This window comes from Bos indicus x Bos taurus, chromosome 13, assembly GCF_003369695.1.
Source record: "Bos indicus x Bos taurus breed Angus x Brahman F1 hybrid chromosome 13, Bos_hybrid_MaternalHap_v2.0, whole genome shotgun sequence".
In the NCBI taxonomy this organism is placed as follows: Eukaryota; Metazoa; Chordata; class Mammalia; order Artiodactyla; family Bovidae; genus Bos; species Bos indicus x Bos taurus.
In genome coordinates, this window is record NC_040088.1 from 9,701,174 (window position 1) to 9,840,319 (window position 139,146).

At 49.7% G+C, this 139,146-nt stretch overlaps 7 protein-coding genes across 24 annotated transcripts; 3 read left to right on the forward strand and 4 right to left on the reverse strand.

Moving 5' to 3' along the window:
- Nucleotides 1–6,580: 6,580 nt before the first annotated feature.
- PIGT (phosphatidylinositol glycan anchor biosynthesis class T) lies at nt 6,581–23,825 on the reverse strand. Of its 5 annotated transcripts, none has more exons than XM_027558443.1 (13): nt 23,600–23,825; nt 22,901–23,078; nt 20,312–20,439; nt 19,903–20,003; nt 19,662–19,748; nt 19,042–19,129; nt 18,836–18,933; nt 18,577–18,742; nt 17,693–17,896; nt 13,620–13,785; nt 13,422–13,505; nt 12,515–12,768; nt 6,581–10,136 (listed from the first exon to the last, which is right to left on the reverse strand). In XM_027558443.1, the coding sequence occupies exons 1-12, from the start codon at nt 23,784–23,786 to the stop codon at nt 12,516–12,518; spliced, it is 1,740 nt and encodes a 579-aa protein (XP_027414244.1). In that variant the 5' UTR covers nt 23,787–23,825; the 3' UTR covers nt 6,581–10,136; nt 12,515. The 5 variants fall into 5 exon arrangements, with proteins under 5 accessions (XP_027414244.1, XP_027414247.1, XP_027414245.1 ...); XM_027558446.1 differs by having other exon boundaries at nt 17,693–17,893; nt 23,600–23,824; XM_027558444.1 differs by lacking the exon at nt 6,581–10,136 and adding an exon at nt 10,547–11,780.
- A 6,017-nt stretch (nt 23,826–29,842) lies between these two features.
- On the reverse strand, nt 29,843–34,809 carry DBNDD2 (dysbindin domain containing 2). 6 transcript variants are annotated; one of them, XM_027558447.1, is made up of 4 exons: nt 34,713–34,809; nt 32,231–32,377; nt 31,903–32,040; nt 29,843–30,577 (listed from the first exon to the last, which is right to left on the reverse strand). In XM_027558447.1, exons 2-4 carry the CDS (start codon nt 32,367–32,369, stop codon nt 30,369–30,371), a joined length of 486 nt encoding a protein of 161 aa, XP_027414248.1. In that variant the 5' UTR covers nt 32,370–32,377; nt 34,713–34,809; the 3' UTR covers nt 29,843–30,368. The 6 variants fall into 6 exon arrangements, with proteins under 6 accessions (XP_027414248.1, XP_027414253.1, XP_027414249.1 ...); XM_027558452.1 differs by lacking the exon at nt 34,713–34,809 and adding an exon at nt 34,613–34,698; XM_027558448.1 differs by lacking the exon at nt 34,713–34,809 and adding an exon at nt 34,117–34,254.
- SYS1 (SYS1, golgi trafficking protein) lies at nt 32,295–64,332 on the reverse strand. 8 transcript variants are annotated; one of them, XR_003513974.1, is made up of 6 exons: nt 64,154–64,327; nt 63,697–63,938; nt 62,178–62,245; nt 50,755–50,917; nt 47,981–48,253; nt 46,408–47,456 (listed from the first exon to the last, which is right to left on the reverse strand). XR_003513974.1 is itself a non-coding variant. In XM_027558455.1 (4 exons), the coding sequence occupies exons 2-4, from the start codon at nt 63,856–63,858 to the stop codon at nt 32,371–32,373; spliced, it is 237 nt and encodes a 78-aa protein (XP_027414256.1). In that variant the 5' UTR covers nt 63,859–63,938; nt 64,154–64,328; the 3' UTR covers nt 32,295–32,370. The 8 variants fall into 8 exon arrangements, 4 of the variants coding, with proteins under 4 accessions (XP_027414256.1, XP_027414255.1, XP_027414258.1 ...); XR_003513973.1 differs by lacking the exon at nt 50,755–50,917 and having other exon boundaries at nt 47,981–48,497; nt 64,154–64,332; XR_003513976.1 differs by lacking the exon at nt 50,755–50,917 and having other exon boundaries at nt 64,154–64,328.
- TP53TG5 (TP53 target 5) lies at nt 51,116–53,679 on the forward strand. The gene is made up of 3 exons (XM_027558196.1): nt 51,116–51,190; nt 51,395–51,525; nt 53,190–53,679. The coding sequence occupies exons 1-3, from the start codon at nt 51,116–51,118 to the stop codon at nt 53,677–53,679; spliced, it is 696 nt and encodes a 231-aa protein (XP_027413997.1).
- Nucleotides 64,333–80,399: 16,067 nt separating the features above from the next.
- SDC4 (syndecan 4) lies at nt 80,400–101,815 on the forward strand. The gene is made up of 5 exons (XM_027558458.1): nt 80,400–80,510; nt 93,104–93,242; nt 94,366–94,412; nt 95,636–95,828; nt 99,789–101,815. The coding sequence occupies exons 1-5, from the start codon at nt 80,442–80,444 to the stop codon at nt 99,938–99,940; spliced, it is 600 nt and encodes a 199-aa protein (XP_027414259.1). The 5' UTR covers nt 80,400–80,441; the 3' UTR covers nt 99,941–101,815.
- An 8,162-nt stretch (nt 101,816–109,977) lies between these two features.
- RBPJL (recombination signal binding protein for immunoglobulin kappa J region like) lies at nt 109,978–122,382 on the reverse strand. Its single transcript, XM_027558211.1, has 12 exons — nt 122,364–122,382; nt 121,018–121,126; nt 119,589–119,714; nt 118,117–118,187; nt 117,823–117,938; nt 117,350–117,524; nt 115,388–115,525; nt 114,873–114,982; nt 114,454–114,606; nt 112,928–113,083; nt 112,672–112,775; nt 109,978–112,564 (listed from the first exon to the last, which is right to left on the reverse strand). The coding sequence occupies exons 1-12, from the start codon at nt 122,380–122,382 to the stop codon at nt 112,288–112,290; spliced, it is 1,554 nt and encodes a 517-aa protein (XP_027414012.1). The 3' UTR covers nt 109,978–112,287.
- On the forward strand, nt 120,706–135,457 carry MATN4 (matrilin 4). 2 transcript variants are annotated; one of them, XM_027558459.1, is made up of 10 exons: nt 120,706–121,094; nt 123,299–123,412; nt 124,157–124,726; nt 125,840–125,962; nt 128,948–129,070; nt 129,164–129,286; nt 131,061–131,474; nt 131,575–131,727; nt 134,887–134,994; nt 135,077–135,457. In XM_027558459.1, exons 2-10 carry the CDS (start codon nt 123,334–123,336, stop codon nt 135,133–135,135), a joined length of 1,752 nt encoding a protein of 583 aa, XP_027414260.1. In that variant the 5' UTR covers nt 120,706–121,094; nt 123,299–123,333; the 3' UTR covers nt 135,136–135,457. The 2 variants fall into 2 exon arrangements, with proteins under 2 accessions (XP_027414260.1, XP_027414261.1); XM_027558460.1 differs by lacking the exon at nt 120,706–121,094 and adding an exon at nt 121,872–121,952 and having other exon boundaries at nt 135,077–135,437.
- The last annotated feature ends 3,689 nt before the right edge of the window (nt 135,458–139,146 follow it).

The following is a 139,146-nucleotide window of genomic DNA, read 5'->3' on the forward strand; positions in this document are numbered from 1 at the left end:
TATAATAAGATCTTAAAATTCTGAAAGAGATGGGAATACCAGAGCACCTCACCTGCCTCTTGAGAAACATGCAGGTCAGGAAGCAACAGTTAGAACTGGACATGGAACAACAGACTGGTTCCAAACAGGAAAAGGAGTATGTCAAGGCTGTATATTGTCACCCTGCTTATTTAACTTTTATGCAGAGTACATCATGAGAAACGCTGGGCTAGAAGAAGCACAAGCTGGAATCAAGATTGCCAGGAGAAATATCAATAACCTCAGATATGCAGATGACACCACCCTTATGGCAGAAAGTGAAGAGGAACTAAAAAGCCTCTTGATGAAAGTGAAAGAGGAGAGTGAAAAAGTTGGCTTAAAGCTCAACATTCAGAAAACGAAGATCATGGTATCTGGGCCCATCACTTCATGAGAAATAGATGGGGAAACAGTGGAAACAGTGTCAGACTTTATTTTTTTGGGCTCCTAAATTACTGCAGATGATGATTGCAGCCATGAAATTAAAAGACGCTTACTCCTTGGAAGGAAAGTTATGACCAACCTAGATAGCATATTAAAAAGCAGAGATATTACCTTGCCAACATAGGTCCGTCTAGTCAAGGCTATGGTTTTTCCAGTAGTCATGTATGGATGTGAGAGTTGGACTGTGAAGAAAGCTGAACACTGAAGAATTGATGCTTTTGAACTGTGGTGTTGGAGAAAACTCTTGAGAGTCCCTTGGACTGCAAGGAGATCCAACCAATTCATCCTAAAGGAGATGGGTCCTGGGTGTTCTTTGGAAGGACTGATGCTAAAGCTGAAGCTCCAATACTTTGGCCACCTCATGTGAAGAGCTGACTCATTGGATAAGACCCTGATGCTGGGAGGGATTGGGAGCAGGAGGAGAAGGGGACAACAGAGGATGAGATGACTGGATGGCATCACCGACTCGATGGACATGAGTTTGAGTGAACTCTGGGAGTTGGTGATGGACAGGGAGGCCTGGCATGCTGCGCAATTCATGGGGTTGCAAAGAGTCGGACATGACTGAGCGACTAAACTGAACTGAAACCTAGGCACAAAGAAAGCATTATACTGATTGTTCTACTGATGACTCTAAGACATATCTATATTAATTAGATCGACAAATTTAAACATTAATACCAGGTATTAATTTAATATTGAATATTTCCCAATTCATATGAACTTGAAATCCATCTAGTTTAGTGTCTCATATTTGGAGTTGTTTGGTTTGTAAGTGCTTGCTTTTGTTTGCTGCTAAGTCACTTCAGTCATGTCCGACTCTGTGTGACCCCATAGACGGCAGCCCACCAGGCCCCCCCGTCCCTGGGATTCTCCAGGCAAGAACACTGGAGTGGGTTGCCATTTCCTTCTCCAATCCATGAAAGTGAAAAGTGAAAAGTGAAGTCGCTCAGTCGCTCAGTCGTGTCCGACTCTTAGCGACCCCATGGACTGCAGCCTACCAGGCTCCTGTCCATGGGATTTTCCAGGCAAGAGTCCTGGAGTGGGGTGCGACTGCCTTCTCCGTTGCTTTTGTTTAGGCCAACTAAATTAGAGCTCATGTATAAGCTAACCTCAGCAATACTATCCAAAGACAGAGAAAGACACAAACTGAGACGTACATATACTCAGACATGACAAAAGATCTAGCTTCATTTTCTAAACGTAGTCATGAATTAGATATCTCAATATAAAACTCACTATTTGATACGAAAGATGTCAAAAGGTTTCAGAACCCAAACTTTGCATCTTCTCATACATAGAAAAGTACTCAACTCTTTAACTTGGAATATCTGGCTTTCTTTTTTTTTAATTCATAAAACCTTTATATTTTAAGAAATATATTTTTTTTTCTGTGTACTGCTTGAAACAATAATTGAATAACTCCTCACCATGATCCTGAGATGCTCATAAAAAATGAGGGGTGGTATAATCATTTTATAATACATACCTATGTCAAATCATTACGTACACCTTAAACTAATACAATGTTGACAGCAACTGTATCTCAATAAAAGTGGATAAAAATGAGGGTAGAGTGATTAGTTGCTTGACCCTGTTTCTCTGTCAACTTCAGAGAATGATAGGCCCACCACTAAACCAGAATTTTTGAATATGCTCCTCTAAGGGATCATTCGGAGAAGGCAATGGCACCCCACTCCAGCACTCTTGCCTGGAAAATCCCATGGACGGAGGAGCCTGGTAGGCTGCAGTCCATGGGGTCGCTAGGAGTTGGACACAACTGAGTGACTTCACTTTCACTTTTTACCTTCATGGATTGGAGAAGGAAATGGCAACCCACTCCAGTGTTGTTGCCTGGAGAATCCCAGGAACGGTGGAGCCTGGTGGGCTGCCGTCTCTAGGGTCGCACATGACTGAAGCGACTTAGCAGCAGCAGCAGCAACAAGGGATCATTGTCACAGGCCTCTTGAATGTTTCTATTTTTTTAATTTTTAATTGGAGGATGATTGCTTTACAATATTGTGTTGATTTTTATCATATATTAACATGAATCCGCCATATCTGACTTTCTTTAATTAACAATAATCTTTTGACATTCAGACTGCACGCATGTATGCACGCGTGCTCAGTTGCTTCAGTCGTGTCCATCTCTTTGCAACCCTATGGACTATACATGCACGCGTGCTCAGTTGCTTCAGTCGTGTCCATCTCTTTGCAACCCTATGGACTATACAGCCCACCAGGCTCTTCTGTTCAAGGGATTCTCCGGGCAAAAATCCTGGAGTGGGTTGCCATGCCCTACTCCAGGGGATCTTCTCAACCCAAGGATCAAACCCAGGTCTCCTGCACTGCAGGCAGATTCTTTACCACTGAGCCACAAGGGAAGCCCAACGTTCATACTACCTGCCCTTTGTTGCAGGAAAATTATATTTCTATATAACCTGGCTGCGCCCTTGCCTCCTCGCAGAAGTTATCTCAGGGTTACTTGAGAGGCTGCCTTGGGATTGAGTCCTAAAAATTCCCACTGAAGAACTTAACTCTCAACTCTTAGACTGTGAACATTTTTTAAGTCTACAGTGTGGCCTTCAGGACTCCAAACACAAGTAGCTGTGCTGCAGCAGAAACTAATCAACGTCCCCGCATTGTGTTAGCCCCTATTCAGTCGTTACTCCTTCCACTCATTCAACAGGGCTCCTACAGATGGCTTTTACCTCCCGCCCTCTCTTTCTTGCTTAATTGCATGCTGAAAATGATTGCCTTCTAGCTAAGGTTATACTAGGCACCTGATGTTTACTTCTCCAGGACAACACCCCCTAGCACTCCTCGCCTTTGTGAGCATTCTCCATCCAGAAAGAAGGTCTCAGAGTGATAACCTTGAGCACAACCAGAACCTGTTTCAGAACCACCTGAGGCCAGCCTTAACAATCTCCATGTCTCCAGGAGGGAGGAAGAATCCAAGACTACCTCAGCTCCATCCTTATCTACAGCCCCATTTTCTAGCCTGAAACTGTATGACCCATTCCTAACTTCCAGGAAGTGAGGCACAATCTTGCAAGCGTTAACCTACTGTGGTACCCTTTGCCTGGCAAGGTAATAAAGCCACTCCTTTCTACTCTTGCAAAGCTCTGCATTTTCTGTTTGGTACAGGTGAACAGAAGCCGGGTTTTCAGCAACAGTATCTATATTATTATCCCCAAGTAGAAAGTACATCCACAGAAGGTAGATAACTTGTCTGAGGTCACACAGATAGGGAATAGCAAAAGGAAAGTGAAGTCACTCAGTCGTGTCCAACTCTGCAACCCCATGGACTATAGCATACAAGGCTCCTCCATCCATGGGATTTTCCAGGCAAGCGTACAGGAGTGGGTTGCCATTTCCTTCTCCAGTAAGCTGGAATTTAAATTCCTCTATCTCCAGTGATGAGGCTTTTAACAACTACTGAAGCACAAGTAAAGATAATCTAACACCACTGATGTCTCCCATAGAAAACTCAACAAATGGAAAAGAAAATTTATTTCATCATAATATTGGATTGGCCAGAAAGTTCATTCGGGTTTTTCCACATATTGTTATGGAGAAAGCCGAACAAACTTTCAGGCCAATCCACTTCAAGAAAATTTCCCTTTAAAAATATGTAAATTAAAAAGCATTTCATGTTCCATCTAAAGGATAAACAAAGAGGTCTTCAGGCTTTCAGGTAGGAAGTAAAGTCATCTCTAAGGCAGGAAAACATTCAGGACACTTAACGGGGACACTCCATGGCAGAATTCCGTGGAACCAGCTCTACAGTTGTTCTTGGGAGAGAAAGTCTGATCCAGAGTTTTTTATCCCATGAAATTGTCCTTGAAGTTAAAGGCAAGAACTCCAGGCAAATAAAACGTGTAAGCCCCTTATTTTTGTAGAATTATCTATCCAACAAAATGTTTATGAGGATACCTTGTAAAGACATTTACTGCACATGGTGGAATTTCAGTGTCCACTACGCTAGCCATCAGCCACGTCCGACTACCGAGCACAGGAAGTACGACTCTGCCTTAAGTGAGATCCCAAAGACAGTACGAAGAAAAGTAAACTATCATATTACTCTTTACTACCTGTTGATTATATGTTGAAATTATACTATTTTGGATCTATTGAGTTAAATAAACTATTAATAAAACTAGTTTTACTTCTTTCTTTTTCCTCTTTAAAAAATGCTGCTACTAAAAAAAAAAATCCTGGGAATTTCCTGGCAGTCCAATGATTAAGACTCTTGGTGCTTTCACTGCTAGGAGGGACCCAGTTTCCATCACTGGATGAGGAACTAAGATTTCATGTGCCCCATAGCAAAAAAAAAAAAAATGCAATTACTAGAAAATTTTTAAAGTCTCTTTGTGGTTTGCATTATATTTCTACTTCATAACACTAGGGTAGAATTTGGGGGAAGTGATTTTGCCTTTTGTTTATGCTATTAACTATAGCTTGATCTTTAAAAAGAAATATGATTTATATGAAACAATAAACTCATTATCCCAAAATTCAATAAAAGAGCTAATGAACAAAGAGCTGTGTTCTCTCTCCTGGAATGCTGAGACACTAGCTGGGAGGCTCTGGATGGGAACCAATAATAATAGAATGGAGAAGAGCTGTGCTGGGCTTTCAGGGACCACATGGTCCAGCCCACCTGTTTTACAGATAGGGAAATGGAGGTCCCCAGAGGTTCCTTCTCAGTCCAAGGTCACAGGAACTCAAGTCTGCAGTAGTTGGGGCTGAGACTACAATCCAGACGCTAGAGAAGCACCATCTTAGGGGACTTGCCCGAAGGCCTTGAAGAACTCATCCAAGGCCAACTGGCAGGGCCTCCAGTTCTTGCAGCCCACACCCCTGGCCCAAGGTGCTTCCTATTCCAAGTAACAAGAATCAAGATACTTCCTTCAGCCCTGGGGAATAGGACCCCTTCTCCCTCAGGTGCAGCTGTAAGTTCCAGCCTCCCGACCTCAGCTCAGAACTCACAGCTCCTCACACCATGAAGCTCAGCTGCCTACTTGCCCTCTGCCTCACCCCCTGCCTGGTGGGCTTAGCGAGCTCAGGAGAGACCTCAGGTGAGCTGAGGGGCTGGGAACAGGGGCCCTGAGATCATCACCTATGGGGAGGGGGGATGATGGATCCAACACGCCATCTGGTCACTTCCACCTCAGGAGGAAACAAGGACCTAGGCACAGGAAGAGGTTCCCTGTGGTCAGCATCCAGGCTCAGGAAAATCTGGGGCCAGAACTCCCAAGTGTCTCTTTGATATCGTCATCAAATTTTAATTTTTCTTAAAAAGCAATACATATGTTTGTTTTAAAAAGACAAACTATATGTAAACATGTGAAGTTTAAAAAACTGGCCCCCTATTTCACACAGCCCCAATAATCCTGCTCTCCAGATTCCTACTGCCTAGAATTCTTAAGCAAGAAAAGAAACGTTGACAGTACTTTGAACAGGAAGCCAGATTTTCAGACTTGGCTGCACACGGAATTCCCGAGGTCACTCTGGTTCTCACACTCAGAAATTCTGATTTAATGGATCTGGGACGAAGCCTGGGCATCGGGACTTTTTTTTTTTCTTTCTAAGTTCCCCAAGAGGTTCTAATATTCTAACCAAGATTGAGAATTTGCTGCCCAAATAGAAGGTCTCAAATTTCTTCCTAGAATGGCCTCTTTCCTATTCTCGGTTTAAGCTTCTCCCAGTAAATCCAACAGTCAAGGTCACACACATTGAGGATTTACATAAGGGTTCCGTGGAGCTGAGTTGACTCATGTGCTTATTTGTTTGAGGGATGCTGTCCTTATTAGGGAAAGTGTCATTCTCAAAGTGCTGCTGCTGCTGCTAAGTCGCTTCAGTCGTGTCCGGCTCTGTGCGACCCCTGAGACGGCAGGCCACCAGGCTCCCCCGTCCCTGGGATTCTCCAGGCAAGAACAATGGAGTAGGTCTCAAAGTGCTACATCCCATAAAAACAGACACTGAGGTCCTGAATGTCCGAGGCAAACGGCTGAGGGAGGGTGTGTGTGTGTGAGTGTGTGCGTGTGTGCATGTTTGATAAATTATTTTGTGTGATATTCAGAGCCAGATGCGAAAGGAGGTAAAATAACAAGTGTTTCAGTAGAAGAGGCCAGTTTCTTTATTTGCTGATTACCCATGGATATTAAACATTACTCAATGTAAATATCTAAATATCTTTTTCCTAGATATAAAAAAATATGATACTTGTTCATTGGCACTCAAATACTAAAAAGGATTTTCAGGAAAAAAAATCACCTGAAATCCCACCACCCAGACATACCTGCTCAAACATATGGAAGAATAACCTTCATGCCATCATTCTATGGGCTTATATGTACATATAATATCCACAGAATCACACCAGACCTATTTTGTAATTTCATTTTATATTCAGCACAAGTTATGAGCCTCTCTTCATGTTGATATATATCATCAACACTCTGCTGTGGTGTTGGCCCACTGACCCCCTGCTGATGAACGTTTACATTTTTTCCAAATTATACTTTTTTGCCTTCATAAACAAAGCTCCAGCCAACATCTTCATGTCAAGTTATGAGAGGTTGTAAGATTCAGCATTTGGGATTTGAAATTGGATTTGGGTTTAAATCCCAAGCCTCTCTCAACTTACAGGCTTTATGATTTTGAGAAAATTAGCACTCTTCTCCAAGCCTCAGTTTCTCCATCTGTGAAGTGGGCACAGTTACACTCTTCCCATTTGATTGATTTAAGCAACGGCAAGAACAGTGAACACCTAGGAGGGCGCTTGGTGTAGAGTAGGTGCTGGGAAAAAATCAGTTCATTAAGAGGACACATCAGTGACCATTCTGTTCTTTCTTCCTTTGCAGACAATCTCAAACAAGAGGCTTCCCAGGACTTGTTCCAAAAGCCCCCTGACCTGTGCCAGCTCCCCCAAGCAAGGGGCCCCTGCAAAGCTGCTTTGCTCCGATACTTCTATAACTCTACATCCAATGCTTGTGAGCCCTTTACCTATGGTGGTTGTCAGGGCAATGACAACAATTTTGAAACCACAGAGATGTGTTTGAGGATCTGCCAACCCCCTGGTGAGTCCTCTGATAGACCCAGGAAGAGGAACGGAGGTGATAGGATGCTGGGTGTGAAGGGACAGGGTGTTGGTGAGGATGCTGGCGGTGATGCAGGTGACGATGTTAATATGGAAGTTAGTGATGATGAGAATAAGGGGAATGAGATACCTGGTCACTGATGCCTGGGAGGGGCGGCAATGAGGGCACTGGCAGTGTAGACAGCAAGGCAGCGGTGGATGGTGGCACTGATAATAAAGATGAAAGGTGGGCTGATCACTGTAGCAAGCCCTTTTAAAATACCTGATGGCTGCAGGGGGCGAGGTGTCTTCCCTGGTGGTCCAGTGGCTAAGATTCCACCCTCCCAATTCAGGAGCCTGGAGTGTGATCCCTGGTCAGGGAACTAGATCCCACATGCCACAAGTGAAAGCTCTCCTGGGGCACACCTAAGATCCAGTGCCATCAAATAAATAAATAAAGCACACGGTAGCGCTGGCAGAGGTGAAGACAGCACTGTGACCTTGCAGGGTGATCCTGCTGACAGAGCTGAGGAACGCAGTTGTGGCAGTGATCTTGGTGGGAGGTGGTAGATATGAGGAGGTCCCCGGGCTGGTGGATGCTGAAGGGGTTGGGTAAGGAGTCCAGTTTGATGGCTCTGGCTCTAGGGTGCCAAAGGGCCAGCCAAGGAGGGAGCTGACCGTCATCTCCATCACAGAGACCGAGGACAAGAGCTGACGGCGACACCTGCACGTTCCCAGGCTCTGACCAAAAGCTGCCTTGGCTGCCCTTCCCGCTTGGAGGCCCTGTTCTGAGCCCATCCTGCATCCCTCCAGGACTGGGTCAATAAAGTGTTCAAAGTTGACGTGGCCTGAAGCCTTCCTACAAGGGCCCTGGGCTTGTCCTCAAAAATTGCTCACAGTCACAGGAGTGATCAAACCTGCATCGCCCCACGCCCAGCCCTCCTGGCCCTCACTGTCCTGTGTTCCCAGAATGAAGACAGGACAAAGGACAAAAGTTCCCCTTTCACCAGGGAGTCCTCAAGGAAGCCAGACTGAATGGAAATTTGGGGACCTTGGATGTCCGTCCCTGGATCCTGGCCTGCTGCTCTTTCTTACCCAGGGCTGCATGATGAGCCAGAATGTTCTTCCTGTCCAGCAGGAACCATGGCCTGGAGGAGTATGAAGGGGGTAGAAATTCGGGGAATCTTGGCCAGCTAGGGTGACTGCCCTCTCTCTCCACCAGGAGGAATACTGGAAAAAGATTTTTACAAATTTTTTTAATTGTGGTAAAACATATACAACATGCAATTTACCATTTTAACCATTTCTAAATGTGCTATTTAGTGGTATTACATATACATACGTTGTTGTATGTATATATACAGCATGATCACCTCCCACCTCCTGAACTTTTCCATCTTCCCAAACTGAAACTTTGTACCATTAAAAATTAACTCCTTTTTCTCCCTGCCCTGGGCACCACTACTCTAACTTCTGTCTCTAAGAATTTAACTACTTCAGGAACCTCGTAAGAGTAGAATCATACACTATTTTTCCTTTCATAACTGGTTTGTTTCACTTAGTGCCACGTCCTCAAGGTTTATCCATGTTGTAGCCTGTATCAAAATTTCCGTCCGTTTTGTTTGTTTGTTTTGGCTGCTCTGGGATCTTAGTTCCCTGACCAGGGATCAAACCTGTGCCCCCTTGCAAAGGAAGCTCGGGGTCCTAGCCACTGGACCACCAGGGAAGTCCCAAAATCTCCTTCCTTTTAAAGACTAAATAATACACCTGCCTGCCACTCCCAATAACTCTCTCCTCATGTCCTGCATCTGATCTAACCACTTCCTCTTGCTGGAAGGGAAACTGCTGGCCCAAAGTCAAGCAGCAATACTAGAAGCCAGAACCTGGGGTTCCCAGACCAGGTCCCTGTCCTGGCGATGTCATGGGGACAATGGTGTGCCCTTCCCACCCCACCCCTTTCACATGTCCTATTGCCTGGGAGCCAACCTAGGCCATGTGATATCACATCAGCAAGGACACACTGGGAAGCCAGCCTGGCCTGAGGCTCCAGGTGGGGACCCAAAGCCGAATGGACCCTTGGGCTTTATCCAAGGCCAAAAATGCTTATCATACATGAATAAGTATGTGTTTGAGAGAAAGAGCATTTTTTTCTTTTTTTTTTTTGGCCCACCGCATGGCATGGAATGGAACCTGCGCCCCCTGCAGGGGAATCACAGAGTCTTAACCACACAGCGGGGAAGTCTCTACTCCCTTTCGTGTTCTGAACAGCTACTCGGAGACTGAGCTCTGGAAGACAGTGAGGGTCGCCTTAACCGGGCACTGTTCCAGACACTGCAGCTACAAAATTCTGGTCCATATGGATCTTAATTATTAATGAGCAGGATATGGAAGCTACACAGTACATTACATGGTGGTGAGGGCTACCGAGAAAAACAAGGCAGGCAAGTGGTGAGCTGGAAGCTGGAGAAGCAATTTATAACCAGGGTAGCCAGGGAGACCTCTTGATAACTTGATGGTGAAGGTGGTGAAGAAGAGTTGGATTCTTCAGTTAGGTTGAAGGTAGAACAAACAGCTTTTCTGACAGGACATACTGGAGAATAAGGAGAAGGATCAAAAATGAGTCCAAGGTTTTGGGCCTGGGCAGCTGGGGAGATGAGAGCCGTCATTTGCAGAGATGAGCTGACGATGGGTGAGTATGTTTAGGGTCAGGGTGGAGATGATCAGAAGTCTGGGAGATAACTGAATTTGAGATGCCTTTAACATCCAAGTGGAGATGGCAAGTATGCAGCTGGGTAAATGACTATGGAATTCAGGGAGGAGGAAACCTAAGATATGGGGTGTCATCTTTATATAAATTATACAAGACATGGCCGTAGACGGCATTCTAGGTGCTGACTTGGCTGCAGGTATAAACTCTACTGTTCTGACTTGGCAAACACCCCACTACATGCAGGCTGCCAGGACCACTTAGCTTCAGATAAGCTACCCACCTTTTTTTAATATTTATTTTTATTTATTTGACTGCACAAGGCCTTAGGTGCAGTACATGGGATCGTCATTCTTCACTGCAGCCTGCAGGACCGCTGGTTCCAGCATGCGGGGTCTAGTTGCCTAACCAGGGATCGTATCTGAGCCCCCTGCATTGAGAGCCTGGAGTCTTAGCCACTGGACCACCAGGGAAATCCCATACTCAGCTGCACTCTTATGTCACACCCGGTGTGTTTACTGCTTGAAGTAAACTTGAGTAAAAGCATCTTGACCCAGTTGCTTTTGCCCATGGTCTGGACTAGCTCATTCACGCCACCTCTTGTCCTACACACGCAGACACATTGCTTATACATTCTAGAAGCTCTGGGAAAACCTTCAGAGGGAACCTAAACAGCCCCGTCTCTGTTAGCTGTACACCTGTCACATGTACTATATTAAAGACCCTGCACTCACACTGGTGGGGTTTCTAGAGAGCCCCTCACCTTACCCATCCCTACCTCTAGCCTCCAGACCCCAAGCCACAGTAGCCCACACCCATTCATACAATCACGTTTGTCGACTGAGCACTGACAACTTGTCCTGAGTGCAGACGCATTCAAGTGGAGGACAGCCCTGTGCCTCTAAGCTCCTAGTCTACTGGAAGTTAAAGGACAGTAACAACCAGGGAGATAAGGAATATGAAAGCTGTCCAGGGAGGGCACCCACAGCAGCTCAGTGTGTCAGGGAAGACTTCCTGGAGGAAACAACATCTCACCTGGTTTTGTCAGAGTGAACCTGGCAATTGAGGGGGACACAGTGGTTAGCAGAGCAGGGTATTCTGTTTGACGGGCAATCGACCAAAAGACGGATGGGAGAACTGGGAGAGGGAGGGGCAGACCAGTAATGTATACACTTGACAAATGCGTCAGAGGAAGAGAATGAAGGTGGGGGCAGGGCAAACACTTGCCAGAGGACTTGTTTCACAGGAATCTGGGGTTACACAGCCAGGATGTGGGCAGGGGCAGGCTTCAACCCAAGGGCTTCAAAGCCTGTGGGTGGTCTGAGGACCACCCAGAACACAAACTCCTGAGGAGCCAGATAAAAACTGAAAGGCTGGGCTCCACCCAAACTGACTGAATTCATGGGTCTGGATCCCAGGAACCTGCATTATTTCACAAGAGCCCCAAGTGGCTGCAACGCACAGTCTGGTTGGAAAATGGGCACCCAAAGCTCTTCTGTGTCTCCAGCGGCTCTCCAGCGCGGGCTCCTAAAAGGCACAGGATGATTCACTTTCATGGCTGTGGAGATGCTGACATAAACACTCCCCGTCAAACCCAGGGAGTTCTGGGAACCAGTAAGAAGAGGATGCCAGGGGCGGAGGGAAGCAGGAGAGGAGAAGGAATTTCTGGCAGGGGTGGGAGGAGGCAGGGGCCTTTGGTTGGTTGGTTGGTTGGTTGTTTTTTTGGCTGGGGAGGGGATCGGACAGGAGATCCAGTTCCGGTACCTGCCAAACACTCTCTGGCCCCAGCTCTCCCCAGGCCTCAAGGACAGGAGATAACCAACCAAGGAACCAGACACTTTTTATTCCACAACCAGTAATCTCCACCTACCACACAGTGGTACGAATATTTGAGCACATCCTATTATCCAGGCGGGCACCGTCCAACAGAACTTTTGCAGTGGCGGGAACATTTGTCCCCATGATGTCCAGTACAGCAGCCACTAATCACCTCTGGTTACTGAGCACTTGAAATGCACTCAGTATGGATAAGGAAATGCATTTTCAATTTAAATTAAATTCAAAAGCCACATTTGACTCATGGCTACTGTCCTAAACATTGAAGCTCTAGGCCCTGGCCCAATCCAAGAGACAGTTTGGTTCAAAAGCCTCCTCGGGGGAGGGCAAGTGGCAGGAAGAGCCTTGGGGGCGTGTGGGGGACGGGGGTCAGCCACCACACCCCTCTCAAGAGAAATTGCAGCCCAACTGTGAGCACGACTCGCCTCAGAGTGGGGGGACACCTCGGGCACGCCGGATGAGGTTGGCCAGCCGCTTCACCAGGCCGCCCTTCCTGGGCTCCTCGATCTGGAAGGTGCGGGTGAGGAGGTTGTAGAAGGAGCCGTAGCACACAGCCACCACGGTGCACGTGAGGCAGACGACGTTGTAGGGCATACTGAAGTCCGGCGTGGGGAGGCTCACCAGCAGTGGCTCCGTGTAGAGCCGCACAAAGTAGCTAGAGCTGTCAGAGACTGGGAAGCTGGGGGTTGGGAGCGAACAGTGAGGCAGGACTGGCTGCTTCCCCACATCTCACCTCACCCAACCCATCCCCTCTCTCTGGCCACTTGGGCCAACGTCAGTGGGAAGCATTTTCAAAGCTTTCTTAGCCTCATAGCCTTTTAAAGCTCAATACAGATTATCTGATCAAAGGAGAGCTACGATGAGGGAGAGGAAAGGGACCCTGCCTTCACTGGGCTGCCTCTTCCTGAGCCATCTGGTCTCGGCCTACAGGTCATCTCCCCCAGGCAGCCTTCCTGGATTACCCAACACATTACTCCCCAGCAGTTCCTCTCTAGACTGTGCCCATGAGCAGGGAGGGGCAAGTCCATTTTGTCCAGTGCTGTCCACGTGGAGCTCTCTGAAGTACCCAGCATCTGATAAGTGCTCAGTTCCATATTTGTAAGAGAACCGATGAGTAAACGTCCTGCACTTCTCACCTTCTGATCTCCTAGCAGCTCTCTAGGATCATTTCATAAAGACTATACTAACAGTACAGACCACTGGGGTTTGAATTAGGACAGGGCCAATCTACTTATTACTTTGCAAACACAACCTCTAGCCCCAGGCCAGCCCGCAGGAGCCTGAACCCTGTGCAGGTGCCACCTGGACGACAGCGGCCGGGCTCACACTTACAGGCTGTTGAAGAGGGGGCTCTCTTCCCAGTCCCCGGGTTTGGCTGCCACCACACTGGGCACGAGGGCGCTGAGGACAGATGGGCTGCAGAGAAGCAGACAGATACTCCGTGAGCTGTGTTCCTCACACTCCTCCACCAGGGAGAGTGGTGGAAAGGGTGGGCCAGGAGGGCGGGGGCGGCAGGTGAGGGGAGCCCACCTGACATAGAAGCCATGGTTGGGGTCCGGGGTGTACTCGGTCCACTTAAGCAGTGCCCGCTCAAACTGGATGGAGACCTTGGTGATGGAGCTGGCCGGCAGCTGAATCAGCATCTCCAGGAGGTGGGGCTGCATCCGGTCCTGGGCAGGCTGGTAGTGGATGTAACCTGGGGACCGACAGGGCACCCAGAGCTCTCTCCAGGGCTCAGCCCGCCTGCACCACTTGTCCCTACCTGTCCAGGCCTTGGGGCTGGGACTGGGGAGCCGAGGAGGGGGAATCTGGATCACGAAGTCAGCCAGGCCCCCGGAAGGGAGGAGGAGGGCAGGGAAGGGAAAAGGTGTTTCCAGGGCAGCTGTTCCAGGATATGCTCAACCTCTTCCATCTTCACATCATGAAAACTGGGCCACCAGACATCCAGTGCCTCCCATGATGCAACAGGGAGTCCACAGAACCACCTGGGAAGGTTTCTTGCCAAAAATATGAGACCTGAATCTAATCAAGTTTCTAAAACTAACCACTGATACTCAAGAATACACAGAGGATCGAGGAACATGTTAAACATGGGCCAACCAGAATGTAGAACATCCTATCCAACAAATGACCCACTTTTGCCAACAAGTCAATTTTTAAAAAACCACTGGGAACTGTTTTACAGATTAAAAGAGATGTAAGAGGACCACACCAATCAAGGCGGGAATAACGGGAAATGGGGGTGAAGGGAAGTGTATATGGGAACCCCGTACTTTCTGCTCAACTTTTCTGTAAACTTAAAACTGCTCTTTAAAAAGTAAGTCTATTAATCTAAAAAGAGAGAGAGAGAAACTTAGGAGCTTATCAAGCAAATATAATGTGAGCACCTTATTTTTACCCAATTCAAATCAATTATAAAGTTATTTTCAAGACCACTGGGGGAAATAGGAGTGATAACAATAGGTTACACATATTTTTAAGCCCCTTACCTGTTAGAGATGTTTAAAGGTGAATCGATATGATATGTAGGATTTGTTTTAAGATACTCCAGCAAAAAAAGTAACCAAACCAAATAAATAAAGGGAAAGATGAAACAAAAATGATGGGAAGCTGTGGAATAGAACAGAGCCTAGAAATGAACCCACACTTATATGGGCAATTAATCTATATCAAAGGAGACAAGAATACACAATGAGGAAAAGAGAGCCCTTTCAATAAATGGTGTTACAAGACAGCTATATGCAAAAGAATCAAATTGGATTATTTTCTTATACCAAATACAAAAATAAACTCAAAACGGATTAAAGACTTAAATGTAAAACCTGAAATGATGAAACTTCCAGGAGAAAATACAGGCAGTGTGCCTTTTGACCTAGCAATGTTTTGTTGCATATGTCTCCTCAGGCAAGAAAAACAAAAGTAAAAATAAACAAATGGGGTTACATCAAACTAAAAAGCTTTTGCACAGTGAAAGAAACGACCAGAAAAATGAAAAGACAGACTACTGAAAGGGAGAAGGTACTTGCAAATGATATCAATAAGGGGTTAATACGCAAAATATACAAAATATTTATACAACTCAATGTCAAAAAAGAAAGAATTGTTTAAAAAAATGGGCAGAGGATCTGAATAGACATTTTTCTAGAGAAGACATACAGATTGGCCAACAGGCAGATGAAAAAATAGTTCAACATCACTAATCGTCACAAAGGCAAATCAAAACCACAATAAGATATCACCTCACACGTCTCGGGATCATCAAAAAGACAACAAATAACAAGTGTTGGTGAGTACGCGGAGAGAAGGGAGCCCTTGTGCACTGCGTTGGGAATGTAAATTGGCGCAGCCACTATCAACACCTGCAGGGAGATTCCTCAGAATTTAAAAGCAGAACTACCATTCAATCCAGCAATTCCACTCCTGGGTATTTATTCAAAGAAAACAAAAACATTAATTTGAAAAGATACTGGCACCCCAATGTTCACTGAAGCATTGTTTACAACAGCTAAGAAAACGACCTAAGCGCCCATCGATGGATGAGCAGATAAAGAAGACGTGGAATATCACTCAGCTACAAAAAAGAAGGAAATTTTGACATCTGCAACAACATGGATGAGCTAGAAAATATTAGGCTAACTGAGATAAGTCAAAGACAAATACTGTATGATATCACTTATACTGGGAATCAAAAAAAAAAAAAGAATAAACATAACCAAACAGAAGTAGTCATAGACATAAAGAATAAGCAGGTGACTGCCCGAGAAGAGACGGGTGGAAGGAGGAGAGAAATAGATGAGGGAGGGCAAGAGGAACAAACTTTCAGTTGCAAAATAAATGAGTCACAGGTACGAAATGTACAGTGTGGGGAATACAGTCAACAGCTATGCCTTATATTTGCATGGTGACAGATGGTAACTAGACTTATCATGATGATCATTTTGGAAAGTACAGAAACACTGAATCACTTTGCTATTACTAGGAACTAGCATAGTGTTAGAGGTCAATTATACTTCAAAAATAAACAAACTCTTAGAAAAAGAGATCACATTTGTTGTTACTAGAGGTAAGGGGTAGGGGAAAGGGAATTGGATGAAGGCAGTCAAAAGGTACAATCTTCCAGTTCTAAGACAAGATTCGGAAATGTAATGTAGAACATGATAAATATGTTAATGTTGTACATTACACATGAAAGCTGTTAAGAGAGTAAATCCTTAAGAGTTCTCATCACAAGGGAAAAAACTTTTTACTATTTCTTTAACTTTGTATCTGTATGAGATGATGGATGTTCATTAAACTTACTGCAGTCATTTCATGATAGATATAAGTCAAATGAGCATGCTGAACACCTTGAACTTATCTTGTGCTGTATGTCCATTGTATCTCAACGAAACTAGAAAAAAAATCAACAACAAAAAACGGAACATGAAGCTGGAGACTGCTGAGGCTGGGTAATGCATACACGGGAGTTCATTACTCTGTTCCATTTGGGTATGTATTTCAAATCTGCCAAAGCAAAGATAAAACAAAACAGGAACTTCCCTGGTGGTCCAGTGGTTAAGAATCCACCTGGCAATATAGGGGACACAGGTTCAATCTGGCCTGGGAAGATCCCACGTGCTACAGAACAACTAAGCCTGTGTGCCAGAACTACTTAGCCTGAGCGCTCGAGAGCCCATGCCCCACAGCTGCTGAAGCCCACATGCTGGAACCACTGAGCCCTCGCGCCTAGGGCTTGTGCTCTGCGCCAGGGAAGCCACAACAAAGAGCCCGAGCACCTCAAGATGAGCCCCCGTTCACCACACTAAAGAAAGCCTGTGCTCAGCAACGATGACTCAGTGCAGCCAAAAATAAAAATAAATAAAAAACAAAACAAAAACACCATGAAATATACAGGTGGGAGGTATGAAATAGAGATTTTCAAGGGGGTACAGATAGTGGGCTGAAAATAAGTAAAACTAGTAACCATGGGCTAGAAAATATGGGAAACCACAAAGAGGTTTAGAGAAGATTGTAAGTCTACCTGTTGGGGTTGTGCTGTAACGTCTTCCTAAGGAGTCTCCTGTGTTCCTTAGTCTCCCTCCACTCTGAAGGAAAACAAGTGCTTTTGTGCTATGCCTGGCATCTCATAGAAAGCACTCAGAAAATATTAACTCCTCCTCAGAAAAATAACAGAAAAAACAAACAAATTTTTAAAACTGCACCTCTTTACCCCACCTAAGGAAGCAAAAACACCTACTCCAGCACCTTCTTTGTATCCAATACTCTGTTTTTCTGGCTAGCCCTTTCTCCACCTGAGTCTATGAATCATCCGAAACAAAATAGAGCTCCAGGAAAGAGGAGGAAGCAAGTGAGAAAGATAAGGAAACTCCTGCCTTGATCACGTCCTAGGAAGAGTCACCAGGATTATGTGATTTAACTGCTTTGACTTTATAAACACTTGCAGATCTGGCATTGTTGAGGTCACTCTATGTCTCAAACTACTCCTGATGCCTGTGCAGACTGCAAGGTATTTCTGGAATTATCCTGAGAACTGAGGGGTTAGAGGACGAGGAGGGAGAGGGGGAGGGGTGGGGGGAGGGGCTGGCTGGGGACTCGGCGCTCACTTGGTTTGTTCTCCTTGCCCTTGGACGTGATGGTGAGCGTGTGCACGTACAGCCGCAGGTACCAGGGCACGGTGTCCAGCAGCAGCACAGGGAAGGCCCGGTATGGGTGGGTGTTGTACAGCAGCGTGCTCAGCTGCCCGCTCTGAAGCCCGTAGCCGCTCACATACCGCTGGGCATACAGGAAGGGCACCGGGGGGGCCTCTGCTGAGAAAAGCCAACAGTTAACCACTCCTTTAAAGAAAAACAAAAAGGGGGGAGGGGTCACTCCCCAAATCCACTCCCTGGGCCAGGTTCAGAGTCTCAAAGCCAGAAGGGGATGTGGAGATGCTTTGCCAGAACTGGGAAACCTGCATTCTGGAACCATCCCTGTCTTCCCCAACTCACAGCAATGACAACAGAACTACTGTTATTTAGTGAGTACTAACAAGGCCTGAGCTTTCTGCCAGTTCCAACCCAAACCAAGTGCTCTCACAATATTTCACACTTTTCCTTGGTAACACTGAACATGATTGTAACTAATTGTTTGAGGCCTGCTTCAACTATTGTATGTTAATGTTTCTCGAAATCGGGGTATTTGTGTCTTCAAAAAAAAATTTTTGTTAATTAAATGAACAAATGCACGAATGACTTCCATGTTTTCTGTTAATTATCTCATCTAACCTGTTAGGTGTACTATCCCTGTTTTCAGCATGAGACAGTGAAGTTAGGAACGTTCAAGGTCATAGAGCTTAGAAGAGATGGTGTTAGAACCAGGACGTCTGACTCCAGTTATCTGGATCTAAACACAAGCCTGTTGTCTCCTGAAGAGATGGGGCTGTGAGTCTTCCCTACAAGATGAACCTGCTGTAGCCCATGGTGGCCGTGGCAGCCCACCCTCCACCCACCATTCTCTGGGGGCCTCTTCCACTTCAGCTGGATGTTGAGGCTGCGTGAGTTGCTGACCACAGCTGCATCCAGCAGGTCGTAGACCGCATAGGTCTTCCGGGTGCCCAGGATGACGTCTTGGTATGTAGTAAGGGGGGGCGGGTACACCTCCAATGTCTCGTTGTCCTGGGGACACAAGGACAGGGCTGAGAAGCGAGCAGAGGGGCAGGCTGGCCTTGGAGGGAAGGGGCTGACATGTGTGGCTGGAGACCTCAGTACCTGGCCGTAGCTGGTAACGTCCACATAGACTCGGCTCTCCGAAGCCAAGGGGCAGGGCTCGGTGAGAGTTCGGGAGAACATCCGGAAGAGGGACCAGTCTGGGGAGGAGAGGGTGGGGATGAGCTGGGGCAGGACTAGGCCTGCTCCACACAGATGGGGCGGGGCTGGCGATGGGTGGGTGGAGATGACAGAGCAAGGGAGCTTACCCTTCTTCCCCTGTCCAGTGACGAAGGCATCAAATACAACAGAAAGGGTCTGCCTCAGCTCCCAGGAGACGCTGGTACAGCGTGCATTCTACAAGGGCCAGACAGCAGCAGTGACGACCTACCTCCCCGCCAACCTCACAGCTCCAGGGACTGCAACCTGGACGCAATCCCTCCTCTATTCCGTATCTCCCCGTCCATCAATTTGCTACCACTCCATACTGAGCACTTGACCCTGTGCCAGCAGCATCCTGCGCATCAGTGGGATGAACCGTTGCCAACAACTGGATGAACTGATACTACAATTATTCTCATTTAACGGATGAGAAAACCAGGGAGATAAAGTGACTCACTCAAGGTCAAGTCAGCTAGAAAGTGGCTGAGCTAGCAGATGTACCCACACAGCTATGGCTCATAACCACCAGGCTCCACGACAAAGATTAAGTGACGGCTTGACAGGCAACCACTAGGTTTCCTCGGTGTGTGACCAAATCCCTGGACTGTCATCATCACATCTCCCACTGACCACTGGCTCAGCCCTCGACAGACACTGGGCGATGTGCTTTACCTGGACCTTCTCACAGCCCCGGGATGGCCCCTGTCTCCCGTTCCCCAAGACTTACTCTGCAAACAGGGCGGATATGCACTGCCTGGGAGTGGTAGCTCGTGTGGAACAGGCGATCAGCCTTCAGCAGCACCGAGAGGCCTGCCTGGAAGAGGTGGCGTGAGAGGAAAGGTCAGTGCCCTGCACAGTGATGCGCCTGGGTGTGGGGCCGAGGTTATCTGTCGAGCAGGGAGGGGGCATCAGCCCACGCCATCCACTCTCTGGGGCTCCCACCCACATTCAGGTCCCTTGGGCCTCACCTTGGAGCTGCAGGGCAAGAGCTTCTTCCATGGGGTGAGGTTCTCGGTGCAGACGACCTCTCGTGGCAGCACCGCGTAGCGCAGGAAGGAGTGGTCCGTGCCTGAGGGAGACAGGAGCCTGGCTGGGGGGAGCCTTGGGGCCCTGCTCCTCAGGACCCGCACACACTCGCCAGCACCACCGCTCTCACAGTCTATGCTGGGGGAGGAGTGTGGAACAGCCTCGTCCCTTCGTCCCTTATCCCTTCGGGAGAAAGCAACGCAGAGACGTCTTCCTGGGGGGTGGGGGGAGGGCCTGCCCACCCTGGAGATTTATGACCTGGCCCCGCAGAGGGAGGAGCAAGCAGAGAGGAAAGGAGGCAAAGGAGTGAGAGGGCACAGGAAGAAGGAGGGGGCCGTGGGGCAGTCTCACCATTGGCCAGCCCCAGGGGTTTGAAGGAGGCGGTGGGCGTGACCGTGTTGGTGGAGTCGATGAAGTTGAGAGAGGCGCAGAAGATCCCCGAGAGGACGTTACTGAGCTCCTTCCAGGACTCATCCACACTGGATGGAGACACAAACCCGCTCACTGTCCCGGGGCTGCGCCTGCCCCCTCGCTCAGAGCCTGCAGCTGGCTGCCAAGCCGTGAGGCCGGCCAGCTGCTGGAGCCGCAACCGCCCCCGCTGGGCCTGCAGCCCAGGTCTCCCCTATCAGCCCCTTCCTCCTCCCTCTCTTCTGAACATCCCTGCATCCCCGCCGGCCCCTGCTTAGGTGGCTCCTCTTCGCACCTCGTAGTGCCTTATGCTCCCCTTCCAGGGTGTTCCCTCCTCCAGGCAGCGTTCCCGCCCTCCTCAACCACAGCTTCCTGCCGCACTGTTGCCATTCTGACCGTCCCTGCCTTTCACGGGCCCTTCTGGGAAATGGCTGGGTGGCAACAGAACCTTGTCGTAAGCATCTTTTCTCCTCGACTAGGCTGAGAGCAACCTGAGGGCAGGGAGCAAGGCTGGGTCACCCACGTACACCCCACGCTATACAAAGTGCCCCACACCCCGGGGGCCGAGATCAGCTCACTGATCCACCCTGAGTTGTGCTCCACTGGGCAAAACAACCTACTTCCCTGTGAACACCCTGGTGAGTCCTGGTTCTACCCTCAGGATGGGAAGTCTTACATCTACAAAGGCTCATGGAACAAGGGGAAATAAGCATCCTAGGACCCCAGAGAAACATCAAATTAAATTAGGTGTTTTTTTTTCTTTAGAGAAACAGCAAAACAGATTTGCTCTTTATAGAAATAATAGAATAAAAGTAGATTTGTGAACATCACCTCCACACTACAGGCAATTATGAGGGGAGACAGTGACAGCAGAGCAGTTGGGATAAAAGGCAAGGAAGCCTGAGTTCAGGCAAGAGAGGAAGCCCTGGCCAGTGTAGGGGTTTGCTCTTCATTTGATACCACTGTAGAGCTAGCCTGGGGTTTTTCAACAGTCCTGGATTCAGAGCTTTCCAACTGCTCCAATACTTATGCCTCAAATAAAGACTGCAAACTGGAAGCCTGAAAATGCTATGCAAACCATAGCCATGTTCCATTTGCTGTGCACAACATTAACCCATAGGCATTTCTTAAATTTTTAAGTCACTTGCTGATACTTAAGCTTACCAATTTTCACATTAAAATCCAGATTTCTGGAAAAAATGAGAGTATTTGACAACAGTAAGTCTCTGTTCCCACATGACAACAATCCATCGAGGCTGAGTGGCAGCTGTCCTCCCAAGCTCTCCAGCCTGCCACAGTCCCCACCACTCTCAGGTAAGGCCCTAAATTTTTTTTTAAAGTTTTTTTTTTTTTTTAATATGGACCACTTTTAAAGTCTTTATTGAATTTGTTACAGTATTGCTTCTCTTTTATGTTTTGGTTTTTTTTAGCCATGAGGCATGTGGATTCTTAGCTCCCCGACTAGGGATGGAACCCATACCCCTTGCATTGGAATATGAAGTCTTACCCACTGGACCACCAGGGAAGTCCCCCCCAAATTTTTAAAATTATACATACGTGCTGATTTCCCATAGTGAGATTAAGAGAATTTGGGCTTCCCAGGTGGGGCAATGGTAAAGAATCCACCTGCCAATTCAGGAGATGCAAGAGATGCAGGTTCCATCCCTGGGTCAGGAAGATCTCCTGCAGTAGGAAACGACAACCCATTCCAGTATTCTTGCCTGGAAAATCCCTTGGGCAGAGGAGCCTGGCAGGCTACAGTCCATGGGGTTGCAAAGAGTCCGATACAACTGAGTGACTGAGCACACAGGCACCTGGTCCAGTCACAGTACCTAATCCGTCCATCCCCTGCTGCTGCTGCTGCTGCTGCTAAGTCACTTCAGTCGTGTCCGACTCTGTGTGACCCCATAGACGGCAGCCCACCAGGCTCCCTGTCCCTGGGATTCTCCAGGCAAGAACACTGGAGTGGGTTGCCATTTCCTTCTCCAATGCATGAAAGTGAAAAGTGAAAGTGAAGTCGCTCAGTCATGTCCAACTCTTCGAGACCCCATGGACTGCAGCCTACCAGGCTCCTCCGTCCATGGGATTTTTCAGGCAAGAGTACTGGAGTGGGGTGCCATTGCCTTCTCCTAAAAAACAGTAATTTCTCGAATACAGAGATATGATGTCTTACAGGCCAATTCTAGCCCACATATATTTTATTTGGCTCTTGTGGCATTTTATCATTATGTGAATGAATGTCTTTAAAAGGTTGTCTGGTTTGCCACAGCTTTCTAGTGCCTTACATCCAAGTAGGCTGCAGATAACTGTTATCTATCTCGGCAGATACATGCAACCACAGGTCTGGATGTATCAGGGGAAGGAAACATATTAAGCAAAGTCAAGAATGCCACTAGGCCATAATACTTCTTACTTCCAGTGCAGCTTTACCCCCATGGAACTGCTTCCCCCAAAGGGCAGTGGTAAGATGACAACACTTGCCATGCCACGTTCCCGCCACAGCCTGCCACAGGCCTCAAGGTGGGCACTCACTCGGTGACAGTGTCTTGGAACCAAGCCCACAGCTCTGCCCCTGATGGGGCCTGCAAGAAGGGTGTCCCCCAGTATCGAGTCCTCCAGAAGCCTTGGGTTAAGGACAGGTGTAGTTCCCGGAGAGAATACTTGGAGATCAACTGCCCCAAGGCTTTGGGGAAGAGCCTATAGTGAGACACTGGAGAAGAGACAGCAGGTGAGTGATGATCCTGGAGGGAGGGCTCTCAGCCACCCCAAAGAAACAATAAATACACCCCAGCTCTGGGGTCAGAGGAATCTAAATTCCTGACCAGTCAGTCACTGACTAAGCAATGTGATCTTGGACCGGTGCCTTTATCTCTCTATATCTCCAATTTCTTCCCTGTAACCGTTCACTCAACTCAGCACCATGCCCAGCACGCAGGATAAACGGTAATTGTCAACAGCATCCTTATCAATGCTATCCACGGAAGGTGCTAACTAAAGGTTTAGAGCGGTAGCATGGCGCTGCGGAGAGACCACCGCAAAGTCAGCCCTCCCGGGGCCCCAGTTTCATCACTGGTACAATGTGATTCCTCAAAAACTGCCCCACCCTTCCACCAAGGACCCACGCCCCGGGATCAGAACTTCACCGTGGGGTCAGTGCCTGGCCCCAAGGCTGGCCTCCACCCCACTCCCAGCAGGTGCCACAGGGTTCTACCGTCAGTATCCTCTCCTCACCTCCTTCCCGCTGCAGCTCCGAATCCCAGCGCGTGCGGAACTGGAATGTGGCGGCTACGTCCCCTGAAGGCAGCGGGGTGATGACTAGCTCCTCTCGCAGGCTGTCGCGTGGGGGCTCCGCCCGGCCCCAGCCGCCCGGTCCCAGAAGCAGCAGCACCAGCAGGAAAATCCTCACGGGCGCCGCCATGCCTGCGGCTGCTTCCACCTCCCAGTGGCCCCACCCCTGCGAAAGGGCGGCCTCCAATAGGAAGAGCGGAAGATAAGTGACTTCCGGTGCTATCCCGGAAGTCGGGGTGCAGCTATCACAACGACAACCTGGATACGCCCTTCAAGACAGTGTGTGTGTAAAGCGGAGCTGACGGGGCACAACCGATTGGGGTCTGGATTGTGGACCCCTTTCCCTACGATAAAGTGCTTAGCCACGGCTGCTATTGTGCCTCCGTGAGAGTTGAAGAAGCAGACTGAAAATGGTTATTTCTTCTGCGAGGTCCCACAGCCGGGCCCCTGCCTCCAGTAGCTTCTTGTGTCTATTTGCTCGGTCCTAAGCCTAGCCAGCCCTTATGGTGCAAAACTTCCCCGCAAAACCCTCAAATAACCCTCCCGTTTATTATGAAAAATTTCAAACACACAACAAAGATGAAAGGATGAATACCTGTTAACAATGAACACCTGTTTCCCCATCACCTAGAAGCCACCATTATCATTTTACTATACTTCTCTTATTATCAGTCTAACTCCCACAATTCATCCTATGTTTTGATGCATTTCAAAGAGATTTCAGACATAAGGACACTTCTCTTTAAATAGTTTAGCGTGCACATGATTAACTAGAGTTCAATACCTGTTAACATTTTTCTTTTGATGTAAAATTTACAAACACGAATGTTCAACTCCGAAGTGCACATCCATTGAATCCAATGGATACACATATCCTATCCAGATATGCTCGTAAAACCCCTGAAAGTTGGCTAATGCCCCTTGCTAGTCGACCCCTGTGCCCCTGACTTCCAGGTGCAACCACTGTTTTGATTTTTCTCCACAAAATGGATTAATCTGTTCTAGAGTTCTGTATAAATGAAATCATCATATACTATGTACAGTTTTTTGTAAAAGACTTCTTTCATGGGAATAATGTTCTGTCGAATCATTCATAGTCTTGCATGTATCAGCAGTTTGTTTCTTTCATTGCTGTATATCATTCATACATTGACTGAATATACCATAGTTTATCTGTTCTGTCCATGTACACCTGAGCTCTTTCAAGTTTTTAGTTCTTATGAGCTAGGCTGCTATACACGTTACTTTGTAGGAATAAGCTTAACATTTCTTTTGGATAAATATTTACGAATGGTGAAAGAGAACATATGTTTAATTTTATAAGAAACTGCTAGATCTTTCTCCAGAAGGTATCATTTCATACTTGTATCAACAATGTATGAGAATTCCTATTGCTCCACATCCCAGTGAACATTTAACTTGGGGGTCTTTTTAGTTTTTACCACGAAGGTGTGTATGTAGTGGTATCTCACTGTGGTTTTAATTTGCATTTCCTTAGTGCCTAGTAATGTTGAACATCTTTTCATGTATTTGTTGGTCATTCATATATTTTCTTTTGCAAAGGATCTGTTAAAATCTTTTTCTACCTCTCCCCTTCTGTGCTGGCTTGAGTTGGAGGAGTTCCAAACAATTCTTGCTTTGGTTTTTCCACCTGCCTAATCAGGTGCACATTCATGATGGGCTTTGTAGTCTCTTGGTAAAACTCACAACCATTTTGGCTCTGAAGAGCCAAATTTGGTGTCCACCAGGTCTAGATATACCCTTGAGCAACCAGAGAGGAAGAGTCAAAAAGATGTCTTCATCTCAGTATACCCTCATTCTACCTACATCCAGTGCTCCTGACCCACTAGACATGGAACAGAAGGAAGACTTGAGCTTAGATGTGGTACAGACATGGGTTCAAATCCCCACCCCCAGCCTTTAGTCCATATGAGCATGAGCAATCTGAGTGCCACACTTCCTGCTCTGTAAATGGATGAACCTACTTTCAGGGTTATTGTAAGGATCAGAAATTAGGTGCATGTAGAATCTGGAATGGAGTAAGTGCTTAGTAACTTCTGCAAACCTTTACTCAAAGAAACTCTATGAGGTGCATACCTCTGAGTGCGTGCTAAGTCACTTCAGTCATGTCTGACTCTTTGCAACCCTATGGACTATAACCTGCCAGGCTCCTCTGTCCATGGGATTCTCCAGGCAAAAACACTGGAGTGGGTTGCCATGCCCTCCTCCAGGGGATCTTCCTGACGCAGGGACTGAACCTGCATCTCCTGCAGTTCCTGCATTGTAGGCAGATTCTCTACCCCTGAGCTACCGAGGAAGCCCACTCTATGAAGAAGGTACTATTATCTCCATGTTACAGATGAGTAAACTGAGGTACATAAACCAAGATAACTGCCTAAGATTACAATGAATCAGAACTTGAGTCCACACCACCAACTTCAAAGAAAATGTTAAGGTAATTGCAATTATGATAATGATTACTTTGTACTTCTATGCTTTGTTTTCTTTTGAAATTGCCTGTCCCAATCACTCAAGATCCAGCCACCCCCAGAGAAGACTTACCTTCTCCCTCTGGTGCTACAGCCCACTTTATATTTCCATTATCTGTGACATTGTCCCTTCCTGGAAGAACTCTTGGCCACTTTAGTATTTCTGTTGCCTAAGCAAGGAAGCTAGCACAGAGTGGGGGCTCAGTAATGTCCAGATTAACAAACAAACTTGACAACATCATAACATCATTCCACGTTGTCCCCATATTGCTGTGCTGTTCACAGTATCAAGTCTTGTGCACTCCTGGGGACTGCTGCAGTGTGAGCCGTCCAGGGAATCTTCCACTGAGATGTGGCCCCTCCACAGCACAGGATTCTATAGGGGGAGGCTGTCTTCTTCCCTCTGCTTCAGGGTCTATGACAAGCCTGTGCCACAGACAGAAGATGCCACACTGTGGTTTAGAGGCTGAAAGCTGGGCTGCTTGCCTCGGAGTTGGCACCAAGTCATCACCCCCATCTCTAAGGGCCTTCTGTGGCCACAAAAAAACAGTCGGCTGGAGATGCTGGCTCTGAGGGCCAGCCAAGGCCCTGTGGTTTGGCAGAAGAAGAGATCATTGTCCAAACAGGAAGTGGTCCTGGGGTCTCAGCTGACCCTAGATTTTCCCAGGCAGGGCTGGGGCTCATAGCAGCTGAACCGAAGGCTCCCCGTAGGCTCACTAACAATTCCACCTCTCCAGAATGCTGTAGCTCTCTCTCCCCAGCCAGGCTCCCTGCCCCCATTAGCACCGTATGCCCAGGGTTGTTGACATGTTGACAGCAAACAGGCCAGGCTAGCTTCCCACCATTCACCCTGGATGGGGAGTTGGGGGATCCCAGGAACTGAAAACCCTGCAGAGCTGAGCTGCAGATATCATGCAGTACAGCCCAGGAGAAGGCTCAGCCGCTGAAGTCAGGAGGTTGAGAAGACCGTGTCTTCTGTGTACAGTGAAGTCATTGGCAACACAGAAAAACCACAAAATTTAACATGAGGCTCGGCCCTGGCCCAGCTTAGTGGATGATCTCAACTTGGACACAGACTTTTAGACAAAAGAGGCACAGAACTCCCACCAGTTTTTCAGCACTGCTAGGAAAAGCACTTAAGAACTGTCACTTACAACGGCCCCCTGCAGGGATGGAAGCAAAATGGAGCTATTGGGAAGCCTGCAGCCCTGTCACTCAGCCTGAACTGCACAGACAGCTTTGAGATTTAGGCTGAAGGTCACTGATCCCATGGGTGGTTTGATGTATGAAGGGAGGTGGGATGATTTATTTTTCCTAATATGAAAAATGACTTAATGTTCCTTAAGGCTAGGTCCTATAACCCTCCTTTCATCCATCTTTCCCTGGGTAAGTTCCCTGGCGCCCATAGCATGCTCATCACCTATACACTGATAACTCATGTACTGATCTTCCAATCTAATCGTTTCTTCTAAATCCCACACTCACAGGTCCAAATGCTTACTCAAAATGTCCTCTTGGTCTCCAAAGCACCTCAAACTCAACATGTCCAAAACCCAATTTATGACCAACTTCCCAAATCTGGCCCTCTCCTAAATTCTCCATGTGGATGAAGAACCCTCCGAAGCATCCTGCTGCACAAGGCAGAAGCAATGGTGACGCCTTTCAGCCAGTCTTCTCTCACACCCGCCTATCTATAAATATTTTGAATTTTGCCTCCCCAACATCTCTTCATTCCTTCCACTTTTCTACATCCCCCACCTCCACCCTATCCCATTTTTATCTGGATAGTTGCAACCATCTCCTGGTTTCCGGACATCCACTCCAGTCCCCTCCAATCAATGCATCTCTACAAGGAGTCCTTCCAGCCATTCTTCCCCTAAACTACTCCTACTCCGCCTTCAGATCTCAGCTCAGAACCACTTCCTCCAGGCAAATACCTTGTGACCTTTCTTAACAGGATATTAACTCCTTCCTCAAGTGCTAGTTACAGTCTTACCTTTGGGCCCCAGGAGAGTCCGAACTCCCTAAGAGCAAGACTGGGTCTTTTGTGTGTGTGTCTGTGTGTGCTACTACCGCACCCCCAAGACCAAACTCTGTGTCTTACACATGTTAAACGCTGACATTTAATACTTACTGAATGAATGTCATTTGTTTATACTCAGCCTCAACCCAGTGAAACTAATCATTACCACTATCTTTTGGGCCACTGTTATCGCTTGCATGGATTATTGTGTTATGTCTGTCTGTCTGTCTGGAGCACACCCTCTTCCAGTGTGTTTTCTACACTGCAGCCAGAATTATCTTTTTAACAGGAAATTTCAATCATTTGTAATCCTTCATTACTCCCAGTAAAGTTCAAATTTGTAACGTGTAAACTACTAGTTATCTACCCAATGACTGTAGTCCTCTTGTTTCTTAGTAACATAACCCTGATTTTATGAAGACAGCAGAGGGCCCTACTAAAGGGGGCTTCTGAGAGGTTTGACAGGAAGGACAGAAATCAGACACATTGGTAATTAAAACTTGAAGGGTTATTATCTTTCCAAAGGCCAGGATTTCCTTTCTTCTAATGCTGTGTCCCTATAAAATACCTGTAAATGAAATATTACTCATGTTACCAAGTTCTGCCAATGAGATGAAAATGGACACTACTGGTTAGAACTTCCAAAAAAGGTTCTCAAAGTGGGAACAGACAGCGACCCATGCCTCTTTTGCCCATTCCTAATTCCTTCTCCTGCTCTCCACCAGTTTCAAGGACCAGAGACTCAACAGCCATTCTAGACAGGAGGTATCAGTGAGAATTCCAGCCGTGCGCCTTAGATGGCTGAGTAAAAAGAGCCAAAAAGGATCTTGGTGTCCAATAACTGTAGAACTTTGGACTTCTTTTATGTGAGGAAACAAAATTTATATCTTAAGTCACTGATATTTTACTAGCAATTAAACTGAAGCTTGATACAGGCTTTAAAGTATTTCCTCATCGGACCTTTGTCGATCTTAATCCTCCCTAATCTCCTGCTCAAATTCAACAATTCAGCTATGCTGAATGGTTTTCAGTTCCTCAAGACTATTTCTCTCCATTTAAAGTTCTTCCAAGCTGCTCTTTCTGCCTGGAGTACAACGCCGCTCCCCCCCCCCCCGCCCCGCCCCACACACCCCCCCCCTCCAGCTAACTCCTTCTTATCCTTTGGATCCCAGCCTGAAAACCAGCTCTCCAGTGACCACATGAGCTAGACTAAGATGCCCCTCTTTTCTGGTAACAGAAGAGCTCCTCATCATGCTACTCATTACGCTCAGAACTGTGGTATTTTCTTGATTTTCTCCTCCCTGAAGGCAGGAAGCCTATCGTGTTCGAAACTGTATTCCAAATGTCCAGCTAATTCCAAATAACTCCTGGAATAAACAAAGCAAGTGAATGATGGGAATATGGGCTTCCCTGGTGGCTCAGTCGGTAAAGAATCTGCCTGCCAGTGCAGGGGACCCAGTTCAATCCCTGGGTGGGGAAGGTCCTCTGGAGAAGGGAATGGCAACCCACTCCTGTATTCTGGCCTGGAAAGTCCCATGGACAGGGGAGCCTGGTGGGCTACAGTCCATGGGGTCACAAAGAGTCAGACAAGACTTAGCGACTACACCACTACCAGAGAGCTAAAGAAATATATTGGTTTGGTATCTGTCCGATGTGAAAGATGAATGGGAATGATTGGTATGTCGTTATCTGTTTATTATTCACGCCGTGCCCTGTTCCAGAAAGGACGGAAGGAAGCAGGATGGCTGCAGGGCCATCTCCCTGGGAGGGTTAAGGAGTTTAGGAGACTCAGGAAGTCTGGAGGAGGGAAGCGCGCTAAGAAAAGCAGTGGCGTCTCGTCCTAGCTCATCTTCCATCTCCTCACTCGTGGGCCCCACTTCAGCAGTAAGCCAAAACCATGGTATTTTCTTGATTTTTTCTCCCCCTTGAAAGCAGGGCACCTATCTTGTTCAAAACTATATTCCAAATGCCCAGCTAATTCCAAATATTCTAACGAATAGCAGAAGGATGCAGCAGGGGAAGGTTAGCAGTAAAGCAGGAGCAGGTTAATTCCCAGGAAGGCACACCATCCCACCCTCCTTTCCTCCCCTTGGTGCCTACTGCACTAAAGAGTCTGGTCTTCTCCAAAGGGCTCTGGCCAGGCCTGGGGTCTCCAGTGGAGACGAGGCAGCTCACACAGTCTGTAGGTGGGGGCCCGCTGCTAGCTGCAGGCTCCGGGCTCTGCCCCGCCATCATGGCCTCCATCCTCCTCCTCGTCAGACTGTGCCAGGGGCGTGTCTGCTCCGCCGTCACTGGCATCGGCGCTGTGTGGGTTGGTGGAGGAGTTGGAGGACAAGGAGGAAGTACGAGACGTCGTCCTGTCTGGCGTGGGCACTGGCAGGCTCGGCTCCTCGGGACGCTCGTCCACCCCTGCCCAGAGAGAAGAGCCGGTCATGGCCACACACAGGGGTTCAGAGGACTCTTGGAGAGGATGTGGCTGGGAGACACTGAGGCCCAGGGACTTGGCCAGTCACCCTGCCAGTCTCCTGGCTCCCAGTACCCCTCACTTCACTAAGCTCTAGAGTCGAATCAATCAAGTTGCAAGTTCAAGTTCTAGCTACGTCACTTCACTTCCTTGCTACTGAGGAGCTTTGGGCAAGTCACCTCCCCTCTCAAGGACTCTGCTCCTCTTCTGTAAAAAGGGGGTACTGACATTCCAGAGGGGTTCTCAAGACAAAATCTTAGAATGTTTATAAAATGTCTGGCACATAATATGCCATCAATAATAGCAGCACTTTTAAAGTAAGATAGTATCCATTAATCGGAGAAGGCAATGGCACCCCACTCCAGTACTCTTGCCTGGAAAATCCCATGGACCGAGGAGCCTGGTGGGCTGCAGTCCATGGGGTCACCAGGAGTCGGACATGACTGAGCGACTTCACTTTCACTTCTCACTTTCATGCATTGGAGAAGGAAATGGCAACCCACTCCAGTGTTCTTGCCTGGAGAATCCCAGGGACGGGGGAGCCTGATGGGCTGCCGTCTATGGGGTCGCACACAGTCAGACACGACTGAAGCGACTTAGCAGCAGCAGTATCCATTAATATCTTATAGGTTAAGCATGTGGACTTTGGAGTCAAGACAGCCATGGTTTGAATTCAGCTTTTCCACTTTTCGTCTCTGTGACTATATATATATATATGTATATATATAGTATGACATGCGAGATCTTAGTTCCCCAACCAGGGTTCAAACCCATTCCCCCTGCAGTGGAACACACAGAATCTTAACCACTGGATCACCAGGGAAGTCCCTCTAATGTCTTTCCTTATAAGGTGGGAATAACCCCACCTGCCCTAATAGGACATAGTAAGGATTGAGATAATACATGTAGAATTCTTAAGCATGGTATTAGAAACCTAATAAAGTGCTAAATAAATATTAAATGACTAAAACTGCTTCAGTTGTCTAATCTAAAGATCATATTTTTACATTATTTATTATATTAACTAATTACATTGATTTCAAAAATAAAAAATTGAAGAAGACTAAGGCAGTTGGGCCTTCTGAGAGGTTTGGATTAGGAATCCGTAACCCAGCTTCCCCCAAGGTCAACTTCCCTAAAATCAGGACAAGCAGGTGCTTCGTGGGTGGAAAAGCTCATGCCCAGCCCCTCCGTGCAGACTTCCCCAGCCCAGCTTTGACATCCAGCTCTGACCGACCAGTGCCCATGGGCCCAAAGCAGAGGGACATACCAGACGTCTGGGGAGTTGGTGGAGGGTCTTCACAAGGCAAGAACACATCCGCTCCATCTTGATCCCCCAGGTCGATAAGCTCCACTTGCTCAAGTGTGTCCACATTCACCTCCATGGATGAGATACTACCTATGGGGGCTGCATATCAAGAAGGGGGCAAGTCGGGAGGAGCCAGGCCAGCACTGATTGGATGGTCAGAGACATCTGTCAGGTAAGGAGATAGATGTTTAAAGGGCCAAGAAAACCAGCGGGGAGGTACCAAGGTCCAGGACTATGGGACTCCCTCCCTGCCCTGCCCCAGTGCCTCTTCCCAGGACTCAGAACTCACGTCTGTGCGACTCAGGATGCAGGTGGGACAGGGGGAAGACAAACTCCGTCTCAGGCTGTAAAATGTCCTCGAAGAATTTCTGCCGCTCCCGAAGCCGGAGCTGCTGGCGCTCCAAGGCTGCCCGAGGATTTGGGTCCATGTCAGCTCCTGGAAGAGCAAGGAGAGCTGTGAATTGGAGAGGGGACTCTGTTGGGGGCCTGGTCTTGGGGAGCCCCCCTGCAGCCAGGATCCCAGCAGTGGGGCCTCTGGCTGCAGCCTGGACACTCCTGGACTCGACTCCCTCTTTCCCTTCCCTGAAACAAAGTCCCACTACCACAAAGTTCAAGTCTCACGCAGAGGCAGGGCTGACCCTAGCTCCACAAAGGGGATGTTAGTTCCAGGCACAGCAAGAGAGGCTCCTCTGTATTCAGGGAACACAGCCAATGGCCACATCTCAGGATCATGCCCTTCAGAGAGGGGCTGGAGGGGCTGGCTCAGCTCAAATGGGGGAGGTATTTTTTCCACTTAATGAACCCAGCCTCTCCTCCAAAGGCGGGGGAAGAGGACAGAATAGAGATCTCAGAAAGGAAGGTCCCTTCCTCCACTGCTGCAACTCCGGTCCCCGCCCCGGCCATCCTTTAAAACCCAGACAAAAGCTAAAGCACCCGCCTCCTACTCTCTCTCTATACACACACACACTATCACCGGCATCCCCTCCAAACCCTGCTCTTAAGTCACAGACTTGACTTCTAGACTTGGCTCTGTCCCTAAGGAAGACATCTTTCTAGCCTCAGTCTCCGCATCTGAAAATGGCATCGTCTTCCTACCTGCCTCTAAACACAAGGCACAGCTCCTGAGGGTGTTCTGTGAAAAAGGAAGGCTGCGGTCCCCGAGCTATTTAGAGGACATCATCTCTTCTCTGCCTCCCACAGCTCTTTATTTGAGCTCCTCTCCTTTGACACATCTCACTGGCCGATCTCCCCACTAGTCAGCAAGTAGCAACTGGAAGCGTGCGATTCAGCCCAGGCCCTCTGGCCCCCCGTGCTGAGAGCTTTCCAGAACCCCCTTCACTCCGATTCGCTCCGCATCCCTTCCTGAGCCCATCACCGGAGGCAAGGCAGTATCTAGCTGGAGGACCAGTTCGTCATCCTCCGCAGATTGCCTTCCCCGCCTCATCTGGACTCGGCATATCCGAGACCCTGGCCAGTCCACCGGGCGCTGAGGGTGGGCCACGAGCGATCCTAATCCCCAGAGGAGCCAGGCAGGGCCAAGGAAGTGTGGGGAGACCATGTGGCCAGAGGGGGCAGCGGAGGAGGGAGACGCTGACGTTGATTCCTGGGAAAGGCTCTTAGTGCTGCCGCCCAGGTCACAGCGCTAAAAATACCCAGGGCCCCTGGGGCTGTCTGCTCCCGCGAGGTGGGGGGTGGGGGGGCGGCGGGGGCGGGGAAGGGCCAGCAAGAGGGTTGGGGAGCTGGAGGGGACCACAGGCTCCGGGGCGCCCCCTCTGTTTCCCCCTAGCCCCCTCAATCTCCGGAGACTGGCGGGGGCTGCCCGCCCGGGGCGCAGCGGAGCTAAGCGCCGGAGTAGGGAAGGGGGTTGTTTACGTAACTGAAGGTGCAGGGAAGAGGGGTGGAGGGAGCTGAAAAGGTTTGGGCTGGGGGGGGGGGGGCGGGGGTCGGAGGCGGCCAGGGGCCCGGCCCGTGGTGCAGAGAGCTCCCTCTCGGTCCTGCCCCACCCGCAGTGGAGTCAGTGCGAGCGAAAGAATTCCCTAAAAGGGGACACGCCGCGACCCTGGAGCAAGCGGGGAAGACGGAGGGGGGGCTCCGGGGGCTGCACTCGCGCTCGCCTCCCTCTACCCGGCCCCCCGGCCTCTCGCGGCACCTGCGCCCGCCCCGCGGAGCCCCTACCTGCCGCGCCCGGCGCCCCCGCTGACTCAGGCTGTCCGCTCCGGCGCGGCGGCGGGGGCGTGGGAGCGGGCCGCGCCGACCGGGGTGGGGCTGCGCCGCCGGGTCTCCCCCGGGACGGACGGGCCCCGGGAGCCGGGAACGAGGAAGCGCCGGCGGGCGGAAGTGGGGGAAGGGCGGCGGCGGGCACACGCGCTCCTTGCTGGGCGCCGGGCGGCCGCCGGGAACCCCCGCGGGCGCGGGCGCTTGTAGTTCCAGCGCGGACAAAAAGTTCCCGGCACGCGTCCCGCCGCCCCGCCACCCGCCGGACCCCCTGGATGCTCCGCCCGACTCCGCGCGATCCCGGACACTTGCTGCGCCCCGCCGGTCCGCGGGGACACGGCTCCCCACAACCCCTGCTCCCCGACTCCCCCGGGAGTCCCCGACGCAACCTCCGCGCGCGGCACCCGGACTGACTCCCCGGCACCCTCGGCCACGCTCCGCACTTTGAGGCGCGCACCCCTCGAGAAGGCGCTCGCGCGGGAAAAGGGTCTGGCGACCCGCGGCCGCGCATCAAGGCAGGTGCACAGCGGCGGGGGCTCCCTGCCCCTGGGACTCACCCCTGCAGCCCACGGTTCCTGGCTCCGGGACGATCAGAGCCGCCGCCCAGCTTTCCAGAGCACTGGGCGGGGTGGGCGCCGGGACAGGGCGGGTCGGGGGTGGAGGGGTGGGCCGCTGCGCCGCGCCCCCAGACGCCGGCGGGGAGCCAAGTCCTCCAGAGTGCCGAGAGGGGCGCTGCGCGTCCCGCCCGGCGCGGGTGGAGGAGTGAGGCGGAAACCGTGGGCCCAGAAGGGAAAGGCTTGCCCCTCTCGCGGTGCCTCCTGGCTCACACCAGGGCCAGAAGCTCCTCCTGGACCGAGGCTCTGTGCTCATTCTCATTCTCCTCCTCCCTTCCACCCGGCGCCGGCATGTAGATCCAGAAACCTCCCGGTTCGGGGCGGGGTGGGGGGCGTCGGTCAGAGATGCTTCTGCCGTGGGGTTACTCGATCCTTCATTCAACAAACATCCACGAGCAGACCAGAAACTAGGAGTCATCCCTGCCTTCTCCCTGTCCTTCGCTGCCCACATTAAAATACATCTCCATTAACTGTTGATTCTCTCTCCCAAATAATCTTTGCAATCCACCGTTCGTCTCCGTTTCCACCACCGACCCTCGCTCGGCTCCATTCTCTCTGGTTTTCTGGTCCTCTGGTCCTACTACGCTCCATCCCCCACACCAGTCAGTTATCACTGTAGAGTCCAGAGCGCTAATCAATGACCCACATGGTCATTTCAACATGCAGGTCTGAGAGAGGTGGAATGGGGAGGGAAGAGGGAGGGGGGAGTCAAGCGGGAGGGGATACATGTATACCTATGGCTGATCATGTTAAAGTGTTTGACGGAAACCAACACAATATTGTAAAGCAATTATCCTTCAATTTAAAATAAATAAATGTTTAAGAAACACACAGGTCTGCTGTGCCACCCTTTGTTAGAATGAAATCCCGGTGCTGATATCTAAGCTTAAATCCCTCCTTTGTTAGAACGAAATGCAGGTGCTGGTATCTGAGCTGAGTCTTAAATGAGTTCAACAGGCGGAGAAGAGGGGGAAGGGCATACAGGAGGCAGAAGCGGGGCGGTGGGGGTGGTGGGGGTTGTGAAGAGTTGTGACCCATTCAGGCTTCTCTGTCAGGGGACCAGCACTCTGTACAAATACCTAAAGTTCTGCCTCTCCTATTGTACTGAGATATCCAAACCATCCTGAGAAATAAGTACAGCAAGCAACTTTCCCATTATTTTACAAGCAAGGAAACTAGTTTCTGGCCAGCAACAAGTGCAGTAGTTAGGAGCACAGGCCTGGGAACCAGGCCCTCTTGGGTTGTAAACCTAGCTCTGGTGTCTAGCCAGCTGTGTAAACAATTTCTCTGATCCTTGCTTTCTTTGCCTATTAGGTAGGAATAATTAATCCCTACCTCCTGTGAGATAATACATAAAAAATGCTAAGTGCAGGGCTCGGGCACTCTGGAGATGCTCAGCAAACATTAGCTGTTTAGATTGCAATTGCTCCTGAGAAACAGAGGCAACTGCTTTCTTCCACAAATTTCTAAAATTATAGAAGTACGCTCTAATCTTCCATAGAGCTTATTATGTGCCTGTCACTGTTCTAAGTGCTTTGCATGTATTAACTCTTTTAATCCTCGAAATAATCCTGTGAAGAAATGCTGTTTTCACATCCATTTTACAGGTACAGAAACTGAGACATAGAAAGGTGAAGGGACTTGTCCAACTAAGTGATGGAGCAAGAATTTAAAGCCAGGGTGGCTCAGCAGTAAAGAATCCGTCTGCAGTGAAGGAGACCCAAGAGACATGAGTTCTAAATCCCTGGGGGAAGATCCCATGGAGCAGGAAATGGTCACCTGCTCCAGTATCCTTGCCTGGGAAATCCCATGGACAGAGGAGCCTGGTGGGCTACAGTACAAGGGGTCGCAACGAGTCAGACACGACTGAGCACAGCACAGGGCTCCATAGCCTGTGCTTAAAACCACAACTCCCAGTCTGTTCCCCTTTTATCCTGTTGCAGTTTTCATCTTCCTAGAAATATTTTGGTCAGTTTCATTCTTATTCCTCATTAATGGATGGAGTAGATACTTGGTCCCAGTTTCGAGCACAGAGGAATGAGGCCAATCTGAAGTACAGTGGCTAAGAGATCAGCTCCCCCTTTTCAGGCCTATCCTTGGGAACAGGAATGCACGGATTATTTTGAGCTGTCCGAAGCATGGTAACAGATCAGGAACCTCTCTTGTCACTTCTCTTTGTCAGGTATCTGCCACATAAAAGGGTGGGGGGGGAGGGTGGGAACATCCAGGTTAGAAATAATTCAGGAGCTAAGCTGGAACGGCCTTTGCCAACAAAGGTCCGTCAGGTCCGACTAGTCAAAGCTATGGTTTTACCAGTAGTCATGTATGGATGTGAGAGTTGGACTATAAAGAAAGCTGAGCACCGAAGAATTGATGCTTTTGAACTGTGGTGTTAGAGAAGACTCTTGAGAGTCCCTTGGACTGCAAGGAGATCCAACCAGTCCATCCCAAAGGAAATCAGTCCTGAATATTCATTGGAAGGACTGATGCTGAAGCTGAAACTCCAATACTTTGGCCACCTGATGTGAAGAATTGACTCATTTGAAAAGACCCTGATGCTGGGAAAGATTGAAGGCGGGAGGAGAAGGGGACAACAGAGGATGAGATGGTTGGATGGCATCACCAGCTCAATGGACATGAGTTTGAGTAAACTCTGGGAGTTGGTGATGGACAAAGAGGCCTGGCATGCTGCAGTTCATGGGGTTGCAAAGAGTCAGACAGGACTGAGCAACTGAACTGAAGCTGGAAGGGTTTCAGCCGAGAGGAAGGCCCAGGCAGCAGACCTAAGGGTGGACAGCAGGAGTTGAAAGGAGCAGTGAGAGAGTAGATGGCTTAGACTTCTGGCTTCCATCTAGGATGCTGAAAGCTGGGAAGAGCATCCTACCACACTAAAAACAAATTTTTTAACTGTTAAGTAATTTGTAAAATTGTTGATTTTGTTGACCCCATCAGTGAGCTGAGGTTGCCCAGCAACTGATTAACCTGCATTCCAAAGAAGGGCAGTCGCCTCCAAGAAGCAGGATATAGGCACTGGCACACCCATGAAGTTGGAGAAAGGCAATGTCTCCATGCAAACAGGTAAGATGAGTTCAGCTACAAGTTTTATTGCTAAAGGCCCGGTGCGGCTATGAGAGGATATGAGAGGATAGAATCCGTGGGAGTCACAAACACTAAAAGTAATCAGAAACAAAACAAACCAAAACCAAAGTTTGTTCAACTCCTGACAAGATTGACTCAATTCTCTACACTAACAGCCTAAGAAGAAGAGAGATAGATTTCCAAGCAAAAATATTACTGAGCTCAGTCTTTACTGTTCTACACATTATGTCCAGAAATTTAAAAAGTTACAACACACACATAAAAAGGAACATAACAAAAACAAAAAAAACCTATTTGTCAAGAGACAAAGCAATCAACAGAACCAGACTCCAGACTTGATAACTCTCTGGAGTTATCTGCCAGAACATTTAAAACAACCATAACAGTATGTGAAAGACTGTGTTGAAAAATATGGACAGCGTACAAAAAACAGAAAGGGACTGTTAGCAGAGAGAAGAGGACTATAAAAAGGAGTCATATGGAAAAGTCTAGAAATTTTTAAAACATGTAACAGAGACGAAGAATGCCTTGGCAGCCTTATCAGTAAAATCAACACAGCTGAGGAAAGAATCAGTACACTTTACGATCGGTCAAGGGAGACTACCCAAACGGAAACAGAAAAAAGTGAAACCAAACAAAGAAACCCAAGAGGGACGTCCCATGTGGCCCAGTGGCTAAGGCCCTGCACTCCCAATGTAGGGGGCCTGGATTCAGTGCCTGGTCTGGGAACTAGACCCCACTTGCTGCAACTAAGAGTTTGAATGCTGCAACTAAAGATCTCGAGTGCCACAGTGAAGATCAAAGATCCTGAGTGCCACAAGTAAGACTGGTGCAGGCAAATAAACATTTTTAAAAGCCTAAAAGATCCAAAGCTAACATCTGCATAATTTGACTCCGAGATAGAGACACACACACACACACACACACTATTAGTAGAAATAATGGTCAATAATTTCCCAAAAATAATGACAGGACCACAGAGCCAAGAAATGTACAGAATCCAAAAAAATATTAAATACCAGTGGCTAGGACTTCCCTGGTGGTGCAGTGGGTAGGAATCCACCTGCTAATGCAGGGGACACTAAAAGTGTCGATCCCTGGTCTGGGAAGATTGCGCATGCTGCAGAGCACCTAAGTCCATGTGCCAGAACTGCTGAGCCACGTGTTGCAACTACTGAAGCCCACGTGCCTAGAGCCTGTGCTCCGAAGCAAGAGAAACCGCTGCAATGAGAAGCCTGCACACTGCAACTAGAAAAAGCCCGCTTGCAGCAACTAAAACCCAGCACAGCCCAAAATAGTACATAAATAAATAACAATTCTTAAAAGTAGACTTCAAAAGAAGGATTGTCACCAGGGATGAAGAGGAACATTTCCTAATGATAAAAGGTTGTTCATTTCAGCAAGAAGACTTGGCAATCATAAATGTGTATGTGTACATCTAGTAACAGAGCTTCAAAAACATGAGCTAAAAATAGACCTAAAATAAAAAAGGCAAATCCATAATACTGTTAGAGGATTCAAAGCTTCTCTCTCAGTAATCAATGAAACAAGTAGACAGAAAGAAAAAGTAAGAATACAGAAATCCAGAACCCTATTAACTAGCTGTTCTGATTGACATTTTTATAGCACTTTACCAGCAGAGTAAACATTCTTTTCAACTGCGCAAAAACATTCACCAAGATACATCATCTTCTGGGCCATAAAACAAACCTCAATTTAAAAGAATTTAAATCATAAAAAACATATTTTGTGACTATAAAAGAATGAAAATATAAATAACAACAGAAAGAGATCTGGGAAACACCCCAATACTTGAAATAAAACACAAGACTTCCAAATAACCCACGAGTCAAAGATAAAGTCCAAAAGGAAATTAGAAAAATATCTTGACTGAATAAAATTGAAATGTTGCAACCAGCCACCAAAAAAGCTCCCACTGTTCCTTGCCTTCTGTTATTCATACTTTCGTATAGTTTTCTTCTGCACTCTATCAAAGTTATTCTGTGTGACCAATAAAACATGGCAGATGGTACATCATGTCCATAAAAATTTTAAAAGACCACAACTTCCATCACGGGTGTGTATTCTCCCTGTTGTTTGGATCACTCACTCTGGGGGAAGCCAACTATTATGTTTTCAACAGCCCTATAGAGAGGCCCACATGGCAAGGAACTGAAGTTCCAGCCAACAGCCAATGAACAACAGAGGCCAGCCAGCAATCCCATGAGTGATCATGGAAACTGACTTACTGGCCCCAGTAGAGCCTTAAGATGACTGGAACCTTGGCCAGTAGCTTGGCTGCAGCTTCAGCAGTGACTGAGGCAGAACCACCCAGCTGGAACAGTCCTGGATTCCTGATGCCAGAACCTTTGAGATGGTAAACATTTCTCGTTTTAAACTGCTAAATTAGCACGTGTAGGGGTTTGAGTGTTGGGTAGGCTGCAGTGTAACAGCACTCTGAAGTGTGGGAGTGGCAGTGGACTGACCTAGACTGGGAAGTGTACCAGAAGCTCAAAATGCTTTGAAAAAGCTGTGAATAGAAGCCTCGAACCTGGGCCTCCTGCACTGGGAGGGCGAAGTCTTACCCACTGGACCATCAGGGAAGTCCCTGCCCAGCATTTTTTTTAATTAATTTATTTTAATTGGAGGCTAATTACTTTACAATATTGTCGTGGTTTTTGCCATATGTTGACGTGAGTCAGCCATGGGTGTACATGTGTCCCCCATCCTGAACCCCCCTCCCACCTCCCTCCCCACCCCATCCCTCAGGGTCATCCCAGTGCACCAGCCTTGATCACCCTGTCTCATGCATCAAACCTGGACTGGCGATCTGTTTCAGATATGATAATACACGTTTCAATGCTATTCTGTCAAATCATCCCACCCTCGCCTTCTCCCACAGAGTCCAAAAGACTGTTGTTTACATCTGTGTCTCTTTTGCTGTCTCACATATAGCCTGCCCAGCATTTTAAACTGCATTTAGTAAGAGAGGTGGGGCTTCCCTAGTGGCTCAGTAGTAAAGAATCCACCTGCCAATGCAGGAGACCTGGGTTCCATCCCTGGGTCAGGAAGATCCCCTGGAGTAGGAAATGGCAACCCCCTCCTGGATGCTTGCCTGGAGAATCCAAGGACACAGGAGCCTGGCAGGCTACAGTCCATGGGGTTTCACGACAGCATGCGCACACTCAATGAGGGGGTGGGGTAGAGAGGAATGCATCTACTCCATCTTGTTCAGAACCAGAAATCCTTATTTTATGTTCTCTTTAACCCTGTGAGTCCAAGTGGGAATACTTCTGGATATAGAATCCTTTTAAGATCTTGTGGGTCACTCTGAGTCTTATTCAGGTCCACGCTATTAGACAAAAGCTATTGCCGGGAGAAATATCAATAACCTCGGATATGCAGATGACACCACCCTTACGGCAGAAAGTGAAGAGGAACTAAAGAGCCTCTTGATGAAAATGAAAGAGAAGAGTGAAAAAGTTGGCTTAAAGCTCAACATTCAGAAAACGAAGATCATGGCATCTGGTCCCATCACTTCATGAGAAATAGATGGGGAAACAGTGGAAACAGTGTCAGACTTTATTTTGGGGGGCTCCAAAATCACTGCAGATGGTGACTGCAGCCATGAAATTAAAAGATGCTTACTCCTCGGAAGGAAAGTTATGACCAACCTAGATAGCATATTCAAAAGCAGAGACATTACTTTGCCAACAAAGGTCCGTCTAGTCAAGGCTATGGTTTTTCCAGTAGTCATGTATGGATGTGAGAGTTGGACTGTGAAGAAAGCTGAGCACCAAAGAATTGATGCTTTTGAACTGTGGTGTTGGAGAAGACTCTTGAGAGTCCCTTGGACTGCAAGGAGATCCAACCAGTCCATTCTAAAGGAGATGGGTCCTGGGTGTTCTTTGGAAGGACTGATGCTAAAGCTGAAACTCCAATACTTTGGCCACCTCATGCGAAGAGTTGACTCACTGACCCTGATTCTGGGAGGGATTGGGGGCAGGAGGAGAAGGGGACAACAGAGGATGAGATGGCATCACCGACTGGATGGACATGAGTTTGAGTGAACTCCCGGGAGTTGGTGATGGACAGGGAGGCCTGGCGTGCAATTCATGGGGTCGCAAAGAGTCAGACACGACTGAGCGACTGAACTGAACTGAACTGAAGCCTTTCTCTTAGGCTTCTGCTGAATTGGCTAACAGTCAACACCCTTGAGCCTTCTGGGATTCCTCTTGCTTGATTCAGAGGATCTGTGAGGCACACCCATCATTTCTTTTGAGGTCTTTTATCTGACTGAAGACTACTCTGCTGCATTGTCTGAAATCTTCCTGAGATGCACACAAAAGATTTGATAGTTACATTCTCACTTTCCTTTGGACCATGTTTTTCTGGTGCTGCTCTAGATTTGAGCTTTGCTGGGAAACCACTCTTTAACTTTACTATCATTTGCCAGGTAGAGGGGCTGAGAATTTTCAACCACAAAGTCCTGGCTCCTTCATATTTAACAGTTCTCCCTTTTAGCTCAGGATTTCTCAACCTCAGCACTATTGACATCTCAAGCAGGATAATTCTTTTTATTTATTTATTGGTTGCATGGGGTCTTCATTGCTTCATGCAGGCTTTCTCTAATTGCAGTGAGTAGGGGATACTCTCTAGTTACAGAGCACGAGCTTCTCCTTGCCATGGCTTCTCTTGTTTTGGAGCAGGAACTCTAGACGTGTGGGCTTCGGTAGCTGCAGCACACTGGCTCAGTAGCTGCGGCTCCCTGGCTCTAGAACTCGGGCTCAGGAGTTGTGGTCCATGGGCTTGGTTGCTTCATGCAGAATCTTCCCAGACCACGGATGGAACTCATGTCCCCTGCATTGGTGGTGCAGTCTTGTCCCTTGTACCACCAGGGAAGTCCCAGGAGGGAGGAGGTGGTGTTGAGAGGGGCTTTTCCATTACAGAACATTCAGCAGCCTCCCCAGCCCCTACTAACTAGATCCCAGTGGCAACCTCTCCAGGTCTGACAACCAGAAATGTCTCCAGACATTGGCAAAGGTCTCTCCAGGAGGCAACATCATGTGCTCACTTGAGAACTGCTGCCATTTCCCTACCACCTCGTGTGTTTAAACAGCAAGAAGACACCGAGTTGCACCTTTAACACATGATTTGGAAATATCCTTAGCCAGATCCCAGCTCATTAAGCACATTTTCTGCCTTCCACTTTACCCTGCATGCGGCCAATAAAAGACCCCCTGTGCCTCAATGGAGAGCCAGCACAGTCAAATAAATACAAGAAAGCAGATCAATCTTAAGAGTTCTCATCACAAGGGGAAAAAAGGTTTTTGTGTTTTTTTTTTTTTAAGGTAAACAGATGTGGGAAGAAAATATCTGCAAATCACACATCTTACAAAGGGACTCATCTAGTCTGTATAAGAATGCTCAAAACTCAACAGTGAAAAAACAAACAATCCAGTTGAAAATGAGCAGATGTGAACATACATTTCACCACAGAGCATACAGAGATGGCAAATAAACACATTAAAGTATGCTCCTCATCAATAGCCAGTAGGGAAATGTAAGTTAAAAGCACCGTGCATCCATTTTATGCCAGCTAATTAAAAGTTAGTGACCATACTAGAAGCAGGTCAGGATGCAGAGAAGCTAGACCCTTCAAACCTTGCTGATGGGAATGTAAAATGATACAGTCCCTCTGGAAAATAGATTGGCGGTTCCTTAGAAAAACTAAACACGTACTTACCATATGATCTAGCAATCATCCTCCTTGACATTTATTACAGAGACATTAAACTATGTCCCTGTAAAACCTGTACATGAGTGCTCCTGCCAGCCTTATTTGTAACAGCCCTACATGAGAAACAACCCAAATGTTCTTCAGTGGGTGAATGGTTAAACAAATCACGGCACATCCATACCATGGAAAAATACTCAGCCAAAAAGGAACAAATTATTGATACCCACAACAACTGGATGGGTATCAAAGCATTCTTTTGAGTGAGTGGGGGGAAGCACCAGGTTTGAAATGGTACATATTGTATGATTCCATTTATACAGTATAACACTGCTGAAATAACAAAAATATATAAATGGAGATGGGTTGCCAGGGGTTAGGGGTCAGAGGAAAGAGGGTGTGGGCATGACTATAAACAGCATTCTCGAGCCTGGGATGATGGAACACTTCTGTATCTTGATCGTGGTTACATGGATCTACAAGTGGTTCTGACATTGGAATATAGTTTGCAAGATGTTACCCTTCAGGGGCAGGGACTGAGAGAACGAGATACAGGACCTCTATTACATTTTTTTAGAATTTTCTGTGAATCTGTAATGATTTTTAATTTATAAAAGGAACTGTTACACCTGCAACAACTTGGATGGATCTCCACAGCATTATCCTGAATTAAAAAAAGTCCATCTCGAAAGGTTACATACTGTGGGGTCCTTACTCACATAACATTCTTGAAACAATAAAACTGCAGAAGTGGAGAATGATCTGTGATTTTCTAGGGATTAGGGATGGGACTGTGGGGAGAGGGGCAGATAACACAAGAGAGATGATCACGGTGATGGAACACACAAACACAAATGAGTGCAGGAAGAGCTGAGCAAGCCTGGGTTAGGTCTGTCTACTGTATTTACATCAATTTCCTGGCTGTGATAGTGCACTGATATACCCAACATGTGTCAATCGCAAATGCATTGTGTTAAGTGAATGAATTCTATTCAAAAGTCTATAAGCTATAGGATTCCATTTATATAATGTTCTGGAAAAGGTAAAGCTATAGGGACTGAAAATACATCCGCTGCTTCCAGGGTTGTGGGTGGGACAAGGAGTTAACTACAAATAGATTACACGAGAGAACTTAGGGAGGTTATGAAACCATTCTACACGTTGACTGTGGTGTTTGTACAAGAACATGCACTTACCATAGAACTGCACACTAAAAAGGGTGCATTTCACCATATATAGGTACTTCCCTGGTGTCTCAGACAGTAAAGAATCTGCCTGCAATGCAGGAGATCTGGGTGGGGAAGATTCCCTGGAGAAGGGAATGGCTACCCACTCCAGTATTCTTGCCTGGAGGATTCTATGGACAGAGGAGCCTGGCAGGTTACAGTCCGTGAGGTCGCAAAGAGTCGGATACAACTGAGTGACTCACACACATTGTGAAACAAAACCACCACAAAAGAGAGGAGATCCACAACCACTGGTACGGCTATTGTAGAAAGAAAGGAGGAGACAAGGAAAGAGAGGGAGGGAGGGAGGGAGGAAGAAGAGGGAGGAAGAATGAAAAATAACAACTGTGGGTGAGGATGTGGTGAGACTGAAATGTCGGTGGGAATGTAAAATAGCACAGCCACGATAGAAAACGGTATGGTGGGGCCTCAAGAAATTAAAATTAGAATTACCATATGGTCCATCAATTCTACTTGTGAGTTTATACTCGTTCATAGCAGCATTATTCACGGAAGCCGAAAAGGTGGACGCAACCCAAGTGCCCACCAATGGATGAGCAGATAAAATACGGTCAATACTTACAAGAGGACAGTATCCAGCCCTAAAGGAAGGGAATTCTGGCACAAGCTGAACCTTGAGGACATTGTGCTGAATGCAATAAACCATCACAGCAAGACACAGAGTGTGTGATTCCATTCACATGAGGTACCTGGAGCAGTCAAATTCACAGAGACAGAAAGTAGAATGGTGGTTGCTGGGGTTGAGGGGGCTGGGGAATGGGGAGCTGTCGTTTAACGGGTATTGAGTTTCCATTTGGGAGGATGAAAAGAGTTTGGGAGACGGATGGTGGTGATGTTGCATAATAATGTGAAAGTACGGGACACTACTGAACTGCCCACTTAAAATGATCAATGGTCAATGTTATGTGTATTTTACCACAACTAAGAGAAAAAAGAGAGTGGTGGTTTCTCACTCAAGTGCCTTGGATGTGATCCAGAAGGCTGACCAGCTGCGTGTCCTTGGGTATCGCTCTGCCCATAAATGGTTTTTACTGTGCTAATGGAAGAGATGAACAAGACTGAATAGGGGGTTGCTGCTTTAGGAGCCGTTGTTGGGGTACGACGTCTGGTCACAGAGAAAAACTCCTGCCCCCCTGGGGATGCATCCAAGCTTCTGAAGGGAGGAAAGGGAGTGACGGTGTGAAAAGAACCGGCTGGAACAGAATGCGGAGGCGGCCGGGCCAGCCGCCAGGGCCCACTCAAGCCCCGTCGCCTGGGAACACTCCCAAGGCCCTGACCCTCAGGACCAGCTCCAAGCCTCTCAGCCTGTGATGGAGCCTGTCTGGCTCACTCCCCCAGGTTTGGCCACCGTCACTCTGGGTTCCTACCTTCTATTCCAGCACATACCCCACTTCATAGTTCTCTCCCACACCTGTAATTTGAAAATCCAGGAGCCCCACAGCCTTTTGCCTGGCAACCCTATTCTTCCTTTGTTATCTGTCACCATCTCTACGAAGACTTCCCTGCCCTCCCCACGCTGCTCCTTAGGGTTCCAGCAGTCTGCTCACCATCACCCTTATCATAGAGAACGCTGTTTATTTTCATTTTTTCACAAAATACTTAGTGGGTACCTCTTGTCAGCCAGGCACTCTTCTAAGGCTCTGGGGGGTTAGCAATAGAGAACAGCCCCAAATCCCTACCCTTGAGGAGCCCATGTTCTGGAGGGACCACACCCCGGGCTCAGAGGACAGTGCACAGCAGGGCCCCAGCTGTTGTGCCGAGGTGGCAGGTGCAGATGATCCTGATGCAGCCCAGCAGAGCCCAGCAGAGTCCAGGAAGAGCTGAGATCATGCTGACAGGGAGAGGGAAGCCCGAGCAGGCGGAGGAGCCGGGAGAGGACTGAGGCAGACAGAGGGAGAGGTGGGGTGTTCGCCTTGCCTTCTCTCCAAAGTCACCTCCTTGTGTCTTTTCTGGCCCACAGCATCCTTTTTTGTTTTTACCACCCACTCTTCTCCACCCTAATAAGAAAGGGCATGGACATATAAGAAGCTGTGCAGCTTTCAGCTCAGAGGAGGCAAAGGCGCAACTTTCTTCAATCGTCCCAAATCCGGGTTCACCAGCTGCCTTCACCATGCCGCCAACGTTTGACCTCAACGAGATCAAAGTCGTGTACCTTTTGCACTGGTGCACCAGTGGGAAAGTCAGTGCCGTGTCTGCCCTGGCCCCCAAGATTGGCTCCCTGGGTCTGTCTCCAAAAACGGTGATGTCATCACCAAGGCAACTGGTGATTGGAAGGGTCCGAGTATTACACTGAAACTGACCATTCAGAACAGACAGGCCCAGATTAAGGTGGTACCTTCTGCTTCTGTCCTGATCATCAAAGCCCTCAAGGAACCACCAAGAGACAGAAAGAAGCAGCAAAACATTAAGCACAGTGGAACCATCACTTTTGATGAGATCGTCAACACTGCCCAGCAGATGCAGCATCAGTCTCTAGCTAGAGAACTCTCTGGAACCATTAAAGAGATCACCCAGCCTGTGGGCTGCAATGTTGATGGCCGCCACCCTCATGACATCATAGATGGCATCAACAGTGGTGCTGTGGAGTGCCCAGCTAGTTAAGAACTGCAAAGAAAAAGAAAAATAAAAGATTATTTGACAACCAAAAAAAAAAAACAAGAAGCTGTGCAGTAGTCTGGTCTTGATCCACCTCCCCTAAAAGGCAGAGGTGAGCACCCCATATGAATGCACACCCCTCCATCTGGGTGTGATGTGGATTTGGTTCCCACACTTGCTGGGTATCAAACTGGCCGACTAAGTGGGTGGTGAGGGAGAAGCTGTACGTCACAAGCTTTTCCGATTATTCAGACACAGCCAGGTGGGCAGATTACTCAGAGCAGCCTGAGTTGTTCCAATCTCCCACGATCTGGCCCAGCCCCTCACCAGGACTTTCTCTGTCCTCACCTTCTGCCACTACCTCTCCCCACTTCCCTCACCTCCTCCGGGTCTCTCCTCACATCTCATCTTGTCAGTGAAAGGGTCCTATTCCATTCTTCTTTAAAAGGCTTTTTATTTTATATTGCAGTATAGACGATTAACAATGCTGTGATAGTTTCAGGTGGACAGCGAAGGGACTCAGCCATACATACACATGTACCCATTCTCCTCCGAACTTCCTCCCATCCAGGCTGCCACGGAACACTGAGCAGAGTTCCCTGGGCTGTGCAGCACTGTTGGTCATCCATTTCAAATACAGCAGTGTTCATCCTTTCCGTTGTGTTGGGTCTTCGTTGCTGCACCGGCATTTCTCTAGTGGCGATGAGTTTTCTACTTGCGGTGCGCAAGCTTCTCATTGCAGTGGCTTCTCTTGGGAAGCATGGGCTCTAGGGCACGCAGGCTTCAGTAGTTGTGGCTCACAGGCTCTAGAGCACAAGCAAAGTAGTTGCGCTGCATGGGCTTAAATACTCTGAGGCACGTGGGATCTTCCCAGGTCAGGGATAGAACCCGTGTCGCCTGCATTGGCTGGCAGATGCTTCACCACTGAGCCACCAGCGAAGCCCCATCCCTTTTAATACAGCAAACTTTCCACCTTTGTTCTCCATTTCCCGTCCACCTTGTTTACTTCTCTCCACACACTTCTTTCCATCTAACGTTAACAGGAGCAGGCTGTTAACAGAGGCATATGACATTTTTAGGAACTCAACTGGCTGGTCGTTATGCAACATGATCATTAAAACTTAAAACCATACCAACTTCATTGAGTTAATGATATTAAAAACAAAGGTGGAAAGTGCTCAAACTCAACACTTCCTAATTTCTTACTACCTTTTGCTACTATCTATGATCTTGGGAATCTTTACAACTGTAGAAATACGGTAGAAATATGTAATATATAACAGAGGTGACTGCCTTTCTGTTCAAATCTGCATTCAGTGACATCATGCTGGCAGGCTGAAGTATTTACACCACAGAAATAAGGAAATGTGACAAGTCAGGCTTTGGTTTATTGTCCTGCTGATTGTCTAGGCCAGGAGATGGTCCTGGACCAAATCCGGCCCACTATTGTTGTAAATAAATTTTACTGCAACACAGTCAGGCCCACTCTTTTCCTTATCTGTGGCTGCTTTCACATTCCAAGAGCAGTTAAGCACTTGCAACTACATGGCCTGCAAAATTTAACGTATTCACTATCTTGCTTCTTAAAGAAGAAATTGCCAACCTCTGGTCTAGCCTTAACAACACCATCAAGGAAATGTTCATTGGTGGCATTCAGTCACTAAGTCATGTCCGACTCTTTGCGATCCCATGGACTGCAGCACGCCAGGCTTCCCTGTCCTTCGCTATCTCCCTGAGTTTGCTCAAACTCATGTCCACTGAGTTGGTGATGCCACCCAACCATCTCTTCCTCTGTCACCTCCTTCTCCTCCTGCCTTCAATCTTTTCCCAGCATCAGGGTCATTTCCAATGAGTTGACTTTGTACATCAGGTGGCCAAAGCACATGGAGGAAATGTTAATAATGTAAATGTGTCCTGTCTATAGCTGTTACAGACAGATCTCATGTTATTTCACTTTACTGCACTTCACAGAGAGTGAGGTTTTTACAAACTGAAGGTTTGTGGAAACCCTGTGTTCAGCAAGTCTGTCAGCGCCATTTTTCCAACGGCATTTGCTCACTTCATGTCTCTGTGTCTCATTTTGGTAATTTTTGCAATATTCCAAACCTTTTCACTACTCTACTTGTTATGATGACTTGCGATCTTTGATGTTACTCTTACAACTCACTGAAGGCTCAGATGATGATAAGGGTTTTTTATGAATTAAGTACTTTTAAATTAAGGTATGCACATTTTTTAGACATAATGCTATTATTGCACATTTAATAGACTACAGTATAGTGTAACTTTTATATACACTGGGAAACCAAAAGACTCTGGTAATTCACTTTATTGCAGTGGTCTGGAATTGAACCCTCCATATCTCTGAGGTACGCCTATACATTGTAAATAGCCACACACACCCAAAAAATGCTGAACAAATATACTCCCAGTATTTGAAAACAGTGACAGTAAGTAAGTCGATCAGATCACTGAGAAATGAATTCCAACATCTTTGTTCCTCCACTTTTTCACTTTCTTCTTACTCTTTAATATGAATGAAAACATCAACATTCATGTTGGAATGACACCTGTTCATCAATTACAACCATAGGTTGACGATGGATGCAAGAGTTAGGCAAAATTTGAGAAAAGTATACTGCAAGAGCAAACCGGCCCTACGGGATTCACAACAGAGTATTTGTAGAATTTTATTATTTTAGATTTCTTTCAGTAAAATTCATGATAAACACACATTCACACACACATATACATACTTTGTTTCAGACAGCCCATTACTGAATCTTTACAAGAACACATACTGTCTCTTCTCCACTAGAATGTAAGTTCCTTGATGTCAGAATTTTTTTTTTTTATTCCAGCACTTAGAACACACCAGACACACAGCAGACGCACATGAACAAACATGTATGATGTGAATGAACAGATGAGCACAGTTGGGAACCAGGTTTCATGGGCTGATTGTCAGACCTTATGTTTCCAGCTCTACCATTCTCCAGCTATGTTGGCCTTGAGTAAATTATTTATTTGAACCCTGGTTTTTTCATTAAAAAATGTGTGTGGGGGACTCTTCCTACCTTGCAGGGAAATAGTGACAGTGTAGTCTCTGCCTGGCGCCTCCTAGGCACCTGCACAGCAGGAGTCACCTTCTCACCCTCCACCCCTGCCACACGCACACTCCTTGGAGACCTGCCACTGTCACACATTTCAGTGATGTCACAGCCCCCCTCCCTGGGAGCACCAGCACAAGCATCCTGATGCCCAGCCTGAGTGTGGGGGCGGACAGGGCGCAGGCAGGGCCAGGTACCAGTCTTGCGCCATCTGTCCAGTATGTGCCACAGCTCCAGCGTGCGTCCACTGACAAAGAAGAGGCCCAAGAATAAGGTGGTTTCCAAGGTTGGATTTAGGACTGGATCTAGTGGAGGTCTCAACAAAGCATCCAACCAGGCCCAGGGTGGGGGTCTTTCCATCTAGGGGGAGGGAGAGAGGTAAAGGTGGGTCAAGAGAGTTAGAACAGACTCCCCATTTCCACCCCCAAACCAAGGTGACACAAATCACAGTCTGGGGTTTATCAACCCAAGCCCAGTGGAGAGGCATTACCAGGCGTTCAGGGGGCTCATCCTGTGTTAGCATTTCCCCCCACCCTGCTCCTTCCCTCTCTCTGTCAGATGCAAGCTAAGGAACCAGAGGACAAGATACATCAGCCTGTCAGCAAAGTAATCGCGCGGAACCGACTTAAAATGGTGAGATGCCACATTTGGGTGCCCACTAAAGAGAGCCTGAGCCCCCACACTGTGCTGCTCAGGGCTGTCACGGGTGACCCGGAAGGAGTCAACCGGCCTCACCATGAGCTGAGCTGAGCCAAACTCCAGGTGGGGGTTGGGAGGCTATCCCAAGAAAGCTGAAGCTTCCTTTTTTTTTTTTTCCTGTCTCTTCATCCCTGGCAGGTATTAAAACACTTGTCACTCTTGAAGCTGCTCAAAAGCTCAAACCCTCGGATCCAAGAACTGTATAACCTGGCCAGAAGGTGTTGGAATTCACTGCTCAGGGTTCCAAAGATCCTGGGGATCTCCTCTGGGTGAGCTTGGCCCACCCATGGCCCCCATCATGGGCCCAATAGCTGTCTTTACTAGGAACAGGCGCTGTGCTAAAGAGTTTAGAAACCCGCATTTTGACAAGGCTCTGGGAGAAAGGGAGCCATTTAGTAGCCCTATTTTAGTGATGGAGAGTTGGGGCTCAAGATATGCTGTAACTTGTTCCATTAACTGAACTGCTAAGTGGCGGAGCTAGGATTTGAAGCTGTTCCCAGCTGAAATCAGAGCTGTTGTCATAAGCATGGTCATAATCATCCAGTCATGGGACTAACTACCATCTGGGGCTCTGAGCAAGCGGGCCCCCTTCCCGCCCCTCCCAATTCATCACCACCCACAGATTCACCCACAGACTAGTCATCCTGCTGAGGCCAAGCTCTCTCCCACTTGACAGCGATGCTAAGAAAGCTGACATTTTTAAGGCACCTGCTAAGGGCTCCCCTGATAGCTCAGTTGGTAAAGAATCTGCCTGCAAGCAGGAGACCTGGGTTCAATCCCTGGGTTGGGAAGATCCCCTGGAGAAGGGAAAGGCTACTCACTCCAGTATTCTGGCCTGGAGAATTCCATGGACTGAATAGACCATGGGGTCACAAAGAGTCGGACATGACTGAGTGACTTTCACTTTCACTCTTCAAGGGCCAGGTACCCTGCCGAGCATTTTCCCACCTAATCTTCCCCATAAAAACCCTATTAGGTAGACAGAATTATCTCAGTTTTCAGATGAGGGAACTAAGGCTCTGACAGGACACCTTTCTTGCCCCAAATGACACAGACGGTAAGAGGCAGAAGCAAGCCTGAACCGCAGTGTCTCCCCAAAGCCTGTGTTCTCCAAGCCGCCTTCGGCCTTGCAGGACTGTGCTGAGGGTCCTGGGCCTGACACCTGGTGGCCCCCGGCCAGCGGGAGCCGTGACTATCTTCAGTGTTGTCTAACCCTGAGCGTGAGGCCTCTCCCTCCCCACACGTGCTCAGCTAGGACAGGGTGGCCACGTTGCAGGGGACTTCAGTCTGTGACAGATACCCTTTTGGAAAATCTAACACCTCTGGCAAACTCCACCCCTCTGGTTCCCTCCCTCTAAGTTGACCTCCTCGATACAGGAGATCAGGAAACACTGAGCCCAAAGGGTCAGGACCATCTAGTCCCAGAGTTTTCCAACCCTTTTTAAAGCAGCCAGCCCTAACTGGCCCCAAGCCCCAACTGTGTTGTTGAGAGGAAGCCATGCTGCCCCTTCAGAAGTGAGGTGGGATCGGGGCGGAGGGGGGTCATTGGAGCTACTTTCTAAGATGTCTTGGAACAAGAAAACAATTAAAAAGAAAAAAAAAAAAAAACTGGACCAGTCCACTCTGTCAACTGAAATCCAGAGAGACAGAGCCCTAACCTAGTGGCCGATGCAGGTAATACACGTTTCTAGTGTCCTAACTACTAGCCATTGCCATAGCTTTTCTAGCCTCTCACATCCCTTTTGCCAGTGCTTGTCACCGCATCCCCTGCCCCCAGGCGCAAGGTCTCTGAGTGGTGGAGAAGCTTCTTTCCGGGCTCTCTGTGGCTTTCCTGACTGGCCCCCTGGGCCAGTGGCAGCGCAGCTGTCTCGGGACTAGTGGAGGATCAGAGCCTCGGTCCTATGCTGCTGACCACTGTTCGTCTCCCTGCCAGGCACGATAACGTCTGGGATGAAGTGGAACAAAATAACAAAGAGCTCCAGGAGGAGGCTGGGTGTTCCTACCAGAAACTGGACTCCGAGAAATTAAAGCCCACAGGGGAGCCTGAGGAGTGTGAGGAGTCGAGGCCCAGGGCACAGGAGGCTATGCCACAGAAAGAGGAGCAGATGGAGCCTGAGGCCCCGACGACATCGAGGGGTCACGGTCTGACCACCAGTCCCAGAGCCCAAGCACAGGAGCCACCCACTGGGGACCCCCGAGTTGTCTTCCGGAAGACCCACCAGGACAGAACTCCCATGAAGGATGTGAAGCAGCCGGAAAGAGCGAACCAGCGGGTCTGGTTTGAAGGGCTGCCCACACGAGTCCACCTCCCAGGGCCCCGGGTGATGTGCAGATCCTCCGCCTTGCGCTGGGTCAAGCGCTGCTGCACCCGCTTCTGCTCGGCGTCCCTGGAGACGCCGATGGTCCATCTGTACAAGGTGTGACACCACCGCCACCAGGCCAGGGTGAGACGCGGGCCCCGAGCTGGGCCCAGAGCCAGGGGGCGTAGGGTCCAGAGTCTTGGGGGCTATGGCTGGCGGTGCTGGGAGGCCCGACCTTCCGCCCAGAGAGGGAAGCCCAGAGAGGCAGAAGCCATTGACCAAGGCCATGCAGCAGGTCAGTGGACCTCTCAGGACCCAAGTAGGGGCTCTGGGGAATGAGGACACTGGGAAACGTGGTCCTGAGGCAGGGCATCCATTGCCTAGAGGCCTAGGAGGGACCAAACTGCTGCGGTTCAGAATCTCATTGGGAAATGAGTCCTGGGATTTCCAAATGTCGGGGGAAGAGGGGAGAGGTCAAGTAGGGCTCTGCTGAATCCCATCCCCTCTTCGATCTACACTCTATTTTATTTACTCATGCCTTGAGTAAGACTTGGACTTCCCTGGTGGCTCGACAGTAAAGAATCCCCTGCCAGTGCAGGAGACCTGGATTCGATCCCTGGGTCGGAAGGATCCCCTGGAGGAGGAAATGGCAACCCACTCCAGTATTCTTGCCTGGGAAACACACATAGACAGAGGAGCCTGGTGGGCTATGGTCCATGAGGTCGTAAAGAGTCAGACACCACGTAGGGACTAAACTACCACCAGCACCACCACCAGCCACAAAGAGGATTTACTCTGAACAAAAAGTTCCTTAACAAAAGAAATACTTCAGCCCCTTTGCTGAGTTTCCAAGAAAGGAAGAGGGTGAGGGGCCTGGGGGTCCAGCTGAAACGAGGCTACCCCATCAGCAAAGCCGGCATCTCCAATGGGCCGGGCGGCACAGCGCCCCGGGTCCCCGAGCCCTCTCCCTGACCTGCAGCGCCCCCTGGGGGTGGTCTTAACTGCCGACTGATGCTGAGGTCTCCGTTCGCAGGTGTGACCTTGGATGGGAGCCCGAGGTGTGCAGAGAGCGCGAGCGGGAGATGGCATGATCATGGACCGGGAGGGAAGGGCGGGAGAATTCCTAAGTCTACAAATAAAATCTCCCATATGCCACTGGCTCTGCCTGTCTTCCTGGGGCTGGACAGGATGGAGGAAAGAGTCTCTCCGACAAGGTAAGGACTGGGGGTGGGGGCGTGAATCACTACTTCAGGGTCATTTCAGTCTGTCCCCAGGTCCCTGACGTCAGTGTAGAACCCGGAACAAAGAAGCCAGTGGGCTGTTCCCCTCCCCCACTCTGCAAGCTGGCCTCCTGAGAGGGGCACTTCATGAAGTCACAGAAGGGGAACGTTTGTTGTGTGCTTCCTGGCTGCCGGGTGCCTCACAATGGCCCTGTGAGGCTAGGAGAGGAGGAAACCACTGCGGCTCCGAGATGGGATGGTCCTGGGAAGTGGCACGGTAAGAGCTCTAAACCAGGTCTCCTGGCTGTTCCTCATTCCACCTCCCGAAGGGGAAAAGGTGCAATACCACCTCCAGCCCATCAAACACGTGCACGGCGCCTGATGTCAGTCGATGTCAGCTGGAAATGTGAACCGTGACCCAGGAGGCCGGGAATTGGTTTTTTGTCTCACTGCTCACATGTGACAGACACAGAACGTCCATCCTCCAACCCCACATCCGGTCGGGTCACCCCCGCTGTTGGTAGGAGCCACAGGGCCGTTAGGGAGAGGAAAACCAAGGGGGCCCAGGCTTTCTCTGAACGAAGACTGTCATCCTCTATCTTCCCCTGGATGCAAGCAGGCGCCCTCTGGGAAGCAGCAGGGCCACGGAGGGGCACAGAGCCTCCAACCCCACCCCCAGGGAGTCAGGGCAGTGATGGAGACCCTCAGATTGGGAGGGAGGAGGAAGGACAGGAGAGGCTCCCGCTGAATCCACAGGTTCACATCCCTCCTCCCCACTGGGGCCCAGCACTGTGACTGAGTATCCCTGGGGTGGGCATCAGCGGAAACCAGGCTGCCACAGATAGCCTGGCATGGGACCACTCTGTACCTCACTGTTCCCCACCTGTGGTCACAGGTGCAGAGTTCCCGTCCCGGGCATCCCGCCCCTATCCCTCCACACAACTTCCATTCCTGCAACCCCCACCTCAAGCTATATGCCTGCTCCAGCCTGACTCCTGGGTACTCCCCATTTTGACTCCCTTGCCCAGCATCATCAATCCCATCAACCTCCTACTCAACCTTTCCTCCCAAGTGCCTTCATTCTGTCAAACTTCAAGTAACCTTCTGTCCAGTGAGCTATCAGCGAGCAATCAATGCAACTCGCTCCCAAATCATACAGCCAACCCCAGGGGCAAGGGGGGATGCACTAATCTTCATTTGAACCCTCCTCCGGGGAGCCCCAAATAGGGGATGAAAAGCCCTGAGCCTAGGGGAGATTGGCAACTTCTCCTTTGCCCAACTGGGAACCAGAGCTGGGCCTGAGCAGCCCATGGGGAGGCCATCGAGTGAGCAGACAGGAGCCTATGTGCCTAGGCTGGTTCGGACCCAGCGTGGCCAGTGTGCTACAGGGGGAGGCAGGATGCAGGGCTCGTGCATGTGAATAACTCCTAGCAGTTCACTCCTTGGAGCCTTATCCCTTCTACCTGCTGGTATTTAGGCTCAGGCAATCCGCCTCCCATGATCCCAGAACCAGGGTCTCTCCACTACCACTCTCCCTTTGTTTAACGACCTCAACCTGAGACTCCTCTTCAGGGTTCAGTTAGATCCTGATTTGGGCAGGATGCTGCAGATGATCTCCAAGATAAAGAAACTGACTATAGGAGAAATGGACAACCAACAGTTAACTAGGGGAAAATGTTAAGTGTTTGAATTTTTAACAAGTCACATGATCTCTCAGAGCCTATTTCATCTGTTTATAAAAAGAGGGATACTAAGAGCCATTCCAGAGGGCTCTGAGCAAATCAGGCTTGATGTAGCTGAAATTAGCTTGCGGGATGTTGAACGTTTGGCCTTTTTTTCCATGCCTCCTTCCATAATAAAGCCCCAAGGCCAGTACTGGCCCTGTTTCTCACTTATGGGCAGTTGGCTAACTGCCCACCTTTAGGGAACCAGCTGCTTGTTTAAAAAGCCAACCTTATGTTCAAGTTCACAACCTTTTGCTAAAATAGCATCTGGATCCTGGAGGCTGCCCCTCTCCCAGTGTGGGCCATGAACTATTTAAACATAATTGGAATATGAAATACAGACGAGGTTGCTGAGGCAGACAGGCCTGGCTTCCTATCAGCTGTTTGATGCTGAGGAAAGCTGTTTATTCCTAAACCTCAGTTTCATTGTCTGCATAATGGGGAAAACAATGGTGCCGACGTCACTGGATTAAGTTAGAAACGTGTCACTTTATAGCACGTGGCACATAGGAGCTCAATACTTTGTTGCTGTACTTACGTTATGGGCACAGGCCTGTCCCCCGTCTATAGCCAAGGCTCCAAATAAAGGGGTCTCCTCTGTAAAATGGGGATGGGGTCGTGGTGTCTTAATCCTAACTGCTTAGATTCATGAATCATTTCTTACATATCAGACACAGTGCTTTACATATGACATCTCACTGAACCCTCACAAAAAGCCAGGGAAGTTCAACCCAGGGAAGGTTAAGTAGCTTGTCCAAGGTCTCACAGCTAGCAATGGGACTCCAGGACTTAACCGGGCATTCCATGGCCGCTCTCTAGAGCCTTCTAACATCGGGCCCCCTAGAATTCTCCCTGGCTTGGCCAGGTAGGCAGGATGAGGATTAAAGCTCTCAGCTCTCTATACCCCCTTGTCTCAGTACTGTTTCATCACCCTTTGCTACTTTCCTACAGAAAACCTCAAACAAGACAGCAGCTTTTTTAAAAAACTACATATGTGCTTTTAATTTGGCTGAGCCAGGGCTGTTACAGCATGTGGGATCTAGTTCCTCCACCGAGGACCAAACCTGTGCCCCCTGCCTTTGCAGCATGGAGTCTTAGCCACTGAACCACCAGGGAAGTCCTCCAAGGCAGCAGCGTTTAATTCCCCCTCCACAAGGCCGCTCTCTTTCGGGCCCAAAATTGGCCCCTAAGGCTCTGTGGTCCCTGGGCTAAGTGCTAACTGCCCTCTGGGAATGCCAGGAGGAAGCTACCCTGATCTGGGGAGTCACTGAAGAGAGTGTTAAGACTCACCTTCCAGGGGAAGTTAACCTGCTTTAATTGTCCCTCCCATAAGACTCAAGGGGACCTGGAGCTTCCCACCACCCCCACCCCCGGTGCCATTCTGGCCCCCGTTTGGCTCTGATTTGGACAGGCCCGCCTAGAATAGGGGTTAGAGGCATTCTCTGAGTTAGACATCCCTTTCTCCCTTACCATCCTCCCTTCAGGTCATAAATTAGTCTGAGTACCAGCTATGTCCTAGTTCCCACTTCTCTCTCCAAATAGCTGGAGTTGAGTAGTGAACGGGAAGAATAGGGTGTCTAGCCATCACACTCCTACAAAGTCAAGAGCTACACCAACTCAGTGCGGGGGTGGAGGTAACTTTCTGATCTCGGTATTCTTCTTTATCCTTTGGAAATAAAATCATTGCAGACATCCTCATGTTCACTTGAAAATCTGTGGCCATGTTTAATGTACTGCCTATTAGTTTTTCTTGGAAAACAAGTAATATTTACAATGCTTTTTACATCCTTAGTATTTACAACAATACAGTAGGATGAGAAAGTATGATTACAAAGTACAGATGGTTTAACCAATAAGAATGTAACCATTCTTGACTATTAATGTCTTCAAAATGAGTTTACTAATTTCATTACTGAAACCCAAATCCTGGTCTGCCAGCTCCTAACGTAACCTTGGGCAAGTTCCTTACAGTTTCCTCACCTGTAAGACACAGATGGTTTTCCTACTTCTTTTTTTCGGTTGCACCAAGCAGCATATGGGACCCTAGTTCCCCAACCAGGGATCAAACCCGTGCCCTCTGCACTGAGACTGTGGAGTCTTAACCACTGGACCACCAGGGAAAGTCCCAATACTTCCTGCTTGTGAAGACTGTTGGGAAGATTAAGTGAGCAAGGAGACGTACAGCACTTAGTCTACTGTTGGACATCTCTTGTGCTCAGTGGATGCTATTTCTTCCTCTCTGGAATTTGCCTCTAGACACTGCTTTGTCACTTTAGAATTCACCAACATCTCAGTAAAGTAGCAGCTTAGTCATTATATTATTAAAAAAAAAAAAAAAAAACACGGTGGCTCCCCTGACTTTTGGCAGTTTCCAAAAAAGATCCAACTGACACTCTGGGGGCAGAGGCCTGTCATCAGAGAAGACATGCAGCAGGGTGTCACGAGCCCTTGTGGGAAAGTCCCAAAGAGGTGCGCCACCACAGCTGGAGCAACCACCACAGCTGGCCACGTGACGGGAGGGCTCTGAGGCTTTCCTCAAAATAAAGGGAGTCACCTGCCTGTGGTGTCTCTGGTGTCTGGAGGAAACCCACTGACACAGGGGAAGCCATCTCAGCCCGGTCTCACCTCCTGGACTCTGCAGCCAGGATTAGCGGCCCATTAACAACCCGCTCCCTCCCTGCTTGGCCAGGGTGCCCTGTTTCTGAGGCGCCTCACCCGAGCCTTTTCCCAGCTTCTGCCCGGGCACGTTCACTCTTCAGCTTTCATCCTGTCAGCCTCCACTACCTATCCCGCGAGGCTGGGAGCCAGGAGGCTGGAAAGGCTTCCGGGGGAGACGGCACAAGTTCCCATCTGCGTAGCCCTAACTCTGAAAGAGGAACTCCGTCAACTCGCTCAGGGAGGCTGCGGAGGGCCCGAGGGGAACAGCAGTGGTTTCTATGAGGAAGTGGGTCTAGACCGGTGTGTTTCACTGGGCACAGTCAGAAATTACTGGCAAGTGGGAAAGGCATCCTGAGTCATGGTAGTTTGCCTAAGGCAAAGCGGAGAAGGCTGCAGGTCGGGGTGGGACACAGGAGTTCCCTGCACTCCATGTTTTAACTAACTGGAGGAACACCTGGGCTCAAAAAGGGGAAAAAAAAAAAAGGTGGCCTAATAATTCTTTATAGCCCCTGGCTCTAATGAATGTCTGACTGTGCTGACCCCTCCCAGTCCCAAGCATGGCATTATAAAATAAAGCGCAGGCAGAACCGTGGAAAATACTGTATTTATGTACACAGGAAGGGCAACTGCAAGCCCCCCCACAGAGGACACTCCACCTCAAAGAAAAACCTTGGTAGCAAATTCCTATCTCCTTCGGTACAATCAAGTACACCTCAAGCTGGAAGGCTGGGCTCCTTGGGTCTGGGGCGCTCACAGTTCCCTCCCACTGTGGGATTCCAAATAAGGCAGGAAAAGGGAACTACCACCAGAACGGAGGTCCTGTGGGAGCTGGAGTGCCTGGTCATTCCTAGAGAACAGGTCGTGACTCCAGGTCAAACACGAGATGGGCAGCAATGCTGGGATTCTTCTCTGGGTCCTCTGGCCCGCTATGTGGAAAGCTGGCAGCAGGGTGGGGACCCAGTAGAGAGAACCGGAAGACAGTCACGGGGTTCAGCGGGGGTGTGTGCGCATGCGTGCAGCAGAACACAGGTTGTGCGTTTTTTGGGTTTTCTTTTTTTTGCTTGATGCCTCCACCTGCCATTCTCTGCCTGACAGCAGCCTGCTACTTACTGGGCACCTAGATCTCTTTCTGTGGCTTTGGATCCAGACACCAAGGGTTGTTCCAACTGAACAGCCGCAGTCAGGGCAACGTGGAAACGGTATGTAACTGCTGTCCCAGGAGGTAAGACAGATGGCTAGAAGAGTGGTTCACTCCGATCAGGTATCTTTGATTTTTTTTTTTTTTTTTTCCTTTTTAAAATAACAGGCTGGTGACAGGTATGGTGGCTCAAGAGTGACATGGTTCCGATTCTGCTATGACCCTGAAAGAGGTGCCCACGCCGACCTCCCAGACACCAAGGCTTCCACGGACAGAGGTGGTTCTTGCAGCTCTGATCCTGCCCCGCTACCCACCTTCTTGACGGGGACCTCACTCTCTCCCCGACACCAACCAAGACTTCACATTTCCCGGGTTCCTCTCAGGCCTGGGCTGGACCTCATCTGGCGGTCCGAGCAGCCCAAGGGGTTGGAGGGGTGGTCAAGTGCCCAGCAGGGTATCCAAAGGACCCAACACTACACACTGGACTTCGGGGCTGAGTTGAGGGGGATCTCCTTGAGCTCCGACCGCATGCATAGGTACTCCCCGATGACAGCCATGAGTGCAATGCACACGGCCTGGACCAGCCACCAGGTCAGCGCCGAGGGGAAACGGGAGCTGTAGAGCCAGCAGCCCAGGAGGTGAAAGAAATGGACAGTGACCGTGAAATCCAGACACTGCTTCCCTCGCCGGATGAAGTACAGCAAGCCCAGGGCACTGTGGGGAGAGGACGGCAGTGAGCTGTCACTGGGTTGTCCTGGCCTTCGATTAGCATATCTGGGGGAGTGTGGGGACACAGGATGACAGCACAGGGGTCAGAAGCAAGCGAGAGAAGTGGGAGGCAGGGGTTACATGTCAGATGCCCAGAGGAGCCCGGCGGGTAGTGCTGAGAGTAAGTCAGGCAGGTAAGGAGGAAAATGTATGAGCATGACGATCAGGGCAGCTGCCACTCAAGGGGCTCCAAGAGACTGGGGAGGACTGTGGCACCACGAAGCAGACATGTTCCATTTAAAGTGGGGCCTAAAGCGAGACAAACCACCAGGCTAGAAGGCTGGCCTGGAATCGGATGATCATCCCATTTTCTTAAGAGACGCCTGAAATCTAGATTTTTAATATAAAATATCCTGATTTTCAATTAAGTGGGAAAAAAAAATCTTAAACCCCCTGCATGGGTTGACAACTGGGTAAGTCAAACAGAACCTATCTGGGAGCCAAATCCAGGTTACAGTCATCCCACCAATGTTCAACCTCCAGTGAAAGGTCAAGAATAGCAACGTGCAAGGCACTGTTCAAAGTACCTCCTGTGAATGAACTCGTGAAACCCTTACCATTATGAGGTGGGTAATATTATTAGCCTCATTTTACTGGTGAAGAAACTGGGGCTTAGACAGATTAACTTGTCCACAGTCACTAGACTAGTGGTAGAGCTGAGAGTCAAAGCCAAGTGAGTCAGCCTCTAGAGCCTAAGCTCTTAATCACTTCACTTAAACTGCCTCTCAGTCCAAGTCCTCAGCGTACAAGTGAGGACCTGACGCCCAGAGAGAAGGGAAGAACTTGGCTGATGGCACATGGGCCAAGAATAGAATCCAGTTCTCCTGACTCCCAGTCCAATCCTTCCCTCACCTCATTCCACATCAGGGAAGTGATCTGAGAGGGAAGCAGTCCCCGGGCAGCATGCTCAGAGTGACATAAGAGCTTTCCAGCCAAGTCAAAACAGTGGTGGAAGAAATCCTAAGACGGAGCCAGTCCCAGAACTGGTCTCCGCCACCCACATTAGTCCACCTCTACCCAGGAACAAGTGCCAGCCTGTGTCAGGTCCAAATCAGAAAGTTAGTTCCAGCGCTAAGACCCCAAAAGCTGGACAGGAAAACTGGTGATACTCACCAGGTGAGGGCGTTGAGGACGAAGGACATCGTGGAGAGCCGGCCTGGAGGGGTGGAAAAGCCCAGGATCTGAGGGGGAAATCACAAATGGAAATACGTTGGAGGAGAAAATTGGCAGAGCCCCTAGGCTCCAGGACCCCCCTCCAAGGAACAAACATCCTGCTGGGACCACAAGAAGCCAATACGCCCCTTCATCTGTATGGCGGCCTATTTCTTAGCCTATTTCTAAGCTGCTTTTACAGACATCCAACACTGTATCTCACCCGACCCCTCAGAGTAGCCAGGAAAGGATCACTATCCTCATTTTACACAGAAGGAATAAAAACCCAAAGAAGTTAAGTAACTTGCCCAAAGTGATACAGTAAGTAAGCAGCATAAAAATTGGAACGGTATTCAGCAAACTATGGCCCCAGGGGCCAGGCACTTGTTTTTGTAAATAAAGTTTTATTGAAACACAGTCACACCTATTCACTTAGTATTGTCCATGGCTGCTTTTGTGCTATGATGGCAGAATTGAGTAGCTGTGACCTAAAATCTTGCCCTTTACAAAAAGGTCTGTCAACTACTGGTCTAGAATTCAGGTGGTGTGCATGAGATAGCTCTTCAACAAACCCTCAGATTTCCACATGTCCTTCTCAGGAGGACAGAGCCTCCTAAGAGGATACTACTAGGCACCTGGTAGGTATGCAGCTTCCATCACTATTGTTACAGTACTATCAATACTGAACACCTACACTCTTTCAGCATGCAACACTAACATTCATTACTCCATAGTATCCTCACAATAACCTCATAATATTATTTTTAGTGTTGTCGTTACCTTTTTTGGATAATAACTTGCTTACTATTATCTCTTTTGGGATAGTAACTTGCCCAATGGCTACACAGAAGATAAGCAGGAGAAAAGATTCCATCCCAAATCTCCTGGCTCCAAGAACTGTTCTTATTATTACATACCACATCTGCCTCTGTGAAGCTAACACTTCTCTGCCCTCCGTTACACTTTTACAAAGCACTTTCTTATTCCCAGGCCCCTCTGGGTCTCATAACATTTGCTGACGATTATTTTATTCCGGAAGAGGAAACAGGCTCAGAAAGATGAAGCAACTTGCCCAAAGTCCCACAGCTGGTATGTTTCAGCCTGGGCTGGACACTAAGCATTCTGAATCCAAAGCCAGGCTCTGTGTACTGCAGTCCACGGCCTCCGTGCTAGCGGTCTCAAGATTTTGCAGACAGGAAAAATGATGGTTCAGAGAGAGGACAACACTTGCCCCAGGTTACACAGCTAGTACGTGTAACTTAAACAGAGGCCTGACTCCAAAGTCTAGGCAGTTCCCACTATACCTCCAAGAACGCTCTTTTACCCATTCCCCCCGCCGCAATTTGGCACCCGACATCCTTGGGCTTAGAGAAGTGAAGTCACTTCCTCAGTGTCAGGTGGTCCAGCCAGGTCTGGAGCCTGGTAGTGTCAGACCACCAGGTGAGGCCGAAACGCCGCCCGCGCCAGCCCGGGATCCTACCTCGGCGTCGAACACCTGGTCCAGCGAGGGGCTGCTGTGCACCAGCCCGTCCACCAGCGCCAGCCACAGGCCCAGCGAGCCGTAATAGACGGTCTGCATCAGGACGATCTGAGACAGGATCAGCAACGGGTCCCACACGTAGCTGCGGAACTGGCCCGCCATGCCGGCCCCTGGGGCCCGGCCGCCGCCCGGGCCCGGGTCAGCGCCGCCGCCGCGCCATGGGCCCGGGGCCGCCCCTGCACCTGCGAGGACACACGCCTGCCCTCAGACAGCCCGCCGTCACCATGACAACGTCGCCCCGCCCGGGAGGAGGGACTGGGATGGAGGCGGCGAGCCCATTCCTGGAGAGGGAGGGAGGACGAGGCGGACAGACCCATTCCCAGCGTGAGGGGAAACCCTGCCCGTTCCAGCTTGCTCGGGCCCCGCTCGTCCTCGAGCTCCTGTGGGGTTCACTCACCGGTTACGGTCTCGAGGATCCGAAGCGTCCGAGCGCGGCCCAGCCGCACCGACTAGCTACCGAAACGGTGCTGACAGTCAGGACCATGGAGGAGAGGCCCTACTGGCCTAGAGAGGCAAAGGTCCACCGGCTGCAGCGGGTGTAGCGGCTGCGTAGGAAGGAAGCGTTTCCGGGGTGGAGGGGGCGGGGCTGAGATTGCGCAGGCGTGGTGCCAAACAAAGTAGGGCAGCCCGGAAATGAGATGTGCACATGCGTACAAGAAAAAATGAAGGCGAACGGAAGTATGGCAACAGAACGTAGAGCTTGCTTGCCCTCTAGAGGAGAATGTTGAGGAAAAAAAAAAGGGGGGCGGCGAGAGCAGACGGTTGAGGAGTGGCAAAGGGCGAGGGAAAGATGTTTGGGAGTTAACGAAATGATAGCGTCCATTCTGTTTTCAGCCTAAACTCCCAACATCTTTCTCCTAGTTATAGGCTAGGATAGCTTGAAATGAACCAGCCAGCAAGTCCACACCTGATTTTGCCACTGTTTCTGGTTTATAGATAATTAAAACTAAGGGCCAGAGAAGGAAAGCAACATCACTGTCTCAAAGATATAGGGTTAGTGACAGAATTCAGGTGGGGATTTCCCTGGTCATCCAGTGGTTAAAACTCCCGGCCTCCAGTGCAGGGGGCAGGAGTTCTATCACTGGTGCAGAAGCTAAGATCCCGTATGCAACATGAAACGGCCAAAATAACAAACAAACAAAAAGCCTGTTTTAAAATTCAGGTGCTTCCAATACCGCAGCACTGATTTTATGCCCTACTGAGTGTCAGGAAGATTTGTACATGTTAAAATGAGACCGTCCTTGTCCTCAGTCACAACTTAGCTATATTAGAAGACACGGTAGTGGGTCTTTTATAATGTAGATATTCAGTTATAGCTGTATATCCATTTATATTTATAATGGGTGAGGGTAGCGGGGAGGCCCAGGCTCTGAAGTCATACCTGGAAGCAGATCCTGACGCTGTTGGCCGCCATAACTCTTTCCTCTCTAAACTCTTCTGAGTCCAAACAGTGTGGACATTCAGTAAATATTTGCTGAATAAGTCAAGAATAGAGAAAGGGCAACAGCAAGTTGATGAGTCATTTTACTCCTGCCTCAGCCAACCAAACCCCCTTGATTTTCTTGATCGTAAGTTCTCCTCTGGAATGGAAAGAAGGGAAGTAACTGGTTCCAGGAAAAGAATTCAAGTTTTTGACAGCTTGCCATACTAGCTGGGTGACTAGCAAGTCACTTCCTTCTTTAAACCTCAGCTTCCCTGTTTATGAAATGAGGAGTTGGACAAGATTAATGTTTTCCATCATTTAATCTACCCTCTGCTAATTATTTTCACATTAAAAAAAAAACTTTTCAAAGACCCATATAACTTGCCAACCAGAACTTCTGAACAGCATGTGATAACCATGTTATCACCTTGAGTTGATCCAATTCCAGACAAAGGTAAAGAAACTTGAGATTCTATCAAAAGTAGATGTGTGACTTCCCTTATCATTTGGAAATATTGTAAACAGTTCCCTTGGACTCCGGTTTGGAAGTCATTAAGGCTCAAAGATTTCTGAGGTGCTTTCCAGCTCAACAGTTCTTTTAAGCACCTTGTTTCAGCTCAACAAATCTCTCTGGTCTATTAATGACTCACATGATCTAGTGCTTCTGAGAAAATATCTTCTGTTTATTAAGTATCTATGTGATCTTGTTTCATCCTCATAATTAGAGAAGATATGGGAATTCCCTGGCAGTCCAATGGTTACGACTCTGCACTTTGACTGCCAAGGGCCTGAGTTCAATCCCAGTTGGGGAACTCAGATCCCACAATGGCTAGAATAATAATAACAATAATAATATAATCAGAGAAGGTAATATTATCCCCCACTTTAAAGGTGAGGAAACTGAGGTTCCAAGATGGGGCATGACTCTACTCAGGTCAGAGCTCATAAGAGGTTGAGCTGGGATTCAAATCCAGGACATCAGACTCTGAATACCAAGATACCATTCCAGACTTTTAAAAAAGAGAAAGAAAAGGGACTTCCTTTTTATTGGCACAGTGGATAAGAACTGCCTGCCAATGCAGGGGACCCGGGTTTGATACCTGGTCAGGGAAGATTCCCCGTCTCTCAGAGCAACTAAGCCTGTGAACCACAAATACTGGCCACAACTAGTGAGCCTGTGAGCCGCAAGACTGAAGCCCGCTAGCCCTAGAGCCTTCACAAGAGAAGCCACCATAAAAAGAAGCTTGCGCGCCTCAACGAAGAGTAACCCGCACTCACTGCAAGGAGAGAAAGCCCATGCACAGCACCAAAGACCCAGTGCAAACAAAAATAAAATCAAACAAATGAATAGATAAAAAGAGAGGAAGGAAAGAGACAGTGAAATATGTGATGGGATGGTGGGAAGGAGGAAAAGGAGAAGTGAATCCCTAGGCTTAAGTGGTTCTGGGGGTGTGGGGTTAAGAAGAGATTGAGGCAGAGTTTCCAGAAAAATGCTTGAGAGATTCAACTTGGTTTTGGTAGGCAGCTTCCTCTTTCTTCCGAGTGCTGGATGGTGTGGCTCTTCCTGAGTCTGGCCCCCTCAACTGACAACTGGCCCTTCTCCACTCTGTCTCCTCCCTTGGAGGGAAGGCGTTCCCTCCCCTTTCTCCTGAAATGGAAAATGAAGTTGGTGTCTGAGTCATCTGGATCCTGGAGCTCGCCACTGGGAAACCCCCGTGGACCTGCTGAACAGCCTCTTGCAGTTTTCTTTTCCCTGTAGAATCTCAGCTCTTGAATCCCTCCCTCTCCAAGGCCCCGGAAACGGGCACCATTCCAAGTCATAATTTGGGTATGAGAAGGAAACCAAGTGCTGGGGAAAACCACAGTCATACTCTTGGCCAGGCTTCCTGGCCCATTTTGAGAATTTGACTATAGGTGGCTTGGAAAAGGAGAATGAGCTTTGGGTTCAGACCACAAAGCCGGTGCAAAGGCCCCACTCACTTGCCACGTGACGTTGGGCAAGTCCCATGTTGAGTCTTAGTATCACAAACTGTCCAATCAAAGTGGGGCATTGGACTCCAACTTCCAAACACAGCCAATGGCCCTGTGCCATTTGAGTCACCTGAGGGACACATACAGTCAGATCCCCAAGCCTTGTTGCCAACTGAAGTCTGAATCTCCAGGAGTGTAGAAACTTCTAAGAGCTCCCCAGATGATTCAGAGGTACACCCACATTCGATCATTACACAATGAGATGATCTGTCATTGACCTCAAACTAATTCTCCTGCTAGTAGAAAATTACGCTGTGACCTTGCCTTATCCACGGCTCCCTTTGGGCCTCAGTGGGGGAGGTTTTGTACCCACCTCCCTCCCCTGAGTCTGTAATATGGACTAAAATAGCTCATCTCCAAGGACCTTTCCCACAGTGCCAAGTTTGTAGTTTCCAAACTTATGAATGAAATGTTAAACTTTTAGGTCAGAGGCAGAATGACAAATAGCCATGCTGGAACAAACTGTCCTCTGCGCCCAGAGGAAGAGAGAGCCTCTGGTCACTTGGTCATTGATGTCACTCCCACACTGGGCTCCCACTGTGGGCACCCAAGCACAACTCCTGCTGGGATCCACTTTCCAGCTCCACCTCTGTCCATCCTTTGGGAAATGCCCTCCTAGAGGTCTGTGGACCTTGGAACTCTGGTAGTCTTTGAATACTAGGTCTCCTGCTGTCTAGCTGGGTGGCCTTGGGGAAGTTACTTTATCTCTCTGAGTCTCAGCGTCCTCCTCTGTGAAATGGGAGTCCGAATAGCGCTCACGTGCTGGGCTGTCCTGAGAATCAGATGTGTGCCAGGCAGTGTCCCACTGCCGGATACGTAGTCAGTGTTATGTAAACATCAGCGGTATTAATTATTGTTATTATTTCTTCCCTTGGAATGTGGGAGTGGTAAAAGCTGTTCTCCCAGATTTATGGCAAAGATCTAAGTAGATAACAGACAGAGTGAGCCCTGAGGGAGCCCCAGTGCCTGGTATACAACAGGAGCTCAGTAAATGTGATACCTTCTCTTTCTAATCCCATCCCACCCCAGAGGTCTCCAAGCCCCTCCCTTTCTCCCTTCTTCCTCCCCAAGGTTGCCCTACAGCCCCCCGAGCACGTGATCTTTTTCAGGGAAGATTTGCGGGAAAACACTTCAGGGAGACAAGTGTCTCAGGTTTTGCAACTTTGTGCTTGCATATTTTGGAAACTCCATGTGGGAGGCTAGTGTTTGGCTGTCTGTCCTCTGCCTCGGTGATCAACCTGGACTCTGGCCAGTGAGTCACTCTCTTAGGAGAGAAACCGGAGAGGGCTCGTTCACCACCTGCTTGTTTTGTCTTCTGGATTGAGAACCCCTTGTTACCTCCAGGGTTTTAAGGGCTGTGTGTTCCTCTGTTGCTGGGGAAAGATGTTTGCTGAGCACCTACTGTGTGCCAGACACTTATATTATCTCATTTAATCTTTATTTGATTTCCAAAACTGGCCTGTGAACTGTAGAGACAGTGAATAGTCCCGCTTAACAGACGAAGAGCCTGAGGCTGAGAAAAAGGACCCTGTTTACCCAAGACCACACTGCCAGTGACAGTAGAGCACGAACCCCAACCCAGCCAGCCTGACTCCACGCACACCTGTTCCCAGTGTACGATAGAAAGTGCACTGAATGTTGCAGTTTACACCGAGCTTTCATTTTTATTTATGTATTTATGGCCGCACCACACGGCACGTGGGATCTTAGTTCCCTGACCAGGGATCGAACCTGGGCCCCCTGCACTGGAAGTGCGTAGTCTTTACCACTAAAGACCATGAGTCTTAACTACTGGACCAATAGAGCTTTCACTTACTTGATCTCATTATCCCAACAGCCATGGGGAGGTAGGTATACACATTTTCTCCATTTTACGGAAGAGGAAACCAAGGCTCAGAGAAGGAAGTGACACAACTGTATACACAGCTGGGAGGTGGTCAGTCTTGTCAGTTGGAATGATCAGAGTAAAGAACCCTCTGGAGTGCTCATCTTTCCTCTCCAGCCTCCCACTTCTGTACTTCAGAGGCAGTCAAGGAGCTGGTTTTCTGTGTTTTGTGCTCCGCGATCAGTGCTTTGTACAGATCACATCTCGGTGAAGGATGGACCATGTCAAGCATTCCAGCTGGGCCTCCAAGCAGAGAAGGTGTTGTTTCTCTTGAATCAAGAACTCTTCTCCAGGGCTTTCCCTGGTGGCTCAGTGTTAAAGAATCAGCCTGCCGATGCGGGAGACGTGGTTTCCATCCCTGGTGCAGGAAGATCCCACGCGCCACAGAGCAACTAAGTCCATATGCTGCCATTACTGTGGCCTGGAGCCGTAACAGGAGAAGCTACCACAGTGAGAAGCTAGTGCGTACAGAGAAACTAGAGAGTAGCCCACGCTCACCACAACTAGAGAAAAGCCTGTGCAACAATGAAGACCCAGTACAGCCAAAAATCAATCCATCAATAATTTTTTTTGAAAGAACTCTTTTCCAGGGATTGATTACCCAGGTCAAAGACACCCTGCAGAGAATTGAAATTTTCTGAAACAGTCGCCCCAGCCCTTCAGGTTTTCTGACCCCACCCTGTACTATGCTCCCTGCCCCTCCCTAGAAATTGCTCCTTGCTCTGACCTTGAAGGATTCAGGGCTTTAGGGAGGAAAGATGTTTTTATTCATTAAAATTTCATTCAGCATTTACTATGTGCAAAAAAAAAAAAAAAAAAAAAACCTCTGAGTATACAGATAGAAATGATCAAAATGAGTAAGGAGAAGATCTGGGGGCTTCTGGGTGGCCCAGTGGTAAAGAATTCTCCTCCCAATGCAGGAGACACGGGTTCGATCCCTGATCCGGGAAGATCCCACGTGCTGCGGAGAGACTAAACCCGAGCAGCACCACAGCTACTGAGCCTGTGCTCTAGAGCATGGGAGCCACAGCCATTGAGCCCACATGCTGCAACTCCCGCAGCCCGTGTGCCCTAGAGTCCGTGCTCTACAAAAGAAGCCACCGCAGTGAGAAGCCCTTGCACTGCAATTGAAGAGTAGCTCCCAAGCACCGCAAAAAGCCCACCCAGCAACAAAGTCCCAGCACAGGTGAAAAGAAATAATTAAATTACTCGTTTAAAAAAAGAGAGATCTGTGACCTCCCAGAATTTATTTTCTCATGGAGGAGACAGACAATAAGCAAATCAACCAGCAATATAAAATTTAACATCAAGCGGTGAGAAGCACTTTGTAGAAAAACGGGGATCAGGGGACAGATAGTCGAGGATGGAGGGTGAGAACAATCACTTCAGAAATGGCCGTCAGCAAAGCCCTCCTGGAAGAGGTGGCATTTATTTTTAAAATAAAAGAAAATTGAATAAGACATCACAATGAGTCAAGAATGGCAGTGAGATGGGGAGGGGAGGAAGAAGGGGGAGGCAGGTCCAGGTGGGTCCTCAAGGCAGACTGGAAACGTCTCTCTCTGGAGGTGCCAGCGGGCTTGGGGCTTCTCTCATTGGCTTTTCCTTCAAACATCATGACAGTCTCATGTTCATAAAGTCTCGGCAAGAGATGGTGTGGCCGACCCTGCCTGTCACCTCTGAGCTCATAGTCTTCATTTCCAGGTGGGTCTTGGGGACCCCAAGCTTCCATCCTCTTTAAAGACATCAGATGGTCAGTCTCGCCCTCATTGTTGAGGTCAGGCTCCATGTACTTCTCTTTAAAGGCTGCAAGTTTTTCTGGCAGGTTGTCTTGATCACTGTACTTCTGGTCACAGAGGAACTCCTTTGAACCTGTTGCTGAACTCGACTGGCGTGGTGCGCACCAGGCTCCTGCCAGCTCCAAAGAGGTGCCGTTTAAGCAGAGATCTGATGGAAGCGAAGGAGGAAGCCAACTGGGGAGAATATTCCAGATAGAGGGAACTCAAGCGCAAAGCAGTGAAGCAGGAATGAGACTGGCATATTCACAGGAGAGCAGAGAAACCAGTGTAGCAGGACTGGAGTGGACAAAGGGAGGGACAGAGGTGACACTATCAGCCTCACCCAAGGATTGCCGGCTTACAGTTTATTTTCACTTTACAACCCTCCAGGAGGCAAACAGGTTTGCTTGGTGGAGGTAGGTGGGAAGAAGGGGGACAGGGGGCAGATTCACAAATATTGAGTGCTTGCTATGTTTCAGGCACTGTGCTAGCCTCTGGGTTTTTGTTTTGTTTTTTTTTTTGGCTGTGGCATGTGGGATCTTAGTTCCCCAACCGGGGATTAAACTTGCATCCTTCTGCTGTGGAAGTGCAAATTCTTGACCACTGGACCACCAAGGAAGTCCCAGTATCTAGGTATTTAAAACAGACATAGCTGGGTCTTCCCTGGTGGCCAAGTGGTTAAAATAGACAGTCCCTTTCTTCAGGGAGCTTCTAGCAGGAGAGATACACAATGAAGCAGGAAAATCAAAAAATAATTGAATAGGGCTTTCCTGGTGGCTCGTTGGTAAAGAATCTGCCTGCCAGTGCAGGAGAACAGAGTTCCATCCCTGATCAAGGAAGATCCCACATGCCCGCCGCAGAGCAAACCAAGCCTGTGTGCCACAACTATTGAGTTCTAGAGCCTGGGAGCCACAGCTACTGAAGTCCAAGTGCTCTAGAGCCCATTCTCCGCAACAAGAGAAGCTGCGGCAATAAGAAGCACACGCAGCACAACTAGAGAGTTGGCATCACCGACTCGGTGGACATGAGTCTGAGTAGGCTCCGGGAGTTGGTGATGGACAGGGAGGCCTGGCGTGCTGCAGTCCGTGGAGTCGCAGAGAGTCGGACACGACTGAGCGTCTGAACTGAACTGAACAATCAGAGAGTAGGCCCCCTGCTCTCTGAAACTAGAGAGAAGCCCACACAGCAACCAAGACCCAGCACAGCCATAAATAAAATTATTTTTAAAAAGATATAATTGAATAAATATAAACTGCAGTGAATGCAATGAAGGAAGCCACTTAAAGAATTTGGACAGGAACATAATTTGGCCTCAGGGGGAATGTCTGTTTGAGGAAGTAGCATGGAAGGAGTGGCCCTGAAAGATGAGTGGTGCCAGCCAGGACAAGGATGCATCAGCACATTTATTACAACCCCATGTCATCACACGCTCGTTCTCATTCACTGAAGGAGAAAGCAGACCTGAGACATGGGATGTAAAAATCGCCCATGTAATAAATCAAATGGCCAAGCCAGGTTTCAACCGGAGGTTCTTTACCTCACTGCCCTGTTACCTTCTGTCGCACCAACAGCTTTGGCTGTTTGCAAAGAGCAGATTCTGACTGCTGTGGCATCTAGGAAATAATTGTGCTATCTCTGCCTTGACCAGATGTGGCTAGAGGCTGGGGAAAAGGATTGCATGGGAACAAGGAAAGCTGAACAAGCTGAGCTGAATGATAGGTGAAGGGAAGTGATGGGCTAAAGTTTGGAAGTGCTCTGCTCCACTGCACTCCAGCCCTCGGCGCTGTGGGGTGTGAATCACATGGCACTGTGCCGACTACATCTAAGTGCCCAGAGGATGCTCTCTACCAAGGACTCAGAAGCAATAGGGTGTGATGGAAAAGAGCCCAGGGCTAGAAACCAAAGGATCTGGGTTTAGATGAAGCTCTGCAACCTGGGCAACTCATCATCTCTTTGAGTTTTTGTTCTTATTTTAAATGATTGTAATAACACCAGCCATGGGTACCCTCTAGGACTGTTTGGGGTGTACAGATGCTGTCAGTTGTGTGCAACTCTTTGAGACTCCATGGACTGTAGCCCACCAGGCTCCTCTGTCCATGGAGTTTTTCAGGCAAGAATACTAGAGTGTGTTGCCATTTCCTTCTCCAGTAGATCTTCCCCACCCAGGGATTGAACCCGTGTCTCCTGCAACGCAGGCAGATTCTCTACTGTCCAAGCCACCAGGGAAAGCCTATAGATGCATTGTGCTGTCCTGTGCTGTGCTTGCCTGCTCAGCCGTGTCTGACTCTTTTCGACCCCATGGACTATAGCCCACCAGGGTCCTCTGTCCGTGGAATTCTCCAGGCAAGAATACTGGAATGGGTTGCCAGACCCTCCTCTGGGGGATCTTTCCAACCCAGGAATTGAGCGCAGGTCTCCTGCATTGCAGGTGGATTCTTTATCATCTGAGCCACCAAGGAAGCCCAAGAATGCTGAGTGGGTAGCCTATCCCTTCTCCAGGAGAAATTCCCAACCAGGGTCTCCTGCATTGTAGGTGAATTCTTTACCAGCTGAGCTACCAGGGAAGCCCATAGATCTCATTGAAGAACTACACAGCTTTCTGTGAATGTTGGAATTGTTAATATCTGTCCTTTTCTTCAGCCGTCAGAGTGGGAAACTGCAAGGAAAGCACAAATTGATTATGCAGGAAGTTCTCAGGGACCAATCTCTTTCCCAGCGTGTTCCCCTCTGCTCCTTTGAGGACAAGATACTTCAAAGATGATTTTATGGGGAGAACAGAAATGAGTGCTGAAAACTCAATGGGACAACACAGTGAGACGGAATCAAAGAAACCTGACCTCAATCCTGTATTAGTTAGCTGTTACTGCATAACAAACAACCACCAAATCTCAGGGGCTATCTACGATACCATGTATTTCTCAATGCTGGATTTGCAGGTCAGCCAGGGCAGCTTTTCTACAGCTTTGTTGTCATTTCTCCTCTCTAGGCCTGTTTTCTGTAAAATAGAAGTAATATTACTTTACAGAGTCAGAGTGAGGATGATGTTCCACCCTCCCTTTTAACTAAACATACCCTTTGCTTAGGATATGATAGACGCTAGATGGTGTTCACCCTCTAGGCCAGTTAGTAATCCAAGAAGTGGTCTGACCTGAAGGAGACAATGAAAGCTACTGGCCAAGCCAATCAGACTGGCTGTCCCCCAAATGCAGCGCAGAAGACAGAGCCAGTAAGTCTGTAAAAGAGACAGCGGCATACCTCCAGGAAGAAGAGATACCCTCAAATAAATACTGGGCAGGTTTCAAGAGCTGGAGATAAGTCTGCCAGCTCTTGGAGTCATCTCAGCTATTGATATCTTCCTTTCGGTTTTAGTCTTTAGCCCACCTATATCCTTCAGACAACCCCCAAGCCCTTTTTTTTCTTAAGGAGTCATAAGTAAAGCATTGCGCTTTGCACTTAGAAGCATTGTGCTAACGTGAAGAAGGTGCATATAAAGTTGCCAGCCTTGAACTTGGCATACAATAGGTTCTTAGCACCTGGTGGCTACTGTCCATTAATCAGGGAGCTGCTTAAGAGCAGGGATGGGATCTCTTGATTTTTCAAAAGGCCTTTCACATAGAAGATGTTTATTGGATAAATGACCAAATGAGTGAATTTCTATGCCTGAGCCCCTACGGAGAAACAGCCAAATGGCATTCATCATTTTATCCACACAGGGGCTCAGGATCTCTCTGTGGACAAGACAACTTCCCTGCTCTCGTGAAGGTTATGTCTGGTGTTGAAGTGGATGACAAACAAGAAAAAGGATCAATGTATGATGTCCGGTAAGGGAAGTGTTATGACAAAAAATAAAGGAAGGCAAGGAGAAAGAGGGACTGAAAGAGGGGAGGGCTGTTTTGAGAAGTCTTTAAAATACCTGTGGAAGCCGACTCACTGTTCCAGCCTTGGTTCACCTGTCTCACAATGGGGATGCTGTTGGATAGAACGGACTGGGAGGGTCCTTCTGAACCCAGTGTTCCCAGTTTCTGTGGTTATGCAAGGCAGTGGCTGGACATTCCATACAGCCTCTGGAAACCCCAGGCCGTCATTATCTGGAGCTAAAGAGAGATTTGCATGGAGCAAAGAGGACCAGGGAAGGTTGGTGCCATTCTGGGTGAGAGAAGGCCCCAGGGCTCACTCTCTCAGATGGTCTGAAAATAGTGACATGACTCCCTGTTATTTACTGTGTGTGAAGAGCTGTTGGGGAGGGAACTTTCCAACTCGAGATTCTCAGAGGGAGACCTCTGTGATCATAACAACAGGTAACATCTCTGTGTAGGGTATGTGCTAAGAACTATACTCTCAACACTCATGATATAAGAACCATAAGGACTCCCAGGTTACAAATGAGGAAACTGGGACACAGAGAGGTAAAAGGCCCCACCCCACACAGCCAGGATTATAGCCCAGATCTTTCTGAGCCTGAAGCCTGGACTCTTAATTTCTAACAATAACATGAGCAAGAAAATGATGACTGCTCAAGGAGAGAGACAGACGTGGTACAAGATGTCTTAGGGGAAAGAGAGATGAGAGCTATAAGGAAAAGAGTGAGGGATCTGAGAAGGCTTCCTGGAGGAGAAGGCATTTGAGGTGGGCCATTAAGGATCAGATTGGTTGTAGTTTCTTGGGCTTGATGTCTCAGTCTAGAGGAGGGAATTGGGAACTTTGGTTCTACAAACTTTAAACTACTGCATTTGGTTTTATAGGAGCCAAGGGAAAAAAAAAAAACCTGTTAGAGCTTTTTAAAGGGGCTTAGAGCAAGTTGCTTTTAACTCTTTGAGGGTCAGGACTTCTTTGTGGATCTGAAGAGAAACTCTGAAATTACATGCCCCAGAAAACTTTACACGGAGACACATACTCAACAGAAGTAGGGACCATCCATGAACTTTTAGCCCCAATCCAAGAAACACAAGTTAAAATCCTGTTTTAAAATTCACAAATTACTACATTCACACATGTTGGATGCCTTCAGAGAGATTCTCAGAACTTCGGCAAGCAGAGATTAATTTCTTAATTTCAGAAGGTTAGGATAGATTTATAGAAGAGCTTCTATTAATTGTCTCAACTTAGCATGCCTCAGTCTCTTCTGCTAGTTACTTTCTAATGGAAAAGCTATGTACTTCCTGGCATATTTTTCAGTTGACAGCTAACCTTGTTCATCAAAAGTTTGCATAGTTAAAAGGTTGTAATTTCCAACATGTTGTAAATTCATACCTTAAAAAGAAATGGTTATATCATTCTTAAATGTATGTATCCAGTTAAGTACCCTAGCAATTTGATAGCCACAACTGTCTATTAAAAAATATATATATTTATATATTTTTAATATTATATTTTTTAAAATATATTTTAAAAATATTATATTTTTTTAAAATATACATATGTTTTTATATATATATGTGGGGACTTCCCAGGTGGTCCAGTGGCCAAGACTCCATGCTCCCAATGCAGGGGGTCTTGGTTTGATCCCTGTCAAGGAACTAGATCCCACGTGATGCAACTAAAACTCCTGCATGCCACGACAAAGATCTAAGATCCGGAGTGCCACAACTAAGACACAGCACAGGCAAATTAAAAACAAAATTGAACAAGCTGTTTTAACAGTGCAATTTTACATCATTCCTTTTTCTACTTGAACTCAAATTTCTATTCCATGTTCCCCCACAATATTTTACAACAGTGTATTTTTAATGTTTAAATGACATATGGATAATTTTATCATAACTCTCTGCACATATTTATTTACTTATATGTAAATTGGATCATTATTTACTTTCTGTGACTTTAACACTAGGCACTAATTTTTCTATTATTACAGTTATCATATAAATGTAATTGATCAAAACAATATAATGACTTCACTGGTAGTCCAGTGGTTAACACTTGGTGCTGGGGACATGGGTTTGATCTCTGGATAGGGAACTAAGGGCTTCCCAGGTGGCCCAGAGGGTAAAGAAATCCACCTGCAATGCAGGAGATGCAGCCAGATGTGGGTTTGATCCCTGGGTTGGGAAGATCCCCTGGAGGTGGCATGGCAACCTGCTCCAGTATTCTTGCCTGGAGAATCCCATGGGCAGAGGAGCCTGGTGGGCTCCAATCCATAGGGTCAGATACAACTGAAGTGACTGAGTATACACACACGGGGAACTAAGATCCCACATGCCGCTTGGCACGGCCAAAAAAAAGAAAGAAAAAAGTACACGTATTTCCATTTTTAAAACTCAGAGGAGAAAATTTAACCCTTAATTGTGCTATAATTGACATAAAATAAATGACATATTTAAAACATACATTTGGACACATGTATACACTCATGAAACCACTCCTACAAACGTAGACAAATAATTATTTAACAGAAAAAATAAAAAAGGAAGCTTCCCCCACCCCCACCAATGAGTCACATTTTCCTGGATGAATGTTGCTTGCGCTAGAATGAGGTAGATTTTTTGCAATAATTTTATTCCCATGTTTGGTTGTTTTTTTTTGTTTTTTTTTTTTTTTGTCAAAGTGGTGTACTGAAGCCAGCTTGTACTAATTCAGTTTGCGGGAATTTGTGAATAGTTGTTTCACAAAATGACTCCTGAAAACTAAATTATATGAACTTGCAATTAAATTATCTGTGTTAAAGACAAAGGAAATAAGTACTCAGCACACTCATCACTTACTAATTATTTCCCTACATTTTACTGTTATCTACACTCTTGATATTATCTGCCTCTATTGTATTTGTGTGGTGGAAATACTGCTTGTCTGTCACCAACTCAGTGATATCACCTTGGTTGCTTGAAATCAGCCCAGGAGTAGTAGTATTTACACCATAGAAATTGGCAAATGGTGCAAGTTAGCACTTCCCACCTTCCCGGACGTATTGTTACACGTTTACCAGCACGGGGCTGGCAGTCAGTGCTGAGAAGCCTTCAACTTAATGAAGATGGTGGGAACAAAAGGAGTCTTGTTAGAGCGATGTGATGACAGGTAACTGAAATTGCATAGTGAAAAAATTATTTTTAATGATCTAGCTACTGACAACTAGATTAGACCTTATCCTTCCATTCTGTGGAAATCAAGAATTGCAAAACCCATCTGACTTGCAAAAGGATTTCTTATTCTGACATAAAAGTCATTTATTTTCCTGGTTTATTTCCAAATCCTAAGGAAGAATATTGAGAAGAGCTGAAAATAATTGCTGGCCTTTAAATATGTAGAGAAAAACATGGTCTCCGTTGGAAGCTTACTTTACTGTCAAGACTCTGCTTCAAAAAGATTTTTCATCCTTTGATAATAATTAAGGGATGGAGAAGGCAATGGCACCCCACTCCAGTACTCTTGCCTGGAAAATCCCATGGATGGAGGAGCCTGGTAGGCTGCAGTCCATGGGGTCGCGAAGACTCGGACACCACTGAGCGACTTCACTTTCATTTTTCACTTTCATGCATTGGAGAAGGAAATGGCAACCCACTCCAGTGTTCTTGCCTGGAGAATCCCAGGGACGGGGGAGCCTGGTGGGCTGCCGTCTATGGGGTCACACAGAGTCAGACACCACTGAAGCAACTTAGCAGCAGCAGCAGCAAGGGATGGAAAAGAGGAAGTTATTCCCAACTCTCCACAAAGTATATCAATTCATTATATGCCAACAGGGGCCAAATACTCTGCTTCTGAAGCCATGCTTCAGTCTTGGAAAGATAGATTTATATGTACGTATATCTTTATGGGATATATATATATATATATATGTATATATGCCGTAAAGATATAAATATGTGCCATTGGTGTGCGTGCCAAGCTGCTTTAGTCGTGTCCTACTCTTTGCAACCCTGTGGGATTCTCCAGGCAAGAATAATGGAATGGGTTGCCGTGCCCTCCTCCAGGGGCTCTTCCCCACCCAGGGATCCAATCCATGTCTCTTTTGTCTCCTGCACTGGCAGGTAGGTTCTTTACCACTAGCGTCACCTGGGAAGTCCCATATGCCATATATATATATATATATATATATATATATATGTGTGTGTGTGTGTGTGTGTGTGTGTGTGTACGTATACAAATATGTATGTATGTATACATCCCCTGGCACTTTGATTGTCATATGATACTTCCCCCTAATAATTCCAATAGTACTTGTACTTGGGACTTCAGAGGATTTTACCAAACCCTTCCTCACACACACACACACACACACACACACACACAGAAAGTAAGGAGGACATGCAGAGGGTAATGTGAGCATGAAACTGTCTTATACAAAAGGTGGGATCTGGGAATTAGGATAAACTTGCCAGAGACTTTCCTGGTGGTCCAGTGGCTAAGACTCCAAGCTCCCAATGCAGGGATGCTGGATTTGATCCCTTGTCAGGAACCAGATCCCATACACCTCAATGAAGGCCATAGCAGCCCAAAGAGTCGGACACAACTGAGCAGGTAACACACAAGAGCTCACATGCCACAACTAACGATTCTGCATGCTACAACCAAGACCTTGCACAGCCAAGTGAATAAATATTTTTTTAAAAAGATGAACTTGCCAAACAGCTCTCAAAGAGATCAAACTTTTTAGGAAGTTCAATATCAAGAAAACAAATCCCTTAAAACAGAGGTCAGCCACCCTAAGACCAACAAGCCCACCCCTAGCTTGTTTATGCTCAGCCACTAAGAATGCTTTTACAGGGACCTGCCTGATGGTCCAGCCACTAAGACTCTGAACTCCCAATGCAGGGGGCCTGGGTTCCATCCCTGGTCAGAGAACTAGATCCCACATGGTGCAGGCAAGAGTTTGCTTGCCAGAACTAAAGATCCTGTGAGCTGCAACCAAAACCCAGCGTGTGCAAATAAGTAAATAAAAATGAACCTTTATTTTTTTTTTTAAGAATGCTTTTACATATTTAAAGGAAAGGAAAAAAAATCAAAAGAATCCTATCTCATGACACGTGAAAATTATATGAAATTCAAATTTCAGAGTCCAGTTTAATCAGGACACAGCCACTCTCTTTCCTTTAAGTATTTAAGGTTGTCTTTGTGCTGCAAAGCTAGAGTTTGAGTAATTGTGACAGAAACCATCCAGGCCTAAAACATTTAGTTCTTTACAGAAAAGTGCCTGCTGACTCCAGTCTGAAAACAGCCGGCGACTGTTGCCCATTTTCGGAGGGGAATGTACCCATCTGGAAGGGCGCTGATCTAAATTCACGGCTCTGGGCAAGTCCTTCCGGTCTATGGGCCTCAGTTTCCCCAACTATAAAATGGGTTTATGCACAGCTTTCTCGGGTCACCTGCTTAGCAGGGGATCGGGGATCGGGGCTGCTGGAGGCCAGAGACTGGATGGACTGAGCGGCCCGCGCCCACGGGACGGGTCCCTCGGGTTTCCAACGGGGCGGGTAGGAGCAGCACCCCGGAGGCTCAGCTTTCGCGGGGGAATTCCGGGCGGGGTGCGGGCAGCGGGGGCGGGCCGGGGCGGGGCCGGGGGCGGGGCCGATCACCGCCTATAAGAAGGGACGCGCGCCAGCCCTGGCCACCCGCCTGCGCGCCCTCTGCGGACCGTGGTACGATGGCCCCCGCCCGCCTGCTCGCGCTGCTGCTGCTCCTCGTGGGCGTCCCCGCCGCCGCCGCCGAGTCGGTAGGTGCTTGAAGATCCCCGAGTGGGGGTCGGGGGGCGGGGTGGCGGACCGGTATCGTCTTTGTTCTGGGATCCTACGGAGGGGTCCAGGGGCGGGCAATCGGGGGAGTGTGCCGTCCCCAACTAGACCAGGGAAACTTTGTTGGAAACTTTGCCCTGGGGTCCCAGGGAGGCTCCGGGGCGAGGAGTGGGGTGACCCCTCCGCGCACGGTGCGCCCCCAGCCTGTTGCGCTTCTCGCCTCCCCCCTGGCCTCAGCCCCGCCGCGGGCTCCGGGCTCGGACGTGACTAAGCTGGTGTCACCTCGCCTCCCCTCACCGTCTCGCCCCTTCCCCGGTGATCCCAGGGCAGGCTCGCGCCCTGATCCCCTCCGCGCCCTCCAGAAGCCGAGATGGCCTCGACATGAAGGGGGGCTGCGTGTACTCGGAAGGGGGAGGGGTGCAGGATTCTGAGGGGCCTTGTTTCACGCACAGGGAGAGAGGACTGAGCCCTGACCTCAGGTTTGGCCTCAGCCCTGCCAGTGGCCTATGACTTAGGGCAAGGCCCTGCCCTCTTCTGAGTCCCAAAGCGTCTGGGGGACTGTGATGGGAGGTGAGCAGTGCTTCCATAGGGTCAGTACAAAGTTGGGACTCTGATCTTTCCGGGGCAGACTGGAGGGACTGTGTAGGCTCAGAACTTCGCCAGAGTTGAGCCTCTGCTTTCTGCCAGAAGAGCGTTTATTTCCACTGATCTGACTGCTGGGAAAACCCAAAGCACTCACCTTTGGGTGGGGTGAAGGGGGACTGGGGGAAGAGAAGGTCTCTGTTAGCCTTGAATAACCTCCTTACTGGTTCTTTACTGGTCTCCCCACTTAACAGGTCCCTGTCATAGTGTCCAAAGCCCTGGGCCCACCAGAAGCTCCATTCATCCCAACGGTCAGTTGGGAAGGAGGGAGGCCATCTCCTCTGGGAAACTGGGCCACAGAAATTTCTGAGAGAGGCTGTCTGACCCTGCCCCCCAACAAGCCTGGTCTCTTTGGTACCCTTAAACCTCTGTTTTGGGAAGAGCAAGTGGCATTTAATCTTAATATCAGTTCTCAGTGGGGCTCCCATTTCTCTGGGATGACTTAGAATAAGTCCTTTCTGCCTGGCAGGCTTCATTTGAGACCCTGAGCTATACTCCCCCTCCCCTCCCCAGGACCCCCTTCCTCGCCAGCCCCCAGGTAACAGTTGCAGCCCTGAGTGATGACAGCAAGCCTTCAGTGCTTATGGAACTGTTCTAATAGCTTTCTGATAGCTGTTGTAATGGCTCTATCAACTAGTTTAGTTCAGCCCTTGTGTTTACTGTTTTAAACTCGTCCTGAGGCTAGAGAGGTTAACCAACCTGCCCAAGGTCACACAGCTGATAAGGGGCTGAGTCAGATGCAAATGAGGCAGCCAGGCCTCCACATCCCTTTTTTAATCTTTTGCTCCTATCCTGATGTGTAGTCTGATGCCACTCTGAGTGGCTGCAGTTGTGTGCCATCCTCAAAACTAGTTTAGAGTAGATAAAGAGTAGATAAAGATTTGGGGCCGGCCAGCCACCGAGAATTCGAGGGAGAAGGAAACCGAGGCCCCAAGTAAGGTGATGACCTCACCAAACTAAGAGGCACAAGCTTGTCAAAAGATGAATGGCTGAATCAGGACTCGAACCCAAGCCTGCTGCTCCCCAATGCAGCGCTCTAAACTAGGCCCTGAAGGATGTGTTGGTGTCACAGTGATGGAGGTTTCCAAAGAAACAGCGTGGCGCGTCCCACCGGCCTGTGTGGACTGGGGAAAAGGGAAAAGACCCTGGAGGTTGAAAGGTCACTGCATGGGCAGTCACATGTCAGTCTTGGCTCAGGGGTTGCCGAGCCTGCAGGTGGGGGGCGGGGGTGGCGTGTGGCGAGAGAGGCAGGCAGCTGTGCCCTGGGGGCCGTCAGAAGGATGTGGTTTGGGGGAGGGCAGGTGGTGACCCCTGAGCTGCAGGAGAAGTGAGCCCTGGGCAGCTGCTTCCTGAGAGAGGTGTCCGTCTCTCCCACCCTGACCTCAGCACTCCCTTCTTGGCTAATGTTACAAGGTCTTCCACCTCGAACTGGGTCACAGGGCTTCCCCTTTTATCTCCCCTCTCAGTGCCTTTCCTCCCAGGGCTGTAGATGGAAAAATCAGACCTAGTCACGGTTGGATTAGACCACAGAGATGATCTGGTGGTCAGCCCTTTCCTTTTTTTGCAGAGAAAACTGAGGGCCAGGGAGAAGGGTGGGGCTGCTAACAGCTGTCATTTATGGAGTGCTCTCCGTAGACCAAGTCCTGGTGTGTTTTAGTCTCATGAAAGGCCTAGCATGTGGGGATTATATCATGCCCACTTTACAAGTGGTAACGTGGTACCATCTTTGGGTAGCAGAGAGCTCCCAGGCCGTCAGAATCTCTGTCCTGTCGTCCCCCTCCAATAGTGCTGTTGGGACCACTTTGCAAATTTTGGGTCTGCCCCCTGCCACCCACCATGTCCCCCTCGGTGCCACAGGTTTTGGGAAGGGAACCCAGCCTGAGCCACAGCCTCTTCTGTGTTTGGCGGGGCTTGCGGGCCTAAACCAGTTCTTCCTGTCCAGCTGGAAGCATTCCCCTGATCTACCTTCCTACCACTCCCTCCTTGGCCAATTAAAGACAGCCTTGTTTTGGGAGCTGCCACGGGACCCCCACCACCCGCCCCCTCCAGCGGTGTTGCTGCCCAGGGGCATAGACATGGCACCTGGCCCAGTCACTTCTGGAAGTGTCCCCCACCACCCCGTGTACTTCAGCTAAGAGACCTTTCTGGTCTTCTTGAAAGGTTTCTCCTTGATTGCACAGAAGTAGGATTAGGAACGGAAGCCCAGGGGGGTCTAGGACCCTTAAGTGGCCAAAGAGAGCCCTTTGGAATTCTTAGAAGCTCAGAGAGCTGTGATAGGAAAATATTTGAGCTTTACTTTGGAGGGTGTGAGATTGGGTCTCTTTCTCTCTCTGGGTTGACATCCCCCATCTGTAAAATGGAATTTGAACTGAATAGACAGCCCTTTCCAGCTTGGATAGTCTATTAATAATTAAGTACCTATTCTTTGAAAGGGCAGTGGGAACCATAAAGACATCTAAGGCATTCACTCCCTTGAAGAGGCGTATGATTCACAAGGAGCATTAACATCTTCCATCAAATTCTGAGCCCTCATCCCCTACCCCCCTTCCACCCATGCACACAGGAACTCTGCTCTGTGGATTTTCAGTGAAATACCTGGCCCGGAAATGTCTGTATGAATGAACAAATAAATGTGTTCTTGTAACTTCACGCTAAAAGGCGCACTGAGGTTGTTTATTACTGATACAGATGCTTCCCATGATACTGTGAGGTAGGTATCGTAGGTATTACTAGCTTCACTTTTACAGGAAAGTGATGCTCAGAGGAATGGAGGGGCCTGCCAAGGTCTGAACCAGGTCTGACAGGTCACACAGGCTGTCTGATTTGCAGGTCCTCAGAGAACATTGCACAGGAGGAAGTTGGCTGGCTTTGAAGGCAGATGCCTTGGGTCCCTCCTTCTGAATCGCTAGTTGACCTTAAGCACCCATGCCCTCTGGGTCTCAGTGTCCCCAAGTCTAGAAGCCTCCAAAACCCTCTTGTAGGTCCTTTCTAGTGGGGAACAGGGAGCGCTTTCTCAGCCTCCTTGGTAAAGAGCCTACAGGAGAAGCGACATTGGGGAGGTGGGTGGTGGAGACATTCAGCTCCTGCCATCGCCAGCTCCTGGAAACAGAAGGCTTTTCCAAGGACTAGGAGTGCTGACCCGGCCTGAATGAGGGACTCGGGGAGCCAGGCTGGGCTTCGCGCCCCAGTTCCTTCTAGGGAGGAGTTGGCTCCTAGCTCTCCGAGGCCTCCCAGACTGGTGGGTGTGATTTTCAAGTGACTACTTAAAATTGGGGGAAGGGGCTGGACAGGGCTCTGTGAGTCACTGGAGGAGAGCCGTAGCTGGCCTGCCTGAGTCACCCCCATTTCCTTTCAGCCTCCTGGGGATGTTGGAATTGGCACCCCCTTTAGGGGCTGTTAAGGATAGTCAAGCCAGTGTCCAGGGCCTTGAAGAGACACACAGAAAATACGAGCCCTAGGCCCCGGACCCTCACAGGCCCTTGCCCAGCTGTGGACTCTGACAGGGTAGAGTTCAGCCAGTTCTCCAAATTGTCCTCTGCAAGACTTGTGGTTGCCAAGGTGGGAAGAGGGAGCGGGGGAAGGGATGGATTGGGAATTTGGGGTTAGCAGGTGCAAACTATGATACATAGAATGGATAACCAATAAAAGCCTCCTGTATAACACAGGGAACTATATTCAACATCCTGTGATAAATCATAATGGAAAAGAATATTAAAATATATATATGTGTTTAACTGAATCACTTTTCTGTACAGCAGAAATTAATACATTGTAAATCAACTATACTTCAATTTTTTAAAAGTTACTTAAAACAATATATAGAGAGAGAGAGACCTCTGCAGAGAGTGTAGTGCTCTGCCCCTAGCCTTAAAGCAAAACTGAGGTTGCAATTGGTCTGAGTTTATGGAGCATAGTATAGTCCAGACTTGACCTGACCCCAGAATTCTCTGACGCCCTCTTCTTGGGATTGGCTGTTGGCCGGAGGGCTTTGGAACACTGATTTGGAGTTAAGTAGACCTGACTCCAGAGCTGTGAAGGCCCCCTCTTACTAGCTCCATGGCTTGGGACCTCAGCTCTCTGGTCTGTAAGAACGGGATTGTAGAGAGCCTTGTTGGAGATAACAAGGCTGCAACTGAAGCTCTTAGAATCTGGCCTGGTAAACGGGAGGCGTTCTTAGCCACGGTTCCCAGCTTTGCCCAGGCCGCCCTGATGCCAGATGGTCCTTTCCTTTTGAGGATCCCACCCCCAGAGGCCCCTTGGAAAGCTCTCTCCCCTCCTCCCAACAGCTGCAAGGTGGGTGGGGAGGAGTCTAGGGTGGGGCTGGCTGATGGAACCCAAATCTCCTATTTGTTTGTCTTAGAAGTGGGCCCTTTGCTAATTACTGGATGGGTTGATATTTAAACAAGAACCAGTTCCTGACTGCCCCACCCCTCCTGGAGGGATCAGTGGGAACCCCCCTGTTGAGCAATTTTCAGCCAGGAGGGAGAAGGGACAGGGGGCTGGGAACCTCTTGGGACGTGCTCGGTCCTGGCTGAGCGTTGTCCTGTAAGAGGAGGGCTGGAGTTGTTTCCAGTCCGGAGGCCAAGGGAATTGCAAAAAAAAAAAAAAACCCAGTGTTTGGCGGGGGAGGGGGTGCGATGGTGGATAGAAAAGATACAGTGTTCTGGAAAGCCAGTTTTCAGATGTTTTCACCTCCTGATGCCTAGGGAGTTTGGGGAAGGCATGTGTCAACAGTTGGAGCCTAATTTAACCCTGAGTTCAATAAACCTGACTTCTTGGTCAGGTTTGTTATTAACTCATGGGTGACCTTTGGGCACATCCCCTCCGGGCCCTGTCCCTGGGAGGCGAGATGACTGGAAAATGGGTACGTTTCACAGTCAGAGAAACCCAGCTCTGCGGCTCAGTCCGGGACACACAAGTTAGTTAATAAGTCACTGGGCCGGTGTGAGCCCCAGCGTCCTTTAGCAAACACGTGTGTCACTCCTGGGCCATCACGGGCGTTTGGCAAACTTCTGAGTAAAGGTCTGGCTTAAGTTTAGTTTATTATTAGCGGCTAGACAAGAGTTCTTAACCTGGGTGGCTTGAGGAGGCAGTGTCTGGGTGCAGGTTGAAAAATAAGAACCAGTGGTTGTGGTTCTTAGGGTTCAGAACTTTTCCTGCCTCTCATAGGGCTCCAGGCGTCCCCAGAAGATCACTCTGCGATCTGATCAGCTCTTTCCAGCTTCAGCCTTCCGTGGGCCCGCCCCGGGTCAGGCCCTGGGAGTCAGCGCCCCCTCCCCGCTGCCTTACTCTGCGCCTCCCCTCCCCCTCCTTCGGGCCCGAGCTCGGCTGCCCCAGTTTTGTCTGGCACAGTGGCAGGGGCTGCTAGTCAGGTGACACCTGGGGTAATGGAAAGGGGAGGCAGGGATCGGCTGGTATGTGTGGAAAGAGTGACTCGGTGGAGCCCGGCCTGTGGGGACTGGCTGTACTAGTCCACCTCGGGGCGTGGGGGCAGGGGTGACCAACGGCTGGGACACTCCTGGCCCTGGGGAAGCCTGGCCAGGAGATGTCTGTAGGACAGGCTGACCCGATCAGGAGCAGTGGCTTCCCTGAGAGGCGGTGGGGAGGCTGGGAAGGGGCAGGAAGCCAGCACCCAGGGTGGACCTAATTGGCGGAGACAGGAGATATCGGCTTGGCTCTAGAGAACACGGGAGGCTTGTTTACGGGCCGCCTCAGATCCAGCGGGGACCTGGGATCCGCTGCTAGATTACAAGCCCGGCTTCAATGCACCTCTGTCTCTTCGGCCCCTGAGGGAGCCAGCCCCCTCCCCGGCCGTCTCCACCGGTAATCGGAACAGTGCCCAGCTTGGTTACCAGGCCTGCAGACAGAGGAAGGCTTGTCTGTTTGAGAACCGTCTTGTATAGGTGGGGAAACCGAGGCCCCGAGAAGGAATCTCCCAAGATCATCAGGCTGTTAGTGACAAGGATGCCACGGCATCAGCCTCTGGCAGGGAGATGTCCAAAGGCTCTAGAAGGTTCCCTGACCCTAACCCTTCCCACCAGCAGCTGGTGTCCCTCCGTCCTGGAGCCCTGGCTCTGGGAATGGGCTGCCCTGGGTTGGGGGAGGGGGGATTGGTGAAAAAGCCACTGGCAGTGCCAGGCCTGGCTTCTCTCCTGAGCGATTGTGTTTGGAGTAACCCAACCTTGGAGTGGGCAGGGCGGACATTTGAACCCCGCCCCACCCCGACTCCCATCCCCAGACCTGGCTTTAACCCTTCCTGGACCAGTACACCAGATCCTGTATTGGTGGTGGGTGGTATCTTCTGGTCTCCCAGATACTTTGTTAATCCTCAAGGCAGGTCAGGAAATACTCTGGGGACTCAGGGGCTCAGTTGAGTTTCAAGTGTCTCTGGTCACTGCCATTTTCTCTTTTGGAAAAGTACAGTGGTTTCTCCTCTGCCTCTCTGCTTAGAACAGGTGCTCCAAGCTGTGGGAGCTTGCACAGATCTCTGCTCATCTCTGGACCTTTCTCTCTTCCACATTCTCAAGGGGCCTGATTGGCTGTTGATTAAGTCTCTGGTCTCAGAAGCACAAGAAATACGTTTTATAGGGCATGACCCTTCACAGTTTGCAAAGCACCTCCCCGTCCACGCAGCACCCTCTTTCCAGCAATGCAACTACTTGTATGACTTTTCTCAAGTCTCTGACCCTTTGAGCACTAATCCCCTGAGCTGGAAGGAACGCAGATGGGGGTTAATAATAGCTGCTACTCCTTGAGCACCTGCTGTGTACCAGGCCATGTGCTGTGTCCCTTGCATACCCCTAATGCATTTCACTTCATCTCATCCTCCTGCAAGGTGGTACTTACTAGCCTTGGTGACAAAAAGAGGAAACTGAGGCTTCAAGATGTGAAATAAACGCCCAGGCTCGTATCGTGAGGGAGCAGCAGGGCTGTGGTTTGCTATTGGAGCTGCTTTTACAGGTCCCCAGGCTGGTGGTAGATCTTTCCATTTCTGCCAGGATGCTGAGTCCAGATTGAGGCAGCCAGGTTTTGCTCATTCCGGGGGACATCAAACCTTTCTGAAGGACGGTGGGGGAGGACCATCGTGCCTTATCAGTGGCCCCTTCTGGAGATCTCCTGCCAGGACCCCTCTGCTGCGTTCAGCAGTTAGGGCCCAGGGTCCTCAGCATTCCTACTTCTTCCAGAATTTAACTTGCCCAGTTGTCCTTCTCATCTCACCCCCCGCCCCAGAAGAAGCGTGTCCCTGACCCCTGGGGGTCACTTCCTCCTCTGGGGAAGAGACAGGCAGGGGAGACTCCCCTCTCTGCCTCCCACCAGTTCACAGTTAAGCAAGCTCTGACCCTGAACTTCTCCCCAATGCCCCAGCCAAAGTTCCTCTTCTTTCGTTTGAGCAATATCACTTTTACCTCTGTTGACTCCCTGGCCAAGGGAAGGGGTGCCCTGGAGTCCTGGCCTGGCAGCGGGTGCTGTGGATGGTGGCGATGAGGTGGAGAGGGGTAGCGTGGGTGGCAGTGAGAAGTCTGGCTCTGGCGAAGACTCAGTCTCGAGAAAGATCTCAGTTTGAATCCCAGGTCTGTTGCTTTCTAGCTGAGTGACTTCACACAAGTGACTCAAGGGAAAGTCACTTTCCGGCCACACGGGTAGAGCACCTCACCAGGCTGTTGTGCCAATCAAATGAGCTCTGATGGAAGAAACCAAGCATGGTGCCCAGCGTGTCGAGGACCCCAGCCCCTGTTCTTCTCCTGGGTGACTGAAGCTGTAAGACTTTGCAATAGGGTTGGTGACTTTCCTAGCTTCATGCCCATCACCTCAGGACTGGATGGGGGTTACAACTGGAGTGGCCGCAGCTGCCCGTGGATTTGTTGAGACCTCTGCACGCATGATCAGTCACTTCAGTTGTGTCAGACTCTGCAACCCCATGGACTATAGCCCACCAGGCTCCTCTGTCCATGGGATTCTCCAGGCAAGAATACTGGAGTGGTTTGTCATGCCCTGAAACCTCTACAGGAAAGCATCCAGCCCCAACCCCAGTTGCCCACCAGGGCCTGCTTGTTCAGATGTTGATTTCTGTTGTGTGTCTATGAGTAGGACTTCTAGAGAAGACCTAGAAGTGGGAAAGGAAGACAAGTCTAGCCTAGGAGCCCAGAGACCTAGGTTCTTTTAATGTTGTTGTTTTTAAGAGACCTAGGTTCTAAGTCCAGTTCTGCTTCGGTGACCTTGGCAAGGGTGCTTATCTTTTCATCTGTTTGCTGGGTAATAAAATGAGATGGTTGGGCTAGGGCCTCAGCTACCTTCTGTTGGTAGGCGTTAGTCTCAATAGCACAAAATACACCTACCCTTTTTTTGTTTATTTGGCTGCATCCGCTCTTAGTTGTGGCATGTGGGATCTTCAATCTTTGCTGTGTCCTGCAGGATCTTTAGTTGTGGCATGCCAGCTCTGAGTTGTGACATAAAGTTCCCTGACCAGGGGTTGAACCTGAGCCCCCTGCATTGGGAGCGCGGAGTCTTAGCCGCTGGACCACCGGGGAAATCCTACCCTTCCTCTTTTCTATGGAGAGTCTAAGGAAGCGTCCAGGTGCCCGCCAGGGTCTGCTTATTCAGTTCTTGATTTCTGTTGTGTGTGCACGAGTAAGACAAAGATACAGAGAGACCTGAGGGCCCAGAGAGGGTGCCTGTGCGTGCACACATGTGTGGATACCCGCTCCCCAGGTAATGATGGGGTGAGCCAAGAGCAGGGTGGGGTCCCTCTCTGGTCAGGGTGGGGCCTGGCTGCTGGGTGGCCTGGTTCTTCAAAGTCACCCCAGACTGAATGGGCCTAGTCTGAAAAGAGGGTGGGGGAAGGGAGGGCTGTTGGTACATAGCCTCCACCCACACACATGTAAAGGGACGCTTGCCCACAGTCCCAGGGAGCATGGTTTCACCTTGCTGGCGTAGTCTTAGGGCTCCTGCACTCTAGGGAATTTCTCTCTTGTCAGGGGTCTTGGGCAGAGTAGGACCACTTCTGGAGTTGGAGAAGGATTGATTTTATTTATTCGCGAGCCGCGAGGCATGCAGGATCTTTCTTCCTGACCAAGGATCAAACCGCTGCCCCCTGCAATGGAAGCACTGGACCACCAGGGAGGTCCCAAGCCCTGTGCTTTCAGAGCCAGGATGGGTACCCGATGGGATCTAATCCTTGTGTGATGAGATCTGACGGGATCTGAACCATTCTTGGCATGACCTTAAGTAAAGTCATTTATGCTCTCCAGGAACCTGGTATAAAAATGAAGCGTTGTAATTGGGGAGGGGAGGGAGACTCAGAGGGAGGAGATATATGTATAATTATGGCTGATTCGCATTGTTGGATGGCAGAAACCAGCACAACATTGTGAAGTAATTTTCCCCCGATTAAAAAATAGATTTAAAATAATGAAGAGTTAGGGATGACCCGGTGACCGTTAAGGTGGCTGAACTGGGAATCGATCTAGGTTTCAGTCCAAGTTTTGTTCTGACTTGGTCTTTATTTCCTGATGTAAAACAGAGATAGCCACTACCAATCACAGCCAATCAACGTGCTAATCCCAGGGGTGGTTTTCACCCTCAGTACTCAGTACCTCAGTACTTTCACCCACTAAGAGAAAGGCAGGATCCATAAATAAACAGCCGTGGCTCTTGGGGATGCGGAGGTAGGGGAAGGGCCCAGCCTAAAACAGCCCAGTGTCAGGACCCCAGCCCCCGTCTTGAGTACTTGGAGCTCTGACTGATCTCTAGGCTCCATATGCAAGTGGCCAAACTACCTTCTTTCCCTCCTGGGCTGAGTTTGATCTCCACCTGACAAGGCTCCGTCCTGGCAGAGGTAGGCGGACACTCCGTGTGCCCGTATGTTTATGGGTGTGTTGATATATATGTGGCTAAAAGCTCGGGTGACCTATGCCTGGGTTCTGGTCCAGAGTGGCCACTTTCTGCCTGGGTGATCTTGAGCGAGCGACTTCAATTTTCTGAGCATCCCCTCAACCCTCTCCCTGCCCAGTGTTTCAGCAAATAAGAGCTATGAGGAGGACCTGCTTCAAGCTAAGTGCTTAGTTTGGTAAGCTGCCTAGATCCTGATGTTTCCGATTCTGCCCCCCACCCCTCCCGCCTCCCCTGGGGGAATTTGCAGCAGGAGGTGCGGATGGGAGCCCAGGGACCCCGCCCTAGGTGCAGGCAGCTTGCGCAACCACAGAGGAGCCATTTTCTGGAGCTGCCAAACTAAAGCCACAGGCACGGGGCTGTGTGGGGGCTGGAATTCCAGCGCCAGCAGCTCCCCAGCTCCTGATTCCCGAGTCATGAAGTCATCCCTCACCAGGGCTTAACCCTTTCTCGCTCCCCACCCCCATGTGTACCAGGCGTTCAGCGGAGATTCTCCCTTCCGTGGTGGGAGGGGAGAAATCTCCCTCCCAGCCTGACCTCCCTCCCGGGAATCCAGCTGCCCCACACAGACAGACAGACAAGAGTGGAAGGAGACCCAAAAGTCTGCTTCCACCCACCTCTCCCCGGAAGCCTGGGCCTCTCCCACAGAGGGTAACCTTGTCTTAGGGACGGATGTTCCTTTCCAGGCTGGCTCTGTGTCACTGGTAGGTCTCCGCTGGGTGGAGGACAGCGTGGGGCAGTCAGAAACAGAGCCTGGCCTCTTTTCTCTGAGTGTGTAGCTGACTCACCGTGTGACCTTAGGCAAGTCGCTGTAGGAGGGCTTAGATTCTTTCCCTTTCTGTGAAATGGGAGGGCAGGACCTCCCTGGCCTCCAGCTGGTGTTCCGTGGTTCTGAGCAGACCCCGCCCCCCTCCACACCTCCTGCAATTAGGGGGTTGGGGGGAAGAAGAATGTTTGGGGCAGAGGGTTTGTATTGACCTAATTTGCCACCCTGACTTTTCTGGGAAATGGTAGGCACTTGAATGTTTGAGTTCATTAGTGAAAGAATGAACTTTGCCCTGGGGCTGCTGTTCTTGTGGGCAGACAGAGCCTCAGCCCAGAAGCTAGCTGGGAGGGTGGTGTGAATCCCAAGTGTTTTTGACTCTCTAGGAGCTTGGTGGCTGATGTTCTGCAGGTCCTGGGGCCAGGTCTGCCTTCCTGGATCTTTCATACTTTCCTTGTGAAAGCTTCTCAGCGGCGGTGGACCTGAGATTCTAGCTGGGGATGGCTGGGGCCCCCATACGTGGCAGCAGAGGGGTACTTAGGAGTGCTGGAGTGGATAGTTCATGAGAGCAGGGACGGGGCTCCACACCACACGGCTGCAGCATGGCTCCGTGGGAGATGTCTGGAAGGCTGAAGACACGAGTGTGCTCACGTACACGTGACTCACCGGGTTCCGGGCAGCGCCCTGACCCGAGGCTGTCCTGGGACGTGAGTGAGCCAGCCCTGCCTGTCCCAGCCTGGTCTGACTCAGCTGGGAAAGATGTCCGGGTCAGGGCAAAACCAGAGCCAGCAGCCCTCTCCCTGCCGTGGGTGAATCATCAGTGACAGCATCAGAGCACCCCGGAGCGTGGACTGGGAACGCTGGCTCTGAAGTCAGTCTTCACTCCGTCTGCTCCCACGAGTCACCCAAAGAAAATGACTTAATGTCTTCAGGGCCCAGTTTCCTCGGTTGTAAAACAGAGGTGAAGACTGGTCTTTAGAGTTATTAAGAGCAGGTCCTCTTTAGAGTTATTAAGAGCAGGTCCTGGCCTATAGCAAGTGCTCAGTATAGGGTACCTAGCATATTTATATTCTGATGATGCTACCTTCATTATTTTTATTAGCCCAGAATGGGAAAGGGTTTTGTCTAAGGTCACACAGCAAGTTTGGCACTAGCCTGACCCCTTCCAGCACCCCAGCTCCCTTTCTAAACACTCGCTTCACTGCCTTGCAGAGTTCGGGGGCTGCTAAAGAGCATTGGCGGGGGAGCTACCGGTTGATGTGTCTCCTGTTTTCACCCTAGATCCGAGAAACTGAGGTCATCGACCCTCAAGACCTCCTAGAAAGCCAATACTTTTCCGGAGACTTACCAGATGACGAGGACGTCGGGGGGCCCGGGCAGGAATCCGATGACTTTGAGCTGTCTGGCTCTGGAGATCTAGGTACAGAGGAAGTAGGGGGCCGGCCTGGGGCTCAAGGCTGCAGAGAACTTGTCTTTTACAAGGGTGACCCCACTTTGGGGTTTGAATTTTCCTATTGTGTCCCTCCCCGTGAAAAAAAGATGGGGGAAACAAAAGTCACCGGATCAACCCACCCCTGAGACCCTTTCCAGGCAAGCTGATTGTTGCTCCGAGTCCATTTGTAGTGGAAAACCAGCCCAAACCTGTCCGCCTTTGGACAGGATTGGGTGGGAGTGGGCGTTGGGAAGAGAACTGAACTGTGGCCTGTTTTCCTTCCTTTGAAAAGCAAAGGGAGCTCTCAGGAGCCTGGGGGCGGGGTGGGGAGAGCTGTGGGTGGGAACCGAGAACCAACCCCTGCTTCTGCAAGGTTGGGATTGGGAATCGTGAAGGGGCCTTCTGGGGCAGGGCCAGGGGCCCGCGTCTTTCTTGGTCACTTCCTGGCCCTGGCTGCCAGGCTAGACAGAGCTACTGAAAAGCCTCCCTCCTCTGTGTGGGGTGGTGTAACTATCTGAAGTTTGAATTCTGGAGCCACATAATCCTGAGTTCAGACTGCCGCTCTGGGACCTCTGAGCCTCCGTGTCCTAATCTGTAATGTGGGAATAGAAGCGACTGTACGTGTGGTGGTGATTAGACTGAGTTAAAAGCCCTGGGCACTTACGCGTTCTCAGTAAATACATTCATATTGGAATTTCTAACATTTACTGTTGCAATCTAGAGTCTTCTCAAATGAATCTCCTGGGAATCTTGTTAAAATCCAGATTTTGATTTAGTGGCCCCTGAAATTCTACATTTCTAACCCCTCCTGGGTGATGTTCTTGGTTCTGGGATCTATAATGAGCAGGGGTTTAGAGCTGACAGAGCACCTGCCCAGTGACCGGCTCAACATTCACATGAAAGAACCAGGGAGGCAGGTCTCAGGAGCTCCATTTTACAGAGGAGATGACTGAGGCTGGGGTGGGAATGATCACCTGCCGGACATATGCTTGTTACCTGTTGAGCACTTGAGGGCCAATTGTGGATTAGAACTCCCACCAGCCATGGCTGTAGGGGTCATCAACCTGGGGGTGACTGACTTTACATTCACACAGCCTTTCTGACCTTACAGATGACTCAGAGGACATCCGGATCTTCCCAGAAGTGATGCACCCCTTGGTAAGTAGCTCCTCACTTTGGCCTCTCCTTTTCTCAGCACGTGTTGAGACAAGCAGAATAAATTCGAGTCTGACCTCATTCTGTAAAAAGGCTTTTATCTGTGGCCCTGAACTCTTGGGACAGGCACAGCTAAGGGTCACAGGTAGACCTTTTTCTCTGTAGGGATAATCACTAAGTGATAAACACTTGCATGTGTTTCCACTCTCTTTTGCTTTTTTAATTGTTATTTCATTTATTTATCTGACTGTGCTGGATCCCGGTTGTGGCACTTGGGATCACGTGGGATCTTTAGTTGCGGTAGGTAGGATCTAGCTCCCTGACCAGGGATCACACTCGGGGCCCCCTGCCTTGGGAGCTCGGAATCTTAACCACTGGACCCCCAAGGAAGCCCTTCCAGCCTCATTTTTGTGTGCATTTCTAGGTATTTCCCAACATTAATATCAAGTTACACATACCGTTCTATGTACTGCATTTTTCACTTACAGTGATCGTGAGTATTTCCCCATGTAACTCACTGTTTTTCCTATTCATTTTTATAACCTTCATAATCAGAGTTCACCCAGTTGCCCTTACCTATGGGAAAGTGGTTTATGATTTTTTTGACATCCTATAACAACAGTCTAACAAGCATCTTTTACACAAATCTCTGATTAGCTCCTTAGGACAGAGTCCCAGAGGCAAACTGCTGCATTGAAGGGCAAACTGTTTCTACAGTCTTGCCAAACCACCCTCCGGGATATTACTCTAGAACACCTGCTTCCCTGTGCCCTTGGTCACATTATTCATTCCCCACTGGGGATAGATTTACTGGAAACGTTGGGCTTCCCTGGTGATTCAGATTGTAAAGCATCTGCCTGCAATGCAGGAAACCTAGGTTCAATCCCTGGGTTGGGAAGATCCCCTGGAGAAGGGAATGGCAACCCACTCCAGTGTTCTTGCCTGGAGAATTCCATGGACAGAAGAGCCTGGTGGGCTGCAATCCATGGAGTCGCAAACAGTCGGACACAACTGAGCAACTAACACACATAAGAAAAGTTGAGGGTAAGGATTTGACAGCGTGATTGTTGAGGGGTGGTTGCTCACGTCTGCTCTGGGACCACGTGGTTTGGCCGGCAAGAGGCAGAACCATTCCCTGCCTGGCTGAATGTCCCTACCCCCTGCCTTGGATCCTCCTCCCCACAAACCACACTGAGTGTTGGTCTCTTCTCCTTTCCACCATCCAGGTCCCGATAGATAACCACATCCCTGAGAAGACAGGGAGCGGAGTTCCTACCGAACCCAAGGAACTGGAAGAGAATGAAGTTATCCCCAAGAGGTCGTCCCCTTTTGATGGGGACGAAGATGTGTCCAACAAGGTGTCCATGTCTAGCACAGCCCAGGGCAGCAACATCTTTGAGAGGACAGAGGTGCTGGCAGGTAAGGTCCCGGGCTTCCCGCAAGATACCTCGGAAGGGGAGAGGGCTTGGGCAGGGATAGTGCTGCAGGCAAGGATGCCTCTGGCCCAGTGGTCCCCGACCTTTTTGGCACCAGGGACCAGTTTCATGGAAGACGGTTTCTCCACAGACGGGATGGGGTAGGGGTGAGATGGTTCAGATGGTAATGTGAGTGATGGGAGCAGATGAAACTTCGCTTGCTCGTCTGCTGCTCGCCTCCTGCTCTGCAGCTGGGTTCCTAGTAGGCCACTGACCAGTAACAGCCCAGGGGTTGGGAACCTCTGCTCTAGCCTGTTAGGCGATTTGGTACCCCTTCCTTGCAGCCACTAGGTGTCCTGGGGCCTTGAAGGATGACCCTTCCTCTTAGAGGTGGCTCTGACTATGTGTGTAGCCTGGCAGACCGAGAGCAAGAACTGCATATCAGAGGCTAAAAAAATAATAGATGTTGCGTCGTTCACTTGCTGTAAATCCTTTTCTATTTACAAAGCACTTTCCCAGCCTGGGTTTGGCACCTGGGATGTTAATTATTAAAAGTTAAACTTCCCGTGAAAACTTCCCCTTGAAGCCCAGAGGCTCCTTTGAGTTGGGCTGGCTTCCCCTCCCCCTCCCCCTACTGTCACCTGGCAGCCTGGTGACCTTGGCTGAGACGCTTTCCAGCCTCAGTTTTCATGTCAGCAAACGGCCACCATGCTACCTCCTTGGGTTGGTGTAATAACTTTGTGAAAAATAGAATCTAAAATAACTTGGCGGACTGTAACTTGTTTGTTTGCACTGTTCCCAGTGGTAGATGGTGTGTGTGTTAGCCCTTCAGTCGCATCCAACCCTTTGCAACCCCATGGACTGTAACCAGCCAGTCTCCTCTGTTCATGGGATTTCTCAGGCCAGAATACTGGAGTGGGTAGCCATTCCTTTCTCCAGGGGACCTTCCTCACCCAGGGATCGAATCCGGGTCTTCTGCATTGCAAGCGGATTCTTTACCAGTTGAGCCACAAAGGAAGCCCAAGAATACTGGAGTGGGTAGCCTATGCCTTCTCCAGTGGATCTGCTCGACCCAGAATCAAACTGGGGTCTCCTGAATTGCAGGCGGATTCTTTAACAACTGAGCTATCAGGGAAGCCCCATAGTATATCGTATAGTATAGTATATGGCATAGCATAGCATAGCAAGTAGTAGGTGGCCCGCAGGGAAACTTCCTGTGCCAGATTAAGAAACTAACACTTAGAGAGAGTACGTTTGGCCTCAAGTGGGAGCCACAGGCTTCCTGACTAATGTTCTATGTGGAGAAAGACGTGTCCCAGGGTGAGACTTCAAGGATGGCTCTGTCTAGCCTGACTATGGGGCCTTTGGCTGGGGTGGTAACTGGCTCTTTCTCTTCTTCCCCAGCAGCTTTGGGGGTCTCCAAAACTGGGTTGGGGACTTTCTCAGAGGGGACTCCCTCTCTAGCCAGGTTTTTACAGGCCAAGGGCCAGTCTGGATGAACCAGCCTAGTGAGGAGGGCACCATGGGTCCAGGCTGGCTTACTCCTGTCTCCTGGCAACCAGCTGGGCCAGCAGCTCTGAGGAGGCTGGAAGTGCAAGGAAAGAGCCCTGTGTCCTGCCTCCCTCCGGGACAGATAAAGGATCTTGCCTGCATCTTGCAGGGTATAACCCCCAGTAGGCCCAGCTCAGCCCTGACTCTGGCTTCCAGGTCCCTGAGTCAGTGTTCTTTGAACTTTCTGTGTGATGTGAGTGGGGTGGGGAAACTAGAGGGCCCTTGGAGATTTTTTAGTCTTATAAATTTCAAACTATTTGGTAGAAGTCTTTTCGAGGTAAAACCCGGCCCATCTTTCTTCACCCACAGAGTTTCACTTTTAGTTGGTGGATGTGGGATTAGCATAAGGTTTTGCTTTCACCAAACAGTGGTTCTACTGCTTTTAAAGAAAAATGTAAAAACCACTGATCTAGTCCAAGTAACTGTTTCTTAAAACATGGGAGACTCAGGCCTAGAGAAAGCAAGCCACTTGCTTTAGGTCACATAACAAGTGAGAACCAGTCATCTCTTAATACTTCCAATGGAGAATGACACATGTACAAGATCTCCATGTAAAAAGTTATATTGTTGAGATAGCTGGGGTAAGATCCTCAATTCCGGTAGCTTTTAAACAGTACCTGGGGCGCCGGGAATGTGGAATTCCCTGGTGGTCCAGCGGTTAAGACTCAGCATTTCCCCTGTAGGGGGCATGGGTGCTATCCTTGGTGGGAGATCTAAGATCCTATAAGCTGCACAGCACAGCCAAAAAAAAAACCACCCTGGACCCTGGGAGTTTATCAAGTGCTTGCCATGTGCCATATGACTCACACGCCCCCTCATTGAGTCTCCACAACACCCCAATCTGACACGTATGGTTATCTATACTCTTACAAATAAGGAAAATGAGGCTCCAAGAAGTCTTATCTCTTATCCAAAGGCACAAGACCAGACAAGTGGTGACCCTGGCATTGGAACCCAGGACCACAGTCACTTCTGAGACTGTCCTTGGGCCTTGATCTTCTGGGGACTCCCAGCACAGACCAACGGTCTAACAGAACAGATATCAGAGGGAGAGGCGATAAGAAATGGGAAGGGGGTTGATACCTGATGGTCCGTGTCTTTTCTCTGGTATTTCTTGGGGGCACTGTGTTGCTGCTTTTTCGTCGTTTTAGCCAAGAGAGAACCTTCCTTGGCTCCCCTGCCACTGCGTCCCCATTCTGTGCGTAGATTTGGAGTGTGTGCAGGGGCGGAAAATTAATCTTCTTAGACTAAGACCGAATTAGGGAACTCAGTCTGTCACAGGAAGGATTCTAGGAGACATCCCTGCCCCCTCTACAAACAGGAGTGAGCCCTCCAGGGTGCCTGGGGTCATACAGAGAATATACGTTTACCCGATGTGAGAAACTCGCGTCTGCTCTTGGCCATTGCTCCTCTCTGAGCCCAATGGAATAATTTATTAAACACCCACTGTTGTGCCAGAACAATTCAGGGTGGCAGGGACACAGATACAAACCACAAAAAGTCACAATTAATGAATATTGAGTATATGCTATGCATTATTCTGAGCTCTCTTAAGGGGATTGATTTATTTCAACCTAGGGACAAACCTATAAGAAAGGTACTATTGTTTCCATTTTATAATGAGAGAAATGAAGAAACTTGATTATTTAGATTCCATTGCCAGTAAGTGGCAGAGACAGGAATAGAATGTAAGCCTTAAGCACTGAGCTTCATATGTGCGGACATATATCACGTATATAATTTGGTTTTTTTTTTGCCACACCAGCTGGCATGTGGGATCTTAGTTCTCTGACCAGGGATCAAACCTGTACCCCTTGCATTGGAAGCACGGAGTCTTAACCACAGGACCACCAGAAAGTCCCAAACCACATGTGTAATTCTTTATAACATAGGAGTGTGGACACACGCACATGTTGTAACTGTGTATAGTAGCATATACCTGCGTGTGTACAGAGTGTGTACACCCAATCGGGTATAAGTGTAGGTCTGCATAGGGATGTGTGCACGCAAGGTCAACTAGAGAGCTCCCTGCGCTAAGGACTGTGGGGTAAGTAGGTCTAAGGGGGATTTCCACAGCCTGCGATTTTTCTGCTTCCTGGCTCAGGGCTGAGCTGTTGCTGGGGAGTTGGCCTTGTGTTGGGAAAGAACCTGGCTTTGGACTCCAGCAATGTGGGTTGGAAGGATGCCTTTGTCACTCTGGTTCTGTGGTTTTTTTAGTCCTTTAGAGTGACTCCCTTCTCATGAATGAGATGGTGAGGATCAAATTCAGTAAGGCATCAGCAGAGTATGCCCCTGGGCGTGATGGTGAGGGTGTCCGGGGGCCAGAGAACCAACCGAGCAGAAGCGGCCCGTGCGCCCCGAGGTCCTGACGGGCCGCCAGCCCTCACCTCGCTGCCCCCTCTCTCCTCTCCAGCTCTGGTCGTGGGCGGTGTCGTGGGCATCCTGTTCGCCGTCTTCCTCGTGCTGCTGCTGGTGTACCGCATGAAGAAGAAGGATGAGGGCAGCTACGACCTGGGCAAGAAACCCATCTACAAAAAAGCCCCCACCAATGAGTTCTACGCCTGAAGCTTCCCCCGGAGCACCTACTTGGACTTTAGGGGGAAGGGACGCTGAAGGATTTTGAAGGGTGGATGTTCGGGGATGGGGAGGGCAACCCAGTCCTGATCTATCGGCATCTCCCGCTCTGATTACAGTTTCAGTGTCAGAAGAGACATCACCTTCTACTGTTCCTGCTTGCCTCTTGATTCTCTGGGCCTCCACTGTCCCAGCAGAAAAACAGGGTTAAACTTGGCCTTTCTCAAGGCAAGTCTGGGGTTGGATCTGTTTCTTCATCTTCCCATTTAGAATCTAGGCCCAGCTTAGAGCCTGTATGAACAGGTCTGATCCAGAGTCTTTCTAAGCCATTGTACGAGTCCTGCTGGAGGTCAGCCCCCCACCTGCCAGCCTTCCCCCCTGCCCCGCTTCCACAGCCTGGCCCCTGGCCAGGAGCTGGGAGAAGGAACCAGAACCATCTGTCTGCACCTTGAGATGTGTCCATCAGAGGCATCTGCAGCCACACTACGGGAGTCTGTGGTACACCTTGGGCCATTCTAGGCTCTTCCAAGTGACTTTTGGAAGTCATCCTTTTTTATTTGGGGAGAGGAGCTGAAAGTTCATCCTGAATCAGACTTGTAGAATATTCTTAAGTCTATTTTTAGTGGGGTATTTTTTTTTTAATGGTTCATTCCTTTGTACAGAGCCTCTCTCTTTGGGCAAGAGTACACAGAAACCAAGGCTTTCTCTGCCCTCCTGCACCTTTCCACAGTACCTGCTAAGTTTGTATTTAATGGTGTTTTTGTTTTGTTACTCGAAAATGAGACAAGAGTTGGAGATATAATTTTTATTAATTTTTTTTACTACTATTTATAGCTTCAGACAGGGCCTTTTTTTCCCTCTTTTGCCTTTTTTCTTTTTTTTTTTCCCCCCATGCTTTTGTTTTTTTAATTCTTCCTACTTCCCCGCTCATGACCTTGGCCCTTTCTGAAGCTGCTTCCTCTAAGAAGCTTTTGCTGAAATATAGGTTTTTTTTTTTTTTTTTTTTTTAGCAGATCCCAAACTATAACGTAGGGGATGGTGGGATATTTGTGTCTCTTTCATGTAATATATTATTATTCTTCCTTGGTTCTAGAAAAATAGATAAATATATTTTTTCAGCAAATAGTGTGATGTATTCCTGTGTGAAGTTGGCTGGGTGGTTGAGTGAGTGAATGTTTGTGGGGCTGAGTGGATTTTTGCCTTTTTCTGGTCCTGTTTCTTGGTGCCTTCTCCCGACTGGGCTAGAAACCTTCTCTCTAGCTTCTGCTTTGAGCCCAGCTGGGGTACCTTCATTTGCGATCTCCAAATTTAAGAGAAGATCGGAGAGCTGTGCTATCTAACATGGCAAGTGCCGGCCACTCTGAAATCAATTAAAATGACAGGAAGTTAAAGTTCATTCCTCAATTATACTAATCCGCATTTCAAGTGCTCAGCGGCCACGTGGGGCCGGTGGCTGGTGTACTAGACAGACCAGTAGAGCCCACTGGCATCTGTTGCCTGCACAGCTTGAGAACTAAACTGGTTTAATAAGTCACAGGCTCAGCCTGGTTAGGATGACCTTTGTCCCTCTAGACAAAGGGGGACTGGGAGGGCTGATCAGGCCCTGGCTCTGGGGCTTATCCTATGCAGAGAGGAGAGGCCTAGTGGCTCAGGCTGGCCAGACCACATCTCCTGACCCCATGGGGGTACTGGAGGGAGTTACCCTTGCTTCCCTCCCCTTCTGTGACCCCAGGGTCCCAGCTGGCTGGGTCCTCTTCCTCCCCCCATGTCCCTTTTCCTCTGGCCATGTTGGGAGTGAGCACCTCACATTGTTGTCTGTTACTGATTTTTTTGATAAAAAGATAATAAAACCTGGTACTTTCTAGATTGCCTGCCTCCATCATTTCAAAGCTCATCAGACGTCATCCTTTCCCTTGATCTCAGCGGATCCTGAGATAATTGCTGCCAGACACTGGAAGGCAGAGATACATAAGAAGCCAAGAAAGGGCCCGGAAAGGAGGGAAGAAAGTCAGAACGTGCACACCGTGGCCTGCGGCCATAGCCTGCCTACCTCGGAGATTTGTTTAGGCGGCCCCGTGTTTAAAAAACAAACACAGAAATCCTTGGATTCCTTGCCAACTATGGAAGTGAGGATGTTTCACATAAAAATCCAGATTCCCTGTTTTTCTTTTGCGGGGAGAAGGGAAGAAATCAAGAATTGGCAACTCAGGTAACCATAGGGAGTTGCATATAGGCGGGTCCCCACTTTAATGCAGGCTCTCTCCTTTGCCAGTCTGTCCATCTGCTTTACTCACGTCACCTCTTTGGCCTCTGGGCATCATAGCTGGTGGTCTCTGGACAGATAGCATTGACACCTCTCTTGATCCTCATAACAACCCCCTGAGGTGGGTGACAGTTACAGTGTTAGTCACTAAGTTGTGTCCTACTCTTTGTGACCCCATGGACTGTAGCCTGCCAGGCTCCTCTGCCCATGGAACCCCAGTCAAGAATACTGGAGTGGGTTACCATCCCCTTCTCCAGGGGATCTTCCCAACCCAGGGGTCGAACGCAGGTCTCCTGCATTGCAGGCAGATTCTTTACCATCTGAGTCACCAGGGAAGCCCCTTCTGAGGTGGGTAAGATCCTTTTTACCGAGAGGGCAACCCAAACTTTGCTTGCCTGTGCAGAGCTAAACCTTCATGCCGGGACTTGACTTTGAGTCCAAGTCCATGTCATGCTTGAACTTCGGTGGTGTTCCTTTGGTGCTTCATGGCCCACTGGTTCGTTGGGGTCAAGGAAAGGATGCAAAGAAAAATTGGTAGTAGAAGCAAACCCTCACATCACAAACGTGCATGCCAGGAACCCATTCTGTCCTTTACCCCTGTACCCGTTGAATCGTCAAAATAATTCAACAAAGTAGGTACTATTAGTAGTCCCATCTTATAGATGGGGAAACTGTAGCTAAGAAGTTAAATAACATGCCCAAAGAGACACTGCTTACCAACAGTAGAGGTGGGATTTGAACCCTTGCGGTCAAGATCTGGAGTTTCTCATCACTGCCCATCTGAGAGTTTATGCTACCCAGGGCCCCTTCAAGCCACACTCCCTTTGAAGTAGGGAGCCTGGTTTCAGATCCCTCCTGAGGCCCATGAAGCTTGAGCATGTCTCTGCACTTGCAACTGGAATCTGTTATTTGTTTTTTGACTGCACTGCATGGTATGCTGACCTTCCCTGACCAGGGATCAAATCCATGCCTCCTGCAGTGGAAGCTCAGAGTCGTAACCACTGGAATCTTGCAGAAGGCTCTCCCATCTGTTTTATCTGCATTATCCAATCCAGTGGTCATTTGTCACATGCGACTATTTAAGTTAAAATTAATTAAAATTCAGTTCCTCAGTGGCACCAGCCACATTTCAAGTGCTCAAGAGCCACATGTGGCGGTAGCTACTCTATCAGATAGAGTAGATATGGAACATGTCGAGTGTGGCAGTGCTAGGCTGGACAGTGTGAGATTGGGTCAGAACCCCGGGATTTGGATTTCAGCTTCATTAGCAATTGCCTTGGAGAAGGCAATGGCACCCCACTCCAGTACTCTTGCCTGGAAAATCCCATGGACGGAGGAGCCTGGTAGGCTGCAGTCCATGGAGTCGCTAGGAGTCGGACACGACTGAGCAACTTCAGTTTCACTTTTCACTTTCATGCATTGGAGAAGGAAATGGCAACCCACTCCAGTGTTCTTGCCTGGAGAATTCCAGGGACCGGGGAGCCTGGTGGGCTGCCATCTCTGGAGTCGCACAGAGTCGGACACAACTGAAGCGACTTAGCAGCAGCAGCAGCAGCCATTGCCTTGGTCTCCAGCATCCTCCAGGGTGGTAAGTCAGAACCTGGTCCCTAGGAAGTGCTCTATAAGTGGTACTGTATTCTCATCACGAGCACTTCTTTTGGGTTAGATATGGGTTCCAGAGACCCTGTATCTTTTATCACTGTGTTAAATTACCCCAAACTTAGGAGTTTATGGCAACATAAATATCCCACAAAGTTCCCACATTGGGCTTCCTTGGTGGCTCAGTGCTAAAGAATCCGCCTGCCAATGTAGGAGATGTGGATCCCAGCCCTGGGTGGGAAAGAGCCCCTGGAGAAGGAAATGGAAGCCCACTCCAGTATGCTTGCCTGAAAAATCCCATGGACAGAGGAGCCTGGCAGGCTACAGTCCATGGGGTCACAAAGAGTTGGACACAACTGAGTGAGTAAACAACAAAAAGTAGTTCCCGTGGATCAGGAGTAAGCTAAGTGGCTCTGGGGTCTCCTGGGATTGTAGTCAAATTGTTGGCCAGAGTGGCGGTCTTCTGAAAGCTTGACTGGGCTGGAGGGTCCATTTCCAAGATGGGGGTGCACGTGCACGTCTGGCAAGTTGGCATTGGCTGTTGATAAGAGTCCCTTGCCATGATGACCCCCAGAGGGCTGATTTGAGCATCCCCATGTCAAAGCAGGTGGCTTTTCCCAGAGAGTCATCTAAGAGAGCCAGGCGGAAGCTCACTGTCATTTCTACTAAATCTCATTGGCCACAGGAGTCCGCCCTGTTCACTGTGAGGGGACTGCAGGAGGGTAGGAATGCCAGGAGGCAAGACCACTCAGACACCATCTGAAAGGCTGGTTCTTACAGTCCCACTGCTGGTCAGCTCCACAGCGGGTAATTTACCTGGAATGCTAACCCCGAGTGGACACTGGTATATTATTTCTGAGAATTGGGCTGGAGATTCAAAGCCTTGTTGGACAACATTGGGCCAGTTTTGTTCATGATCCAGTCTTCCGAGGCACATTGTGGCTTGGGGAAATACTTCTTGATGGAAACGGAGAAGTTCCTTTCTGGGGTGTGGGGAGGCCTTCAGGCCAAACAGATTTCTCCTCACCAATAATCTGTTATATGGTTTGGGAGAGTGAGATGGTCGGGATCCCAAGATGGCCCCCAATATTTCTACCTCCCTAGTGAATATGACCTGTCTGTTCCCTCCCCTTGAGTGCGGGCATGATCTCCAAAAATGATGGATGGGAAGGTCACATTGGGCAGCACAGGTGAAAGGGTTCTGCAGATGTAATAAAGGTTCGAAATTAGTTTTTGAGTTGGTAAAAAGGGAGATTACCCTGGGAAAGGAAATGGCAACCCATTCCGGTATTCTTGCCTGGGAAATCTCATGGACAGAGGAGCCTGGCAGGCTACAGTTCATGGTATCACAAAGAGCCGGACACAACGTAGCACCTGAACCACAATCAGGCAGATTGTGATTTGGGGAAAAACTTCTTGATGGAAATGTGGCATAAAATGCAGAGCAAAGTGACCTACCAATGTGCAATACAGAGCTTTGCAAGAAATTAAATTTTTGTATAGAATAATCGTTGCAAATATTCAGACAATAAAGCCCATGGCTAAAGGAAAACAGTTGAAGTTATGTAAAAGAGGGTCTGGAACCTTCCTGAAGAGAGTGGTGCTTTCTTGTTGACCCTGAACAAGCAAGCTGCCGTGAGTTCTACAGCTTCAAGGACATGAATTTTTCCAGCAACCATGTGCCTCCGAGAGACTGCAGCCCTGACTGACACCTTGATGACAGCCTTGGGAGCCCTTCAGTAGACGACCCAGCCAAGCTGTGCCTGGACTCCTGACCCATGGAAACCGTGGGACAATAAAGAGTGTGGTTACAGCCTGCTATGTTTGTGGTAATCAGTTAAGTAACAGAGAAAACAAATACAGGAAGTTCGCTTACTTCCTCTGTTATCCAGGCTAGAACACTGGAGTGGGTAGCCATTCTCTTCTCCAGGAATCTTCCCAACCCGAGGATCGAACCCGGGTCTCCTGCACTGCAGGAAGATTCTTTACTCTCTGAGCCACCAGGGAAGCCCCTCTCACTTACCTCCTCTGGACCATCAAATTCCTCATCTGTACATTGGAAGAGGCCTGCAGTGTTTGGATCGTCTCTAAAAGTGCTTCTGGGGAATTCCCTGGAGGTCCAGTGGCTAAAACTCCATGTTCCCAAGGCAGGGAGCCCAGTTTCGATTCCTGGTCTGGGAACTAGATCCCACATGCCGCAACAAAAGCTCCGGCATGCTGCAAATAAGAACCTATACCGACAAAAATAAATATTAAAAAATTTTTAAATGTGCTTCTGAAATAACAATAGCAACGACTAGTCCATATAAACTGGTTCACTTTGGGCCACTGCTGAAAGTGTGTTCCATGTTATCTTATTTCTCATGACATCTTCGGAGAAGGCAATGGCACCCCACTCCAGTACTCTTGCCTGGAAAATCCCATGGATGGAGGAGCCTGGTGGGCTGTAGTCCATGGGGTCACGAAGAGTCGGACACGACTGGGCGACTTCACTTTCATGCATTGGAGAAGGAAATGGCAACCCACTCCAGTGTTCTTGCCTGGAGAATCTCAGCGACGGGGGAGCCTCGTGGGCTGCCATCTATGGGGTCACACAGAGTCGGACACGACTGACGCAACTTAGCAGCAGCAGCAGCATGACATCTTATGAAACTGATCCAATTTTCCCCATTTACAGAAGAGGAAGCTGAGGCACAAAGAGGTTAAGTGTCTTGAACTAGACAAAGTCACACAAGACACACAACTAGTGTTCATACTGCTTGGCCATTGTCTGAAAAGTGGCTGTCAGCTCTGCATTCTTTCATTTTAAGGTGACCCTTCTGAAAATACATGCACATGATTAGTGTGAGGAGAAGGGAGGGTGTGCACATACACATAGTGATTGTACATACACATCTTTCTTGACCTACAATCGGGCTATGTCCCAATAAATCCATCATAAGTTGAAAATAATTAACGTTGAAAATGTATTTAATTCACCTAACCTACCAAGTGAAAGTCACTCGGTCTTGTCCGACTCTTTGCAACCCTGTGGACGTTATAGTCCATGGAATTCTCCAGGCAAGAATACTGGAGTAGGTAGCCTTTTCCTTCTCCAGGGGATTTTTCCAACCCAGGGATGGAATCCAGGTCTCCCGCATTGCAGGTGGATTCTTTATCAGCTGAGCCACAAGGGAAACATCGTAGCTTAGCCTTTGTTGTTCAGTTACTAAGTCACATCCGACTCTTTGCAACCTCATGGACTAAAGCATGCGAGGCTCCTCTGTCCTCCATTGTCCCCTGGAGTTTGCTCAAATTCCTGTCCACTGAGTTGATGATGCTATCCTGTGTGCGTGCCTGCTAAGTTGCTTCAGTCTTGTCCGACTCTGCGACCCTATAGACTGTAGACCACCAGTCTCCTCTGTCCGTGGGATTCTCCAGGCAAGAACACTGGAGTGGGTTGCCACTTCCTCCTCCGGGGCTCAAACCTGCATCTCTTATGTCTCCTGCATTGGTAGGTGGGTTCTTTACTAGTGCCAGTTGAGAAGCCCTGATGCTATTCTAGCCCACCTTAAATGTACTCAGAACACTTACATTGGCCTAGAGTTGGGCAAAATCATCTAACACAAGGCCTATTTAATAATAAAGTGTTGAATCTCTCATGTAATTTATTAATACTGTATTGAAAGTGAAAAACAGATGGTTTTCAGTTTATCAGCTGCTTACCCTCACAGTCACCTGGTGGACGGAAAACCGAGGCTCATTGCCATGGCCCTAGCATCAGGAGAGAAGACCAGACTACCTATCGCCAGCCCAGAAAAAGATCAGAGTTTAAAGTATGGTTTCTACTGAATGTGTATTGCTTTCTCACCAGGTAAAGTGAAAACAATCATAATTGGAACCGTGGTAAGTCAGGGACCACAAAACCAGCTGAGTCCAGGATACTCCCACCCAGGATGAGGTACTGCTACTGCTGCTAGGTCACTTCAGTCGTGTCCGACTCTGTGCGACCCCATAGACGGCAGCCCACCAGGCTCCTCTGTCCCTGGGATTCTCCAGGCAAGAACACTGGAGTGGGTTGCCATTTCCTTCTCCAATGCATGAAAGTGAAGTCGCCCAGTCGTGTCCGACTCTTCGTGACCCCATGGACTGCAGCCTACCAGGCTCCTCTGTCCATGGGATTTTCCAGGCAAGAGTACTGGAGTGGGTTGCCATTGCCTCCTCCGGGATGAGGTGCTAGGGGTGTGTATTTACAGACACCAGCCAGGGTGGGGAGGGGATGCTTAGAACCTGACAGGGGCTTAGGATGAACTTGGCAGAGTGGGTCCCACTTTAAGATTCTAGCACCAGTGAGTCCATAAAGAACTTGGTCCCAAGGCTCTGCCTTAGCCCCCACCCTCACCCCTGAACTTTACTTGCTCCTTCCCCACCCCAGGGAGCTAGCAACCAGTTGTAACAGGTGTTCACCAATTTACCACTGAAATCATTGTTGTGGCACGGCTGTCCAACCTGCCTTTGTCCCTTGGGGTCTGGAAGAGAGCCAGGTCTGAACCTTTTTGGGTGAATATGGTCAGGGCTGCTGTTGCAAAACTCAGGAGATGTCACCCTGCTGGTTTCATTCCCCTTAAAACCACTTCCTCTCTCCTCTGCCATCTTCATGGTCTGTGCCCACAGCCATCAGCATCCTCCCCAGGGAGGAAGGTGTCTGAGAATATTACCCATACTGTGGTCATGATGAATTTCTATTTAAAGAAACTCAACTTCAAAGAAACAGAAGAGAGAGAGAAGCTCAAAGTTCAATGTTCCCAGAAGACTTAAACCAAAAGACTTGTGTATTTTTTACCCCCCAGTGGGCTCTCAGGCAGCGTGAGTGCTGGTAAACTGGGAGATTTGGGGAATGCAGATTTTTACCTTATTCACAGCAAGAATACACTATGTACCCCATCCACTCCCTACCCCCAATCCCGCCCTTTGTAACATACACATATGCTACCTACACATAGCAAGGAATTAAGAGTGTTAAAGACTATGAAGTAGAAAATTAAAAGAATCTCAGAGCCCCAGACTTTGCATCAAAAGTATAGGATTCAAATCAGATGCTGCCATCAACCTGCTCTGTTTCCTGGGTCTTCTCTCTCAGAGCCTCGGTTTCCCCATCTGTAAAATGAGGATGAAATATGGAGGACAGCAATGACTCTCAACTTTGTTCTGATCCTGAGAACATGAAAAAGTGAAGATTATCTTTAAGGACACGAACTGTTTAACTATGAATAAAGACTCAATGCTTGGGAGGACAGCAGTGCCACCTGCTGGTTTCACACTGCACTTGCAAAATCCAAATTTAATAGCTGCCAATACAATCCCAATCGGAGAAGGCGATGGCATCCCACTCCAGTACTCTTGCCTGGAAAATCCCATGGACGGAGGAGCCTGGTAGGCTGCAGTCCATGGGGTCGTGAAGAGTAGGACACAACTGAGCGACTTCCCTTTCCCTTTCAATACAATCCCATGCTCTTATTCATTGAGCACTTATTCAGTGTTCAAGCGTTGCAATGTACCTCCTAGGCCACACCAGGATAAGCTCTTTCCCACATGAAGCTCACAGTCTAGAGCGGACAACTGACGTGTACATAAAGCCCTTTAATCCAAGGTGGGCAGTACATGGCTCTAGTGGGATTCTATGGGAAAACAAGATGGAAAGCCTGGGGCCGGAGCCAGCTTCGTGGGCTTGTGACCTTGACAGGCACACAAGACCCTGTGCTTGGCAGGGCCCTGCCTTGATTTCATGCTCCGCTATCTCTGTCTTGAAAGTCTGTATAATTTTTGAACAAGGGGTTATATATTTTCATTTTGCCCTGGGCCTGCCAATTATGTAGTCTTGCCTTGGGGACTTTTTTTTTTTTTTTTTTTTACATATAACATTATATTAGTTTCTGTGTACAACATAATGATGCAATATTTGAATACAGTGTCAAACGATCACCATATTAAGTCTAATTAGGGATTTTTTTTTTTTTTTTGGCTGTGCTGGGTCTTCATTGCTGCTGCACGCTGGCTTTCGCTAGTTGCGGTGTGCGGGCTTCTCACTGAGGTGGCTTCTCTTGTTGCGGAGCAATGGCTCTAGAACCCAGGCTCAGTAGTTGTGGCATACAGGTTTAGTTGCCCTGTGGCATGTGGGATCTTCCTGGACCACGGATCAAACCCCTGTTCTCTGCATTGGCAGATGGATTCTTACCCACTGGACCACCAGGGAAGTCCCGAATTAGGGAAATCTTGAAGGCGCTGTCTGAGATGAGTTTGGAGAACAGAGCAGTAGTGGAGTGGAGGAGGAAGCCTCTTCTAGCAAGGAAAAGGGAGAGGGAGGGTAGTTTGATGTTAGACAGATTCAGGCTTGGGGGAGAAAAGACCTCCCAGGACAGTCCAGCAGCTGAAACTCAGAAGACAGGCCAGGGTTAAAGCTCTGAGGGCACAGACTTTCGTAGGTGGGACCAAGGGTCTGGGAGTGTCCTGCAGAAAGTGCAAAAAATAGAGCTGCATGACTGGGCTTTCAGGCCAAGCTAGGTCCTTGGCTTCCGGGACTCCTGCCTGGTGGAGTGGTGGAGGAAGTTCTTGAGGGCAGAACTGGAAAGGCCCTTGAGCCCCAACTCCCCGAGAGACCTTTTAGCATTTTTACAAGTGGCTTCCTGCTTCAATCTCACAGGGCAGTGAGCTCAAACTCTCCTGGGACGGGCACTCACGTGGAGGACATTTTCCATCCATTTATTCCCTGGGTTCCTCAGCCAGGATCCACTCCCAGGGGCCATGGCAGACTGAACAAGCTTCTCTTTCCCATCATTGTGGGTTTCAGTCTGCTGATGGCAGAGAACGGAACTTAGCCAAGAGTTTGAGGACTCTAAAAGCAAAGCCCATTTTGCCCCCTTGGGAAATATCAGCTTCTTCTTTTTCACGGAGGTTTCCATGTTCTGGGGAAAGCATCTCAGGAAATGAACTTAGAGCATAAAGAAAGGCTCAGAAGGGTGAGAGCCCTTGACCCAAATTTCAGACCAGTTCTCCCCTTTCGGCACCCCCAGGGGCTGGTACAAGTAGTTGGCACCTACAATATCTGTGTCATGGTTTCCACAGCCCAAGTCAGGACCCTCCATGACACAGGTTCCTCTCTGTGGGGCACACATTTGGCAGAGGGTGGAGAGTCTGGGCAGTGATAAATTGCAATTTTATCCCTAGGCTCCATCCAAAGAAGCTATTCTTTCTTGATTATTGCCCAGCAGATCCCATGAGTTCTGCCTAGAGTTGTCCTGGGAAAGTTTTGTTTTGGGTCTTGTGGTTGCCCCTGGGCCTGCCCAGAGGCAGCAGGTGGTCCCCAGAGCAGGGACAGGGGCTCAGGGATGCTGGCTACCTCTGAACCCCATTGCTCCTCCAGGAAGTATCACAAGTGAGCTATCTGCTCCACCACACATGTTGTCCTCTACTCTGTGTGTATGTGGGGGGAAGCATACTGGGCCACCTCCCTCTGGGAGGAGGTGGGTCATACAGATACAGGGAGTACCACACTCCCTGCCCTGGCTGGGAGTTGATGCTAACACAGCAGAGCAATCTCCGACCCTTAGGACTGATTGCATCTTACCAGGCCTGCGAAAGAAATGCCTGGGTAGACAATTAAGATGGCAAGACCTGACCACTACACCAGGGACCTACCCAGCCACCAAAGTTGTGGACCAGAGGGCAAACATCTGAATGGGTACTGTGCCTGGCTCCAGCCAGAAAAAGACTAAGGAAAGGACTGAGCTTTGTACTGCAGGGTGGAAGCCAGCACTCCAGGACAGGTTCCCCATGCTCCAGAAGGGACTTGGTGCTTGGAGTGGGACCCAATGTTCCAGGCAGGACCTGGTGCTTTGGGGCCATCGGGGCAAGCGTGAGCCCATGCCCCATGTGTGTGAAATATCACCCGTTTCTTCCTTCAGGAAATACAGCTGCCTGGAGGGTCACTGCTCTAGGCTTTTTACAATGTGTGAAACTGTATGCCAGACCCAGAGAGATGGAGAGAAACAAAGATGCAGGGACAGGGATGCACAAAGAAGAGAGATCTACAGGAAACTCCCTGGTGGTCCAGGGACTAAGACTGCACTTCACCGCATGTGGGACGGGTTCCACTCCTGATCTGGGAATTAAGATCCCACAGGCCACGTGACATGGCCAAAAACAAAAAACAAAAAAACTATAGTTACTTCGGGAGAGAGAATGTCAGAGTGAAAAAGACAATGATAGAGAAAACCACACTCCTGACCGGATACAAAGGGAGCATCACTCAGGCGGGGTCTTCCTAGAAGGAAAAGACGAGGGAGTAACCGGTGAAAGACCCGCAGGGCCAGGTTTCTAGGGCGAGAGCTTTCTGCAAGTCGGTCTTCAGCTTTCACTTGCGCAGCACCGAGGCGGAAGGCAGGGCTCAGGACCCAGAAAACCCTCCCCCGGCCAGGTCTCAGCGTCCAGGCCGCTCCTCCTACGTCTGGATGAAGAGGTGGAAGTTGGTGCGCGTGAACTCGTGATGGATGCTCTCCAGGAGCGCGTCGGCGTCAGCGGCGGGCGCCGCCAGGGCGCCCGGGGCCCCCGGCCGCGCGCTGTACTCGGGCGTGTAGGTGAAAGAGAAGGCGCTGGGGTAGAAAAGGCCGTCGGTGCGCACGAGGCTCACGGGCACTGTGATGGGTGTGCGCAGCCAGCGCCAGTCGCTGCCGAAGACGGCTACGTCGGGTACCACACACACCAGGGACCGCGGGCTCCTGGGGGTGGGGCATCGAGATCGGGGCAGCAGCGATGCTGATGGCGTGCACCCAACTCCCCACCAGCTCCGTTCTCTGGGAGACAGGGAAACCCCCCACCCCCATACCTGTACATGGTTTCCGCTTCCACGTCCCCGAACCACACCTTGAGCCCCGCGTGGAAGTTCTCACCGTGGAGCTCCAGGGTGGCCACGTCGCCCCCGCCACTCAGCTGGGGGAGGGTGAGACCAAGGGGTGTGGGAGAAGCGGGGGGCGGGGGGGGGGTGAAGCTGAGAGCTCGCAACCCTCCCTCACCTGCACTCCCGCCCCGCCCAGAGCAGTCAGGATCCACGCCCGCCAGCGCCCCGCAGCGCCCGGATTCACCTCGAGGGTGCTGATGAGCGGCACGGGAGTGACCGGCTCCCGGGTGCACGCCAGGCTGGTGCTGAAGGAGAATTCCACCGACTCGGTGCCGATGATGGTCCAGCAAGAGTTGTCGTTGAGCAGCGCTCTGTTGGCCTCGTTGGGGCAGGGGGAGGCCTGAGGGGAGACCCCAGGGGATGGAGAAGAAGCTGCGGCCAGGGGCGGCCTTCAGCGCAGCCAGCCGGCGCAATGCCGGGGCTTCCGCATTCCTAACGTTCCAGTCCTGGGCTCTGCGGTTTACCTGCCCTGCGAGCTCGGACCAAACCTTTAATTTCTCTATTTAGAGTTTCCTCAGCTCGCTGGACTAGCTGGTTGCTAAAGATCTATGTTCTTAGAATTCTAGAATTCCATTAAAAAAAGAAAAAAGAAAAGAAAAACATTGTGCAATCCTGTGCCCTAAACATTCCAACACTTTAAAATGCTTTTGGAAGGATTATTGCTCAATAATGGAGAAGGCAATGGCAACCCACTCCAGTACTCTTGCCTGGAAAATCCCATGGATGGAGGAGCCTGGTAGGCTAGGCTGCAGTCCATGGGGTGCTGAGCGACTTCACTTTCACTTTCATGCATTGGAGGAGGAAGTGGCTACCCACTCCAGTATTCTTGCCTGGAGAATCCCAGGGACAGGGAGCCTGATGGGCTGCCATCTATGGGGTCGCACAGAGTCGGACACGACTGAAGCGACTTAGCAGCAGCAGCAGCAACACTGCTCAATAATAATGTGATTTTCTACGTATTATGATTTTATCTCAACATTCCATGATAATGTTCTTTGTATTGCTTAATAATAATAGCAGTTTTTCATATTTGACAATCTTATGTCTTAACAGTCCATAATTCATCTTTGCTCAGTAATACTCAAAAGTTAGTTAAGTCGCTCAGTCGTGTCCGACTCTTTGCGACCCCGTGTGGACTGTAGCCCATCAGGCTCCTCCGTCCATGGGATTCTCCAGGCAAGAATACTGGAGTGGGTTGCCATTTCCTTCTCCAGGGGATCTTACCGATCCAGGCATTGAACCCAGGTCTCCCGCATTGCAGGCAGATGCTTTAACCTCTGAGCCACCAGCCAAAAGTACTATTTATTACTGATTTTTATTTGCATTCTACAATTTTTTTTTTTCTTGGCCCTGTGCCTCTGGGCTTGTGGGATCTTAGTTCTCAGACCAGGGATGGAACCCCAGCCCCCTGCGGTGGACGTGCAGAGTCATAACCACTGGACCACCAGGGAATCCCCCTACAATTTTATATCACAACATTCTGACATTAATGGCCTTTGGGAAGGAGCATTGCTCAATGCTACTATTACTATTTTTTACTACATTCTCTGATTCTATCCTGATAGCTTTCATGTCTAACATTCCATAGGAGGCAGTGTTGCTCAGTGAGTAGCAACCACGATGGTGCTGATAATGGTGATCTTACATCCTACTGTTCTTTGCGGTTCTGATTTTCTGGGATGCTTGGTGCTGAGAGTCTCTGCTTCTCACCTGAAACTGCACCACCTTCTCTGTAGCGAGACATAAGTAGGTGCCGCCTCCTCCTGGAGGACCACCAGGAAACTGGAATGCACACTTGTGGAGTTGCGAGATGGGCTCATCCACGTCGAGGAGGGCACACTGTTTGGCTACTTTGCGGATGATCTATGGCAGAAGTGTGGGGGAGGTGTGGCAGCAGGGTGCCTGGGTGCCCACAGGCTGCCCTCCCAGCCAGCTCTCTGCTACCCCAATAGCCATGCAGAATGCTGGAATATTGCTGGCATATCCGCCCCCTCACCATGACAGCTCCCACAAACGCTGAGTGTCTCCAATGAGGATAGGGGTCATCATGCTTTGGGTGCTCACCCTCAGCCCTTCCCTTGTGGACGGATCTGGGGTGACCCGTCCAGCCATGCCCTCCCTTCCCATACCATTGGAGGTAGGGTGATGCCCGTGACCGTGCAGACGAGCTGCACCAGGGAGCCGTAGCGGACGTAGCCCTCTCGAGGCGGGAAGTCCCCCTGGGAACACTGTTCATCAGCTGAGAAATAAACAGAAGGCAGGAGGGCTTCAGGGGTTCTAAGCTTCTGTCCCAAATCCTTCTGCCTCTGGCTCCGCCTCGTGTCACATAAGGGTCTTATGGGCAGGGTTAGCACACAGAGAGGTGGCTCAGGCTGAAATTTCTCAGCCTGGAGAAACCCTCTGTGGCCCATCCTTAGAATGCCTGTGCTCTGGGGGCAGGGGCTGAGCTGGGGAAAGGGGTTGGATGCCGGAGTCAGAGTAGCTGGGTTCAGTTACTGACTCACTAGGACTTTTGACAAGTCTTTTGGTGTCTGTAAGCCTTGGTTCCATGGGGCAACATTTACTTCCCTGGATGAGTTGTGGTGAAGATGAAATAAGTGAATGCATGTGAAGTGCCCAGCCCCGGGCCTGCTTGTGGGATTACCCAGGTGGAGAGTGAAGGCAGCCCACTGGCGTGCACTGGCCACAAAGTCCCCGTCCTCCACGGAGAGGTAGCGCGTGGAGACCGTCTGGGAGCGCAGGCGGTTGAAGAGGGAGACCTTCGAGCCCGAGGATATGCACACTGTGAGGGGAGGTGGAGTCAGTGCCCGGGCCTGGCTTGGCCCCTTGGAATTGCCAGTGAAGTTCCCACCCTCTGTCCCCTGAGCCAATCTGGCTCAAATTCCCAGACACACTAGCCTGGGAATTCATTGTCTCATGGCTATTTATCCAGCACCTGCTATAATCCTGCTTCTGTACCTCTGTCTGGTCCTTTTCGCTGTCTGGGCAGGAAAAACAAGTAGTTACTAAATGCCCTATGCTGTGTGCCAGGCACCAAAGGGTGAATTAGATCTAGTTTTGCTCTGGAGGAGTTCACAGTCTCAGAGTGGGGACTGGGAATAAATAGAAACTTTCAGTAGGATGTAGTAAGGGCTGGCTGGGTTCCAGAAGGCTGCCTGGAGGAGGTTATACTCTTAGCTGGGGAGGACGAGGTAGGTAGGAGTTGCTCAGGAGACTGTATAAGCAAAAGGCATGTGGTGTGAAATAGCAGTATATTTCTATGGTTTAATATTGATCTCTTTCATCCTTTAGCACAAATTCAGAGCCACTATTCTGCTTTCTGATTGGATTTTGAGCACCCGGGGAGAAAGCACTGGGCCATCATCCACTCTTCCCCCACAGTGCCAGGCATACTGTGGGTGCTCAATGTATATTTCACCCAAGTTCCCATCCATTATCATAATGATGATAGCTAACGTTCATTGTTTTTCAGATACTGTTTTAAATGCTGAACTTGAGTTAGCTCTTTTGCTTCTCAACAGCCTTCTGCAGTAGATAATATTATCTTTACTCAAGAGAACAACTCCCTCAAGACCACACAGCTAGCCAGCGGCAGAGCCAGGATTCAAACCCAGGCCACCTCGCTCCAGAATCTGCACTTAAAACCATCTCACTATACCCACTAAGCATTCCCTGGCCCTGTCCTCACACCAGCGGCCAGCCAGCGCACTGCCTGAATCTGAGACATCCTTCAACGTTTTTAACAGAAAGCAAACAAGGTGCGGGGTGGGAGTGGGCTTGAGTCACATCAACTCAAGTTCAAATGCTGGCTGGACCACTTTTCTAGGTGGGCAAACCTAAGCAAGTCATTTGGAAGGTGATGGGCCCCAATATTTCTTTTTTTCTTTTCCTTTTTTCTGGTCCCACTGAGTGGCATACAGGATCTTAGGGTTCACCAACCAGGGATCAAGCCTGAGTCCCCTACAGTGGAACCACAGAGTCTTAACCACTGGACTGCCAGGGAAGTCCAAGGCCGGAACATTTCTTAAACGAATGGATGGATGTTCCGCGTCTCATTTTTCCTCACCTACCACTCACCTTACAAGGATGAGCATCAAACAGGGTGATGAATGTACATGCCTGCCAAGAAAGGCCCCCTTTCCCCAGCTTCTCCCTTCCATTTTCCAGGGAGGGTGATGGTGTTATTGTCATTCAGGCTTTTCCCCCCTGTATTTTTAAACCCATTAGCCCCGGGGTTTATCACTTGGCATCCAGGGCTTATCTCCAACTGTCTCTTTGATCAGCTATGTGTGTCTCTCCCCTGTTAGGCTAGGCTGTTCCTCCAGAACAGACACTTGCAATGCACATCAGGCACTGAATAAATATTTTTAACTGAATTTCCTCTGCCTTTTTATTATATTTTGTCTTCGGTTCAGCACATGCCAGCTATTTTGGGGACCCCCAACCTCAAATTGGGTACCTAAGCCACACCCATTCATCCAGACCCGGCCCCGCTTTCGGCTCAGACTCCCAGGCCTCTCCCCCTCCCCCTTCCCAAATCAAGCAGCTTGCAGACCCGGGGCACCTCCCCAAGGCCGCCCCGCGGCCAGGCCCCGCCCCCGCTCACGGTCGGTGTTTTTCAGCGACTGTTTCTTCTGCGAGGGCTTGGAGATGACCTTGATGAGGCGGCTGTGGAAGGTGCCCAGCTCCCGGCCGCCTCGGAGCATGAGCCGCAACACCAGTCGGAAGTGCTTCCTCTTGTCTGCGTCCGAGATGTACAGAGTCTTGGCGCAACTGAATTCCTACCGGGTTCGCGAGGACAGGGTCGTCTCATCGCAGCCCTAAGTCCCGGGATGAGCCCACCTCCCCCAGTTATCTGACGCCCGCCCCGTCGGACGTAACATGACAGGTCCAAGCTCTTGGACTCAGCCTCAAGGCAGAAACCTGGTCTCTCCGCATCCCCACCTATCTTTTGGCTCCTGCAGGGGGAGTGAAGGAGCCCCCTCCCCTCTCCGGTCCCCTCCAAGGGAGAGGTGAGGATGGGAGAAGGAATCGCAGCCCACCCACCCCCACCGCCCCCCTCCTGCCATGCGCTCTCACCCTGGAGTCGGGCTGCTCTTCGAAATTCAACTTCTGCGTCTCGGCGGCGCTGCCGGACGCGCCGTCTAGTCCCATGTAACCGCAGACCAGGGGCCCAGTCTGCCCTGCTTGGTGGGCTGCAAAGGGATGGGAGCCGGCTCTGGAAGCACTCAGGTGTCAGCCAGGCAACCTTAGTTCTCACCGCCAGAGGGCGCGGCGAGACTGCGCCTGAGAACCGCCCCGCTCCCGGGCCCTGCAGAGTGGCTGGTCCACTTATAAACTGAGCCGCCCGGCCGCCCTGGAGTCCGCCCTCACCTTGGCCCGGTACTGGCTTCACCCTCCAGCCCGGACCTGCGAGGTAGACACAGGGCGGCGGGCAGAAGAACCTGCGGAGACATGTAAGCGCCAGACTCGTATATCCATCTCCACTTTAGTGTCCTGCCTTTGAGGCGTCTCAAAGATAGCAGAAAGCCAACGGAATCCTTGATTCCTCCTCCATCTCTCCAAGTTTCTCCGCGACTGTGAACCCCATTAATACCCGAATCTTTCTTTTCTTTTTTTCACATTCTTCACTCAATCCATCAGAAAGTCCTATCCACCACCTTAAAACATATTCAGAATCCATTGACTTCTGACCACCTCCATCTTTGTCCCAGCTGCCATCAGTTTGCCTGGACCACTGTATCAGCCTCCCATTGGTCTCTCTGCTTCCACTCCTACCCTCCTTCGACCTGTTTTTCACACAACAGCCAAATGGGGGGTTGCTTTTTTTAATTTTTTTTTTCCTGTTTTTAGGGTATGTTGCTTATCTTAAAATCCTCCAGTGGTTTAAATTCAAAGTACTTACATGATCTGGCCCCTGCTTACTTCTCCAACTTCACTTCCTATGATGACCCCTCTCCTTCTCTAATTCCAGCCACTCTGACTTCTTTTGGCCTCGAACAGGCCAAGTTAGTACCAAGTGAGTCAAGGTCTTTGCCTTTTTCATTGCTTCTAATTAAAATATGCTCCCCCCAGATTTCCTCATGTCTGGCTCCATTTTCACATTCAAGTCTTAGTTCAGATGTCATCTCCTCAAAAGGCCTTCCTACCACCTTGACCTTGCTAGCTAAATACACCCCTGCCCCTCAGTTTCTATCACCTTGCCTATTCTGTTTCCCTTCTAGCTCTCATCCTCATCTGGGAGCATCTTCTTCACTGATTTGTGAGGTGTTTATTGTCTGTCTCTCTCACACTAGAGCAAAGATGCCACAAGGGCAGTCATCGTATCTGTCTTGTCCAACTGTGTGCTGGGTGCCCAGCAGTGCCAGAGAGCCTGACACATGATAAGCACTCAGTAGGCAGTTGTGGAATGAATGAATGGGTGAATGAGTGAATGGGGACTGTAGATTCACAGGGTGGTTCTGCTACAGGTCAAAGTCGGGGATCATCGTGACTGAGGGAAAAAGGCCGCTGATTGGCTGCGAGCAGAGCCCTGCGTCCTCTCCGGGTTCTGTGTGTGGTGAGCGTGCATATGCGTGCTCAGTCATGTCTGACTCTTTGCGATCCCATAGACTGTAGGCTCCTTTGTCCATGGAACTTTCCAGGCAAAAAAAAATACTGGAGTGAGCTGCCATTTCCTTCTCCAGGGGATCTTCCCGACCCAGGGGTCGAACCCATGTCTCTTGTGTCTCCTGCCTTAACAGGTGGACTCTTTACCACCTGCACCGCCTGGGAAGCGAAACAGGGAGGGGACCACAGGGCTAAAGGCGGGCCCTGGGACCTTGGAGGGCCACCGAAGGACCTACCTCTTCTCATTTCCGTATGATTTCTGGGCCACCTTGGCGTGCAGGATCCAAACCGTCTGCTCGCACTGCTGCTGCAGGCAGCGGCGCACGCCTTCCCTCAGGACCGCACTGGGCTCCGAAGACGACCTGGGACTGGGTGGGGGCGGGCCGGGCACCCGCAGCAGGGAGCTTAGAGACCCAAGTGGGCAGATTGAGTAAATGAATGGGAGGAAGGAACCCTCCTAGTTCTGCCCCCTCGGCAGAGAAGAAGCCTTAGACAAGAGAGGCGACTTGAGTGTAAGCTGTGGGCTAAATATTTGGGTGGTATGGTGCTCAGTGAGGTCTTCGTGGCGACCACCGGGACCACCCAGGCGCCACTCCGCAGGTCTGGCTCCACGCCCACTGCAGCCTGGAGCCCTGGGGTGAGGCCCCAGCGGCATAAAGCCCTCACTTGTGCCGGCCTTGAGGCGGAGGCTGAGTTTGTAAGGGCGCATGGCTTCCCAGCACCCTTAGGGGACCCACCCCGGGGCAGTCCTGATGCGGTTTGGGGGTGGGGGCGAGGAGAGAGAGGAGGGGAGAGTGGTTGCTGGACCCCGGACCAGAAGAGTGCTCTCTGGCCGGTCAGCAGATGCCTGAAAAAAATGGACGGGCATCCCAAACTGTGTGCCCAGGATCTTGGAATATTTTCGTATTTTTCGGGTTAAAGCAACACTCCCAACCCCCTATGTCCCAAGAGTAGGCGTCTATTGCTGTCTCAGCTTTCCTTCCCCCTGAACACAAGGCCTTCATCGGCTGTGGAGGGGGCCAGTCAGGGCCTAGGGGCCTGGGGTCTTCTCCGCCAGGGTGTTTTGATGGGCGAGGATGGCTGGGCCCAGGACCTCAGTAATTGCAGAGAACGTGGAAAGGCGTCCGTGAGGGCAGGATCCGAGGCACCACCAGGTGGGGCCTGGGGAGAGCCATGAAGCCTCAGGCTGCCCTTCTGAACCCCTTATCCCTCCTTGCAGGACCAGAACCAGAGTCCGGGGCCTCTCTCCACCCCTGAAAGGGGCGGCGGGGTCAAGAGCCCGGCCGCGCCCTCGGAAGCGGGGCCAAGCAGCCGGCGGCCGAGCCAGGCCCCGCTCCGCCCCTTGGGGCTCTCCCCGGGGAAGGGCCTCGGAGGCTTCCAACGCATTCCGGCTGCGGAGAGCGTAGCCGCCCAGCCTCCCGCGGGAGCTCGATTCCCGCCCCGCAGCTCGCGTCTGTGGCTTCAGGGATGGCGGGAGCAGGGGGCGTCGCGCTGGCCCCGCCCCAGCCCTCAGAGGGAGGGGGGGTCGCTCCCTGCAAGTGGGAGGGGTCGCGGCCCGCGTTCCCCCTCCCCACCCTCCGGCCCCCGGGTTAAATGCGGCCGCCGCCTCCACCCGCTCCAGCTGCCTGGCTGTCCCCACCTCGGGCACACTGCCCGCGCCGGTACCTGGTCCAACTGCCAGGGAGGCTCCGCCCGTCGGCTCCGCTCTGCGGCCGCGCCTCTGAGCTGTCCGGCAGGCTCAGGTGAGTCAAAGGGCCCGGGGGTGCCGAGGGGTCTGCGGGGAGCAGGCAGCCAGCCAGACCAGGCGCCCGTATTTAGCCGCGGCTGCACCGCCTACGGTGCCCCGTCTGACCTGCAGTGCCCTTCCCCACCTCTGCAGGGCCCTCTCCAAATAGAGTCCCCAAGAGCACGGCCGCCAAAACGGAGAAGGGGGACCTTATCCCCAATCTCCTCCCTCTAGGAACCCCCGGCACCCCACCCCCCAACCCCCGCCCTGCCTCAACCCGTTCCCCGGAACGTCCTCGAAGTGTTTGTTCTTCAGCCAACTCTTGAATTATTCACAAACCTCTCCTCCCTCGAGAATCCACTTTCTCCATCCTAAGGGCATTTCTTAAAGCAAGGATTAACCCCCTCAAGGAGCTCCGGGTTCTGGAGTCAGTCCTGTCACCTTGCCACGCTGCTGTGTGACCTGGGCAAGACATTACCCTCTCTGGTCCTGGCTCCTTCCTCTCTAGAATGAGGACTTGGAAGGGTGATGAACTTGGACGCAAGCCCTATTTTGACTTTCTAGGATTGGGTGGAGGTGGGGTGCCAAGCGAGATGTTGGATCAGGCCAAGAGCAGGAGGAGGGGAAACTTAAGATTTAGGGGCCCAGGAGCTTCTGCAGACAGGAACAGATGGGAGGGGGCCAAGGTGCCTTGTGCCTGTACCCTCGTGCTCCCCAGGGGTGCTCCCCGGCTGGGCTGTGGCCCACGCTGGAGGAGGCATTCCACACCCGCCCACCTCCAGGAGCGGCTGGCACGTCTGGCTTAGTCACCCTCCCACGACAGGTTCTGCCAGAGGGGTATTTGTTCCTCTACCGACGCTGAAAGGCAAAGGAGGTGAGGATCCGCAACGGGGAGGGAGCCTAGAGGGAGCGACAGGCACCCGGCCTTTCTCAGAATAGAATCATTCACGGAATTGGGGAGGGGGCGGGGCTGCGGTTGGATTAGGGGCAGCTGGCCCCCTCTGCCAAGAAACAGAAACATAAAAATGGCTAGCACAGCTTCAGCAAGGGGCGAGGGGATTGGGGTGGAGTAGGGACCCCAGGGAGGGACTGGAAGAAAAAGAGGTGACGCCTAAGGACCAGCTTGCCAGGTCGCTCTGAAGGAAGAACGGGAGCCAGGAGTCCTAGGTTCCTTTGCAGCTCGGCGGGCCACCTTCTTGGGCCTCACTTTTCGCATCTATACAATGGGAGTCCTTCGTGATTCTCAACGGGCGTCGCCAAGGGCCAAGAGAGAGTGAGCGCTCACCTGCCCCCACGGGGTCCATGGCCGAGTCCGGGGGCGTCCAATGCCACTGTCCCCGGAGCCCACCGTGCGCACTTCTGCTCCTCTGCTCTAGGCTGGATATATTCTACCCCACCCTTATCTCCAAGGCCCTGGGGCTCCTGGCTCCCTGTTTGCTTTGGGCAGGAGCACCTGCTGGGCAGATGTGGGCTTCCCACGGCCACCTAGCCAACACAGCTAGACTCAAGAGGGCGCCCCCTGGAGACCTTTCCTGAGAGCAGGCGGGAAGGGGCGGTACCAAGTCACAAGTTTATCCGCGTGGTGGGTTTCGGCCAAGGCGACAGCAGGCCTGCATTGGGGCCCTGCCTGTTTGAGTCGAGGGGTGGGGTGGTGGTGGGTGGGAGCACAGCCACACAGAGCTGCCTTGTGTGCAAAGGGGAGGGGGCGAGCTGGGGAATGGCTTCCCTCTGCAAAGAGTCACGCGGCTGCTCCTTGGAACCCCATAGGCGTAGGATTATATCCTGGAGGAGTCACTTTCTTGCCACGCGACTTTGGGTACACGCAGTGAAGTTTCTGAGCCTCTTTCCTGATCTATACTCTGGGGACAGCAACAGCCTTGGACTCAGAATTGTTGAGAGGACTCAATAAATGCCACAGTGCATGAAAAGCATTTATCATCGTGCCTGGCACTGAGGAAAGGCCTTTCCTTTTAAATTTTTGTATATTTTTAAATCTACTTTCTATTTATTTACTATTCTACAGTTCTGAAAAGCAGAATTCCCTGTGTTTGCAGCAAACTCACTGTGATGAATTTTTTTTATAATGAAAATTTTCACCATGCACGAAACTAGAGAGATTAGTAAAATAAACCCATGACCCTCCTCCCCCTCCAAATGCCCATCACCTAGAATAACAGCTCTGTAAACACTATTGCTCTGATAATTTTCTTTCCTCTTCAGGCTCCGACACCTCCGTTCTCTGTTGGCTGAGTGCCATGAGGGGGCTTCTATATTCGCTGCTGCCCCTGTTGCTGCTCCTTCTCCAGCCTTGGGAAACCCAACTGCAGTTGGCAGGTGAGCCAGGGCCCATCCTCACCAGCAGGCGGGGAAGGGAACAAAAGCGGGTTCTCGATCTGCAGCCAACTGCACACCAGGGAGAGAAAAGGAAGAGCTTTGGAACTCTAAGGGGTTGGGTTCAAGATCACAGCTTCGCTTCTGTGGGCCTCAATTTCCCCAGTCTGTATGATGTGGCTTGGAGGCAGATAAGTTGGGCTCATGCAGAACTGCCCAGTTGGCATTTCATTTTTAAAAGTTAATTGAAAAAAAAAAAAGTAGGCGATTTCCCATTAAAAAAAAAAAAACGATTTGGGGCTTCTCATGAAAAGACTAAAGATCTGCTAACATGGGATCCTCAGGGCTGGAAGGCAACATTTGGTTGGGCTGCCCACTTCAGGAACCATATGGGCTCTCTGGATGTCCACCGTCTTAACCCCAATACATTCCCTCCTTTATTTACGTGGCCTGCCTGGCTCCTAGAGGCATTTGAGTTTGCTACATCCCTTTGTCCACCCTCCGAATGGATAATACCTCCTCAGAGTAGCTCTCAGAGCTGTAGGATAGAGATCCTGTGCAGTCTCCTTCCCCAGGCCCTCAGCAAATGCTGGGCGAGTGGATGGATCTAATCTGCATTTGCAAGGTTAATTCTGAGCTGGGCGCAGTTACGCCGGGAGAGCATGTTCCGCTCTGGGTTTCCCTGAGGGTTCTCCCGGGACTCGAGGCTTTGCTAACCTAAGAGAGCCTTTCCTGATCTCTTCGCAGGTCCCAGGTGCAGTTCTGGGCCCCTGGATTTGGTGTTTGTGATTGACAGCTCGCGCAGCGTGCGCCCCTTCGAGTTCGAGACTATGCGGCAGTTCCTGGTGGGCCTTCTCCGCAGCTTGGACGTGGGGCCCAACGCCACTCGCGTCGGCGTGATCCAGTATTCGAGTCAAGTGCAGAGCGTCTTCCCGCTCCGAGCCTTCTCGCGCCGCGAGGATATGGAACGCGCCATCCGCGCTGTAGTGCCGCTGGCGCAGGGCACCATGACCGGGCTGGCGATCCAGTACGCCATGAATGTGGCCTTCAGTGTGGCCGAGGGCGCGCGCCCGCCGGAGGCGCACGTGCCTCGCGTGGCCGTCATTGTGACCGACGGGCGGCCCCAGGATCGCGTGGCAGAAGTGGCCGCTCAGGCGCGCGCCCGCGGCATCGAGATCTACGCCGTGGGGGTGCAGCGCGCCGACGTGGGCTCCCTGCGCGCCATGGCGTCCCCCCCGCTGAACGAGCACGTCTTCCTCGTCGAGTCCTTCGACCTTATCCAGGAGTTCGGCCGGCAGTTCCAGGGCCGGCTGTGTAGTGAGTGAGGGGAGCGCTGGACAGAGTCCCCAACTCTCCGCCGCTCGGATTCCTGTTCCCACCGCAGTGAAATCCTGACCCCTCTCGGTGGCTCCGCCCATCACGTTTAGCCCCGCCCATCAGGCCCCGGCGTTGCCCTGGCAACTGCGGTTCTGTTCAGTCACTCAGTTGTGTCTGATTCTTTGCGACCCCATGGACTGCAACACGCCAGGTCTCCCCGTTCATCACCAACTCCCGGAGTTTACTCAAACCCATGTCCATCGAGTCGGTGATGCCATCCAACCATCTCATCCTTTGTCGTCCCCTTCTCCTCCGGCCTTTCAATCTTTCCCATCATCAGGGTCTTTTCCAACGAGTCAGTGGCCCACTGCGGGCTGTGTCAAATTCCAGCTCTGCCCAGTTTTGCTTACGGCTTCCCAGCAACAAGGAGCGACGTTTATCGTGCCCACCCACCTTGAAGAACCATGGTGGTTTCCACGGGTTTGTCTAACTCCAAAACCGCCCCTTTACGCAAGAAGCACCACCCCTAACGACTGAGCCCCATCGCCTTCCTAGAGGAGCCAAGCCCCGTCCACCTGGACAGGACCCAACAACTCTTGTTCTGGCTCCTCCCACAATGCTGCCAGATGTGTTCTTGTCATTGTCGTTTGCTGCTTTCCTTGTAGCTCAGGTGGTAAAGAATCCGCCTGCAATGCGGGAGACCTGGGTTTGATCCCTGAGTTGGGAAGATCCCCTGGAGAAGGGAAAGGCTACCCACTCCGGTATTCTGGCCTGGAGAATTCCATGGACCCAGTCCATGCGGTCGCAAAGAGTTGGACGCGACTTTCAATTTCACTTGATTTCTCGACTTCCTCTACTTAACTCCCCGGAGTCCTTCCTTATCCCCCTGACCCATCTGGCTAGGTGCCCAGGTTTTCAGAGCCTACTCACAGGGGCTACTCAGGCCATATATTTTCCCTAAGCCCTCCCCTGGATGGGCCCCTCTCAAACGAGTCATATTTCATCTAAAGACATCCTGGAGCACGGGGCCTGCCTCTGACCCCATCCAGCTCTCTCTTGCTGGAGTGTTCTCCCCCTCTGTTCCCTGATGATTCTACTCTTGTGTGTCCTCAGGAAAGGACCTGTGTGCTCAGGGGGGACACGGCTGCCAGCACCAGTGTGTCAGCACCCGGGGCACCTTCCACTGTGCCTGCAACCCTGGCTACCAGCTAGCAGCAGATAACAAGAGCTGTATGGGTGAGAACTACCCCCATCCTGCACTTTCCCTGCTCCTGAACCTTCTGCAGCTTCCTGTTGACCCAATATCAGTCGAGTGAATCTGGCAGGGCCTTTGGAAGTCAAAGTCCAGCTCCCTTACTTTTCAGGTCTAGGAAAGAAAAAGTATCGCTTGGGGTCACACAAGTCCTTGGTGGGACAAGGGCTAGAAGTCTTGACCCCACGGTTAAGTGGACTTTCTGCAATCTTCTCTCCTCCCTCTTGCAGGCACATCTCTTGGTTGGCTCCAAAACACCTCCCAAGCCTTTTCAGAGGCATATCTTTACTGTTTTTGTTATTTAGACACTGTTGGAATTTCCATACATACATCCCCTATATTCCCCACCCACGCTGCTCGTTTCTGCTTCTGCATCTCAATTCTTTCCCAGCTGCTCACCTGGGCTGCTCTTGCCTCATCTCTCTGCACCTGCAATCTCTCAAAGCCTGGTTCTTCATTTTTGCCTTCTGAAAAGTGATGACACACAGTACCTGGCTTATGCAATTGGAATTCCCCCGCTCCATGTACGGAATATATGTGTGTTCAGTCCTGTGATCATAATGGCAGCTACCATTTACTGGAATGGATTAGTGATATACTTTATTTTCCCTGGGCTCCAAAATCACTGCAGATGGTGACTACAGCCATGAAATTAAAAGATGTTTGCTCCTTGGAAGAAAACCTATGACAAACCTAGACAGCATATTAAAAAGCAGAGACATTACTTTGCCAACAAAGGTCCACTTAGTCAAAGCTATGGTTATCCCAGTAGTCATGTATGGATGTGAGAGTTGAACCATAAAGAAAGCTGAGTGCCGAAGAATTAATGCTTTTGAACTGGGGTGCTGGAGAAGACTCTCGAGAGTCCCTTGGACAGCAAGGAAATCCAACCAGTCACTCCTAAAGGAAATCAGTCCTGAATATTTGTTGGAAGGACTGATGCTGAAACTCCAATACTTTGGCTACTTGATTTGAAGAACTGACTCATTTGAAAAGACCCTGATGCTGGGAAAGATTGAAGGCAGGAGGAGAAGGGGATGACAGAGGATGAGATGGTTGGATGGCATCACCAACTCAATGGACATGAGTTTGAGCAAGCTCTGGGAGTTGGTAATGACAGGGAAGCCTGGTGTGCTGCTGTTCAAGGGGTCGCAAAGAGTCGGACATGACTGAGCAACTGAACTGAATTGAACCATTTACTGAATGCCAAGTGAGCATCAGATATTGAACTAAGACTGTTACATATATCATCTCTCAACCTCACAACATTTTGGAAAAAAGAAGTTCTGTGTTTACAGTAATCGAGATGTCAGCTGGGATCTTCTTGTTTTGGGGGCTTAGAAAAGGCTGGCTTGAAACACTATTTGAAGACCTGTGAACATTCAAAATCTTCCTCAAGATCTCTGGGAATTCTAAGTGCTTACATTCTGTGGTCCCCTCTCGCTCTGAGCTTCTACTGAATTCATTTGATTTATAGGTCCTCTCTCAATTTCTCAGTCCATGCCTGCTATGCATGTAAGTCAGCCTCTTCACTGGTTTACACACTTGTGCACACAAGGGCATGTGTGTATGTGTAAGTTGTGCATATGTCTATTTTACTAAATAATGGGGGTGGACAGAGATGTGATTTACATCTAAGTGAAGTCAAACATACACACAGAAAATGAAACATCCTTTATTTATAAATGAATATTAGGCATCCTCGATTCTGAAAGTGCTTAGTCACCACACTATAGGGAATTTATATAGGGATCAATCCATGTTACTCATCTCCACACCATCTCTCTTGCTCTTTTTTCCCCTCTCTCCACTCACCATCTCTTTTCTAGGAACCCCACATTCTCACACTTTTATACAGAGCAGCCCATCTTTCTCTAGTCCTTATTCCTCAGTTCAGCTCTAGGCCATATCTATACGTTGAAATCATCAAGATGCTCAGCAGTGCAGTAGTTCACCCTCCTTAGAAGGTGGGTGTAAATAGCAATTGTTCTCTTCTGTTAGGGCTTCCCGGGTGGTGCTAGTGGTAAAGAATCTGCCTGCCAGTGCAGGAGATGTAAGAGATGTGGGTTCGATCCCTGGGTTGTGAAGATCCCCTGGAGGAGGGCATGACAACCCACTCCAGTATTCTGGCCTGGAGAATCCCATGAACAGAGGAATCTGACGGGTTAAAGTCCATAGAGTTGCAAAGAGTTGGAAACAGAGTGACTTAGCATGCACATGCCCTCTTCCATTGACTGTATTCCCATTTTGCAGAGGGGGAAATGGAGGCTCAGACAGGTTAAATGGCAAAGCCTGGTCCTCCCCTGTGAATTAATGAGCATCTTGAGGGCAGAAGCCCTGTTTCTTACAGCTGTGGAGTCCCATTCTTATTCCTGGCTTAGTAGTGGGCATGCTGGGGCTTGAGCTGGGAGGGCTGCTTGGCTCAGTAGGAAGGAGGCCTCTACTTGGAGAATCACAGATGCCTGGGTACTACCCCAGACTAACTGAGTCAGGATCTTTGGGGGTTGGGGTCCAGGCCTAAGTATTTTTATTTATTTGTGTTTTTTGGCCATGCCCCACGTCGTGTGGGATCTTAAATCCTCAACCAGGGATTGAACCCATGCCCCCTGCATTGGGAGTGTGGAGTCCTAACCACTGGGAAACCAGGTAAGTCCCAGGCATAGGTGTTTGTAAAAAGCTCCCAGGCAGTTGTGCTGTCAGGGCTGAGAAGTGCAGCACCCGGGCCCAGGCTGACCTCACCATTTCCTCAGCCCTCGACCTCTGCACTGAAGGGGACCATGGCTGTGAGCATCAGTGCGTCAGCATGCCTGGCTCCTATTTCTGTCGGTGCCAAGCTGGCTTTGTACTCCAGCAGGAACAGAGGAGCTGCAGGGATGAGCCAGCCCCCCAGCTGGTATCCTATGCTGAGGTCTCTGATGACTCCAATCAGAACCGATGTATGTCTTTCTTTGCCTCTTCCTTCCCACCAGCCATTGACCACTGCAGCTTCGGGAACCACAGCTGCCAGCACGACTGTGTTAGCATTTATGGTGGGCCACAGTGCCGCTGCAGAGAGGGCTATGACTTGCTGCCCGACGGGAGGAGCTGTCAGGGTGAGGCGGGGTCTTCTCCATTTGTGCAGAGCGGCGAGGGATCTCAGCTGGTGGAGTCCACCCTGACTCATCCTGACTTGTCTCTCCTTTCAGCCCGGGATCTTTGCAATGGTGTGGACCATGGATGTGAGTTCCAGTGTGTGAGTGAGGGCTTCTCCTACCGCTGCGTGTGTCCTGAGGGGCGGCAGCTCCAGGCAGACGGCAAGAGCTGCAGCCGTGAGTTATGGGTGGAAGGGGGCTAATTCTGCCTGCGTCTGCCCCCCTGCCCCATTCTGAGCATCCTTAACTCTTTCCTTGTTGTGACCCCTGAGTGTGGTGTAAATGCGTGTGTGTTGGTGGTGGTGGAGTTGGAGGCTCTGCCATGCCCTGCCTCTACCTCTTTGCCTTCTTCTACCCTGCTGCCAAAGTTAATTTCAAAAACACTATTTGATCACATTTCTCCCTTACTCGAAAGCCTTCTGTGGCTCACCAGTGCTTACAAAATAAAGATCAAATGCCTTACCCCTGAGTTTTTCAAATGGTGGGTGTAACCATAGTAGATTACACAAGTGGTGGGTGTAACCATAGTGGATAACAAAATCAAGTTAATGGGTTATAAGTCAGAATTCTTTTTAAAAAAGAGAGAAAATAGAGTTTACTACATGTATGTAGAAAGAATAAGTATTGTTTCATGAAACTCAGTTTTAATTGTACGTGAGTATAAGGGCGTCATGGGCTTATCAGGTGTCGCTAGTGATAACACGCCTGCCAGTGCAGAGGATGTAAGAAACACAGGTTCAATCCCTGGGTCGAGAAGATCCCCTGGGGAAGGGAATGGCAACCCACTCCAGTATTCTTGCCTGGAGAATCCCCGTGGACAGAGAAGCCTGGCGGGCTACAGTCGATAGGGTCTAAAAGAGTCAGACACAACTGAAGCATGGCATGGTATGGCACATAACTGCATCATAATGCGTTATTATTATTTTACTGTGAGTTGTGGTCAAATTTTTGAAACCACTGCCTTAGGTCATTAAAATATTGCTTCAGCCAACCCCATCATCCTGTCTCCTGCCAGACTTAAATATTTGATCCGTACTGGCCCGCCCATTCCCAAACGTGTTGAGGGCTCCTGGATTCCATGCCTCTACACACATTGCCTCCACCATCTAGAATGTCCCTTCCTGCCTTGGAGAACTCCTACTCATCCCTGAAGACCAAATCACTTGTCACCACCTCCATGCAGCCTTCCTCACCAACTCCAGGAAGAATCCTACCTTGCTCCCTGCATGCCCCTCTATTCAAACACTTCCCTTGATGGTCACTAATGGCATATGTGACCCCTGTGCTTCATCCCTGTTTCTTTATGGATCAGGATTATGTTTCATTTATTGTCGAACCTCCCTTGGGGCCTAGCAAGGTCACTGGCTGAGAAAAGGGGAGGCAAAGTGCTCAGAATTCTGTTGGTTAACATAGTAGATGATCGTAAACAGTAGCTACTGTGATGATGATGATGAAAAAGATGCCTTTAGCAGGTTGCCTGGCCTGTGCTAAGCACTTGCTTGCTAAGTCGCTTCAGTCGTGGCCCACTCTTTGTGACCCCGTGGACTGTAGCCCACCAGCCTCCTCTGTCCATGGGATTTCCCAGCAAGAATATTGGAGTGGGATTTCCAGACAAGAATACTGGAGTGGGTTGCCATGCCCTCCTCCAGGGGATCTTCTCCACCCAGGGATCAAATCCGAGTCTTGCGGCTCCTGCATTGGAGGCACATTCTTTACCACTGAGCCACTAGGGAAGCCCCATGCTAAGCACTTAGTAAATGGCAAAGATGATGAGGATGCCAATGATGATGATGTGATGATTAGTTTTTCTTATTTTAGCACAGTGCCTGGCATAGGAAGGAGTTCACACATAGCATCTGTTATATAATAAACGTTTGCGAATGAATGAATGAATGAGCAAATGGCTGCTGCCCGCCCTCACTCCCAGCTTTTCTCCTCCGGTGAGGTATAGGGTGCCGGGAAGGCCACGTGGACCTAGTTCTGCTCGTTGATGGCTCCAAGAGCGTCCGCCCGCAGAACTTCGAGCTGGTGAAACGCTTCGTGAACCAGATCGTGGACTTCCTGGACGTGTCCCCCGAGGGCACGCGCGTGGGGCTGGTGCAGTTCTCCAGCCGCGTGCGCACCGAGTTCCCGCTGGGCCGCTACGGCACCGCGGCCGAGGTGAAGCAGGCGGTCCTGGCCGTGGAGTACATGGAGCGCGGCACCATGACCGGGCTGGCCCTGCGCCACATGGTGGAGCACAGCTTCTCCGAGGCGCAGGGAGCGCGGCCCCGGGCGCTCAACGTGCCCCGCGTGGGCTTGGTCTTCACCGACGGCCGCTCCCAGGATAACATCTCCGTGTGGGCGGCGCGCGCCAAGGAGGAAGGTGGGCTTGGCGAGGGCCGGGCTGACTGAAGCTGAGTTGGACGCGGGGAGGCAGATTTCCTTAAGCCCAGGGCGCCCCCTCTGTTCCCCCCACCCCGCAGGCATCGTCATGTACGCCGTGGGCGTGGGCAAGGCCGTGGAGGAAGAACTGCGAGAGATCGCCTCGGAGCCAGCCGAGCTGCACGTGTCCTACTCCCCGGACTTCAGCACCATGACGCACCTGCTGGAGAACCTCAAAGGCAGCATCTGCCCTGGTGAGCGCAGCCGTCTCGGGACCCCGCCCCTTCTCTTGCCGCGCATCCTCCGAGACCTCCCGGTCCTATTCGCTCGCGCCCCCTTCGCTGAGTGACAACAGTGGGATGGGCTCGCTGGTCAGAGCCTCCTTACTCAAAGTGTGGTCCCTGGACCGTCGGCAGGGCTGTCACCTGGCTATTTGTTAAAACGGCAGCGTTTTCAGCGCTCTCAAGACCTACTGAATACAATGCTGCACTTTGACAAGACCCTCAGGGAATTAGTACTAAGTTTAAGAAGCACAATTCTAAGTGATCTGTTGCCCAAATTGGCGGGAATTCAGAATAATTTGGGGAGTGGATTTTTTTTCAAAGGCACGCCCAATTCAGCATTGGTAAGGGGAGCCACATCATAAGTCCGTTTATCTTGCTGGAATTCAGCTTCACCTGGGAAGGGGCAGGGAAAGACCTGGAAAAGGGGCAGGACTGGGCGTGTTTCAAGTACACAAAGATGTGTATTAAATATACGTGTGCTTAGTCGCTCAATCTTGTCCGACTCTTTGTAACCCTATGGACTATAACCTGCCAGGCTCTTATGTCCATGCGATTCTCCAGGCAAGAATACTCGAGTAGGTTGCCATTTCCTCCTCCAGGGGATCTTCCCGGCCCAGGGATGGAACCCACATCTCTTGCTGTCTCTTGCATCGGCAGGCGGATTCTTTACCACTAGCACCATCTGGGAGGCATATTAAATGTATATATCCCATAAATTCAATCCATCTGCTTCATATGGTGCTCAGCTAAGGAAAAGGGGACCAACTCTATTTGTGGAGGGAGGATGGGCTTGAATTTTGTGTACAAGTACCTTTATAGGTAATATAGGGAATTTCTCAGGGGGTGACTTTTTTTTACCATAGAGTCTTTAGACTGTAACCCAGGCCTACAATGTGACTTTTCTTTCAGATAATCAGGCCCCACTCTAGAGCCAGGTTCAGTAGGGCTATGCTGGGCCTGGACAATCTATGTTTAAAATATCTCTGTATATATGTATATATACATATATATGTATGTATATGCATATACATATATATATACACACACACCTACACACACACCTTTCTTCCTCTTCCTCTCTCCAGGCTAATTCTAATAATTAGCGAGGATATTATGGAGACACTGGATTAACTTCTCCTTCAGGGCCCTTCCTGTCCTTTTACTAATTTATTTATTTGGCTGTGCTGGGTCTTAGTTGCGGCACGCAGGATCTTTAACTGCAGCATGGGAACTCTTAGTTGTGGCATGTGGGATCTATTCACTGACCAGGGATCAAACCCAGGTCCCCTGCATTGGGAGCACGGAGCCTTAGCCACTGGACCACCAGGGAAGTCCCTAACTCTTATGTCCCATGAAGTGTGACTTTGGACAAGTCACTTAACCCCCACCTCTCCCTTACCTTTCCTCTTCTGTGATAGGGCAGGGTGTTGGCTGCCCCAGGTTGCCTCTAGTTCTAGAATTCTAACCGAAATCTGGCCTCTGTGATTGAGTATCTTCACCAACCGATGAAGGATGACCTTGGGTAGATCCTCCTCTCTCTCCGGACCTTGGTTTCCCCGCCTGCAAAGTTAGGAGCCATTCTGGGGCTGTTATCAATACCACTGATGACGCAACATACAGCAGTTTGCTGAGGGTACATACAAGACTAAGATATAATTTTTAAATCATAGCAACTCTGTATTGAAAGCCAAGTGCCAGGCATTGTGCTGTGGTATTCAAAATGGCACACATTTACAGAATTTAGTGAATCTAAGATACCATCCATTGTAAGAATCACTATTATTTTCTATACTGCTAAAAAAAAAATAAAGATGCCGGATTTAACTGTAAGGCACGTATTTTGATTTCAGAGTTGTTGAAATGTGTGAGGAAATAGACTGGAATCAGTGGTTCTTAAACACTGGTGTGCATCAGATGCACCTGGAGGGTTTGTTAGAAGACAAATTGTTGTCTCCAACCCCAGAGTTTCTGATGCAGCAGGTCTGGAGTAGAATCAGATCATTTGCATTTCTAATAACTCCCTAGGTGATGCTGCTGCTGCTGGTCCAGGGACCACACTTGAGAACAAATGATCCCTAAGATGTTGATGTTCACTCTTGCCATCTCCTGTTTGGCCACTTCCAATTTACCTTGATTCATGGACCTAGGGAACCATTGAAATCCAGTGTTTACTTGTATCAGTTCTAACGTTTCACCCTCCAATAAACTAGCCACTAGCAACATATGCCCATCACCACATTCAGTTTCATTTGGACCGTATTTCTGTCGACTCTTGCAACTCCAAGTGTGGTCCATGGACCAACAGCATCAGTACCGCTTGGGAGCTTACTAGAAATACAGCATCTCTGTTCCTTCCCCGTTAAGAATAAGAATCTATCTATCTATCATCTATCTATCTATATCTCTTTATCTATCTATATTTTGTTTTTCGGCTGTGCTGTGGTTTTGTTTTGTTTTTTCCTGCATCCAGTCTTTCTCTAGTTGTGGAAAGCAGAGGCTACTCTCCAGTTGCCCAGACTTCTCATTGCAGTGGTTTCTCTTGCAGAGCACAGGCTCTAAGGCGCTCAGGTTTCAGTAGTTCTTGCAGCACGTGGTCTCAATAGTTGGAATTTGCTGGCTCTAGGTGCACGGGCTTCAGTAGTTGTTGCAGAGACTCGAGTTAGTGGTGGTTCACAGGCTTAGTTGCTCTGAGGCATGTGGAATCTTCCTGGACCAGGGATTGGACCCGTGTCCCCTGCATCGGGCACTGTACCACCAGGGTAGTCCAAGAATCTATATTTTAACAAGATCTCCTAGTGAGTCCAATGAGCACCAGGGTTTGAGAAACCTTCTGAGATGGGTACCCACATAAGACATACATGAAAATCATAGAGTCTTCAGCACCGCCCAACGAATAGGTTTTCTCATTGTATCCGTTTTTATAGACAATGAATCCACGGCTTAGAAAGTTTGAATGGGTTTTCCAGTATCTCACAGCTATCGAGCTGGGACTCATCCCAGGTCTGTCTGAATCTCAAACCGGCGCACTCAGCCGCAGGCGGGGTGGAGGAATATCGGGCGGCCTCGGCCAGGGCCGGCTGGTCCTCCTACAGCTTCTCACTCCCCCGACTGTCTGTGCCCCTCTGGCAGAGGAGGGCATCGGCGCGGGGACAGAGCTTCGGAGCCCCTGCGAATGCGAAAGCCTCGTGGAGTTCCAGGGCCGCACGCTGGGGGCGCTAGAGAGTCTGTCGCAGAAGCATATCCTTTGGGTCCGCGGGTGCGGGCTGGAGGGGAGACGAAGGGACCCCTGAGAGCCCCGGAGGCTTCCTTAACCTCCCACTGGCCCAGCTGACCGCACGCCTGGAGGATCTGGAGAACCAGCTGGCCACCCAGAAGTGAGGGCCGCGGGTGGCCCGGACCCGGGCAAGGAAAGCGGCCCCGCGGACGGCCCCAGCCCTCTACCCCCGCTCCAGGGGCGCCGTCTGGGCGCCGGGCCCGGACAGAACCTGGGTCCCCCTGGGCTTAGGCTGTCGCGGGGGAGGCGCTGGCGGGCTCCCAGCGTTGCGCTAGAGCTGGGCTCGCCTGGACCAGAAGTCGGACTGCGGGGAGGGATCGGGGGAGGGGATGTGGAAGACGCGTGCTGCGGTCAGTTCTTTGTAGGATTTCTTTTTTTGTTTTCTTTTTCTTAAAAAAAAAAAAAAAAAAAGTTTGGTTTCCACGGGGTCGGTGTGTGTGTCTTGCTGTGCCGCCACGGGGAGGGGAGGCCAGACGGAGCGCTCTCCGGCGGCGCCCAGGCGGCGTCTCCTCGGAGAAAGGCGCATTGTGCGGGGGTCGGGCCGGGGGGCAGGGGACTGCGAGCTGCTTCCCCCCGCTGGTTTATTCAGCCGAGAACAGATGGCTCCTTATGCAGGCGGTGGGAAGGGGGCTCCACGGGTACCCTTGGGGTCTGGGCAAGTCTGCCCTCCATCTCTCAGCGGTCAGGCACCTGGCTCTCTGGCTCTGCCCGTCTCCTGGTGTCCCCCCCACCCCCAACCCCGAGTCTTGCATAAGGGCTGTTAGAACTGGGCGGAGTTGGGGGGTGAGTGATGAAGAAGCGGGAGGCAGTAATCGGACCTCCTGAAGGGACGGGTTGTGGGGGGTGGGGCCCGCATTGGTGAGTTTCACTCGGATTTTATCTCCCTGCACCAGGTAGGAAGAGGTGTGTGGGTTTTTTTGGGGAGGGGGCTGCCAGGACGTCTGGCCCAAAGTGGCCTGCACAGCCTCTGCTTCACCCTCTGCTCTCCTCCAAAAAAACAAAAACAAAATAAAAACTAATCCTCTGTAGGTAAAGAGCGCAAACCGGTACAGTCTCCTAAGTGCATGTGAGAAACTGCGAGGATGAAAATGCTTCCAGTCCTAGAGTGATGACAGGCAAATTACTCTGGGTTTGTTTCCTTATGTGTAAAATGGGGATTGAAATAGTCACTCCCAAGGGTGGTGGTGAGAATGGAGGAAATTATTCCAAGGCATCTGACCTTGTGCCTGGTACCTATTAGGCTCTCACTTAATGGAAGCTATGAATAGCTAACATGCTGAGTCTCTGGCATTATTCAAAGCGACTTGCAGGTATTTTCATTTTATCATAACAACAACAACCTTGTGAGGTAGGAGTTTTTGCCTTTATCATTATCACGAGAAAACTGAGTCAAAGAGAGGTTAAGTCTCCCAGAGTCACATAACTGAGTAAGAAGCTGAGCCAGTGTATTTTCATTTCCTGTGGCTGCTGTAGCATCATCACAAGTTCATTGGCTTAATCATCACAAACGTTCTTGGGGTCAGAAGTCTCAAATGGCCTGGCAGGGCTGGAGACTTGGTTCCTTGCCCTTTCCAGCTTCTAGAAGCTACCTGAATTCCTTCATCACCTCAATCTCTGCTTCTGGCATCATACCTCCTTCTCTAACTTTGACCTTCCTGCCTCCACTGTATAAGGACACTTGTGATGACCCAGATAATCTGTGATAACCTCCCATCTGAAGTTCTTTATCATCTGCAAACTCTCTTCCTAAAAATTTTTTAAAAAATTATTCATTTGGCTGCTTCCAGTTTTAGTTGCAGCATGTGGGATCTAGTTCCCTGGCCAGAGATCGAACCCGGGTCCCCTGCATTGGAAGCATGGAGTCTTAGCCACTGGACCCCCAGGGAAGTCCTGCAAACTCTCTTTGCCATGTAAGGTAACATATTCTCAGGTTCCAGAGATTAGGACGTGGACATCTTTGGGTGGGGGGTGGGGGAGCATTATTCTGTCTACCACACAAGGCTTGAAGTCAGGAGGACCAAATTCAGAGCAGGCATTGTGAATCACACCTATGCCTGGCCCCTCACTAGGCCTGGTGAGGAGGAGAAAGATGATTGAGAAAAGCCCCTGGGTTGGGGGAGCCTCAGGCTGGAGTGGGTGAGGTCCACCTGACTATACCTGTGGCAGAAAGAGGACCCTTCAGGTGAAGGGATGGAGCAAAGGGCAGGTAAGCAGGGAGAAATCCTGGAGGAGGTGTCTTTCAGCTAAGCCCTGACCTACAGCTGCAATTCTACAGGTGTCCATGGGGATCTCACAGGTGAATGAAGCCACAGATAGGGGTGGTCAGCAGTAACTGAGGAGCGACAAGATGATTGAGATCTTACCTGGTCATGAGGGTCAAATGAGCAAAAGTCTAAATACAGTGCCTAGCCTGTGCCCTGCCCAACCTCTTTGTTTTATGGCAGGAGAAGTGGTCAAACAGGAGATGGCAAGAGTGAACATTGACATTTTAGGAATCAGTGAACTAAAATGGACTGGAATGGGTGAATTTAACTCAGATGGCCATTATATCTACTACTATGGACAAGAATCCCTTAGAAGAAATGGAGTAGCCATCATAGACAACAAAAGAGTCCGAAATGCAGTACTTGGATGCAATCTCAAAAAATGACAGAATGATCTCTGTTCGTTTCCAAGGCAAACCATTCAATATCACAGTAATCCAAGTCTATGCCCCAACCAGTAATGCTGAAGAAGCTGAAGTTGAACGGTTCTATGAAGACCTACAATACCTTCTAGAACTAACATCCAAAAAAGATGTCTTCTTCATTATAGGGGACTGGAATGCAAAAGTAGGAAGTCAAGAGCTACCTGGAGTAACAAGCAAATTTGGCCTTGGAGTACAAAACAAAGCAGGTCAAAGGCTAACAGAGTTTTGCCAAGAGAAAGCACTGGTCATAGCAAACACCCTCTTCCAACAACACAAGAGAAGACTCTACACATAGACATCACCAGATGGTCAATACTGAATCAGACTGATGATATTCTTTGCAGCAAAAGATGGAGAAGCTCTATACAGTCAGCAAAAACAAGACTGGGAGCTGACTGTGGCTCAGATCATGAACTCCTTATTGCCAAATTCAGACTTAAAGAAAGTAGGGGAAACCACTAGACCATTCAGGTATGACCTAAATCAAATCCCTTATGATTATACAGTGGAAGTGACAAATAGATTCAAGGGATTAGATCTGATAGACAGAGTGCCTAAAGAACTATGGACGGAGGTTCATGACATTGTACAGGAGGCAGTGATCAAGACCATCCCCAAGAAAAAGAAATGTAAAAAGGCAAAATGGTTGTCTGAGGAGGCCTTACAAATAGCTGAGAAAAGAAGAGAAAAGAAGAAAAGGAGAAAAGGAAAGATATACCCATTTGAATGCAGAGTTCCAAAGAATAGCAAGGGGAGATAAGAAAGCCTTCGTCAGCAATCAGTGCAAAGAACTAGAGGGAAACAATAGAATGGAAAAGACTAGAGATCTCTTCAAGAAAATTAGAGATACCAAGGGAACATTTCATGCAAAGATTAGCACAATAAGGGACAGAAATGGTAGGGATCTAACAGAAGCAGAAGATATTAAGAAGACTTGGCAAGAATACACAGAACTATACAAAAAAGATCTTCATGACCCAGATAACCACAATGGTATGATCGATCACTCACCTAGAGCCAGACATCCTGGAGTGCAAAGTCAAGTGGGCCTTAGGAAGCATTACTACAAACAAAGCTAGTGGAGGTGATGGAATTCTAGTTGAGCTATTTCAAATCCTAAAAGATGATGCTGTGAAAGTCCTGCACTCAATATGCCAGCACATTTGGAAGACTCAGCAGTGGCTACAGGACTGGAAAAGGTCAGCTTTCATTCCAATCCCAAAGAAAGGCAATGCCAAAGAATGCTCAAACTACCGCACAATTGTACTCATCTCACATGCTAGTAAAGTAATGCTCAAAATTCTCCAAGCCAGGCTTCAACAGAACATGAACTGTGAATTTCCAGATGTTCAAGCTGGATTTAGAAAAGGCAGAGGAACCAGAGATCAAGTCACCAACATCCACTGGATCATCGAAAAAGCAAGAG

Coding starts and splice junctions, on each gene's coding strand:
- RBPJL (XM_027558211.1), bottom strand. Junction 117,525..117,822: donor AAGAGCAGCCCGACTCCAGG/GTGAGAGCGCAT, acceptor CGAACCCGGTAG/GAATTCAGTTGCGCCAAGAC. Junction 115,526..117,349: donor GTCGCTGAAAAACACCGACC/GTGAGCGGGGGC, acceptor CTCCCCTCACAG/TGTGCATATCCTCGGGCTCG.
- DBNDD2 (XM_027558447.1), bottom strand. CDS start 32,369: ATGGACCCAAATCCTCGGGCAGCCTTGGAGCGCCAGCAGCTCCGGCTT. Junction 32,041..32,230: donor GCATCCTGAGTCGCACAGAC/GTGAGTTCTGAG, acceptor CTTGATATGCAG/CCCCCATAGGTAGTATCTCA. Junction 30,578..31,902: donor ACCAACTCCCCAGACGTCTG/GTATGTCCCTCT, acceptor CTCTCTGGGCAG/GGGTGGACGAGCGTCCCGAG.
- TP53TG5 (XM_027558196.1), top strand. CDS start 51,116: ATGCAAGCTAAGGAACCAGAGGACAAGATACATCAGCCTGTCAGCAAA. Junction 51,191..51,394: donor CGCGGAACCGACTTAAAATG/GTGAGATGCCAC, acceptor CATCCCTGGCAG/GTATTAAAACACTTGTCACT. Junction 51,526..53,189: donor ATCCTGGGGATCTCCTCTGG/GTGAGCTTGGCC, acceptor TCTCCCTGCCAG/GCACGATAACGTCTGGGATG.
- PIGT (XM_027558443.1), bottom strand. CDS start 23,786: ATGGCGGCGCCCGTGAGGATTTTCCTGCTGGTGCTGCTGCTTCTGGGA. Junction 20,004..20,311: donor ACCCCTGGGGCTGGCCAATG/GTGAGACTGCCC, acceptor TGTCTCCCTCAG/GCACGGACCACTCCTTCCTG. Junction 18,743..18,835: donor ACGTTACCAGCTACGGCCAG/GTACTGAGGTCT, acceptor TTGTGTCCCCAG/GACAACGAGACATTGGAGGT.
- SYS1 (XM_027558453.1), bottom strand. CDS start 63,858: ATGGCGGGCCAGTTCCGCAGCTACGTGTGGGACCCGTTGCTGATCCTG. Junction 62,246..63,696: donor ACCAGGTGTTCGACGCCGAG/GTAGGATCCCGG, acceptor TTTCCCCCTCAG/ATCCTGGGCTTTTCCACCCC. Junction 61,011..62,177: donor GTCCTCAACGCCCTCACCTG/GTGAGTATCACC, acceptor CTCTCCCCACAG/TGCCCTGGGCTTGCTGTACT.
- MATN4 (XM_027558459.1), top strand. CDS start 123,334: ATGAGGGGGCTTCTATATTCGCTGCTGCCCCTGTTGCTGCTCCTTCTC. Junction 129,071..129,163: donor CGACGGGAGGAGCTGTCAGG/GTGAGGCGGGGT, acceptor CTCTCCTTTCAG/CCCGGGATCTTTGCAATGGT. Junction 131,728..134,886: donor CAAAGGCAGCATCTGCCCTG/GTGAGCGCAGCC, acceptor CCCCTCTGGCAG/AGGAGGGCATCGGCGCGGGG.
- SDC4 (XM_027558458.1), top strand. CDS start 80,442: ATGGCCCCCGCCCGCCTGCTCGCGCTGCTGCTGCTCCTCGTGGGCGTC. Junction 93,243..94,365: donor GTCTGGCTCTGGAGATCTAG/GTACAGAGGAAG, acceptor CTGACCTTACAG/ATGACTCAGAGGACATCCGG. Junction 94,413..95,635: donor CAGAAGTGATGCACCCCTTG/GTAAGTAGCTCC, acceptor TCCACCATCCAG/GTCCCGATAGATAACCACAT.